Source organism: Populus alba, chromosome 19 (genome assembly GCF_005239225.2).
Source record: "Populus alba chromosome 19, ASM523922v2, whole genome shotgun sequence".
NCBI lineage: Eukaryota > Viridiplantae > Streptophyta > Magnoliopsida > Malpighiales > Salicaceae > Populus > Populus alba.
The window spans coordinates 925,024-1,068,760 of record NC_133302.1 but is presented as its reverse complement, the minus strand read 5'-3'; the positions used below and the strand labels follow the sequence as shown (position 1 = coordinate 1,068,760).

At 34.7% G+C, this 143,737-nt stretch overlaps 11 protein-coding genes and 1 pseudogene across 28 annotated transcripts in view; 6 read left to right on the top strand and 6 right to left on the bottom strand.

The window, feature by feature from the left end:
• LOC118039833 (chloride channel protein CLC-c) overlaps window positions 1-2,648 on the top strand; it is a 10,202-nt gene extending 7,554 nt beyond the window's left edge. For both annotated transcript variants that reach the window (XM_073407009.1, XM_073407010.1), the window contains 2 exons: window positions 1,746-1,878; window positions 2,048-2,648. In XM_073407009.1, the coding sequence (XP_073263110.1) occupies window positions 1,746-1,878; window positions 2,048-2,137 (223 nt within the window). In that variant the 3' untranslated portion in view covers window positions 2,138-2,648. The remainder of the gene's footprint in view (window positions 1-1,745; window positions 1,879-2,047) is intronic.
• Window positions 2,649-6,623: 3,975 nt separating this feature from the next.
• Window positions 6,624-15,675, top strand: LOC118039834 (DNA (cytosine-5)-methyltransferase 1). 4 transcript variants are annotated; one of them, XM_035046629.2, is made up of 12 exons: window positions 6,624-6,969; window positions 9,072-10,596; window positions 10,987-12,490; window positions 12,768-12,932; window positions 13,123-13,324; window positions 13,420-13,531; window positions 13,612-13,759; window positions 13,847-14,044; window positions 14,153-14,431; window positions 14,521-14,682; window positions 14,786-15,004; window positions 15,220-15,675. In XM_035046629.2, the coding sequence occupies exons 1-12, from the start codon at window positions 6,897-6,899 to the stop codon at window positions 15,355-15,357; spliced, it is 4,725 nt and encodes a 1,574-aa protein (XP_034902520.1). In that variant the 5' UTR covers window positions 6,624-6,896; the 3' UTR covers window positions 15,358-15,675. The 4 variants fall into 4 exon arrangements, with proteins under 4 accessions (XP_034902520.1, XP_034902519.1, XP_034902522.1 ...); XM_035046628.2 differs by having other exon boundaries at window positions 6,625-6,969; window positions 9,069-10,596; XM_035046631.2 differs by having other exon boundaries at window positions 6,625-7,024.
• Window positions 15,676-28,135: 12,460 nt separating this feature from the next.
• Window positions 28,136-34,527, top strand: LOC118039821 (probable disease resistance protein At4g27220). 13 transcript variants are annotated; one of them, XM_073406896.1, is made up of 8 exons: window positions 28,136-28,433; window positions 28,590-28,693; window positions 29,006-32,272; window positions 32,388-32,461; window positions 32,959-33,001; window positions 33,339-33,462; window positions 33,843-33,945; window positions 34,105-34,527. In XM_073406896.1, the coding sequence occupies exons 3-4, from the start codon at window positions 29,027-29,029 to the stop codon at window positions 32,418-32,420; spliced, it is 3,279 nt and encodes a 1,092-aa protein (XP_073262997.1). In that variant the 5' UTR covers window positions 28,136-28,433; window positions 28,590-28,693; window positions 29,006-29,026; the 3' UTR covers window positions 32,421-32,461; window positions 32,959-33,001; window positions 33,339-33,462; window positions 33,843-33,945; window positions 34,105-34,527. The 13 variants fall into 13 exon arrangements, with proteins under 13 accessions (XP_073262997.1, XP_073262996.1, XP_073262995.1 ...); XM_073406895.1 differs by having other exon boundaries at window positions 33,323-33,462; XM_073406894.1 differs by lacking the exon at window positions 32,959-33,001 and having other exon boundaries at window positions 33,323-33,462.
• A 17,294-nt stretch (window positions 34,528-51,821) lies between these two features.
• Window positions 51,822-59,297, top strand: LOC118039824 (uncharacterized). The gene is made up of 12 exons (XM_035046620.2): window positions 51,822-52,270; window positions 53,602-53,748; window positions 53,899-54,013; window positions 54,124-54,218; window positions 54,579-54,682; window positions 55,023-55,060; window positions 55,608-55,843; window positions 56,554-56,647; window positions 56,760-56,950; window positions 57,373-57,592; window positions 58,140-58,307; window positions 58,829-59,297. Exons 1-12 carry the CDS (start codon window positions 52,028-52,030, stop codon window positions 58,975-58,977), a joined length of 1,800 nt encoding a protein of 599 aa, XP_034902511.1. The 5' UTR covers window positions 51,822-52,027; the 3' UTR covers window positions 58,978-59,297.
• A 2,579-nt stretch (window positions 59,298-61,876) lies between these two features.
• On the bottom strand, window positions 61,877-66,618 carry LOC118039836 (protein SUPPRESSOR OF GENE SILENCING 3). 2 transcript variants are annotated; one of them, XM_035046633.2, is made up of 7 exons: window positions 66,445-66,618; window positions 65,241-65,306; window positions 64,113-65,162; window positions 63,666-63,960; window positions 63,199-63,443; window positions 62,542-62,699; window positions 61,877-62,388 (listed from the first exon to the last, which is right to left on the bottom strand). In XM_035046633.2, the coding sequence occupies exons 3-7, from the start codon at window positions 65,142-65,144 to the stop codon at window positions 62,166-62,168; spliced, it is 1,953 nt and encodes a 650-aa protein (XP_034902524.1). In that variant the 5' UTR covers window positions 65,145-65,162; window positions 65,241-65,306; window positions 66,445-66,618; the 3' UTR covers window positions 61,877-62,165. The 2 variants fall into 2 exon arrangements, with proteins under 2 accessions (XP_034902524.1, XP_034902523.1); XM_035046632.2 differs by lacking the exon at window positions 65,241-65,306.
• Window positions 66,619-75,554: 8,936 nt separating this feature from the next.
• Window positions 75,555-80,851, top strand: LOC118039837 (PHD finger protein At1g33420). The gene is made up of 5 exons (XM_035046634.2): window positions 75,555-76,205; window positions 77,346-77,472; window positions 77,924-78,139; window positions 78,733-79,350; window positions 79,731-80,851. The coding sequence occupies exons 1-5, from the start codon at window positions 75,854-75,856 to the stop codon at window positions 80,491-80,493; spliced, it is 2,076 nt and encodes a 691-aa protein (XP_034902525.1). The 5' UTR covers window positions 75,555-75,853; the 3' UTR covers window positions 80,494-80,851.
• Window positions 80,852-82,027: 1,176 nt separating this feature from the next.
• On the top strand, window positions 82,028-84,771 carry LOC118039838 (peroxidase 47). Its single transcript, XM_035046635.2, has 4 exons — window positions 82,028-82,401; window positions 83,113-83,301; window positions 83,760-83,922; window positions 84,107-84,771. The coding sequence occupies exons 1-4, from the start codon at window positions 82,186-82,188 to the stop codon at window positions 84,487-84,489; spliced, it is 951 nt and encodes a 316-aa protein (XP_034902526.1). The 5' UTR covers window positions 82,028-82,185; the 3' UTR covers window positions 84,490-84,771.
• An 11,014-nt stretch (window positions 84,772-95,785) lies between these two features.
• LOC118039839 (putative disease resistance protein At4g10780) lies at window positions 95,786-99,448 on the bottom strand. The gene is made up of 2 exons (XM_035046636.2): window positions 96,224-99,448; window positions 95,786-96,100 (listed from the first exon to the last, which is right to left on the bottom strand). Exons 1-2 carry the CDS (start codon window positions 99,413-99,415, stop codon window positions 96,029-96,031), a joined length of 3,264 nt encoding a protein of 1,087 aa, XP_034902527.2. The 5' UTR covers window positions 99,416-99,448; the 3' UTR covers window positions 95,786-96,028.
• A 5,644-nt stretch (window positions 99,449-105,092) lies between these two features.
• Window positions 105,093-106,809, bottom strand: LOC140955150 (putative disease resistance protein At1g63350). The gene is made up of 3 exons (XM_073406948.1): window positions 106,463-106,809; window positions 106,078-106,344; window positions 105,093-105,759 (listed from the first exon to the last, which is right to left on the bottom strand). Exons 1-3 carry the CDS (start codon window positions 106,807-106,809, stop codon window positions 105,093-105,095), a joined length of 1,281 nt encoding a protein of 426 aa, XP_073263049.1.
• Window positions 106,810-114,701: 7,892 nt separating this feature from the next.
• On the bottom strand, window positions 114,702-119,414 carry LOC118039826 (disease resistance protein At4g27190-like). The gene is made up of 4 exons (XM_073406717.1): window positions 119,175-119,414; window positions 118,759-118,856; window positions 115,407-118,413; window positions 114,702-115,274 (listed from the first exon to the last, which is right to left on the bottom strand). Exons 3-4 carry the CDS (start codon window positions 118,005-118,007, stop codon window positions 115,191-115,193), a joined length of 2,685 nt encoding a protein of 894 aa, XP_073262818.1. The 5' UTR covers window positions 118,008-118,413; window positions 118,759-118,856; window positions 119,175-119,414; the 3' UTR covers window positions 114,702-115,190.
• A 2,034-nt stretch (window positions 119,415-121,448) lies between these two features.
• On the bottom strand, window positions 121,449-125,666 carry LOC118039825 (probable disease resistance protein At1g61300). Its single transcript, XM_035046621.2, has 3 exons — window positions 125,198-125,666; window positions 124,792-124,875; window positions 121,449-124,456 (listed from the first exon to the last, which is right to left on the bottom strand). Exon 3 carries the CDS (start codon window positions 124,448-124,450, stop codon window positions 121,874-121,876), a length of 2,577 nt encoding a protein of 858 aa, XP_034902512.2. The 5' UTR covers window positions 124,451-124,456; window positions 124,792-124,875; window positions 125,198-125,666; the 3' UTR covers window positions 121,449-121,873.
• Window positions 125,667-138,511: 12,845 nt separating this feature from the next.
• Window positions 138,512-143,737, bottom strand: part of LOC140955172 (putative disease resistance protein At4g10780) — a 13,912-nt pseudogene continuing 8,686 nt past the window's right edge.

Here is a 143,737-nt window from a genome sequence, read left to right as displayed (position 1 = left end):
GTTCAAAGGTGGCAAGGTATATTTGAATCCCTCTTCTCCATTAATTCCTTTAGTTTTGGCAGAGCATCACTCTTCTCCTATTGGCGGTCATTTTGGTTACCACAAAACTTTAGCAAGGATCCGAGGTACCTTCTTTTGGCCAAAACTTCGACAACATGTCAAAGATTTTATCCAACGCTGTGATACCTGTCAACGTTGCAAGACAGATTGTTTGAGTCCGCCTGGGTTGCTGCAGCCCTTGTCTATTCCAACAAAAATATGGGCTGAGGTATCTATGGATTTTGTGGAAGGATTGCCTCCTTCGTTGGGCAACACAGTGATCATGGTTGTGGTGGATCGTTTGAGCAAATATGCCCATTTTGTAGCTTTGAAGCATCCATTCACGGCCATTACTGTGGCCAAATCTTTCATTGCTAATGTTGTCAAGCTGCATGGCATTCCTGTGTCTATTGTCAGCGATCGTGACAAAGTATTTTTGAGTTCTTTTTGGCAAACTCTGTTTCATCTGCAGGGTACTCAGCTCAATATGAGCTCCAGTTATCATCCTCAATCGGATGGACAAACTGAGGTAGTCAATCGGACACTGGAGCAGTATTTAAGATGTTTTACGGGTGATCAACCACATAAGTGGGTGGATTGGTTGCCTTGGGCAGAATTCAGTTATAATACTGCCATTCACTCTTCCACGAAGATTTCACCATTTGAAGCAGTTTATGGCATTTCACCACCAACCGTGCTTTCCTATGTGCCAGGAACTACTCGTGTCCAAGCTGTGGATGAGTTTCTACGTGATAGAGATTCAGTCCTTCAGGAATTACGCCATCAACTAGTCCTTGCGAGAGATCGTATGAAAACTCAAGCTGACAAACATCGCCGTGAGGTTCATTTTTCTGTGGGCGATCTTGTTTATCTGAAGTTACAACCATATCGGCAAACATCAGTTGCTTTTCGCAAGTCAATCAAACTGGCACCACGTTACTTTGGCCCTTATCCAGTGTTAGCTAAGGTGGGGGAAGTTGCCTATAAGCTTGCCTTACCTGCTGGATCTAACATTCATGATGTTTTTCATGTGAGTCGCCTACGTAAATGTTTGAGTTCTGTGGTTCCAGTCTCTCCGGAGCTTCCACCAGTATCAGTGACTTCAACCATTCTGCCACAGCCTGAGTTGGTCTTGGATCATCGTGTCATATGCAAGGGTCAGTATCGACCTAAAAAGGAGGTTCTTATCAAATGGAAAGGTGCCGCTGTGGAAGATGCTACGTGGGAAAATTTGTGGCGTTTTATGAAGACTTATCCTGATTTTATCCTTGCGGACAAGGATACTGTGAGGGTAGGGGAATGATATGTGCAGCAGATCCTTCACCATGCAACCATGACATGCACGCAGTCCACCTTCGCCAGGCAACCATGACATGCACGCAGTCCACCTTCGCCAGGCACGTCTGCACCACGTTTGTGAATCATGGCTGACATGTCACAGTAGTTAGTGTTTAAATGATGCAAATAATTAGTGGGGTTAGTGCCCTGCTTTTCGTTGTATGCAGAATGTGTGTGGGAATCATGCACCGATTAATTCTGCCATTAATTCCATTTCGTTGTAACAGTTATTTTTATTCATTCGTTGGTTGGCTATAAAAAGTCAACTGAAGTGTAATAGAGGATATGAATTAATTATGCAAAACTCTCTTCTCTGTTTCTCATTCTGTCAATTCTCCTTCTTTTCATAAATTACACATATCAGAGATGTATGTAGATCTTCATCCAATTAGCAATGCATCCCCGCACACCGTGGTTGAGACAATGTCACTTGCCAAAGCTGCAATTCTCTTTCGAAAAATTGGTCTCAGGCACATGTGTGTAGTGCCACTAAGTCAAGGGGTAAGACGCACAATCTTTCTCAATAGCCTTCTTCTTTGTCTGATGTGTAGTGTTTGGGCAGCAATTGTTTTCTTTAAAAGGCAAAAGGCATCGTAAAAGCTTCTGCGTATCAAATATCTGTAAGAAGTTGGCTAATGAGTTTGTGTTTTTTCTTATTAACTTGTTGCAGAGACCTCCAATTGTTGGGATTTTGACTCGACATGACTTCATGCCAGAGCATATCTTGGGACTCTACCCTCATATCAAGCCTCACAAGTAGACCAAGCAATCAAACTCTGTGTTTGGTGAGCAGTGGCTGTGTAATTATGCTTCAGTAGGGGTTCTTTGTTTGCAGATGACTGAGTTGTTCGTTGGTCTTTCAACAAGTGAGATCTTCCATTAGAGTTGAAGGGGAAGCCTCTTCCTTAAACATGTAAACAAATTCATCACCGCAGTGAATTCGAGGTCATTTTACAATCCGCAATGTACGTAGATGTTTATTCTTAAAACTCCGTGAAACCATCTCATAATCGGGATGGACACCTTGAAGCTCCATGAAAGATAAATGATCTCCTAGCGCCACACAATAAATAGGAATATTCACGTCCATGCAACAGCCATATACCTCCAAGTGCTTGATGCTTTGTTTTTACCGTCCCTTTTCGTTTTAATTTTCAATGGTATTGTTTATACAGTTTTTTTACAAGATCCTTTGTCATGTTTTTCTTGTTCCCTAATTTGATCTTATACGTTGTTGCATATTTATGAAAATATGGTGTCAGAACTCAGAAGTGATGAGATCCTTTGTCATGTTTTTCTTTTTCCCTAATTAAGTATAGGATGCATGACACACAACTCTACTAATAATATTCTTGTGAAGAACAGTATTATCAATTCTAATGTTGTGGCTTCAGAATATGTCGATCCTCCTTGATCTTGAGAATGTGGGGATGGTTCTGTCTGTAACTACTGATATAAGGACTAAAACAAAGGGAGATACTTTTATAGCAAGGATTGAACAAATATTTTCCAGATGATAGCTCAAAGATCACGCAAAACAACAGCCAGAATTATGAAAGAAGAGAGAGAGGACTAATTGTTAGGTTTGTTGCAACAACCATCCTTTTGAAGAGGATGGCTGCTATTATCAAAGAAAGAAGTATGACAACTTGTGAGAAAATCAAGGAGGGTTGCTAGTGCAGCAATCGAAAATCACAACTATTGACAAAAAATGACTATCATTATTGACAAAAGAGTAGGAGGAGTTACCATTACAACTATAAATAAAGGCATCATTTAGAGAGTAAAATGAGAGGAGAACAAGAGAGAAAAATGAGTGGCTGCGGCCTTGTGCAATAGTGTGTGTGAGAGCAATGTGAGTTAATTTGAGTGGATGTGATCTTCCTCCTTCATCTATATGTGTTGTAATCTTTCTCTATCTTCAATAATATGGACTTTTCATGTTGATACAGGTGATTTGCTAAACCACGTTAAACATTGCGTCAGCGTGCTCAACCTCCAACAGATAATGATCATAAACACCACCGATCCTAAACCTTTACACTAATGTTAGGAGTTAGTTAGGCAATAACATTGTTCCTAATCTTCCTAATATCTCCAGGAATTCGTCCTCAAGGAGTACACAAGCACAGGTGAACAACCCAAGATTTCACATTCATCATTTTTAATAAGAATCACCTTGTAATAATCAGTAATAGGACCCAATCCAATCCAATACCAAGCCATAAATCTCTATCCAAATATCACATATCATCATGATTGGGCATAATACTTTTCAATGGAGGTAGAGGTTTCAAGTTGCCAATTGTAGGGTTCCATAAAGCACTCTCACAACCACGAAAAGGAAATTTATTTAAAAAAAAAATTCCATAACAAAGACCACAAATATTCATTGGCATGCCAAAAACAGTGTCATGGTATAAAAGTCCAACAGTTTTATCTACGAATAACTCTTCTCGTACTAGATGCTTATTGGGAGGTGGATGATCCATATCATGGACATGACAAACCAAATGTCATTGTTGCTATAGTAATTTTTTAGATGCATGGAGATAAATTTGGGACTTGAAATAATAGGGGTATTGATAGACATTATTTATTAGCTTGGTCTTCAGGCTCAACTCTTTTGGGTTTGACACTTTACCATGCCTAACCCTACTGGTCTGATCTTTCACGGGCCCTAACCCTCTATAGACCCCACTCTTTGTAGGTGTGATCCTTCATAGGCTCAATGTGTTGTCAGCTTCAATCTTGGGCATTGTTTGGGTCTAGACTTATGGCCTAGACCATGAGATTTTTTACTAAGCCCAGGCTCCGTGCTAGGCGCCCCTTACTTGGCTCCCCACGCCAATCTCTCTACATTATGCCTGGTGCTTACCTCTTGTGCTAGGTATGTTTTTTTCACTAACTTAATCATTTTAGCCTAAATCCTACTTTCCCTACACTTTTAGATGCGCAAAAGTCTGTCATGGTGTGCTGTGTTCTATCTCTCTCTCTCTCTCTTATCATATTAGGTAGTCCAAAGCTCTAGCATATTTGAGACTCGATTACTATTAATCCTAGAAGTGCCTTACCAAACAATTATGTCTTGAATGGTCACTCATCGAGAAAGTTCTCCATTGACTTGGCAAGATGAGGTTCTTAAAGACTCTAAGCCCACACTCTATGCACCATCTTCTTTAGTTTTTAGGTTTCATCCTAAGACATTTTTTTATCGTGTGGCTTGCCTCTATGGGTCGTCTTAACACCATGGACAAACTACATGTTTTTTAGATCATTCTCTATTTGACATGTATCCTTTGTGGTTTGTAAGTTGAAACACATGGATATTTATTCTTTTAGTGTCTTTTCTCTGCTACAGTTTGGGGTGCTATCATGAGCATGACACTTATGGGTCGACTTTCTTTGACATGACATCAACTACTTTAGTGGACATACATACACTTAAAAAGAAAAAAAAAAAGGAATTAATGCATCTATTTGCTTGATTAGCCCTTTTAATCTTAGTTTACTTCATCTGATATGAGATTTGTTGTTTGTCTTCACAGTTTGCTTTTGTAATTTTGTAGTTTCTTTTTTAACTTTTACACTTCGTGGTAAGATGAACTAGAGTAACAAGCTTATATACTTCTTAGGGTAAGCCCCTTGTACCTTGTATAGTTTTTTTATCCTTTTAATACAATTACTTTTTATCCAAAAAAAAAATAAAAATATCTCTATCTCTTAACTAGATAATTTCATTGAAAAACAAGTTTGTATTTTAGATGTTTTGGCTAGATTGAGTAAAATATAGTTCTTGATTCAAGATTAATTTATAAGGATAAAATGATTTTCCAACTCTTTTACTTTAATAAAAAGAGAAAGATTCAAAGGCTATATAATATCTTCAGAACTACTTTGTAAAGAGTTTATGATTTTTCTATTCCTCATGTATTCACACACGAATTTGACTTTTTTTTTAAAAAAAATATAATTGTTATTTCTCTCTATAAATATTTCTTATTTCAGTATTTGAAAATCCTATAATTTATAATAGAGAATTTTTTACTAATTCTTGGCTTTTTAATTTTAATTGCAAAAACTAAATAATTAATTATTATATTCAATCATATAAATCTTATTCATAATCATATGAGATTTCGAGATCTCATGGGGTAATATGATTTGCAAACAATTTTGAATTGTCCTATAGTTTACGCACAGCTAAGACAAAATCTCTATCATCACCTCTTGTAAAATTAGATCATTAATAGAAAATTAGACAAAATCCCAAATAAACCTTCATGTTTAAAATCATCTTATGATTATTAATATAATTTTTTTTTTCATTTTCAGTTTTTTTCCTTTTTTCCTTCTTTTTTTTGTTTTTTTTTTTGTTTTTTTTTTTTTACGATTTGATAACCTTTTTAATAAATGCTAGCAAGAAAGCAGGTTCATGCAGAATCACGCGCATCCTAGAAACCATAGGATTGTAGATAACAAAGCGAAAATTGATTGGAAGAGACCTTTCTACCTAGTGGTTGGGTGACGCTGAATACAGATGGGGCATTTAAAGCCTCACTGGGTACTGCTATAGCTGGAGGTCTTGTCAGGGATGTTGCTGGGGGTTGGCTTAAGGCCTTTGCTTACCATCTTGATATATGTTCAGTGCTTTGTGCTGAGCTATGGGGCATTTTTTTTTTTTTTTTTAATTTATGTGATGTTCAGGCTAATTTACGAGCATCATGACTAATCCAATGATTCACTGAACATCCTGCAAATCCAATGAGTATATAATGCACCGGGGATGATAGACATGCACAATAAAATTTAAACTCTGGTACAGAAAAAGATAACAAACCTTTCCACCGCTAGGTCAAGACCTCGATTGCTAGCTATGGGGTATTTTAAAAGGTATAGATATGGCTTGGTGGGTGGATTATAGAAAACATCATCGTGGAAGTTGATTCTAAGTTTGCAGTGTGGACCTATTGCTTCAACATGATTCTTCTCATGGTAGCTATTACTGAGCTTCTGCAACGTCAATGGCACGTCCGGCTTAGATTGTGTCGTTGTCTGTCGCGGGAACATATGATGGAGGGTGATCTGAGTAAAAATCCAACCTTTACTATTACTTACCCCAGTAGGCAACAGCCTACAAACAATATAATAACGGGCTTCTGTTGTCAGTTTAATGGGCCACAAAGAGAATAGGCCCATGCCACAAGGAAATCTGAGACACAGTAGTGGAGAGTTAGGAGCAAGTAAACGCAATGAGTTATGGAGGGAAGAGATGGGTGAATTACACTGACACCTTTTGGTTTTGGAGGCAATAGAAGCCAATGTCCAAAACCAAAGCACACATCTTTTCGTTTCCCGCCCACTGTTTTTCCCTTTAAATCCACCATTACTTGTTACATTTTAGTTTTGTTGCTGTCATTAATCCAACAACCAAACCCCAAACCTAACCCAGGCCACCGCAAAGGACAAAGAACAAAGCAGAAGCAGGAGGGGTTTGTCGATAAGGGCAGGAAAGAAAGATGGGATCTTCATCAATATTGGATACAACAACAAATGACCCAGTTGATAATACTATTTCTTCTTCATCATCTGGTTATCATCCAACCTCAATCTACTTGATGTTTGTTTGATGATTGGATTATGAATGGTTCGTTGGTTTTTCGCTTTTGTATTTTTATTTAAGATTTGTGAAGGACTATTAACATTATTCTATGTAGTCAAAGGCAAAGCATCCTACTTTCCTTCTTTCCATCACCCAAAACTTAGACCCATGATCCAATTCATCAACTTGGTTTTTTATTTTTTCATTTTTGCAAATTGGGGTTTGTTTGTCTGTTCGTTTGTTTGTTTCCGAGTTAAAACTTGTACTCAATATACAAATCTTTGGTGCTTAGGCAGGAAGCTGTACAGTTTCTGTTAGAAAACAAAACCTGTTAAGAAAAAATTGAGAATTTAGATTTCTTTCGTGTATGAAGAGTATTATGGTGCACTATCTTGATTGTATCTGAGTCCTAGTCTCATTTTCCTAGCGTACTTTATGCATGTAGTTTGAGATTTGTGTAAGCGTTATTATACTTCTTGATTTAATGGCTGTGTGACCTTGTTATTTAAATTGTCATAATAGAAGTTTCAGGGCATGTTTCGTAGTGCACTCAAGTAAGATTGGAAATATGAAATCCATTAATAATTAGCTTTCTTGATTTGATGGGTTTGTAACCCTGTTATTTGCCGCGTTTGTATTAAAAATTCAAGAACACGTTTGATATTTGAGTCAAGTATGTTTGGAAATGTGAGAAGCATCAATTATTAGCTTTCTTGATTTGTTACTTGCCACTAATTTATTAGAAGATTTAGAACACGTTTCATATGTCAGTCAGGCATGTTTGGAAATGCGACAAGCATCAATTATTAGCTTTCTCAATTTGTTATTTGCCACTATTTTATTAGAAGAGTCATGCATGTTTGGAAATGCGAGAAGCATCAATTATTAGCTTTCTCAATTTGTTATTTGCCACTAATTTATTAGAAGGTTTAGAACACGTTTGATATTGCGGTCAAGTATGTTAGGAAATGTGAGAAGCATCAATTATTAGCTTTCTCAATTTGTTATTTGCCACTATTGTATTAGAACACGTTTGATATTTCGGTCAATTATGTTTGTAAATGTGAGACTCATCAAATACCAGTTTTCTTGATTTGTCGTTTGCCACTGTTGTATTAAAAATTCTAAAACAAGTTTGATGTTTGGGTCAAGAATGTTTGGAAATGTGAGAAGCATCAACTATCAGCTTTCTCAATTTGTTATTTGCCACTATTTTATTAGAAGATTTATAACATGTTTGATATGTCAGTCAAGTATATTTGGAAATGTGAGAAGCATCAATTATCAGCTTTCTTGATTTGTTATTTGTCATTATTTTATTAGAAAATTTTGAACATGTTTGATATTTCAGTCAAGTATGTTTGGAAATGTGAGAAGCATCAATTATTAGCTTTCTCAATTTGGTAATTGCCAATATTGTATTAGAACATGTTTGATATCTCCATCAAGTATGTTTGTAAATGTGAGAAGCATCAAAAACCAGCTTTCTCAATTTGTTATTTGCCACTGTTTTATTAGAACATGTTTGATTTTTGGGTCTAGTATGTTTAGAAATGCGTGAAGCATCAATTATTAGCTCTCTCGGTTTGGTTGGTTTGTAACCCTTTATTTGCCACTGTTGCAATAAAAAGTTTTAGGGCACATTTGATATTCGATCAAACATGATTGAAAATGCGAAAAGCATTACTTATTAGCCCTCTTGATTTGGCGCGTCTGCAATCTGGTTCATAAATTCTCTAATAAAATAGAGAATCTTGAGAGTGTTTTGTATACCTTAAATTCAATTATTAGCTTTCTCAATTTGTTACATAAATGTGAACAGCAATTTGGTATTTTGAAATGCAAAACGCACCGCATCAATTTGAGAAAGCTAGAGAGAGAGAGAGTGATATAACGGTTTTTTTTTTCCACTAGAAAACTCACTTTGTACGAGGGAGTACTGCATGAACTAATATGGTTGATTGATAGCACACTACAAAATGACTTTTTTTGTTACATTCAAATTCTAATGCATTTTGCTTCATGACTGACGTTAAACAATCCAAGTATTAGCCTTTTTGCTTCATCACTAAACTTTTGAATTTTGCAGTAGGTATGAGGAAGAACAAAAAAGGGAAACAAAAATCTTCAGTGTCTAATGTAAAGAAAGAAGTGCCAGAAAAAAACACAAAAGGGAAGAAGAGAAATTCCCTTGATACCAACAAGGAAGAGCCTACTGGTGGCGATGGTTCACTGAAAAGGCCTAAGAGAGCTGCTGCATGCAAAGATTTCAAGGAGAAATCTGTACGATTGCATGAAGAGAAGTCTTGTGTTGTTGAATCAAAGAAAGAACAAGTTGTCGATGAAGAAATTCTAGCTGTTCGTTTGACTCAAGGGCAAGAAGAGGGTCGCCCAAACAGGAGATTGATTGATTTTGTTGTGCATGATGAAAATGGCAACCCACAGCCCTTGGAGATGGTTGAAGTTGATGATATGTTTATCTCTGGCATTATAATGCCTCACGAGGAAAGCCTTGACAAGGAAAAAGAAGTGCATGTTAGGTGTGATGGCTTTGGAAGGATAGAAGCATGGGATATCTCTGGTTATGAAGATGGATCCCCAGTCATTTGGCTGAGTACTGAAGTGGCAGACTATGACTGCATTAAGCCTGCTGGTGGCTACAAGAAGTTCTTTGATCATTTCTTCCAGAAGGCACTTGCTTGTGTCGAAGTCTACAAAAAACTCTCAAGATTCTCTGGAGGAAACCCTGAATTCACCCTTGATGAGTTGCTTGCCGGGGTTGTGCGAGCAATGAGTGGAAATAAGTGTTTCTCTGGTGCAGTATCCATCAAGAATTTCCTCATTTCTCAGGGTGAATTTATTTATCACCAAATAATTGGTTTGGATGAGACTTCCAAAAAGAATGATAAGAAATTTGCAGACTTGCCTGTTCTTGTAGCCTTGAGAGATGAAAGTCGCAATCATGGAAATGTTCTGATAGCAAAAGCAGCAAATTCTGGTGGGAACTTGGTGATTGGTCCAGAATCTGTGGATGGTGCTGTTGTGAATCAGTCTAACCAATCCATTACCACAGCTGAGGAAGACGAGGATGCAAAGTTAGCAAGATTATTGCAGGAAGAAGAGTATTGGCAGTCTAATATGAGGCAGAAGAAAAGTCGTGGTTCAGTTTCTGCATCCAACACAATCTACATCAAAATTAATGAAGATGAGATTGCAAATGACTACCCTCTCCCCGTGTTTTACAAACACTCTAATGAAGAAACCGATGAGTATATAGCTGTTGCAAGTGATGATGTAATTGACCACCCTGATGACCTCCCTAGAAGAATGCTTCATAACTGGTCACTTTATAACTCAGACTCAAGGTTGATTTCTTTGGAGCTTCTTCCAATGAAACCTTGTGAAGACATTGATGTCACCATCTTTGGATCAGGAAGTATGACTGAAGATGACGGAAGCGGATTCTGTCTTGATGATGGTCCTGATCAGTCTTCTTCAAGGGGTTTGGAGGCTCAGGATGACATGGGTTTGCCGATATTTTTGAGTGCGATAAAGGAGTGGATGATTGAGTTTGGATCATCAATGATTTTTATATCACTACGCACGGACATGGCCTGGTATTGTAATATCCTCATATTGTTATTAATCAAACACATAACACCAACAAACACTTGCACGCACGCGTGCACACACATATAGACAAATGCACGTGTGCTCCAATTATTGCTGTCTCTTGACCTTGCTTCTAATCATTTTAACTTAAGTCTAACAATCTGTTTGCCAATCAAATATGTCTTCTCATTGGAAATATGTTAAACTATTCAACTATAGGGATTGATTAAGTTTGTAGCAGGTTACTAACATATCAGGGAGAAACCAACGGTGTATGTTTTCCCTTTGGAAGTTATTTTGGGTTTTATCTCATGAAAGATTTCTGGTGCTGCAAGTTAGTAATTTTATTTTCTCGTGATCTTGATCAGTGTTTTTTTCTTTCTCAACATCTTCAGGTATAGACTTGGAAAGCCATCAAAACAATATGCTTCCTGGTATAAGCCAGTCCTAAAAACAGTAAAGCTTGCAAGAAGCATCATTACATTGTTGAAGGAGCAAAGTCGAGTATCACGACTTTCTTTTGCAGATGTAATCCGGAAAGTGTCTGAGTTCAAGAAGGATCATCATGCTTATATTTCTTCTGATCTAGCAGCTGTTGAGAGGTATGTGGTTGTGCATGGACAGATAATACTACAGCTTTTTGCTGAGTTTCCAGATCAGAAGATCAAGAAATGTGCTTTTGTGGTCGGTTTGACTCGTAAGATGGAGGAGAGGCACCATACTAAATGGGTAGTGAACAAAAAAGCAATTGTGCAAAAGTGTCATTCCAATTTGAATCCTCGGGCTGCAATGGATACTGTTGCTTCTGGAGCATCCAAGAGGAAGCTTATGCAGGCAACAACAACAAGACTGATCAACAGAATATGGGGGGAATTTTATTCAAACTATTCTCCAGAGGATTTGAAAGAGGGAAATGATTGTGATGTAAAAGAAGAAGATGAACTTGAGGAACAGGATGAAAATGAAGATGATGATAAAGAGGTGGTGGTAGAGAAAACACTAAAACCTTATTCAGTGTTTGAACATTGTAAATCCCATACTTCACAAAAAGAGGTAAGATGGGATGGGAATCCTGTAAGAAAAACATCTTCTGGAGAAGACATTTACAAGCAAGCCATTGTTTGTGGACAGGTCATTGTGGTCGGGGCTGCTGTCTTAGTGGAGGTTGATGAACCAGATGAACTTCCTGCCATTTATTTTGTGGAGTACATGTTTGAAACAAGAAATGGAAGTAAAATGTTTCATGGGAGAATGATGAAGTGGGGATCTGAGACAGTTCTTGGTAACACTGCCAATGATAGAGAGGTTTTCTTAACAAATGAATGCATGAATTATAAACTACAGGATGTTAAGCAAGCAATAATTCTGGAAGTTCGAAAAAGGCCTTGGGGACATCATCACAGGAAAGATAATGCCAATGCTGATAGAATTGATAGGGAAAAGGCAGAAGAGAGGAAAAAGAAAGGATTGCCACTAGAATATTACTGTAAAAGCTTGTACTGGCCAGAAAGGGGTGCTTTCTTCACTCTTCCATTTGATACTATGGGTCTTGGCTCTGGTGTCTGCCACTCTTGTAACTTAAAAATATCTGAAGAAGACAAGAATATTTCCAAAGTGAATTCTTCTCAAACAGGATTTTCATACAAGGGAATTGAGTACTCAGTCCATGATTTTGTCTATGTGAGCCCTCATCAATTTGCCGTGGAAAGTGGGGAGACTGAAACTTTTAAGGGTGGAAGGAATGTTGGATTGAAGCCTTATGCTGTGTGCCAGTTATTGGAAGTTGTTCCAATGGAAACAAAACAATCTGAAACAAGATCCACTGAGGTCAAAGTTCAAAGATTTTTCAGACCAGATGATATTTCACCTGAAAAGGCGTATTGTTCTGATATTCGTGAGGTAAAAGCTTTTTTAAAAACTTCTGTATAATTATGTTTTATCATCTTTGTGGATTCTGTAATCACTCTTTGACCATGTTGTTTGACATTTATAGTCTCATCCAAATTTATCCAACACATTCATGCCAAAGAACTCCAGAAACTGCTCTGACATAAGAAATGTGTTGGTTTTCTTAATTATTGGCAGAAAATTATCAATCTTGCAATTATAAGTTTCCTGAATATGGACTTTGCTTCTTCTTTGTAATTCATAATGAGTTTTTGTTGCTTAATTTCAGATATATTATAGTGAAGAAACACATCTTTTATCTGTTGAGGTGATTGAAGGGAAATGTGAAGTCAGAAAGAAACTTGATATTCCCACATGCAGTGCTCCTGCAATCTTTGATCATATCTTCTTCTGCGAGCACATGTATGATCCTTCCAATGGGTCCCTCAAGCAGGTGATTTGTCTTTTGTTCATTCCCATAATGTTATTGCTGACTGAGTCCTCGGCTTATGGAGAATTGTCAGTTTAGTTAATTTCTAAGGCCATCTAAGCCCTTCAGATTGTTTCTCTGGGCCATTATGAGGTTCACTATTCGACTTTGCTCCTGTGAGCTATAAGTAATCTTCCATTTTCACTGTGGACAGCTACCAGCTCATATCAAAACAAAGTTTTCAGCTGTGAGTAAAGATGGTGATGTTGCAAGTAGAAAGAGAAAGGGAAAGTCTAAAGAAGGAGAAAATGATACAGAAGATGACAAACAATTGGAAGCATCTCCAGAGTACTGTTTGGCCACTTTGGATATTTTTGCTGGTTGTGGTGGCTTGTCTGAGGGATTGCAGCAAGCTGGTAGTGCTCATCTCTTTATCCCTCACTTGGAGGAATAATTGATATTTATGCCTATTGTTGGATAAATTGACAACTGGCTATTTTCACCATTGCAGGTGTCTCAACAACCAAGTGGGCTATTGAATATGAAGAGCCTGCTGGGGAAGCATTTAAACTCAATCATGCAGAATCATTGATGTTTATTAATAATTGCAATGTGATCCTCAGGTAAGTGGTTGTTTTGTGATTGAAACTTTCTTTTGTTATCATTCATTTTTCTGGTGACTAATTATCTGATGTTAATTAAGGGCTGTGATGGAGAGGTGTGGAGATGCAGATGACTGTATTTCTACTTCTGAGGCTGCTAAATTGGCTTCATCACTTGATGCGAAGGTGATAGATGGTTTGCCATTGCCAGGGCAGGTGGATTTCATCAATGGAGGGCCTCCATGTCAGGTATTTATAGCCTTTCTTTGCACTAACCTAAGGCATCTAACATCTCTGGAATTTATGGACACTCGAAAAAGTAATGTGTCTTTGCAGGGCTTCTCTGGAATGAATAGGTTTAATCAGAGCACTTGGAGTAAAGTTCAATGTGAGATGATCTTAGCATTCTTATCCTTTGCTGATTACTTCCGCCCAAAGTATTTCCTCTTAGAGAATGTGAGGAACTTTGTATCTTTCAATAAAGGACAGACTTTCCGTTTAACTATTGCTTCTCTTCTTCAGATGGGTTATCAGGTAGATATTGCGATGCCATTGGAAATAACCATGGTCGTATAATTTCATTTTTGTATGCAGAATGCTAATTGTATGTAACCATGTCTACATGTGTATGATTGTGAATAGGTGAGATTTGGAATTTTGGAGGCCGGAGCATATGGAGTTTCTCAGTCACGCAAACGTGCCTTTATATGGGCAGCCTCCCCTGAGGAGATACTGCCAGAATGGCCAGAGCCAATGCATGTTTTTGCTGCCCCAGAGTTAAAAATAACATTATCTGAGAAGTCACAATATGCTGCTGTTAGGAGCACTGCTTATGGAGCCCCTTTCCGTGCAATAACTGTCAGAGATACAATTGGTGATCTCCCAGATGTGGCGAATGGTGCTTCTAAGACAAATTTGGAGGTATATTAGATGCAAAAATTTTCTTCTGGAACTTCTTACTCCTAAGTAATATGATCATGGGCATTAAAACCAAAGCTTTTGTTTTGCAGTATGGAAATGATCCTATCTCGTGGTTTCAAAAGAAAATTCGAGGCGACATGGTTGTCTTGACTGACCATATATCAAAAGAAATGAATGAGCTGAATCTTATTAGATGCAAGAATATCCCAAAGCGGCCAGGTGCTGATTGGCGTGATCTCCCAGATGAAAAGGTACAAACACATCTTATTGATACCTTGCAATGCGAGGTTGATATAAACCTAATGCATGATGAAAGTAGAGATGAGTGATTTTCGATAATGTCATGATATGCAGGTCAAATTGTCTACTGGGCAAATGGTTGATTTGATACCATGGTGCCTTCCAAACACAGCTAAACGACACAATCAGTGGAAGGGGCTATTTGGAAGATTGGATTGGGAAGGGAACTTCCCAACATCAATAACAGATCCCCAGCCAATGGGTAAGGTGGGGATGTGCTTTCACCCTGAGCAGGACAGGATTCTTACTGTTCGTGAATGTGCACGATCTCAAGTAAGTTCAGTTTCCCTGGACTGTTTGACCATTGTCCAAGTTTCTGACTTTATAAAATAAATTGATTCTGAAAGAAGTTTTAAAGAGAGACAGCACGTAGCCAGTGCTTGCAACAATCATCTACCTTGCATATTTCACCCTGGCTCCTGCGCTGCATGCAAAAGCTTGGTTTTGTTTTTTTATTTGTTTCCTTTTTTCTTATTTCTTTGACCCAGGGATTCCCAGATAACTATCAGTTTTTTGGTAACATTCAACACAAGCATCGGCAAATTGGAAATGCTGTTCCTCCTCCTCTAGCATATGCGTTGGGAAGGAAACTTAAGGAAGCACTGGATAGTAAGAGGCAGAAATAGTTGGAGGGTCCACAATTTGTTAGAAAGTAGAGTTTCATCAGGTGGAGAAAACACTTGGTCTTAATAAATTGCAATTTATATTGTGTTGTGGTGTCTCTCTTGGCCATTAAGCAGTTGCAACCAAGAAGATTGTGTAGGCAATTTTGTGTTTATTGATCCTGGCTGTTTAGCCATACAATATACAGTGAGTCCGTGAAAACGCGTTTGATTTTTTACAGAGCCAAATTTATTTTAATGCTTATAGACAATAAGGTATTTTCCCTTTTCAAATTATAGTATTTATTAATCATCAAGGAAATATTGACAAGATTTATTATATTTTCTTGCATGTCTCCTGAAATATCATTGGTTCTGTATGGAAATGAAAATTGAAAAATTGATTGTTAAACCAGTGGTGTACTTGGTTGGACTAGTTGTGTCTTCATGATATATGAGTTTCATGTTTTGTATTATTGTGTCTGCATGCATCCAGTTGATATTGGGCTGCTTATTGGGGAGATTTGGAACAAGCTCATGCACACATTGCAAGAATAGTAAGCTTGTGTCGGAATCTGACAATGATAAACTCATCTATTTGATCTCAGTACATGATAGAAAACGGAATCTAAGTTTACAAGGAGAGCCTAGTTCAATTGATCCTTTCATTCAAGGATAATAATTAAAGGGTAGTTGCGATATGAAGAAGCTAAAACGGCAGCCAAGAGTGGGAAGGTGATGAACATACATGAAAGAAATTATGGAAAAATAATTGAGTGGGATGAATAATCTAATAATTGGGAATTAAATTCCAGTTCGTATCCCTTTAGTTATCATTAATAGAGAGTTGGAGGAAGGATTTCGGATCATGTTTTCAAGTTTCTATATTTTCACATGTCAATGAAATACAAACACTCTTATTTAAGTAAATTTCTTATACATATTATGCAATTTATCCTCTTCTTCTCTTTATCAATGAGAATTCATTTATAAAATGAAATGCATTTGGCTATTGTACCGTAAAAACAGATGATAAAGTTGTTCCATAATTCATGGATCGAACTTGTTCAATAATTTAACATAAAATAACCAAATCCTGTTCAATGTTGCCTTTTCTATGCCTGTTTAGTTGCTATCCTGTTCTCTGCTGCACTTCACCCTTGTCAGAAAAGAGAACCAAGGGCGTGTTTTTTTTCCTTTTTCTCTTTAACGAGACAAAGATAATTACTAGTTAAGCTATTTAACAGTAAAATCCTTTCTTGCTTTCGAAGTAAACAAGCATGATATAAGCCCGTGGCAATGTGTAAATATATATATTGAGTTGATTGAAAATTTAATTTTATAGTTTTTATTAAAAAAATATTATAAATTGTTATAGTATTTCTTCACATGATTTCTTTTAAAATTATATTAATTAATTTTGTTATTTTTAATATTGAGCTGGTTGACAATTACAACTATAAATTTTCTCATGAAACATTATAGATTTTTACAGTATTTACATGTATAGTCTTTTTTTTTAATATATTTTTTAAAATTACCTTTGTTATTTTTATTTTTTTAATATGAAACTAATTAAAAATTTAGTTTTATAGTTAATTTTTTTAAAAAATCATGTATCCACAGTTGATTTTTTTTATAATTCTTTTCACAATTCTATAAAAACATATAAACATGTCACAAGTACGTAGCATCGCACGGTCATGGTATTTGGTATTTATTCAATCTGGGCCGGAGGGTCTGTGGAGATCAGAAATTTTCATGGTTATCCAGTTCGATGGTTCAGTGTCAGCAGAGCCTTACACGTGCAGGCTATTGTAGAGGTCAAACATGGCAGTTCATGCTCTCCTAATAATAGAAACATCGAGATAAATAAAAAGGTTGGATCAAGGTTGTTAAAATTATGATTCAACTCGTAAAATCGTACGTTTTTACGAGCTAATATATGCTTTACGTGCTAAATCGTACATAAAACTCGGAAATGAGTAAAATCGGGTCAAAATTGGGTAAAATCGTTAAAATCGGGTGAAATCGCGTAAAATCGCGATTTCACCACTGATTGAACGAGTTTGCCCGCAAGAAATTTTAATTCAATGTTTCTTCCATGTGTCGCCCTCCTATTGGCTCTAACAGATCGAAGGTAATTAAGAAACAATTAACACAATCTTAATTCAATCAGTTTGCTCAGCTGAATGAATTAAGATTGTCTCTGCTGCATGCACCGGAACGAAGACGATGACGATGGCGTAGTGGCTGGCTGTTCTCTTCTCCTTTGTCCAGTCTCTCCTTCCTCCTCCTGTTCATTCGTCTCCTCTCTGCTTTTGCCTGGTGCTGGAGCTTGACGACGAAGACAATGGCGGAGATGTGTTGATTGGCCAAAGCTAACTTCTCTCCTTCTCTGTTGCTGTCTCTGCTGCATGCTCCCTTTTTTTTTTTTTTTTTACTGTTGTTTGTACTTTTTCCCTTGTATTATTCTGGTTTTTTGTCTCTGTTTCCTTCCTGGTTTTGTTTCTTCTGTGTTCTGGGTTGTTCTTCCCCGTTCCTTCCCCTTGCTCCTCTGTTACGAAGACGATGACGATGGCGTAGTGGCTGGCTGTTCTCTTCTCTTTTGTCCAGTCTCTCCTTCCTCCTCCTGTTCGTTCGTCTCCTCTCTGCTTTTGCCTGGTGCTGGAGCTTGATGACGAAGACAATGGCGGAGATGTGTTGATTGGCCAAAGCTAACTTCTCTCCTTCTCTACTGTTGTCTCTGCTGCATGCTCCCTTTTTTTTTTTTTTTTACTGTTGTTTGTTCTTTTTCCCCTGTATTCTTCTGGTTTTTCGTCTATGTTTCCTCCCTAGTGTTGTTTCTTTTGTGTTCTGGGTTGTTCTTCCCTGTTCCTTCCCCTTACTCCTCTGTTACGAAGACGATGACGATGGCACAAGCGTAGGAGACGATGAACAATGCTTCCAAAACGACGCCGTTGTGTCCTTGGGCATGGTTGTTTTTCACTTTAGTCCCTAGACAATTTAAACTTAACAATTGGGACCCTAATCTGAAATAATTGATTTCTAATTGTGCCCTATTAAAATCACGATTTTACGATCCGAGTTTGTGGAAGGCTTTATGTGCCATGTTAAAATCGCGATTTTAACAACCTTGGGCTGGATTGTCCCTTCTTTTTTTTTTTTTTTTTCATGGAATAAATGGATGCCCGGCAAGACTTGCACACTAAAGCAAACTGGATAGTGCCAATTTTGATTTTATCTCCAGCGAAAATAAAAGGCCCCACACCTTTTAGAGTATTATTAATACTAGTCAACACAACTAAGATTTCGCTCTAGGACAAATTGTGTGGTCGTAATTGTATAGGATGAGATCTTAAAAATCTAGACTAATTAGTCTAATAATAAGTTTTCAGGTTGGATAATTTATTAATTAATTAGTTATAATAATTTTATTTATTTTTTCTAATCAAAGTGACTTGTAATTAATACCTGCAAAGGGTCTTTTTTAATAGAGATGGAAACTCTTTGATGTTTAAATAAATATCTTTTTTTTAAAAAAACAAAAATACAATAATATTCTAGAGAAAGATACTTTAAAAATATATTTGAAATAGAGAATAAAAATTATGAATATTTGTTTTGAAGGTCTCATGGTGTATTTATAGCCCACAAGTCTTGTCCTTTTATAAATATAAAGGTCTTTAGTATAATTACCCTGTTACCATTTAATAATGATAAATATCATTTACATCTGTATTAATGTTTGATGAGAATATGGTGGGTCCTTAAAGAACTTTTATACACCTAAAAAGTGTAATTTTACTATGATAGTATTTAATAAAGAATAAATATCTCTTACGTCTATACTAATGTTTGATGAGAATATGGTGGGTCTTTAGAGGACTTTTATACATCTAAAAAGTGTAGGGAGATTAGGATCCAAGATTCTAAATGTAGCTAAACCTATGAATGCTAAGTTATTCCTCGAGGGTAGACCTAAGGGAGGATGGCCATTCCTTTAGGTGTGCTAAGGGAGAATGATCATTCCTTTGGGCGTGCCTAAGGAAAGATGGTTGTTACGTTGAATTAGCTAACTACCAAGTCTAAGTGTCTTGGGTCTTACATGTTTACGAGTCTTATATTGTCTTGGACATCTGGATTGCCAAGTCCAAGAGTATAACGACTTGGCCCAACATGTTGTATATTATCCGCTTTGGGCCTCCCAGTCCACCCATTTCCAGGGATTCCACCCAAGTTCCCCTCACGGTTTTGTTCTTGACAGCCACGCATGACCCCAAAACGTGTACAACATGTTAGCAACCAGCACCACTAATAAGGCTCTGGCTCTGGACGCTCGCTTTTGATGTGAGATCTCACAATCCCCCCACCTTAGGACAAGCCATCCTCGACTCTGATACCAACTGTAACAGTCCGACTGTATAACTCGATCAATATTAAAAGTTCCCAACATATCCTCTTTATTTGAGGGTTTTTTTTTTATTACCAAAAATTCAGCAGAGTTTCGTTTACATTTAGGACATCCCAAGTTATCGACTACTATCAATTTACTCAATCAACCCATCATCACAAGGTCCCATAATTCCGGACCTTATATCAAACCTCATAATTTCACACCTCATACAATCCACACAATATATGTATCCTACGAGTAAGTTCAATTTAAACATAGTTCAAACATCATATCATAAGATTTAAAAGAAAAGAAATACTAATATGCAAATAAAGCATTTACAAAATAATAAGTGTTCTTAAATATTTTAAAAGGGTTAATTACAAGATAACTAAAATACTACATGCTAAGCTGAACTTTAATAAATACTTCAAGGTTTACATAAAAGTATACTACATAAACGTGTTAATTCTCTTTTGTTTAAGTTAAATATTTACATAAGCTTCACAAAGTAAGGTCCTAAACTAATGATCTCCCTGGATATTTGATGGACCTGTTACATAAATAAACATATCATTATGTTGAAAAAAAAATATATATATGCTCATGTAATGAATATGAATGAAGTATAAATTTTCTATCGGGTCCATAAGAATTCTAACAGAGAACTTATATTTTGCTTGTAAATCTTTTAGGCCTTGTTTGTTTCCCGGAAAGTAGTTTCCAGGAAACCATTTTCCAAACTTTCCTGTGTTTGTTTGTCATTAGGAAAGTTGGTCAACGGAAAACAATTTCCGGTCAGCGGAAAACACTTTCCGGTCAACGGAAAATATTTTCCAGTCAATTTTAGTCAAAAAAAAAATTGACTTGGTTTTCAGGAAAGTGTTTTCCTTTTAGCTGTGTTTGTTTCCGGAAAGTGGTTTTCGGGAAAGCACTTTCCAAACTTTCTTGTGTTTGTTTGCCAGTAGGAAAGTTGGTCAATGGAAAACACTTTCTAGTAAAAGGAAAATTTGGCTTGGTTTTCAGGAAAGTGTTTTCCTGAAAAATTTGAGGGGAAAACACTTTCCGGAAGTTATGAAAAATTTAGAAATGTCATTATTTGCTGATTATATCAAATTTGATCCTCAAACTTTTGATTTCTATATATATTTTGTTTTGAATATTTATTTTTCAATTTCATCTCTTAAAATTTTATTTTTATATTAACTTTGGTCCTTATTTTTATAATTGCTATTTGCTTTTTCTTATCATTTTTTTATTGAAATTTTTTATTTATCAAATTTGATCCTCATTCTTTTGATTGTTACTTATTTTATTTGAAATAATTTATGAAATGTTGATTATTATTATTTTAATTTCTTCATTTTCATTTTTTTTTTAATTTTTTAGATTTGATCCCTATTATTTTGATTATTATTTGTTTTATTTGAGATAATTTATGAAATTATATTTTTTTTTTCAATTTCATTGTCATTCAACTTTTTAATTTGTAAGATTTGTTCCTCATTATTTTAATAAACTTGAGAAAAATAAAATATTAATAAGTTATTTTCCAGCTCATTTTCCATGACATAACCAAACACTGGAAAGTGTTTTCCAGTTCATTTTCCATAACACTACCAAACATCGGAAAATACTTTCCCGGAATTCACTTTCCCGGAATTCACTTTCCAAAAGGAATTCACTTTCCTGCAAACAAACAGAGCCTAAGGCTATTCTTAACACTCATTTGTATATTCTTAATTTGAATACTCTTATTTACTTGTATGAACTGGGTGACCTTGCAAAGTCTAATCTTGAAATCTTATCACGGATGCCATTAGCCGAAGCTAATCTTGTAAATCATATCCCGACAATCCTATCATATATGCCATTAGCTAAAGCTAATCTTGTATTTACGCTAGATTTTATTTACATTAAACACAACATTTATTGCAATTGCATTCACCAGAAGAATTTTAAATTGTATAAGTGCAAATAAGAGGAAAATCACGCACTTGCTTCACCTGTCTCGCGACCTCCCCTAGCAGAAGATCCAATCCTGGTTGCTCCTCTTGAATCATAAGGAAATTTTTGGTTATGATTCCTTAAAGCTGATATTATATAGAATCCATATTCATCCATTAATCATATGTTACTTTTTATGCATGTTCATTTCCTCATAATAACATACATACATATATCATGTATATTTTTAGAGTTAGTATCTCAATGTGCAAGTGTTCGTATGACTCAATTCTTTTATATTCTTATATATAGTATTCACGTGAAGTCTACTGTTACTATCTAACTTTGAACTGTTACTGTCCAACCGTTACTGTCTAACTTTGAAATGTTACTGTCCAATTTTCAATTGTTACTGTCCAACCGTTACTGTCTAACTTTGAACTGTTACTGTCCAATTTTCAATTGTTACTATCCAACTTTGAACTGCTACCGTCCGAACACTCATCAGATTTTAACTATATCTAAAGTTCTAAAACTCCATTTTAAGTGAGATTGATCTCGTTAGAAAGCTAAGACACGAGGCTACAAGTTCTCTAAAGGAAGGAGAACCCAATTTTGCCTCCAAGATAGTCAAAATTGCTCATTAACAAATTAGTCCTACTGCCCTACATAATCAGTCACAACTTAGTCTTAGTTGGTAACCTATAACTGGAGTTCTACATCTTAAAATTGAGCAAGACTAGTTTTCTTGGTTAGCTAACATTCAAATCTATAATTTCTATGAGGAACTCGATCATAATTCCCTCATCCTCCTACCCAAAATCTCATCAAAAGTTAGGAGACAAGTCTGTCCAAATTCGTGTCCCCCTCCCTTTCATACAATACTTTCATAAACTACATACCACATACATGAATTAACTTAATCTTAACAATAAGTACTTTTCCCCCAATTTATGTCTAAGAACCCTAACCCATTATTCAATATCAAGGTATCAATTCTTTATCAATTTTGAAATGATTTTTTTTTAAGATCTTGTTTAGAACACCTTACCTGATTCAAATTAAGATTTTGATCTTCAACCAGTTGAAGATTTTCAACTCCCTCATTTCTTTTCTTCTTGTTCAATCTCTTGGTAATCCTTTGCTCTCAAGTGTTTATCCCATCTATAAACTCTTAATCTTGGATGGGTTCTTGAAATTTTAGTGTTTCTCTCTTGATTTCTCAAGAATGGGTATAAAACTCCTTATTTTCTCTCCTTAGGGTTCCTACAGATTTTTGGCGAGGATAGAGTATTTATACTCTATATTTTCCCTTATTTGCATTTAGACCCCCTTTTCCTTTGAGTATAATATTCTCTTCAATTAAATCCAACCCTCAACAGTACCAGGTTTATTATAATTTCCCGAATTATTTTGCTTGGAAATTTATATTCAAAAATTCCTGAATTTCTATTTTTAATTAACCATATGCATGAATTTCTTCACTTTTATTTATTTATTTTTCTTGGGGTTTACAAAGAGCCTCAAGTCTGGCATGCTTGTTAGACCCATGTTATCTTGGACTTGGGTCTGGCATGTTTGCTACACTTATGTTACCTTGGACTTGGGTCTGGCATGTTTGCTAGACTTATGTTACCTTGGACTTAGATAATTGCCAAGTCCAAGTGCTTTATGTCTAATATTTTTTCCAAACCCACATTATCTCATTTTCTTGAATATGACAAGAGAGGATGGTCATTCCCTTGGATATTCATAAGAAGGATGGGTGTTCATAGGAGCATGCCAGAGGCTTTGCTTACTGCCAACCCTAGTGTGTCCAAGGCTTAGCTTACTCCCAACCCTAGTGGGCAAGGGGCTTGGCATATTGTCAAGTCCACTCACGACTGGGTCTTGCTAGTGCCATATTAAGCGTTCTCGAGGCTTTCGGGAAATGCTCATTCCCTTGGACATGCCTAAGAAAGGAGGTTTATAAAGGTTTTTTAGGCCCAATAAAATAGGTTTATCAATAGCCCCTTAAGTCTTTGTGATATTGATATACAAAGACTTGTAAAAATACTTGATTACCATGACAAGTTCATTAAATTTTTATCGTGTGAAAAAAGGTGGTGAAAACCTCGGGTGATCTACTAGAGAGCCTACATTGAGGTGCATAAAGGAAATCATATTTCAAAAATTTCCCTGAAGGGTTGGTGAAAAACATGGGGAAGAAGCTTGTACTTTGAAACATTTCTAAATGAAGGGGACTCATCAGAGAAAATCAACTCACTTTGGAGAAATTCCTATCTCTAAACTCATTGAGCATGATGACCATACTTAGAGAATTTATAAGTGACTAGTGGGAATCCAAAAATGATGAATATATGCTTATAAATTTCTGAGTGATTATAAGTTCTTTTGAGAGTAAGAGCTTACAACTTTCCCAACATTGTCATGGGCCTTAAAAGCCCCCAAATAAGAGTGGTGTTTACATGATATTACGATTTGCACTTGGGAAACCAAGTTCATCCCTTGAAAATTGATGCATATAGCATTAGAAAGACTACATCCATCCCTTAGATATTGATGCATCTAACATTAAGGAGACTACGTTAATCCCATGGAGAGTGGTGCATATAGCACTGGGGAGACCGTGTCTATCCCTTGAAGAGTGATGCATATAGCACTAAGAATATCACATCCATTCATTGGAGAGTTATGCATATAGCATTGGGAATATCACATCTATCTTTCGAAGATTGATGCATATAGCACTAGGAAGACAACATCCATCTCTTGGCGATTGATGCATTTAGCACTAGAGAGATCACATATATCCCTTGAAGAGTGGTGCATATAGCATGAGGTAGATCACACCTATCCATTGGAGATTAATGCATATAGCACCAGGAAGATCACATCCATCCCTTGGAGATTGATGAGGCTATTGCTCTTAGGGATCACCAGGAGAAAATGAAAAGTTATTTTGAATAAGTCATTCATATTTAAAATATTTATATTCTTATCAAGGATTATACATCCTGAGGTGACCTGAGTGATATGTATGGGATATGCTGTTAGGAGAAAACATATCATGGAGGTGGCATTAAGATGTTAGCTCTAGATACCCTAATTTTTTACAACATATATTGGTTTAAAAAAGAAAAATAAATAAAAATGAAAGAAGAATAATTTTAAGTTTGGGTCAAGACAACACAAATTAAAAGTTTTGAAGACTAATCAAGATGAAATTATAAATTTAAGAGTCAATTTTGGTAGAAATTGAAAGAATTGATAAGTTTGGGGCTTAATTAAACTTTGAATTAGTCTAATTAATGAAATTAAAAACTTAATTGAAGAAGTGATAAGTTTGGGAACTCAATTAAGCTTTGAATTAGTTTAATTAACGAAATTAAGGGTTTAATTGAAGAAATATAAAAATTCAGGGTTGATTGGGGTCAAAATTGCAAGAAATTAAAGTCCAATGACCAAAGTGAATAAGAGGGCACTTTATGGGGGTTAAGTGATTTTTCTGGGGGTTAAGTGATTTTTCTAGGGGTAATTTTGAAAGAATTAAAAGTTGAAGAGTCAATTAAGAACTGAATTGATTAAATTAGAAACCAATGACCATTTTGTAAACTGCACCAAAATGTAGGGGTCCAATTTCAATTTATCCAGGGGCAAAAGTAAAAAAAAATAAAAAAAAATAAGAAGTTTCCATGAATGAAGGCTTCATTGCAAGATGACAAAATTTCAGTGGCCGAATTGAAGAATGACCGCCTTAGCCCAAAACAACGTCGTTTCACATTTCTTGCTTCTTCATCTTCTTTCTTTGGAAACAGAGAAAGCCACCTTAAAAAAAAGAGGAAATGTTGCTCGCCTAGACTATATCAATCCGGGAAAAATGTAGACCAAATGGTCTCCCACAAATCCCAAGTCAATCATGCCTCCCTTAACCCACAACACGCCTCTAAAGTCTGTATCAAAACTCATCACCAATAGTCTAACCATGGCAGGATTGTTGGTGTCCGAGTCCCTGCAAGAAACTAACACCCTAACAAAACTTATCCTTCTCCCAGGAAAGAAGAGGTGTACTAAAAGACCACCTCATGGTTGGCCATATAAAAAAACCAGTGAAGGACCGTGCCCGAAGGGGGAAAAACAAAGAAAAGAGAGGAGAGAAACTAAGAGGAAAAAAAAAAGCACAAAGCAAGAGAAAGACTAGAGAAGGAGAGAGCAAAAAAATAATAATAATAGAGAAGAAGTAAGAGTAGAGGGGCGTCATCCAGAGCCAATGTTGTTCTCGGTCTTCGCTTCCAGCAAGCTTTGCAAACCAAGTAAGTTTTTTGTTCCCTCCCCTTCCATTTTTAATTACATGTGCATTGTGCAACGTATGCGTGAATAATTAATGCATGCATGTTGTTTCAGCCAACGGGGTCACTGGCTTGGGTCCAACTAGCTCGTACTGTGAAATGCGAATCTGATATGCAATTAATATTTTTTTTTTCTAAAAAGGAATAATAATAATAAATAAATATAATATTTTTCTTTTCTTTTAATCCAAAATTTTACGAATTTATTTATTGGTGTTAGAGTCAGAAATATCATACCTTTTGGGTTACGTAATATTTATTAACGCTAGAGTCAGAAATATTCATAGGCAAATATTCACTGATACTAGAGTCAGGAATATTATAAGAAGACCATAAAAATAAAACAAACTCTTATCAATTTAAGACAAGACCAACAATGCAGTTTGCTTCGGGTAGGACGCTTAAGGGGTGATAATATCTTTCCTTTTGTGTAACTAGTCATGTACCATAGAATTTATGTTGACCAATTAGGGTTTTTAGTGATCATAATACTAGGTGGCGACTTCTTAAACTAGATCTTTCCACTAAGAACAAGATGTTAGATATTTGTTCTTTTTCCATATAAATTTTTTAAAGATTGTCGTGATGTTCGGGTGTGACAATAATTGTCCAAAATCATATTCATGGAAAAGTAATCCTCAGGGATTTGAGTGTTCAATATATGTTTGGACAAGGGAGACTCTCCACTGATGGGGGCTATAAACATTCGTTAGGTATGCCATGTATAGACTGTCTCCTAGCTCTTTGTCTGTTGGGCTTTTGGGAGGTCAGAGAGCTTTGTGTAGAAAGGTGGTTACGGTGATTGATATCCATCCCATAGTAACTAGGGGGAGTACATTTAGAGTATTTGCTCCGTGCATGGGTGTGACAATGATGAGAGTGATCTTTTAAGGAACTTTCATGAATATTATTATGTCTAGTCTCCTTTAGGTAGTGTAATCGTCTATAAGCTCTTGGTGCAGCTGGTGGCCCTAACACTAAGGTATTATGTGTTTTAAGGGTGTTAACATTTGTCGAGGTGGTAAAGTTTGATTTTGCCCTCGAGTTGTCAACATGACCTAGGTGAGGAGTTACACTTGACTAGTGAGTTGTTGAAACTCTTAGTGGGTAGGAGTGTCCATAGCAACAAGTTGATTTGTCTCACATCCTAGTTGTGGTGGGCATTGGCTGTGTGCCATGAAATGACCTAGAAATACTAAAAATAAGTGTTATAAAGAAACCAATGGCTTTTTGATTAGTTTCCCATAAACGACACAGCTGATGAGGTCCCAAAAATTCAACTAGCCTAGGAATAAGGCTCTAGAATTGGATAATCGGTTAATTGTTTGGTCTTAGTAATCTCATTCATTCTCCCTAACCAAGGTGACTGACAACTAGTACATGTAAAAGGTTTTCTTTAGTGGAGGTGAGGACTCTCTAATGCTTAAATAAATATATTTTTAGAGAGAGAAAAATATAATAATATTCTAGAAAAAGATGCCCTGAATATATATATATATATATATGCATTATAGAATAAAAATTATGAACCTTTGTTCTGAAGGTCTCATGGTGTATTTATAGCCCACGAGTCTTGTCATAAAAAGGAAAACCTACAGTGTAATTATCCTAATAGCATTTAATGAGGGATAAATATTCCAGCATATCAGGACTCAGTACATTGCCAAACCCAATGGCAACTAGGTTTGACTAATGCCAGGCCAATGTTCTTGAAATTTTTTTTGTGAGGTAGTTTGTATCTTGAATACATTTCAATAAATTGTTATAGTTGTTGAGCTTGGACCTTGATAATAGATGAAAATAACATGAAGAAAGGTAATCCCTAGCTTTAATGCAGCAAATCTCCAATGTTCATAGCACACTGCCACTTGTATGATTGTGAAAGTCTGGGGACTAAGATTTATTGAATTGTGTAAGTGAAATTATATGGACGGTTATTCACAGAAAAATGAGAAGATTTTATCCATTTACCATATGTAAATCTTACACAAATTAATAAAGGCAGTACGTAGTGATAATTGCCTACAGTATAATCTCTCAACATGTCAAAGGATGCCCATCTGAAATGAGGAATTGCAGTTTCTCTTTTTTTTTTGCTGCAGGTTCAAGAGAAAGGAATCAATGATATTAAAATAACAAAATCAAGAAAGGGACATCTGACCCACTCTTTGACTAATCTTCACCATTCACCCATCTAAAAATACTTGCAATTTTTTTTTTTTTTCTGTTTTTTTTGTGGTCTTAGTAGCAGTTGGCATTTGATGGAGTCCTTTCCTAGAACACCTTCTTGCAATTGTCTTTCAATTATTTGAATTCTTCCGCTGCTCAGTGTATCAGCTTCCTTTCCCTCACTAAGATTTGCGCAGCCTCCCCGCCTTTTCTATTCTTCAGATCATTTGCAGCGCCAGGTACACTTTAACTACATAATTTCCTTGCACAAACTTGTTTTTCACCCATCTAAAAATACTTGCAATTTTTTTTTTTCTGTTTTTTTTGTGGTCTTAGTAGCAGTTGACATTTGATGGAGTCCTTACCTAGAACACCTTCTTGCAATTGTCTTTCAGTTATTTGAATTCTTCCGCTGCTCAGTGTATCAGCTTCCTTTCCCTCACTAAGATTTGCGCAGCCTCCCCGCCTTTTATATTCTTCAGATCATTTGCAGCGCCAGGTAAACTTTAACTACATAATTTCCTTGCACAAACTTGTTTTAATTCTTTGTACTTGTATTTTTGTGTCTTTCAATTACTGACCGTGACTACAATTCTTTCTTATGAACAAGTGCATAACAAGCATAATTTATTTTCACTTCATTGTTTATTGTAGAAATTAAAATAGCTTATTGAATAGGTGTCTTAATTACTCCTTCATTAAAATAGCCTAGTCCTGTTTCAGAGATTTATATGATTGTCTTCCTTGGAATGCACTCCTTATTTTATAATTGTCTCCGAATAAATGAATTTGTTGTTTTTCTCCTCTGCAGGGCCACCGAAGAGAAAGGAGAATGGTTCTCCCAAAAGGTCCATTTTGGGAGCATGTTGAAGATATGAATGATGGTAGCATGAGGTGTAAGTTTTGTGGGCATTTATTTGCCAAGGACACTTCCATTTCGAGGATCAAATGCCATTTGTCAGGGATGAGAGGGCGTGGTGTGAAAATTTGTAAAGATGTTCCAGAAGAAGTTCAGGATGCAGCCCTAGCAACAATTGATGGACCTCCAGAAAAAACCCTTAAAACTGTAGCAGGCTCAAGCAATAACGAGGTCACCAATGCAATTGCAGCTTCTGCACAGGAACAGAACAGTGAAGTGATACGTGTAGAAATGGCAGAACAAGGAGAAGAATTTTACCCTGGAACGACACTCGAAGATTGGATGGATAGCATCATTGATAACGAGATCGAGCTTCTATGTAGTTCTCCTAAAGAGCTTCCGCGTGATGCTTTTGAGATTATATCTGGAACAGAACAAGTGCAGCATCTGGAGAGAGGTAGCTCTCATGAGAGGTCATCAATTAATCAAGCTGATCAGCCTCGAGGAGATTCATCCCAACCAACTGATCTATTGTGTCTTGGGCTTGGAAGTTATTGTGATCAAATAAATTTTCCACCAGTAAACAATGATGTGATTATGGATGATGTGCGGAACATGGTTAGAGCGAGAACAGAACCAGAGGAGGAGGATGTGGTGAACAATAGTGGAAGATTAGTGCAGCCTGGCACAGGAGCTAGCTCTTCTGAAGACCTTACATACAACACAAGTGAGACTAGAGGAGATCCATTACCCACTAACTCTACAACGTTAGTGGGTCGAGCATTTGTAGAGAATGGGAACGTGATATGGTCCTGGTTAATGGATGATGAAGTCTCAACCATTGGCATTTATGGGATGGGGGGAGCCGGTAAAACTGCAATGCTGAAACATATCTATAATGAGCTTCTACAAAGACCAGACATTTCTCAACATGTTTATTGGGTGACCGTGCCTCGTGATTTTAGCATTAAAAGATTGCAGCACAGTATTGCAAGACGTATAGGTTTAAAACATTTCAATGAAAAGGAGGAGTTGCACAGAGCTGTCAAATTATCAAAAGAACTAATGAAGAAACAAAAATGGATTCTCATTTTAGATGATTTGTGGGACTCTTTTGAGCTACACGAAATGGGAATTCCTGTCCCGTTGAAAGGATGTAAGCTGATTATGACTACTCGATCAAAAAAGGTATGTCATCAGATGGCTTGCCGGCACAAAATCAAAGTGATGCCACTTTCTGACGAAGAAGCTTGGACTTTGTTCACAGAGAAATTTGAACATGACATACCACTTTCTCCAAAAGTGGAACGAATTGCAAAACACATCACCAGGGAGTGTGATTGTTTGCCGCTAGGAATTATAACAATGGCTAGATGCATGAAGGGGGTGGATGACACACACGAGTGGAAGAATGCTTTAGAGGACATGAGACAATCAAGAGTTGGACAAGATGACATGAAAAAGGTGTTCCGGACTCTGAGATTTAGTTATACGCGCCTAAAGGATTCAACTTTGCAACGATGTTTTTTGTACTGTGCATTATTTCCTGAAAACTTCGTGATCCCTAAAGACTATTTGATAGCTTATTTCATTGACGAGGGAGTGATAAAAGGGCAGAAGAGCAGGGAGGCAGAATTTGACAAAGGTCATTCTATGCTTAATAGACTTGAAAATGTCTGCTTATTGGAAATAATTAATGGCGGTAGTGCTGTCAAGATGCATGACTTGATTAGAGACATGGCCATCCAAATACTAGAAGAAAACTCTCAAGGCATGGTCAAAGCAGGTGCACAATTGAAAGAATTACCGGATGCTGAGGAGTGGACAGAGAATCTTACAAGAGTTTCACTAATGCATAACCAAATTAAAGAAATTTCTTTCTGCCATTCATCAAGGTGTCTAAATCTATCAATCTTATTGCTATGTCATAATTACAGGTTGCAATTTGTGGCAGATTCATTTTTCGAGAAATTGCATGGGCTCAACATCCTTGATCTGTCTCACACAGATATTGAAAAATTGCCTAGTTCTGTCTCTGATTTGGTGAATCTCACTTCATTGCTGCTCTCAAATTGTAAGAGGTTAAGGCATGTACCATCATTAAAAAATCTCGGGGAACTGAAGAGGTTAGATCTCTCTAGTACTCAGTCACTTAAAAAGATGCCTCAAGGCATGGAATGTCTATCCAACTTGAGGTGTCTTAGAATGAATGGATGCGGTGAAAAGAAGTTTCCTGGTGGGATATTACCTAAACTCTCTCACCTGCAAGTCTTTGTGCTAGAGGTGGAGTTAATTTGTGTTCCAGTAACCGTTAAAGGAAATAAAGTAGGATGCTTGAGGAAGTTGGAAACTTTGGAATGCCATTTTGAAGATCACTCTGACTTCGTGGAGTTTCTCAAGTCTCGGGATGAGAATCAAGCTCTAAGCACATACAAAATTTTTGTAGGACAGTTTAAGGAGTACGATGTAAGAACATGTTGTAGTAATAAGACAATTGGGCTGGGTAATTTGGGTGTCAACAGAGATTGTGGTTTTCAGGTCAGGTTCCCAAATGATATTCAAGAACTGATCATTGAAAAATGTGATGATGCAACTAGTTTGTGTGATGTTTTCTCTCTAAAGAAGTATTCAATTGAATTGGAGGTCATCTCCATTTTGAATTGCAATAGCATGGAGAGCTTGGTTTTATCTTCTTGGTTCTGCTCTGCTACACTTCCATCTCCATCGTATAACAGCATATTTTCTGGTCTTAAAAGGTTTAATTGTTCTGGTTGTAATAGCATGAAGAAGTTATTCCCTCTTGTCTTGCTGCCAAGCCTCGTAAACCTGGAAGAGATTAGAGTTAAGCATTGTGAGAAAATGGAGGAGATAATAGGTGGAACGAGATCAGATAAAGAAGAGGTTATGGGTGAAGAAAGCAGCAACAGTGAATTCAAGCTCCCCAAGTTAAGAATTTTGTACTTGTCTGACTTACCAGAACTGAAAAGTATTTGCAGTGCAGAATTGATCTGCGATTCTCTCGAAGTAATTGAAGTAATAAATTGTCAGAAGCTAAAGAGGATCCCAATTTGTCTTCCGTTACTCGAAAATGGCCAGCCATCTCCTCCCCCTTCTCTTGAAAAAATCAAAGTACATCCAAAAGAATGGTGGAAGTCAATGGTAGAGTGGGAACATCCTAACGCTAAGGATGTCCTCTATCCCTTCGTAGAGTTTTCTCATGTATGTTTTAATTCCTCTTTCTCTCTCAATCTCTTTGTCTACCTTCAATTTAATTTTAATGAATTAGCCTCGACCACAACCATTTAATCATTGATGTCTGCATATTATATTCCAGCCACAAGTAAGGAAGCAAGACGAAGACAAATGAAACGTTTAGAGAGCAACAATTCTGGCCAATTCATCTACAAGGTTTTCTCAAGACCTTTACTCTCCTCATTTTGTTGTTATCATCCCAACCTTGAAACTTCTTTTAGTTTATTTATTATTTATAGGAAAATTTTTAGTTTTTCTACTATACTCTGTCTTTTTAAAATGGGATTTTAAATTAGGATTCGATTGGCTATCTCTACAATGTTTGAAATTTTCTCTCTGGCTATCCCCTCCTCCTTCTCTTTAAAAAAAAATTGATTATTTATCCAAAAGAATGGTAGGATTGTCCGAAACTGATATGCTTGAAAATGGCCAGCCATCTCCTCCCCCTTCTCTTCGAAATATCTATATAAAACCAAAAAATGGTGGCAGACAGTAGAGGAGTGGAAGCATCCTTGCCATGTATGATTCTTAATTATGCAGCATATGCTAAAACCATCATATTTCATGTAGATGTAGTGCATGCTATGACAAATCTGATTTTCTTTTCTTTGTTTGGAGTTCATGAACTGGGAATGTGCTTACTGATTTTGCAGTAACCATTTTGAACTGTTCAGTGAAATGCCTATCAAATTTGATGTAAGCCCTCTCCACCTTCACTCATTCATTTCTTTTCTTTGTGGTGGTTAGTTTACATGCGAACCTGGTTTGTACAAGTACTCTTGTATCTCTGTTGTCTGTTTCCTTCAGCTTCTTGTTTGTACAAGTCTCCCCACTTTCAGATGTTCTCCTAAGGACACCATGGTTTTTGATCTTCTGTTTTATATTTGTCTTTGTGCCCGATTCCTGATTGGTACTAGATATGACCTTATTGTCTTTGCTTTTTTCAAGCCCTTTCTGTTGTATTGCTGGTCTTCATCCTATACTTTTCTTCACATGCCTTTATAACTGGTAAATTAGCTGTCATACGGTGCCGACCGATACGAATATGGCGATGGAGTTCCTGCAAAAATATTGCAAGGCAATTGAGCTAATCAGTAGAATGGGACCTATCTCAGTGGAGATGTATGCTTGGAGAAAAATGAAGGCCAAGCTAAGCGGTAAGCTTATAACTCACGACATGACCTTACTTGAACCGAAACCTTCATGTGTATTTTATCCTTCTAACCCATTTTTTCCTCTTATTTCTTATCATCCCTCTCCTTTTCTCCCTCTCTCCCATATATATTCAAATTACTAAATGATTCCTGTGGTTCATTGTGAAGTGTGAACCATACCTAAGCTAACTGAATTTCGACTAGGAATCATTTGTTTGTGTGATTTATGCATGATTTGTTTTATGAAAAGGCATCTAAGTTTTCTTTCTGGAATTTCCTTTAAAGGGACTAAGACGGTTCCTAACTACATGGTCTTGCTTTAAGATCAACTCTTAGCATACTTGTATCTACTAGTGGTTCTGATGCATACTCTTAACCTTCAGAATATGTAACAGCGGAGATGCGGGCATAGGACCAATACTATGACACTCTCTCTCACTCTCTCCAAATTCAGTTTATACTCGCTGCTGAAGCTTACCATCGCAGGTTTGTTAGTATAGCTACTTAAGAATGCTCAGATATTGCTTTCGAGTACCTTTTGCAGTGCATGTACATGCTGCTTGGAGTTGATTTTTCTTAAGCTGTTCTGTTTTCGATCAATCAAACGAGTAGAGATTGAACAAGTTCCATGTGGGTTTTTGGCAGGTTGATGATGATAACATTGGATGATCAATTGATTCAGTTCTTTGGCGCAACCGTGCTCTTGACTTTCTCATTCACTGACAAAGATGGTGATGGTTACATGAGCATTGTTTATGTTCAGCAAGCCTGCAATATAATTGGCTTACAGAAATCCTGGCGAATTGCTGCGTTGATGACAATGACAATGGAATAATCTGGAGAAGAACCATGAGAAGCAAAACTAATCCGGGAGATGCTTTAGCGTTGCTAGATCATTAGATTGATGATGGAATAATTGAAATATTGAAGGAATGAGAAGCAGGCAAGCAACAATTGACGAGGGCCACACAATGCATAATGGATTTGAAAACACCTACTTATTGGAAAGAATTGCCTGCATCCACGGAGCAGCTCTTTTGAGAGAAAGAATAACAAAAAAAAAAAGAAGGGGGGGGGTATTTGTGTATCAGGACACAAAACACTATTCCTTGTAACGCTTTAATGATGAAATTACCCTTGGTCTTTAAACCTTTGAAGGCACCAAAGACAAATTATACGGGGCTAAATTGATTTTTTTATTGCACAAAAAAATAATAATTTAACCCGCCCACACAATTTAATGCCTATTACCAAGAGCTTATAAGGGTTTTTTTTTTTTTTTTTGTTATTTTACTTTGGTTTTATTGTTAATTTGAAGGTTACTCGGTGTCATTATTGTAATTGATATATATAAATATTATTAAAATATTCTATTTGTGTGTGCTACGTAAGCCCAGCGTGGACTATGTGTGTGAGCCTGTTTGGTTACCAAATACTATCTTCCGATCGCGACATTTGGAAGCTCTTGATGTCTCCTCACGATGAGGGGACGTGTGTACTAGAAGTGCCTCTAATTTGGTGTTGGTGGATTTTTTTTTTTCCACTCATTTTCTCTCTCTCATCCTCAAAATCAAGACTAGCCCCTTCAAAAATTCAGACCAACCCCTTCAACTTCTATTTCCTTCACATTTGGTTCATGTCCTTTTTATTATTTTTTTAAAAATTTTGAATAAGCCATGAAATTACAATTATTTTTTTCAATTTCACCCCAATTATTTTTTTAATCTTTCAAATTTGATCCTTATTATTTTGACTATTATTTTCTTATTTTGAAGAAACTATAACATTACAATTTTGTTTCAATTTCACCCCCTTTTTATTTTTTTTTAATCTTTTAAATTTGGTTCTCGTTTTTTTTATTGCTATTTATTCTGTTTGTGATTGTTTTTTAGACTTTTTCAAATTCATCCTCCATAAGTTTTTTTTTTTTATCAAATTTGATCCATATTTTTTTTCTATTTCCATCTCTTTTTTCCTTTGGCATTTTTCTATACTAATATTTTTTTTCATGATTTTATCATTTAAAATTAAATTAGTTAGGAATTAGGCTTCTTCATTAAACCCAAGTCAAGAATTTCATGGGTAACGAGTTTAAGAGGTTTGCACGACTTGACTTGTTTTTTTTTAAAAGCTACTTTTTTACCTTTTTTAGAGTTTTGCTTTAGTCTCGAGTTTATAACTAGAGTCACTAGTTTTCAAAGGTTAGTGTGGGTTGACTTGTGCTTTTTGTTTTTAATCATTTTGTTATATTGATTTATTTCAATTTCATCCTTCAACATTTAATTTATTTGAAATTGGTTTTCCTGCCTTTTTCCCCCTTTCTTTTATATTGGGTTATCTTGATCATGTGCCTATGATCATAGGGTTTATGAGTTAACCTAAGTTGACTTTTTTTTTTTTTTTTTGCTATGAGGTTAGTCCGGTTCATGACTAGAGTCACCGGTTTCAAAGGTTGAAGTAAATTGACTTTTTTTGGGTCTTTTTTTTTTCTCAAATTGATTTATCTTAATTTTATCCTTCAATATTTGGTTAATTGAAAAATGGTCCTTATACTTTGCTTTCCTTCCTTTTCTATTGGGTTATCTTAATCATATGCTCATGGTCATAGGGTTTGTAGGTTAACCTGGGTTGACTCAGATTTTTTTTTCATTGCTTTTTTAAATGAATCCTCTTTTTTTTTTTTTACCTTTATATTGAGTTGTTTGATGATTGAGCTTCATAATTTTATTTAATTTTCTTTTTAAAATGGTTATCCTGATATCATACTTTGCTTTCCTTCTTTTTCTATTGGGTTATCTTAATCATATGCTCATGGTCGTAGGGTTTGTAGGTTAACTTGGGTTGACTCAGATTTTTTTTCATTGCTTTTTTAAGTGAATCCTTTTTTTTTTTACCTTTATATTGAGATGTTTGATGATTGAGCTTCATAATTTTATTTAATTTTCTTTTTAAAATGGTTATCCTGATACCATAGCTAGGTTAGAGATTTTACATCTAGACCTAAGTGGTTTTAGATTAATTTTTTTTATACTTCTTTTAATTATACTTCTTTCTTAATTTTCTCTCTTCAACATTTTATTTGCTAGAGATTGAGATTCATCTTTTTTTTCTTTTCATTTTTTTTTATGATGTTGTTATGTTCTCATTTGAATTATTAAGAATTGATTCTCAAGCTTTTTTTATGCATTTTTTATATGAGATTATTCAAATATTATGTTTATAGTCGTAAAGTTTGCAAGTTAACTTGATTTAACCGAGATATTATTTTTTAGTTTTGTCATTCAATATTGAGTTGTTTCATAATTCGAATAGGCTTAAAGAATGGTTTTTTTATTGTCAGTTTATTTCTTTTTGTTATATTTTTTAAAATATATTACTTAAATTACTAATTGAACTAATAAAACTCTTGGATTTTATTCCTTAACATTCTTTTCCATGGGCTATACTATTAAGAAATATATTTATTTTATTTTATTTATTAAGGGTATAATAATATTTTTAGTTTAGCCTATATATAATCTCTTTGCATTTATGTTAAAATAATAACTTCATAATAAAGTGAATAATGAAACTCTAGTCTCCTCCTCTCTTATGTTCGTATTTCTCTTTGTTTAATTTGAGTTGTTTAACATGGCATTAGAGCATGATCTCATTGAACGAGTCTTAATCTCAAATACAGCTTTTAAGGATCTAACTTGGTGTGATAGTTGTTTCGTTTCTACAAATTTGGTATTTCGTCTTCCCTTTAGTTCAACAATTTGGTATTTCATCTTCCTTTTAGTTTCTGCAATTTAGTATTTGCATTTAATTTCTATAAATTTGGTATTTCATCTTCCTTTTAGTTTCTGTAATTTGGTATTTACAATATGTTTCTGCAATTTTTTTGGAGTGAGATTGTATAACTTCGAGAAGATAGTTTTTTAGTTTCTGCAATCTAGTATTTTGTTTTTCGCTTCTTTTGCATTCTAGTTTTCTTTATTTGTTGATTATGGCTACTGAAAGAAATGATTCACTTTAGTATGTGAATGTGAGGCTGAATGGAAAGAACTATTCATATTGGAGTTATGTAATGAAAAATTTCCTTAAGGGTAAAAAGATGTAGGGATATGTTAAAGAAACTTATGTAATATCTAGGAATATTGATGAGGGGTATGATGTCTTATAGATGCATGAGAAGCAAACAATACAAAGATTATTACTTGGATTAATAATTATATTAAGCATTCCATAGGTACTTGGGAATAATGTTGGTTGTCGTTAGATGTATAAGATTAAGACTAATTATGATGGGTCTATTGAGCGATACAAAGCTAGGTTTGTTGCTAAAGGATACTCTCAACACTATGGTATGAATTATAAGGAGACATTTGTCCTTGTTGCAAAAAATAATTATTGTTCATACTCTTATTATTGTAGCTTCAATTCGTCGATGACATATCTCTTAATTTAATGTTAAAAATACCTTCTTCAATGGAGATCTTCAAGAAAAAGTTTATATAGTCCCCCCTCCTAGTGTTTTACATAACTTTGGGTATGTTTGTAAGCTTTAAAAAATGTTATATGTTCTCAAACAAGCATCTCATACTTGGTTTAAGAAATTTTTTTATTATGATCTCTTCTTCTCTTGGATTTGTTTCTAGTAGTTATGATTCTACTCTTTTTATTAAGTTCAATGATGCAGGTCATATCATTTTGTCTTTATATGTTGATTACATAATTATTATTGGTGATGACATTGATGGTATTTTAGTTTTAAAGATAGAGTTGGCTAGATAGTTTGAAATGAAGAATTTGGGTTATCTTCAATATTTCTTAGGTATTGAGGTAGCTTACTCACTCAGAAGTTACCTTCTTTCTCAGTCAAAATATGTTATAGATATTCTTGAGTAGGCTAGACCTACTGATAATAAGACTATAGATACTCTCATTGAGGTTAACATAAGATATTCTTCTTCTGATGGTTTACCTTTGTCAGATTTTATTTTATACCGTACTATTATTAGGAGCTTCGTATATCTCATTATTACTTATCCATATATTGCATATATTGTTCATATTGTTTGTTAGTTAGTTTATTGCTTCTCCTATTATTATTCATTAGGCAGTTGCTCTTCGTATTTTACAATATTTTTGAGACATAGTCTTTTAGAGTCTTTTACTTCCATCTACCTCTTTCTTGGAGCTGTGTGCATACTCTGATATTAGTATGATTCCACAGATCGCAAGTCTGTTACTGATTTCTGTATCTTTTTAATTGATTCTCTTATTTCTTGGAAGAGCAAGAAATAATTTATTGTTTCTCAATCTTCAACCGAAGCAGAATATCGTGTTATAACATCTACTATTAAAGAGATTGTTTGGTTATGTTGGTTACTTGTGAATATGAGAGTCTCTCTTTCTCATCTTACTTCTATATATTGTGACAATCAGAGTTTTATTCAGATTGCTCACAACTCAGTTTTTCATGAATGAACTAAATACATTGAAATCGATTGTCATCTTACTTGTCATCATCTCAAGTATGGCTCCATTACTTTTCCTTTTATTTCTTCTTCTTTGTAAATTACAGATTTCTTCACCAAGTCACATTCCATTTCTTGTTTTTGTTTTCTAGCTGGCAAACTCTCGATGCTTGGAATTTATCAGTGGATCTGATTAGTACTTAAAAGCGCATTTTTATCAAGATTTTATATCATCATATTGCACTTAAAGAATCATTAAATTCCCTAACTTACGCATGTTTTATAATAACAAGTCTGATAATATATATAAGATATCTTTAATTTATGGTAAATGCTCATTTCAAATGCAGGCATGTTTCACAATTCAAAGGATTGATTGGTTTTTTTAACTATTGAAATTGAGAAGACAAAGAGAGGGCTAAGCTTGGAGAAGAGATGCTGGTTGAATTCAAATTGGAACACCATTCGATTATTGGATCATAATTGGAGCTGTAGAACTTGGATTTAGGTTTGGTTTATATGGATGAAAAGCTAAGGCATAAGCCTAAAAATTTCATGAGAGTCTAAGATTCAAAACGACTGTTTTCAAGCTTAAATTGTAGCAATAAAAGAGATGTTGGAATCTGTCTTGCAGCCCAGACACTGTTCAGTGTTCAGCCCATATCTTGAGTTCTAGAATTCCAAATGAGCTCGTTCTTATTTTGTTGGAAAGCTTAGATAAATTCTCGAAACTTTCATGAAGACTAACTATTCAAAATCTGACGTTAGCAATGGCGTTTTGTTCAGACAAGAAGATAATAGTTGTCACCAAGTCAAGAGGTGGTCATACACTAAATAATTAGTCATCAAATCAATAGTTCTAAATTTTAGCCTATAAAAGGAGGCATTTGCCATACATTTAGACATCTTGGTTTTCATATCAAGATCTTGCTCTTGCTCTCTTTCTTTGTATTTTATATTGTTCAAGTTTTATTTCATGTCATATTAATCTCTTGTTTATGCTTTTCATTTACTTTCCTTTACTTAGTTAATGTATATCGTTATTATGTTTTTATTTTGTTTATTTATGTTTCTCATCTTCATGATATTTAGTTAAGTTAATTATGTCAATGTGAAAAGGTTTTACTAATGGTGTTAGAATAGGTATAATATAAACTCAACATGGATTTCAATGTTTATATCCAAGATGTCTTATCTCTTTATCTTATTAATTCTTAATACCTTGCTTGGTAAATGATTAATCTATATTTGTGTTATACAACCCTTAGTACAACAAATACTTGGCACTTTCATAGCCTACTGTATGGTATAATCGACACCTGTGCTATGAAAGGAATTTGATTTGTTGTTAACATCATGAATTCCTGACAATATTTAAAAGTATGGTGTTACTAAAATAAGATAATTAATATGATTATGTTAAAAATTTATAATGAACTATTAAGGATAAATCATCTTATTGGAACCTCCTTTGTGTGTAGTTTTCAGTTGATTAATAAAAAGAGTTTATACTATACTTATTTCTAATAATATTAGTGGATCCTCTAACATTGACAATTTCTTTTATCTTTGATTAATACTCACATCAATATCACATCTCAAAAGTTCTCTTCAACTCCTTTTCATTTGTTGTTTATAATTTTATATAGTTTATCTCCCGTGGTTCAACCTCGGTCTTGCCGGGTTATTTATTACTTCAACACTCCTGCACTTAGAATAAGACATCAATCTTTTGATCGTGTCAGGATCCTCTACCAAAAGATAATCAAAGTAGAGCCTATTTCAAGCCAAGAAGCTTGGACTTTGTTCATGGACAAGCTTGGACATGACAGATTACTTCCTCCAGAAGTGGAACAAATTGACAAATCTGTGACAAAGGAATGTGCTGGTTTGCCTCTAGGAATTATAACAATGGCCGGAACCATGAGGGGAGTGGTTGACATATGTGAGTGGAGAAATGCATTGCATGAATTGAAAGAATCAAAAGTTAGGAAAGATGATATGGAACCTAAGGTATTCTACATATTGAGATTTAGTTATACCCACCTAAGTGATTCGGATCTGCAACAATGTTTCTTGTATTGTGCAGTATTTCCTGAAGACTTCATGATCCCTAGAAAGGATTTGGTAAGGTATCTGATTGATGAGGGAGTGATAAAAGGGTTCAACAGTAGGGTGGTAGAATTTGACAAAGGCCATTCAATGCTTAATAGACTTGAAAATGCCTGCTTACTGAAAGGTGCTAAAATGTATGATGATCGTAGCTGTGTCAAGATGCATGACTTGATTAGAGACATGGCTATCCAAATACTACAAGAGAACTCTCAAGTCATTGCTAAAGCAGGTGCATAATTAAAAGAATTGCCGGATGCAAAGGAGTGGACAGAGAATCTTACGAGAGTTTCACTAACGCATAACCAAATTAAAGAAATTCCTTTTAGCCATTCACCAAGGTGTTCCAATCTCTCAACTCTACTGTTATGAAATAATAAACGCTTGCAATTTATTACAAGTTCTTTTTTCGAGCAATTGCATGGGCTAAAGGTTCTTGATCTGTCACGTAAAAATATTGAAAAATTACCTGATTGTGTTTCTGATTTGATGAGTCTCACTGCATTATTGCTCAAAAGGTGTGAGAACTTACGGGAAGTACCGTCATTAAAAAAGCTCAGGGCATTGAAGAGATCTTTGTTGTAATACACTTATAAAGATGCCTCAAGGCATGGAATATCTATCCAACTAGAGGTATCTTAGAATGAATGGATGTGATAAAAGGAAGTTTCCAAGTGGGATATTACCTAAACTCTCTCACCTGCAAGTATTTATACTAAAGGAAAGGATATATAGAAGAAGACATGCTCCGGTAACTGTTAAAGGAAATGAAGTAGGATGCTTGAGGAAGTTGGAAGATTTGGAATGCCATTTTGAAGGCCACTCTGACTTTGTGGAATATCTCAAAACTCGGGATGAGACCCAATCACTAAGCACATACAAATTTTTTGTAGGAAGTTTAATTGTTCTGGTTGTAAGAGTATGAAGAAGTTGTTCCCTCTTGGCTTGCTGCCAAACCTTGTAAACCTGGAAGAGATTAGAGTTATGCATTGTGAGAAAATGGAAAAGATAATAGAAATGAAAAAAGCAGCAGCAGCTCTCATTCCATCACCAAATTCATTCTTTCAAAGTTAAGAATCCTGAGATTGAGATATTTACCAGAACTGAAAAGCATTTCTAGTGCAAAACTGGTTTGTAATTCTGTCGAAAGAATTGATGTATGGGAATGTCAGAAGCGAAAGAGGATACCGATATGTATTCCATTGCTTGAAAATGGCCAGCCATCTCCTCCCCCTTCCCTTAGAAGAATGATTATACATCCAAAACAATGGTGGGATTCAATGGAGTGGGAGCATCCTAATGCTAAGGATGTCCTTTTACCCTTAGTAAAGTTTTATTGGTAAGAGATGACACTGCCCTTAATTTAATATTGAATTATGCGTAAACATCGTGTTTCAATTCCTCTCTGTCTGCCTTTTTATTGAATTTAAATGAACTAGCCTTGACCACGACCACTTAATTATTGATGTGTGTGTATTAGATTTGACCCACAAGTAAGGAAGCAAGACGAAGACATTTGAAGCATTTGGAGAGCAACAACACAATGTAGCCAATTCATCCACGAGATTTTCTCAAGACCTTTACACCCCTCCTCATTTTGTTGTTATCATCCCAACCTTAAGAACTTCCTTCTCTTCTTGGTTCCTCTGTTTATTTATTATTTTGTCCGAAATTTTTTTAATTTGTCTGCTATATTCATGTAAAAGTGGACGACTCTTGTCTTTCTAAAGATTGGATTTTTAATGAGAATTTGATTGGCTTCGAAGCTTATGGCTTTTAATTACTTGATGATCTTTTTGGTGAGGACAAGCCTCTTAATTAATAACCATTAGAGAGAGCATATTCTGAATCACTCTTATGTACGCTATTTCAGTTATGCCCTCTGTTCTGCTTAGAGTGATAGGCAGGCTGCGAAGTTGATCACGACTGTCTTTGTGGTTTCTTAGGCTTGTCATTCACTTGGTCTCGTGCATAGAGATCTGAAGCCTGACAACTTAGTGTACGTTGTGGAGGATGCTCCTCTTAAGGCCACAGATTTTGACATCTCTGTAATATTGTAGAAGCCATGTATGGTACCTTCTATGTTAGTTTTGGTGTTACACAATGAATGGATTGTCTCGGTGTTTTGTTCACAACCTTGTTGTCGTTATCTTTTATAGGTAAGAGTTGGGAAAGATTTCTGGTAACTGATATTTTACAGCTGCATAATTTACGTTCTAATTATGTAGGATTTTGCATTTAGCTTTGAATTGTAATAATAATTTCCATCCTCAAATTCCATGAATTGAATTTGTTCACATATTCAACCTCCTATTGTAGGAGAATCGATGAATTTGGTGTTCATGAAGTGGGGGGCCTTGATCACTCCTACTGATTTTGTAGTAGCCATTTTGAAAGCTGATAGCAGGTGCAGGTGTCTTCACAATTTAAAACAGATCAGACTAGACTTGTAATTCTTTACTTCTCAACTTTTTTTCTGGCTGTGCTTCGATCTTTTATGTACAAGACACTCCGTTGTGTTGTAGTAACAAAAAAAACTTTAACAAATTGTCATTTAAAACTTTAATGTAATATATATTTTAAAAAAAAATTATAGCTTAGTGATTTTCTCAATTCAATATACTTTTCCTTTTTTATTATTTTTGAAAATCATAATAAAAAAGGGATAGGTAGGTTAGATGGTGAAGTTTAATTAGGAAAGAAAGCTTTATTTTAGGGGGGGGGTTAAAATACTAATTTAAGATGGTAAATACATGTATCTTTTCCTCCATTTTATAAGCATGTGTACCTAAACTAAGTAAAGACATCCCAAAATTCACAATCCTTAAAGTTTATGCAATCTCTTAAATAGTATTTGGTTAATGATTTATAACAAAAAAAAAAAATTTTAAAGATAATTAGGACAAATATATGTTCCTCTAAAAAAAAGTGTGTGTGTATGATAAAAAATAAAAAATAAATAAAAAAAAAACATTTTTCATAGAAAAATAGGATTTTTTTTTTTTTAAATATCCCTCGATACATTTCAAAATTCTTATCTCTCAACAACTTTTTTTTTTGACCCATTAATTTTGTAGCATTTAATTTTTTACAATGTTGATTTGAAAAAACTCCAAAAACAAAAAAACAAAAATATATTAAAAAGAAAGAAATACAAAATCCGGTTACAAATAAAATCAAATGGAAGAGTGATTGAAAAGAATTATATAATATCATCAACAAGCATGAAAGATATACATATTTGAAGTTTTATTAATTTAGAGAAATTCTTACATCTAGGTTATTATCAAGAAGGATGAATGCACCCCACCCATGATCTCAATCTATTTTCAAACTAGCAACACGATTGACTCTCAAGCGTTCATCATTATATACATTTATAATGCTCACCAAAACTTGGCGATGCATTCAATTCAGTGGGTCTGAGGCATATCCTGGCTCCCTAGATCTTTGAAAATCTTCAAACTAATTTATCAAATTCCAAACCAAGTTTGAATTCTATGAACCATCACGGTCGTTGATGGCATTGCAAGGAAAATTAAAAAAAAAAAAAAAAGAATTAACCATCCATAATTGAGAGTCACAGCTTGCTAAAAAAAAGGTTGAAGATAAAGGAATCGCAATCTTTGAAAATCTTAGTCAAGTGCAGATATACGTGCTACTTTAACTCTTTTTTTCTTGTCAAATAGGTCTTCGTATGGGATTTATTTATGATTGTAATCTTTGAAAAACTATAAATTATACCTTCTGATAATAAGATTCAGAAGGATCGTGATATTAGATTTTAAAGTATTATCAAACACTTAATAGCCATATCCATAGCAAAGAGTCATGATGGTCTTGGTCTAAGCAAATGATTACTAGTAATTTACAACTTTATCTTGGGTATACAATCCTCTATTACTTGAATAATCACAACATATAAACTTTACCTAAGTACTATATATTGCTTGTTGTAAGGATGATCATGAAATTAGTCTCAAATTTGAATTACCCATGTTGTCTAATTAATTTAATCCATAAAAAGGAAGCATAGTCCTTTTTAAATGTGGAGATTAACAAGAATCATATAGCTCTCAAAGGCCCGAAAACAAGAAATACTTGTATCACTTTGTTGTGTATATGCCTACATATAAAACAATCTATATTATTTCTAGAGTACCCAAAAATTTTACATCCACTAGAAATATCATTGTTGGGTTTGCAAGGAACTCTATATTCTATCTACCTTCAAACCTTTTGATGAGATAGGATGCAAGAAAATCTTCTTCAAAACCTTAAACACCATAACAATCTGTTGTCTCTTAGACTGAGTAGAAGCACTTATCATGATATTTGTGTCTGATTTGGAAATCTTCAACTCTTTCTTGACACGACAAAGGTGCTTCAACTCTCCTCTAGCACATTCAGAATCCAAACTATCAACTGAATATGATCCTTTCTTTCCTCCCAAGGAATCAGAAGAAGCCCTTTGAAGTTCGTCGTCATTGAATTTCTCCCACAACCTATCCATCTTCTCCTCAATACTCTCTATCTTCAATTCCTGACATGTTGTAAACGAGAAACTTTGCTTGAAAAACGGCAACTCTCTTTCATCGTCTTCGGAGCAATAATCCGGATAAACTAGTGAAGAAACACGCCATAATGATGGAGAGATTGCAAAGTGAGGAAGAGGGTTGGTGATCCTTGGGAAGCTGAAGTCTTCTGTTGACGCCATAGTTGCTTTTTCTTGGGGTGACTATTTGGGATGTTTCTGCTTAATATTGCTTAGACTACAAAACAAAGAAAGAGGGAATTATGATATTAGTTTAGAGTTGAAAATTCCAAGAATTTTTTTAATGATTCTATTAATGTCGAGAGACAAAGATAAGTAGCCAATCATCTTAATGTCGATAGAGACTTGAGTCATCTCAGCCATCGCCGGATTGATAGGAAAAGGTAAAGAATAATAGAAAAATTGATTTGCAAGTTAAACAATTAGTTACTAATACGATGTGTTATTTTTCCACCATAAGATTTTCACAATTAGTTGATGTGCTTCTTAAATACGTCAATAATATTTCCAATCAATGAAGTAAGTATTACTGCTTCTTAAAGTTGTGTTTTTTCAAATTAATTTTTGTTTAAAAAACATTAAATTGATATATTTAATTTGTAGATGTTTTTTCAATAGTTTTGATTTGTTGATATTAAAAATAAATAAATAAATATAAAAATATTATTTTAATATGTTTTTAATTAAAAAATACTTTTTAAAAAACCCACGAAGAGAAGAAAAAATCAAGGAGAAGAGGGAGGTGTGTGAACCAGATGTTGCTTAATTTAATGGTTGAAAGATACATGCAACTCCTATATGCAGATTCAAGTCAACAAGATGGTGAGAAAAGAGAATGAAATGGATGGCCATGGACGGCATGGACCGCCACCCACCACTAGTTGAAGATGGTCCGATCCAAATGCTGGTTGAGGGAAACCACATAAGTTACCGTCGTTTATATAGTGCAAATTGTATATTTGTTTTCCGACTGGACCATGTGGAATCTATGAGCCTGACCATTTCTGCGGGTCAAACTTGCTATTGAAGGATTAGTCTAGATGGCAGTAATTGTATTATCATTCCATTTATGATTAAATCCAGAAAAAGAGAGAGTAGTTTTACTAAATAATTCAGTTTACTTTGATAACGGTTCAACAATCTTGGTTTATGATTTTTAAACTCAATTCAAAAATCATCTTGAAACAAGTTCTAAGTTACAGGTTAGATAGCAAAACTCATGTTAATCCATCTTAAATCAATTTTTTATTTTATAAAACAACGTTAAAATAATATTATTTTAAACAAAAAAAAACCAACAAGTTATGAAAGGATTTTTTCTATATTGATTGGATTATAGATTTACTGATTTATATTAAATTAATTCTCAAATAAATCTTAGATCACCCTAATCACTAATTAGCCCGTAAGATTAGGTCGGGTTTTAAACAATGTCATGGATAAGGAAGAAGATGATGAGGAAAAATATATAAACATATTAAGACCTACAATTTAAAAAAAAAGAAAATCGAGGACACGCATGGGGGCAAATACTGTATTTGTGTGCTTATAAAAAAATTCCCTAAATCAATTATATATTTTCTTAATTCACTGTACAATTTTCTTTTGACCTTTCCTGCCCATTGATGATTGAACTGTCTACAAAGGTACTGGTGATGGAGTCAACCAAGCCCAATGATTCAAAGTTCAAACCTTTCAATGGCATCTAATCCTATTATATTACAACCTATTTAATTAGTTTCCCAAAAAAACATCATCATTAAAAGTACAAAATATATTGCATTTTCTTATCATTTTTATTGCTGGTATTTTGTTGCAGATCACTCTCTTGTCTTTGTTTCAACACTCAACAGTAATAACGTTCCCAGAAGGCGTTAGAACAAGAAACAAGCCTTTAATGGGCTTTCTTCGAAAGTTGAACAGGAGATCTGGAACGTAATCAGGACAAAAAATCACAAGTAAATAAAGGCTGTCCAATTTACTTTGTGTTTTTGAGAAAGTCAGAAGAAATATATACATGATTGTAAAAAAGAAAAGAAAAAAAAAAACCCAAAATAAATGCATGCTGTGTGTGTATGATTTATGACTGTTAGTGGGAAATGGTGGAGGTTTAGTTGGTGACCTATAGTTCCATAAAAATCTGCGGTCCTCTATATTCATTCATGCTTATTGGTGCGTAATTTTCAAGCAATTAAGGTTGGATCCATGAGGGTGATTTATGTGTCTAATTGCGATATTTCTTCTTGATGTTTCAAAAGTCAATCCATCAAATACAACTTTTTTTTCTTTTTGTTTTGCCTCCGCCTTCTAGAACTGATCAAGTTTAGATAGGTTCTACGTCAAGACACGGGAAAATAAAGTTTTAGAGTGAGTTTGGTAGTACCATGTAAACTGTATTTTTAAAAATTTTAAAAATTATTTTGTTTAAAATAAAATTTTTTATATATTTTCATATTATTTTGATGTTTTGATATCAGAAATAATTTTTTTTTAAAAAAAAAACTTTATTTTAATGCATTTCTAAGTAAAAAGTACTTTGAACCGTCACTGCTACCACAATCATAAAAAGACCCTTAGTTTTTCTCCTAGTTAGATGGTCCGCATTATACCGTGGATCAATATTTTTTTTACATAAAAAATAGCAAAAAAAAAAATCTAAGATTCAAGAATCTAGACCCAGTGTTGCGGCCAGATCCAATAATCTTGGCCCTGACACTGCAGCCAATACCCAAGAGTATTGGGTGTTGCTGCAACACCTAAGGGACTTGGGTTTACTCCCCTACCATTCCTAAACAACTTGGGTCAGACACTCATTTATTACTCCAAGTTTCATGAGTCTGGAAAGGCATGCCGGACCTGAGTTAATAATAATAATAATAATAATAATAGTTGATTTTACATTTCAAATCAAATATATATATTTTTTATAGTAATAATATTTATGATATTAATAATAATATTAAACTTATCTATGGTCTAAATTTTTATAGTTTTTACTCCCTTTAAATAAAACTTATTGTTTTTCTTTGATAGTAATAATATTTTTCTTCAAATTTATTATTAATAATAATAATCTTACCTTTCAAATCAAATCTATGGTTGTTTTTCAAAATTAATGATAGATTTATTAAAATTCTTAATTATGATATTAATTATAATAAGATTTTTAAAATTAAAAATATTCATTATAATAAAAATAATAATATTTATAAAAAAATAATAATATTTTTAATATTAATAATAATATCCTTGGGTATGGCTGCGCAGCCAAACCTAAGGATATTGGGTCCAACTGCCCAGCTAGACCCCTGATCAGTAGGTCTCGCTGGGCAACCAAACCCAATCTTTTTTGAAGTGTTTTGGGTCTAGATTAGCCAAGCCAAATACTATTGAATCCTGCTGGACATTGGGACTCAATGTTATTGGCTCTTTTTGGAAGTGTTTTGGTTCTAGTTTGGCACCCAGACCCAACAACATTCGTCTAACTACCAAGCCAGGCCCAACAATTTTTGGCAAAGGAGACAATGCTCCTAGCGCAATTCTTGATAAAAAAAACACAGCAGAGAAACACCTCTCAAAGGCACTGCAGTGTTGTCCATAATGAAAACAATATATGGCTATAGTATTGTTCCTAGTGCAATGTGTCTGTGTCCACTCTCATATATTTTGAAAAGTTTTAGCAGAGGGTAAATCCCAACAGTAAAAGCACTCACAATTTACAATGCTTCAAAACAGTATAATTTACAATAAAAGCATTCATAGCCCACCGTAATTCACGTCCACAATAAAATACTGAATCCTTTTAATTGTGTGTGCGAATATTATACTCTCATGAGAATAAAAAAAATACTAGTTAATTGGCTTGAGTTTCATTGTGGACCTAAACTTTTTAAATTGTTAAATAAATATGCAGGTATTTTTAATTTTTTTTAATATACTCTTACGAATCTATCCATTCTAGCTTGATCTAACTGTCTAAATTCATGATGTGGATTGGGTTTCGTAACATTGTTTTATAAAAACAATTTTTTATATAATTATACTATAATAAAAATACATGCACTCAAGAAAGCAACCAGATAAAATTTAAAAAAAGCTTGCTACTATTATAATTCGACATCTATAATCATATTAAAAAACAAAGCAATGATTGAATGACATCTAATGAAATAATATATATATATATATACATGCTTAAATAATTGAAGAATTTAATAAATAATATATTTACACAAAATTGAAATGAATTAAAGAAAAAATTATTTGTTTCCTTTGTTATTTTTATTTCTATTTAGTTTAGACATTTGATTGCTCTAAAATTGAAGAAGTTAGGTAAGCCAAGAAGCTGCCAAACATGTCTTGGGGCACTTTCACTATTTTATTATTTTTTTTTTTTTTGAATGAAACTGGTACAGTTATTCAGAATAGGACTTTACTAAGCTAAGCCACCAACAAGGATGAAGCAAGCAGAAGGAATCGTTTTGTATATTGAAGCCCTCGAAAGGACTGCAGAGTGTGCAGGCCAGGCATGCAGTCTAAATCAATCCACACTTTTACGATTTTTCAAAAGAACACGATAGATTTTATCCCATATTTTGTAGTTTCTACGGAGGTAATAAGGTAAAAACATCAATCTGGAGTTGGAAACATACCAAAACTGTAGCAGCAACTCATTCCATGATCCTGACCCAGAAGTTGGGGAACGCTGCGTCCAATCGATTAACTTGAAGTGGATCGTGTTTCCTTATTTCCATGGCTCCATCCCATCTAGCATCTGCTGCATATATACAGGTTTGACAAAACTACATAGTTCCCAATATTCTCTGCTTGAATTTTATATAAATGGTCCGCTACAAAGCAGTCCAATTCCACTTCAGGACAGGTCCTAAACCATAGCCGTGAATCTCTTTCCCAAACCAGGAAGCAATATTCTCGTCTAGAGATCCACACACAGCCACACAGGTAGAATATTAGCTAAGGCTGTATATTTTGGCTTTGTTTGACCTCTCAGCATCGAACTAAACAACGTTAATTGATGCATAATCCATCAAATTATCCTCTGTGATAATTCCTTCGATCCCTTTCATGAAGATTATCATCAGGACATCTTTGATTATGAGAATTACTTCGATGACATGTGAACATTTTCATTGAATGGATTGGAATAAATTATATCTTAGTCCCTGCGAGTTAAAAGAACTGACAACTTGGTCCTTCTAGTCGATCATATGTTAAATCTAGAAAAAATAGATCATGAAAAAAAAAACTAAATTCATGGATCTATTACCTTTTCAATTGAGATCTTAAATTGGCGACTCAAGGAGGGCCAAATTGTTATTTTCTTAAGAATACAATGACTTAAGTAACAACTTACTTAAATTCATGATCTTTAATTGAATGAAATCCTGATTTCTATTAGAATATAGTGAAGGAAGGCAACAGGATATTTAAATCAATATTAATTCAAAATATTTCGCTTCAAGATTTTTATATAAAAAAAAAAGTTCAACCAAGTTTTGATAATTCGATAAAGTCATCGGTGAACCAATTGATTTGATTATATTATTGGTGGACTTGCTAAACTATTTAAGTTAATTTTTTATATGATTTAATTTTGATTTTTTTACATAATTTAATTTAAAATTAAATTCTAAGTTAAGACTAAGTTGATGGATAATCGGAGTTTAACAACACCGGTTTAAAGTGAGTTTCAAAATAAAATAAATTAGTTACATGACCGGTGCGATGCGACAGGTCAATTATTTTTTGCATTTCAAAAAAAGCTAAAATCTAAATATGTTAGGTCTTTCTGTAAAGTTATACCCAAGAGTCATAGGTTTGGTTGTAACACCTTACCCAAGAGTAATATTTATAATATTAATAATAACATTAAACTTGCATGACCTGAATTTAAGTGGATTTGACTATAATACCAGACCTAATAGCATTGGACGTGAGTCTGGCTGTAAGGTTGTATCATAAAAGTATAATAATTAAATAGATTAATTAAAAAAAAAAACAAAAAAAACTAATAAATATATATATATATATATATATAAATTAATTGAATTAATCCTTTAAATTAGGTTAACTTATCGAATCTTAGATTCATATTGTAAATATTTATTAATTAAATTAAAAAAAAAAATTAACTCATTATTTAGTTAGCTAACTTATCAAGTTAACCCTTCAAACTTAACCCGATATCTTTTAGTATATGTTCTACTTCTAGCTGTAATTCTAATTCTCTTCGCTCTGCAACAGTGCACGACACTACTCCTCCTCGTATTCCAATTCGGTACTTTATATAAAAATAAAAAAAGATTCTTCCTTTACTTTCCTACCTTCGAATCCATCATCACATCTCTCGTTTTTCACTCTCTCTAACTTTAAGAGAGAAGCCAATCTGCCTCCACCGCTGTAAGAGAGGAAGGAGAAGATGCCGCCACCTACAGGTCCAGGAGGAGGAGGAGGAGGAGGAGGAGGAACTGGTGGTGGTGAAGTTGGGCAACAGAGACAAGGACAGCAACAACAACAACAAGGAGGGATGGGGCAAACAATAACAGGGATAATAAGGATGGCTGTTTTTTGGTATTTCATATCTAAATTCATCTCTCCCAAAAAAGCCCCCACTGACCCTTCCATCCTAATCTCCAATCTCTTCCAAAAAGGAGAGTCTTTGGTATGTATTTTTCATGTTCTAGTGTTTTTTTGTATTGTTTTCTGATCTGGGCTCTCTTTTTTCCTCTGATTTTTGTCTTCATTTTGAAAAAGTTTTGATCTTTCTTCCTGGGTTGATCCTGGATTGGTGCATTTTATTGTTAGTGTTAAAATTGCTGAGATTAAACAAAAATCAGAGATCTCCACGTAAGGAAGTTGTTTTCAACATGCCAATTTTGGTTTTCCTTTACCTGGATATCACTGCCCTTGCTAGCTATGAAATAGGATTTAGAAGCATTTGTGAGCAGTTGCCTCGTAGTGCGTTTGTGTGGCTGTGACTAATTGCCAGTGCATATTTCCGTGTGCTTGAATTTTCACGTTTTTATTTGCATAGTTCCATCTTGTCGTACAAGATGAATTGATATGATGAATAGATACTGCTGAATCAGGGGCATAGGACTTATGTAGAACTAGGTGAGCATGAAAGAGAGAGGGTTTGTCCCCACCCGGTTGAATGAAAAAAAGAGGGGGAGTGAAGTGTCTGAGTGACCCCGTTTAAAAGGTTAGGAGTTAAACTTGGTAATGGCAAGCAGGAGCAGCCACTCGTCGTTCAATTGAACTTGAGTGACTATGCCTGTATAGTGGCATAGCAGGAAGGAACCTACTTATTCTTATTGATGATCTTTTAGGAGAGAGAGGGTTGTAGTGAGAATGCTTCCTGAATCACCTCACCTGCTGACCTTCTTGCAATTTTCAAGGAATTGAATCTGGGATCAGACAAGATTAGGTTATGCCGAGAAGTTTTGAAAAGGTAGCTGCTTCATGGTCTTGGGAGTCAGAAAGCACAGTAGATTTTGAGCCTTATGACTGGTCCTGACACAGTACAGGCCATCACTCTTTTAGTTGAGTTGTCGTGCCTTTAGCAGAGTTACCTTCCAAATGCTTTAAGCATAATACTGATTACAAATATAATAAAAGGAAAACAGTGTTTAATTCCATATGCTATGTTGCTGGAAAGCTTGAACCTATGCACATTTGAAGTATGTAATACAGTCATCTAAACGTTATAATTTTTGCAAATTCAAACCAAGTAGGCCGACTTTAATCTTCCTACAGCCATAAGAAAAGACATGGATGTTTGCAGCAAAGGATTCAGAATATAAGTTTCACAAGATTAAGAAAAAAATAAAATGTAATAGAAATTTGCATGCGGAAGAATTTTGTATTTAGTAACTCTATTCAACTACCTTTTCCCTGTCATATATATGTTCATGACGCTGGCATGCTCCTTTTGCTTGTGATTTATTTTGTTAAATAGCAGTTCTATTCTAATTGAATTTCATCTGCTTTCAGGATATGTGGTTCTATCTCTCCGAGCATGAAAGGTTTAATGACTTCTCTAATGAAGGCGCACTTATTTGGCATGAAACTAATATACCTTATGCTGTTTGGGGACCAGAGAGTACAAGGTCTCTTTCTTTGAAATACCATCCATCTGAGGTACTTTGTGTTGCAAGCACTGAATCTAACTTCATTTATCATATTTTCAAGCACAACTTATAGGATTATGTTTTGAAGACGAATCATGATGCTTATATTTGTTTTCCCCACATAAACTACCTATAAACATGAAGGTGTATTCTCTCTCAGGCATTGAAGCACAATGGCACTCTTTATGCCCACATTTTCTTTGCACAATCTGGATATCCACCAGATCCCAGTGATCCTGAGTACCAGCCTCTTGCTGCCTTTGGAAGAACACATCGTATGATTCTTTCCATGCACACCATGCTCATCTTTTCATTCTTCATTTGATAACATATGGATTGATACAAATTCAATGTTAAAGTAGCTCTTCCTTTTCATTGATTGCAGCTGTTGTCACATACTTGCCCAAGTCAAAATCAGATAAAAGGAAGAGCCTGTTGGGGAATTCCAAAGACTCCGAGGAGGTTGAAGCAGCATCTCAGGTCTCTTCTTGGCTGTTGATCATTTGTAAAATTACTTTAAGATGAATTTTCCACAGATGACCTTTATCAAAAAGAAAATTCAGTATTTCTTATATGTGTTTATGGTTGATATGTTTATGATAATTGCTTTAATAATAAAGCCTGCTGAATCCTCTGAGAAACCAAGTCTTGTCGATTTGGGGGCACCATTGTTCTCCGTGCCCATTTCTATCCTGAATAGTTCTCAGAATTTTGTTCTCTTAGCATTCAGAATTTTGTTGTTTTCTACCATTTGCCTTTTATTCTTTTTTGACTTTTTTTTTTCTTTGTAATGTCATGCATTTACATAGTCCTAACACAGATTTACGTTGATTGCTTCAGGTGGTTGATGATAGTCAAGCTGATTCTAAAGATGATGGCCCTGTAGAATGGATTTCATATTGGAAACCTAATGTTACCATTAATCTTGTTGATGATTTCACAAAGTATGTTTCTTCTCAATTTCAAGGTCCTGTAAGATTTTGTTTCTACTAGAAAAAAAAAAATTAAGTTGAAAATAGGAACTTATGGATCAACTAATTATTTATTTCATGGCTTTATAAGTATTCAAATAAACTGTTTGGAAACTAAATAAGATTGGAAAAACAAGAAAGAGGCTTGGCAAATTGCAGATGGGGATTTTCTTTTGCTTCTTTTTTTCATATATTTAAATTTTATCAATGCCCATATAGCTTATACCCACTCTCTTTTCTATTTCTAATCATGATTATGCACTGCTATGTGGGTAATTAAGATAATTTTTTGCCCTTTATCTTTTCTCTGCAGATACCCCCATAATGCTGTACCTCCAAATATTGCTCCTTGTATCCTTAAATTCTGGTATTTCTTCAAGTATAAATTTATTTATGTGGTGTTTTGTTTCCCTTCCCTTAAAATCTTGAAAGAACTTTGTTGGGTGTCATTTTGAAATGGTTCAAACAATTTAGCTAGCAAAGCTGAGCCCCTTCCTTTATAAATTCTGTACTTACAAAGTTTTATTGTTTCTCAGTGGAAGCTGTAGAGAAATTTACCAGCATGAGAATAAAAAAAAAAGTGATAATTCTCTTATGTTAATGGAAAGCTACTATGCTGTTGTTGTGGCAAGTGTTTAGTTTGATTGTGATACAACTAATTATATCTCCATGCATATGTGCAAATATAAATGACTCACTGTACAATTATACTAAATCTTGTGCACATATATTGTATAGTTGATGGCAATAAATATATAAAAGTAGCAAAGGGTTATGTTAAAAAAAAAAATTATGCCATGCTTTTGATGTGGCTGCTAAGCTTGCTACAGCATTTGTGTCAAAATAAAAACTATCATGTTGTCACTTTGGCTTTGAGTTCTTGACTTCAGATATGCAGACTTGAATGTTGAGCCTACTTCAGGGAATTACTTCCCCACCCTATTCTTCAACGAGTTCTGGCTGCTTCGAGATAAATTTATCGCAATTAATGATACTGTGACAGAATTGACACTTAATTTGGAGGTGGGTCCTATAAGCATGACAAAATGGCAACTATTCCTGCAGATTGATCAGTCATTCCAGGTTCATCGTAGTTATGGAAGCATGCTTGAAGGCGAGGCTGATGAACTGAAGGTACCACTTAATTGTATTCAGATCACAATATGAAGTTGGGTGACTGGAGAGTCTATATTTTGTTGGAATATGATACAATATTTCTACTTTTGACTTGAAATCCACTTGGTTACATATATTCTCACTTATCATTTCCATTCCAAAATTGTCTTAGATTAGAGACAACATGGAGTTGCTGAAATTTGATATAACTCCATTGTTATGTTCAAGTTGGTTTAGTTAGTTTCTAATTAGTTGACTTGGATATTTAAGCCATTGATTACCATGCATAAATTACATGTTATAAGGCATGCTAGACTTCACCATCCTTTCTTTAGGTGGGAAGCAAAGCCTTTTCCTAAGAGCTTGTTTTTCTAATTAAAGTTTCATAGTGAGAATCGTATGCTTCTTTGGAAACTTGCTTTTTAGAGTCGAGTTGCCAAATAATTGAAGTTTGCTGCCTGGTTAATTGATATAAGATGGTCAAATTAATGATGTGACTGGACTCTGACAAAAAAAGGTAAAAAAATATAAGTGACTGAATGTGTCAGAATAAATTTGATTGAGTGGAACATCATATAATTATAGCTTCATGAAGCTAGATCCTAGGTTTGCAAGTTAACTTCTTTTTGTTTGTGTGCTTGCTACTTTTTAAAGCCAATGTGAAAGTTAGAAAAATTATGTGTGTTTCCTCAGTTTTCCATGTATTGATTAATTGATAAATTTTGTAGAGGGTGTTCTTGGAAGGAAATCCTTACCTCCTGGTGATCACAATGTTCGTTTCAATGCTTCATTCAGTGTTTGACTTCCTGGCATTCAAGAATGGTGAATTATCGCCCACTACAATAAAGTTCTATTTAACTCTGGATTTGCTCTTTCCGCTGATGCCTTTTATGAGATGTATATGAAGTTCTTGTTAATTTTTTTTCCTCTTCAGATATCCAATTTTGGAACAAAAATAAGTCTATGGAAGGACTGTCTGCAAAGTCTGTTGTTGTGAGCTTTATATCTCAGCTCATTGTCTTTCTCTATCTGCTTGACAATGACACTTCATGGATGATACTTGGAAGTTCTGGGATTGGTTGCTGCATTGAATTTTGGAAAATAGGGAAAGCCATGCACATAGAGGTATTGATCCCAATTATATATACTGATTTGTTATACTGTCTGTGTGGGTGTCTGTGACTCCATGCAACTGGCAAAGATTGATGCAGTTGCTATGGTTTTACAAATGTAAATAGTTTTTCACATGAAAAAAAAAAGTGGCTTATTTGTTTTGCATTTGTTACATCTCTTGTTACAACACCTATATTCAATCTTCCGTCACAACATTTACATTAGTGTGCCCATTCTTGCTTCTATCTTTAGCTGCTCACATGCCCTTGTAGCACATAATGGGCAAAATTCGTTTTCTCATCTTCTCATTTTTTAATTCTGCATGTTACAGTTGCTGATATTACATCCATTCTGCAGCTTGTATAAATGTCGGTAATTTTGGTTTCTGAGTTTTCAATTAAGCAAATTTCACAATTGTTCTCTTCTGTCTCCAGATTGATAGAAGTGGAAGAATCCCTGTGTTAAGGTTCCGAGATCGTGAATCATATGCAGGGAATAAGACAAAGGAATATGATGACATTGCAATGAAGTATTTGTCCTATGTGCTCTTCTTCCTTGTTGCATGCTCTTCTGTTTACTCACTAATGTATGAGCGCCACAAGAGCTGGTATTCCTGGATTCTTTCTTCACTCACCAGCTGTGTGTACATGTTTGGTAAGCTACTGTTTTCATCCATCCATGCCCTGTCCTCTATTTTTTTGCTTAAACCCTTCTCAACAAATTGAAAATTGTGTTACGGAACAGGAGTTTGTAAAATGTTTTTCCAGCCTGCATACAGCATAGTAATATTAGGATCTTGACTTGAAAATATTGCAATATTAGTAGCCTTGTGTAGTTGAGAATTCTGTTTTCAAATTGTATTTTGACTAATAAAAATTCCAAAATTATTTGACTTGTAAAGCCAGTATGGTTGTAGATTTGAATCTAGCATATTTTTGTTATACTTTTTTTATAGATATTGCTGTTGTGTTTTCCACAGATGGTCATTTCTGTTCTTACATGCAAGCGATGCAATAAGAACTACTAATCATTAAGTTATTTTTCTCGTATAGTTAAGGTCATGATCTCTAGATTTGTCATCAGCATGTTTCCTTGTAGACATCTAGGTTTAGTCACCCAAATAAAATTCAGTTTGTCATGGTAATGAGTTTATACCAACTTCATACATCATTTTGTAATAATAATTACTTCATTATTGCAGGTTTTATCATGATGTGCCCTCAGTTGTTTATAAATTATAAGCTGAAGTCTGTGGCACATCTCCCATGGAGGCAGATGACATACAAGTTCCTTAACACCATTATTGATGATCTTTTTGCATTTGTCATCAAAATGCCAACATTGCATCGGCTATCTGTCTTCCGAGATGGTGAGATATAATCAGCATTCTACTTTTTCTCTTTCCACAGTCATGGTACTAAAGTCAGTTAGCATTTACACTGGATGGCATTAGAATGTATCACTATCATCCCTCTCCACGTAGATTACCCTGATATATCCTTAGCCCACTCCATCTCTTCTGTCCTGAGCTTCAACCTGAAGCCTGAAGACAATAAAAACCTCGTTGTTCACAAAGCAGCTTTGCACCTTTGCTGTTGCCAATGTTACACTACGATTCAGACAATGAAATTCTCCCAGTATTGAGAAGAGGGTAGAAGTGCACAAGCCATTAGCATTGGTGAAACTTGAAAGCCAACTCCTGCTGCATGGATAGTCAATTCAAATACTTGGGGCTAAATGTTTGAATAAGATTATTTAATTATGGTAGTTTAATTTGGTTTGCTGCAAAAAACGTTGAATCCCGTTGCTTAAATTGTCCTGTATGTAATGTGCTTTGTGAGTATGATTCAGTCATGCACTTCTCTCACGTCATTTTCTTTTATCTTGCAGATCTCATATTTCTGATATACCTGTATCAGAGGTGGGCTTATCCAGTGGACAAAACTCGTGTAAATGAATTTGGTTTTGGTGGTGAGGATGATCAGGCATCGTCTGGTGAAGTAACTCCTGCAAAAGAGGAAGAGAAGAAGACCAACTGAGCTAATTTTTTTGTCAAGTCCTTTGGAACTAGAGCACATAACTAAGTTCATAGGATATTTCTAACTTTTTGCCCCTTTCTTTTTTATAATTATCATAGAATGTTGATCCTGAGTTAGTGTTATAGGTCAATGGTAAATTCTCTATAAGATTTGTTTTGATTGCAGAGTGATGATGGAATCCCTTTCCTGGGTTATGCCAGTTCCACATATTATTACTCTCTATTTGTAGATTAGAAAGGGATGCTAATTATGAACAATCCTGCTTCGAGCACGGCCGTTGTACAATACATCGAAGAAATGAACCTTCATGCTTTAGGTTTTCCAGGATTTTATCCCAAGAATTTGTTTCAGACTAAATTGTATAATTCAGGATTTCAATTAACAAAAACTAAACGTACTGTTGATAATGCATTATGCACTCTTTCAGGAGTGGTATTTTTATAAAAAATTAAATTTGTTTTTTGAATTTATTTTATTTTGTACAATTGAGCTTTTTCAAATCTAAATTAGCATCTAATTATTTTAGAAGAAATAATTGGATTGAGAGATAAAGGAATTAAAATAAAAATTTAAAGTGTAAAATAGGTGGTATTTTCAAACTTTACACTATATATTTTGGTCGGTTTATAGCTGATTGGTTTTTTAAATTATTAAAAATTTAATTTTAATACAAAATTATTTTTTTTATGAAGACAAAAAACCTTGTTGAATTATGGTTTAAAGAGAAAAAATCATCATTGATAACTATCCTAGCCAACAAAATAATTGATAATAGTGCTAATAAGTTCATTTTAATTATAGTTTTATCCAGATGTTTTGTTTTATATTATCATTGCTCAAAAAATCAAAGGCTTGTTTTTCTACCCGCTCTAGTTGCTAGATTATAAAGAAAGCAAATGACGTGTCATTTGTTGTCTTTTTAAAAAAAGAATTAGGGTCATAGTTATCAAACTCAACTAAGGGATTGACCCGACAACAAGATTAAGTCCTTGATTACATAGGTTAACTTAAGTCAACCCCGTATCAACTCGATAAAAATTAAAGTAAATATTTAAAGTTTTAATATTTCATATGAAAAAATTAAAAAATAATCCATGCGAATATAGGCTATAAGTGTTGTAAATAATAAAATTTAAAAGATTTTTTCAAAAGATTTTTTTATCCCACATTAAAAGATATTATGTTAACCTTTTAAGTTGAAGTATTTAAACCAAAAAATTTTTATCCCATATTGAAAAAACATAACTTTTTTCTTATGAATATAGAGTCTATATATACTAAACAGTTTTAGATTCCACATTGATAAAATTATTTTTCTAATATTTATATAGTGAACTTTGAAAATGACTAATAACCAACTAAAAAATATGAAAAGAAAGTCTTGGATAGAAGAAAAAACATATATATTTTTTTAAAAAGGTCTATTAGGTTTTTCCGAGTCAACCGGGTTTGATCATTCTTTTGCTCTTACCAGTCTTTAACCTTACCCGGATCGATCCAGCCACCGGGGTCTCAGGTCAACTTGTTGGACCAGACCGGATTTAATAACTATAATCAGGGCAAATGATAGGTTGTTTGCCCTTTTAAAGAATTTTTAAAAAATAAAACTAGGTCTAAATGAACTAGGCCTAGACATGTGAGCTGAGTTGCAAGGCACACACGTCCCAGCTAGCTTTTTTTTTTTTTCCGACCAGACACATTGGGCCGGTTGCCATGCACGTGTCAGGGCTCCTTATTTTCTTTTTTCTTTTTTTAATTTTGCTATTTTATATTCGAGTTAAAAAAATTATAAAAGAAATCATTGAATCCATGAACTAGGTTGCAAATTTAACGAGTTAGTCTGAGGCATCCAATCTATTATTTTTTTTTAAAATGCTTTTTTTGTCCCTCAATTTTAAAAAATACAATGTGATATCCCACTTTGAAAGCGAGCGTCCAGAGCTGGGGCTTTATGAGTAGTGCTGGTCGTCAATCTGTTGTACATGTTTTGGGGCGTCAGGCTCAAAAGTGAGTTCGCATCACCAGGAATACAACCGTAAGGGCGATAAAGCCCAAAGCGAATAATATACAGTAAGTTGGGTTGGGCTATTATATTTTTTTATATAAAATATATTTTAAAATATATAAAAATATTTTTTGATATAAGTATATTAAAAATTTTAATTAAAAAAAAAAACAAATTAAATTTTAGCAAACCTGCATTTAAATCGTTCTCTCAAACAATAATGATGTAATCCTCTCAGGCCCTCTTCCAATCAACACATTATCTAACTCACTCATTCCAACCCATCGAAATCAGATAATTGACATATTATATATAATAATAAATAAAAAAAATCCATCAAATCATCATGGACAAAATAATTTTTTTAAAACCTGAACCTATGTTCTTTTTATTTTTATATATTATAATTTGTTAATTAAACATCTATTTTAAATTTTTAAAAAATGTCACAAGCTTCCGATTAGATTCTTAAGAAAACAAATATTCGGTCCAACCTCTTGGGATCTAAAGAAAGAAATGAATAATTATCAAAAGTAACAGACCCAAACCCGAAAACCCTTAAGAGCAAAGTCTTGGATAATGGATCATTTTTTTTCAGGCACTGTTTTGCATTGCGGGCAGAGGCCCCCCTCTGGCCTTTTCTTCCACTATTCCTATCTCCATAGGGCCTTAAGACCAACCACAAACCTGAGACCCGCAGCATTTCAATTAGCTCACCCTCGTGAAAGGACGTGATTGCATTCGCCTCTCCCAACTCGTCAACCACAAGAAGAAAAATGGCCCACAACAAGCCATGGATGGATGGATTGAATAGCCCCTCCCCCATGATTAAAAACATCCATCAACAGACGCTAGGTAAAGAAAAATAATGCAACGAAGAGGAAAAGGCCTGGCTACCACATGAAACTTCTAGACCGCATTATAAGTTCGAAATATGCAACCATTCATCATGCCAAGCACCGCCGCAAAGCCCCATCAAAACAGTCTTAACAGTAACTGATAAAAAGTGGCTTTTTTCTTGGACATGGTTCTATCCCTAGGGGTCTATTCTCTGCAAGTTGTGTGTATATTCATAAGACAAAATATGGAAATGCCTCAAAAGTTTTCTCAGTGCTTTGTCGGTAAGAGTTCATGCCACTGTTCTCTTCTATGGCTGTCCCCTCCCTCCTCTCACCTTGGAAATTCAGACGTTGGCCGAGCCTTCCGCCTGGTTTGGGGTGTACTTCTTCATAAGACTGGCTAGCCGAGCATCATACTCTTTCTCCATTTCAAGTTCTTCCTCCAAGTGCCTCCGCTTCATTGCAGTCATCTTCTCACCATGTTCTTCAATCAAGTTATCCCTCTCGGCCACATACTCCTCCATCTCTTTGTCTTGAAGCTCTATAAATTCCTCAACTTTTTCCACTCTATATCCAGAAACGACAAGCAAAGAAAAATGGAACATTAACAATTACTTCCTTTAAAAGTTACCACAACATTGATCATCAGGTTGATCTAGAACCTGTATATGGTACAACTATTTTAGAACAGATACTGGAAAGAATTAAGCAACCATATACCTGCTTCTATATTCCTCGGTATTGGAAGGATTTGCATTTAACTCCTTCACCTGCTGCCGCTTATCCTGCTGCAGTTTCTCAAAATCCTCTTCTTTTGCCTCTCTTTGATCACGGATTGTTTGGAGTTGCTCCTTGAAAAATTGCTCTTGGAAATCCAACTACACAAAAATCAGAGTTCGTCAAATCAGATGAATTGTTCAGTTACCAACATTTATTCAACAACCACATGATAGAGTTCATTGGAGAATTGAATATCAGCCAAAGTGAGATAAATTTCTCAAGCATAGTCGCAGAGAAACAGTAAACTGTCAAAAAAAATTAAAAAAAAAAAAATTGGCTTCTAACTGCAGAATACATTTAGAAATATTTCATGCTTTTTTTAAAACAAAAAATATTTATTTATCTTCCCCTCCATTGATATTTCAGTGAAGTAAAGCAGGAAACCAAGCATATCAGCAAGATGTAAAGGACTGGCATTTACAAGAGTAAACAGTCAGTTTTAAGGGATTCTACATGTCCCTTTCATGAACAGTCAAATCATGGGTTTTATTATAAGTTCATAACATGCACACAGCAGCATTGAGTAGCAAACATCAGTTGCATGTGTAACTATTTCATAGGACAGACAAAATTATATCCACTTAAAAATAGCAGTACCTCTTCCTTGTTCTGTTCATGATGCATTTGGGTTCTCTGCCTCACAATGCGATTTTCTTCTATTGTCTTCCGCAACTTCTCAGCCACTATTCCACAATATTTTTCAAGTTGTTCTGAATGCCTTTGTTCTTTGACAACCTTGTTCTTCAGGTAGATGAGTTGCTGGTTGTCCTCAGCCATTTGCCTGATTTGGTTGACAACCATCTCATGGTATGACCTCAATTCATATTTCAGCCTCGACTTCCCTACTCAACCAACATAGAATGTCAAACCAATCATAAAATATATAAAGACATCAAACATAGCTGCAAGGAAAAGCCAAATTAAGTATGGAATGAAATTGTTACAATAAAAGATTCCTTGTGGAATTCTGGGACTATATGTGTCCAGGTGCATGGGTGTTTCAGCCTGTGTGTGGGGAGAGAGAGAGAGAGAGAGAGAGAGAGAGAGAGAGAGAGAGAGAGAACCCTGGGAATGCTGATTGAAGAGGTCCAGGTCTTCCTTCAGTGCCATGTAACCATAGAGCTGTCGCTTTCCACCCTGATAGAATAAGACCCGGCGACGATCCCAAGCATTTCTATCAGTTCCCTGCTCAGCAAAATGCTTATGCAAGCGCTCAGCTTCTAAATATCCACGTGCAGAGCTCTCAAAGATCAGAATACTCATCCCACGATGACCCTGTGGACCATAAGAGTGTCTAGCCTTCACAGCAGCATATCCACTGAAGTAGTCAAGAAGCTCTTGATTGCCCATTCCAAGCCACTGAAATCCAATTCAATACATGGAAGTGTTAGTTAGTGCTACCGAATTAAAAACAAATTTGTTATGGATTAGCAAAAATTTAACTAAGTCTAAAATAAAGGTTGAGCCCCACAAATTCAATCACAGCAGAGAAAAGAGTTGTTCGATGGTACCTTATCATTGTCATCCTGCTCAAGCCTAGTATTCATAACAATAACCATTGGAGGCCAAACAATTTCATGATCTTTCTCATCATCCTTTAAACCTTTCCATTTGCCAAACACTTCGCCAGCTGGAATAACTGAAGTTCCCCTCCTGCTCAACTCCTCATCCAAAAGTTCAGCAAGCTCCCTATGTAGCTTTACCCTTTTAGATCCTTTTGTCTTGGCATGTGTGATCAAGGGCTGCAGGCCTCTGTACCAGTCAATAGCACCAGGACCACCTTGGCATGCTGGACAGTGCCACTGCCTTGCTGGTTCATTTATCTCTTCAATGGACAAACTATCCAAACTATCAAAGAATTTCTTGAACCATCTGCTCTTCTTGCGAGTCTCATGACTTTGTTGACTTGTATCAGAGTCAAAATCCTCGCTTAAAAGCTCATCATCAGTATCATCTAAGGAGTCGCCATCATCTTCATCATCTTTGTCATCATAATCATCATTTTCCTTCTTGACCTCATCATTCTCTTCTTTTTTCTGATCTTCTGAACTCCTCAGGGGAGTAGCACCAGCCCTAGCTTGCCAGCTCCATCCATGCTCCAGAGGTGGACGGATTACAGGTTGTGGGGCTGCGTAGTTGCTCTGCATGCCCCTGTTGAATGTTTGGGGCCTTGCGGCTCCTCTGCCAGTTGGTCCCCTAGGATCAACAGGCTGCGTTGACCAGGCATTGCCAGGATTCCTTCCTGATCCACCATTATTCCTCATGCCTAGCTTCTGTATCACATCAGGATTTCCCCATGCTTTGTTATTAGTGTTCTGAGAACCCCAGGGTTTTGCAGCACTGCTTCCAGCTCTGTTCTTGGACTTCTTTGCAATAACCTCCCATTCCCCATCATCTTGTACAGAATCCAGACCAATGTCTGCCACACCCTGACTCAACTGTTCAAAAGCAGGACCAGAGGCTTCTGCTACATTTTTTCCCTTGGATGATAAGCTTGTATTTGCCCCAGAACCAAAAGGCTTTCCACCTCCCCTTGAACCCATCTTCACCAAAAATGTGTGCTGAGAAAAAAAGGAAGTCACCAAAACAGATTTTTAAGCACCATGTTGTCCTACTCTGAAGGTCAAAATTTCAATAACCTTTTATTACTATTACTGTACTGCCTTCCTGCAGCCTTGCCAAGGCAGATAATTATATGACAAAACCTGAAACAATTTTGCAAGTCATCAACCTCCTCAATGGGAGGAGAAACACTCACCGCTCATTTCTCTAAATCAAAATGCAACTTCAATAATTGGGAACAAAACAAAAGAAGAAACACTAACTCAAATGGCCATCACACTTGTCATTTCGTTAAAAATACAATCTCAGAAAGGGAAGGTAAAAGAAAATTTTTTTAGACCAAACAAGAGTGAATGACCGCTACAAAATGACCTCGGCTCACAAAATGAAAACAAGCAATTATTTGATTACTTAACATCATTTCCATTTGGAAAAATACAAGCTGTCAACTTATACGTAAAATCTGCAAAACACATTTTCCCTCCTATTAACCTAAACTTGATAAATAATTTAAAGTTCAAGGCTTCAGCAATGACACTACCACCAGTCAAAGTTGTCAACTAACAAGAAAAATCCTAAATTACAGCCAGGTTTCGTAGTGCAGTTTCTCAACAAAAAGTGTTAATTTGATGTTTTTGGGATGGTTTTGTTACAAAAACGTCAGAGCCTTGAAAAAGCACTAAAAAAAAAAAAGCATTGATTTGATAACATCAAATCTCATTTAAGTTGATGCCTTTTCAGTTCAAAATCTCATTTAAAAAAGCACTTGCACCACATTAGGAAACACATAATAACATCAAAATTCCATTTCTTAAACAAATAGCAGAAAACCCTAAGCCCTAAATTAGAAGTCACCACAGCCATTAATTCCATGTTTCTGCTTCCTTAATCAATATCATTCACATACTTACTTAATTTCCACACCAAAAAAAAACCCTAAACGCTTCCACAGACACATCACTGCATTTACTAAACCACAAATAAATAAAAAAACAAAAGAGAAATCATACACAGGATAACAACAAAATAAAACGAATTCAAAAAAAATAAAAACAAAAATAGCTTAAGTTCACATTTTTTTTCTTCCTCGACGCATAACACAAACGAATAAAAAAATAAAAAACCATTTCAGACTGTTTTCTTAAAAAAAATAACCAAAAACATCACTCACAAGCTCTCTGTGTCTCTTGAAGACATTTTCTTCAGGCAACGTTGATTAATGAGATCGAAGTAAAATAAGTGGCAGAAGCGATAATCGGAAGAAAATACGGGGAGATGTACCTGATAAGGACGGAGTTCGCGGAATCCTTCGGAGGTTGAGGATGACGCGCTTGGAAGACAGAAAGGAGAGGAAAAGTGTGTGTAGAGTGAGTGAGAGGGAAGGGAAAGAGTGAAGACTCCGTCTTATACAGACGGAGAGAGACTATGAGCCTGTCTGTCTGTCTGTCTGCCCGCCCGCCCTGGACCTCAAATTTTTATTCGCTTTGCTTTTTCTTTTTCCTTTTTTCAAGCCGAAAAATATATTTTAGATTTAATTATTATTAATAAAGTTATTAAATTCGATTTATTACCTAATATTGTTTTAAGATTAATTTTTTTTTAAAATAAAATAATATTATTTTATCAATCAAGTCATTAATTAACTAACTGAAGCTACATTTGTTTTTAAAAAATAAATTTTGAAAAACTATTTTTTAATTTTTTTTGTATTTGTTTGTTATTAAAAAAGTTAGTCAATGAAAAACACTTTTTTAATAAATAAAAAATATGATATGGTTTTCAGAAAAGTGTTTTTCTTTAATTTTAAGCGGAAAATATTTTTCAGAAATTATAAAAAATTTAGAAATGTCATATTATTTGCTGATTATATCAAATTTGATCTTCAAATTTTTAATTGCAATATATATTTTGTTTTGAATATTTATTTTTTAATTTCACCCCTTAGAATTTAATTTTTATATTAACTTTGGTCCTTATTTTTATAATTTTTATTTTCTTTTCCCTTATTATTTTTTAATTAAATTTTTATCTATCAAATTTGGTTCTTATTCTTTTGATTGTTACTTATTTTATTTAAAATAATTTATGAAATGTTAATTATTATTATTATTTTAATTTCTTCATCTTTTAATTTTTTTTATTTTTTAGATTTGATCTTTATTATTTATTTTATTTGAGATAATTTATGAATTTATATTTTTTTCAATTTAATTTTCATTCAACTTTTTAATTTGTAAGATTTGTTCCTTATTATTTTAATAAACTTGAAAAAAAACTAAAACATTAATAAGTTATTTTTCAGCTCATTTTCAATTACATAACCAAACACTGGAAAATATTTTCCAACTTATTTTTCATTACATTACCAAACATCGAAAAATAATTCACTTTCCTGGAATTCACTTTCCCGGAATTCACTTTTCAAAAGTAAACTACTTTCCAATAAACAAACAGGGCCTGAGTTGCAAGTTGAGTTTTTAGATCGATTATATCAAATTTCATTTAATTTATTAGCAATTTGATGTAATTAAGTTTTGAATTAGCAAATTACTTGATTAATCATTTAATAATATTGATTATAGGCTAAACTAATCAACATTTATTCTAGTGTTTTGGTATATGATGTGTTTAAAGCTTCATAATTTAATAGAAATTGCTATAAATTTTGAATTTATTTTTTTGTATGTATATTAAATAATGTCTCAAGTAAATTTTAGCATATCAAAAATTTCAAAATAATTTCTAAGAAACAAACGAATATTTTTCTTTTATATTCATAATTAAATAAGTCAATCATTAAGGAATAGATATGCATTAATGCCAAATTCATTTCTTTACTTAGGTCAAAAATAAATTATGTATTTACAAAGAAACAAATGTGTGTATATATATATATATATATATATTGAAATTAAATTTATTTTTGTATATGGGTCATGCATAAGCCATCTACAATGAAAAAAAAGCCTTGTAAGAGTTGTAATAATAATATTTTTTCTTATAAATTGTATACAAGCAAACAATATATATTTATGTAGCAAATGTTCTGAAATTTTAAGATAAAAAGTTATTACATATAAAATTTAAACCATTTTCAAATAATACAAGTTTTGTTGATTCATAGATGATTTAAGTATAGTTGTTATCACAAACCATCTTTAACATTTATCAAGCAGTACCAGCATATGATGAGATCCTCTTGTTAGGAAGCTAATCTCATTGAGATAGAGAGCGGGAGGAGTGGAGAATGGAGGATGGAGTTGGAGGAGCGGTAAAAAGTGAAAACTATAGTTATAAGTACCATGCGTGGTTGTTAGTTAGATAAATTAACATTTGGTTCAACATGTCTTCCTAAGCTATCTCAATATAAGTATACATGATCTACCTAGCTAAACTAGAAAGTAAAATGTTTACCTATAAATGAGGCTTAACCTCATTGACTATAACTAGATTAGAAGGAGCCGTTTTTGCACTCCATTTGTTAAAATTGGGTAGAAATTTCAAAAATTTAGCCATATTGAATAGTTAATCTTTACAATTAATAACTTATAAAAGAAAGAGAGAGAGAGAGAGAGAGAGAGAGAGAGAGAGAGAGAGAGAGAGAGAGAGAGAGAGAGAGAGAGAGAGAATAACTAGTTATGTAACAAAGAATTTCTTCCCTTTTCCCAAAGAAAGGAATTAGAGGATGTATGTTTGAAGTTTGAAAGCAACTAGCTTCATAAAAACATATATTATAAGATCTAACTGGTCTTGAGTTGCTCTCATGCAAGACAAGAAAAAAATAGCTTAGGGTTAGGAATGGAAGTTTTGTGTTGTTTTTCATTTGTCAAATCATGTCTCAATCTATCCCAATAACTCCTTAAAATTACACCTAAAAAAGAACCTCATCTAAATTAAAGAGGTATAGCGGTCTTCATGTTTCCAATAAGAACTAATATGTGTGAAAAGGTTAAGAATGGAACCATGACCTAACAAACCATAAAGTTGCTTAAATGTTGCTAATGGGGTGGAATGAGTTGGTTTGAGTAAGGCAATAAGGTGTCAAGATATGTACAGATGGAATTGCAAGAGAAATGGTCATAATTGCACTTGCAAACATTGAATTATAATTATAAATGAGACTAATCATTAATTGAGAGATAATCTAACACAATTAAGCTAAAAAAATTAAATTGATAATGTCAAAAAAACATTGCAAACTTAGTTGTGAAGGTAGGATAACATTCAAGGAAATGAAAGCTGTATAGTATTGTGGGAGAGCAGAAGATGAAGAAATATATAGATATTGAAAAGGAAATTGATAATCAAATCCCTACCAGTATTGCAAAAAAAAAAAGGGGGGTAGAAATAAATATAATTTGCACTAATAGCAATGCCATTTACAATTGTTCTATGTACAAGATAATGGTTGTTTGTTCCTCTATACACATTGTACTAGGCTTATAATCGAAAGAGAGATTACTTGTAATGCAATTAATTTATATTTTAGAACTTTTTAAAGTGAAAAAGCTTGGTAGAAATGTGTACACTAACTATGAGATATGTGTAATTTCGAGAGTACTTAGTACAAAAATCATGTATTAAATGAAGATCATGCAATACATATAATAAAGTTATAAATATTATGTGTAATTAGTTATAGTAATATTTCACACAAAAAACAAATTAAAATGTGATTGATCTTAACAATATTGAAGGATGAAAGCATTTTTTTATATGTTATTTGTGTGGAGTTTTTTGACTTTACACTCCAATAAGGTTTTGATCACAATATTCTTCTAATAACATCCAAAACAAAGTATGAAATGTAGTTAGGATAATGTTTGGTTATTAAGAAAAACAGAGACAATGAAGATAAAGAGGACATGTCTCATGGACCTCTTGTTTTGAAAGCATATAAATCAATTAAAAAATGTCATAAAAACATATTTATTATATATATATTTCTATCTTTTTAACTAAATATATTTATGTCTTTTTTATATCTATCTTTTATATCTTGAAACATGTAAAAACACACAAAGAGATTACTCATTCAATAGCATGTAAATGAATAAAAATATCTAATTTTAATAATTATGATGCGTATCATGAATGGATTTTAAAGATTTTGTCTCACTATAGCATCAATGAAAAATAAAAATATGTTGGATGCACTAACGGAGCTTTGAAATAATACTAGTCCATTGGGTATGTGCAAAAACATAGACACAGGTAGGCATGTTAATATTTCATGTGATTATGTTATTGTTGCATGTGATAATGGTCAAAATTCATTATAAATATAGTTAAAGGATACTTCATAATTCTTTGACAATTCCTCACTAATATATAATCAAACACTATAGCTAGGCCTGCAAAGTATATATATTATAAGACATTATGGGCAAAGCCTTAATTGGTTATGATTATCTTCACATGCTTACACACAAAGTAATGCGTACATTAAACGTTACTATGTGAGATGATGAAATAAGCTTTACGAAGGCAAGAAATTAGTGAATTAGGGAATATAACACATAGAGTTCGAAAGTTAAAAAAGAGCTAGCCAGCTTACCTTATATAGAGAGTACATGGGATTCTTTATTAGATAGTATAACATGGAAAAGTTGACACAAAAGAAAAAATTGATGCTCCAACCCCACCTTGATAGCCCTTGGAAAAAGATTTTCTCACCCTCCTCTTAGTTGTAAACACATTGTATTGTATAAGTCTCTTAATAAGAATCATAAAAAAATATTGAAAATGATAAGAGAAATTAAGTTAATGAATAATAAAGAATAAAAGTGGACATCATATTGTGGGGTAGAAGGTCTAGATCTTTAAACTCCCAATGAAGTAAGATTACAGTTAGCCTTCTTGCCATCTATCATAAGTGTTGGGTCCACACAAGTGTTTTTTGCTGCTTCTACTTCTTTAAAAGTTATCTAAAAAAATATATACTAAAAAATATGGTTGGTTAAATGTTTTTATAAATTTCATTGCTAAATCTAAGACTTGTTCAAGGTAACAAAGTGAAGAAAAATGGTGATGATCACTTACAAAGCTATATCCTTTTGATCTTCTAGTGTTTTTATTTATGATGATTACAACTTCTAAGATCTCTCCAAATTGTTCAAAGTATTTCTTCATAGTCTCCTTTTAGGTCTCTCATGCTAATTCCTTAACAAAAACCTTGATGTAAATAATGTCTCTAAATTGACCTAGACCTCCTATGTTGGTTGAACTTATAACTTTGATGATCACCCTATATAAGCCCTCTTTCTTTCTTATATTCTTTTCTATTTATGACCTAAACTCCAAAGTTAGCAAACTTTAGAGCTCAAAGCAATAAAGGCAAGGTTAACCTTTGCTAGGAAGAGAAGAAGCAAAAGATAGTGAAATTAAGGTAAGAACCACCAAGGGAGAGAAAAAGATGAATAATGAGAGAGATGAAGAAAAAAAAGGCAAAAGTTGATAAAAAAGGATTATACAATATTATAATCAGTTCCTATCACTTAATTATTATTAGCACCTTAATCACTTTGCAGGACCATACAATATTTTGATGACTATAAAGATATGGATTAAATTAATTGAACTAAATTATTGTTAATATCATGATATAATCTTCTTTTAGTCTTTTATTTTCCTTTAGACAAATCACTTTCATACATATCATGTTGTCAAGACATGATTAATTAATTAGTATTTAGATCATTAATGGTGATTTTTTTATTAAATTATTTTTTCATCTTTTATTATAGAGCATGATTTGTAGCTCCCATTCTTTTCTAACTCTAACTTGAAAAAAAATGCACTTAACATCAAATTAAATATTAAACTTGGTCTTGGTGTATGATCTAGTTCAAGAACTAAATTATCTTGATCAATTAAAATAACATTGTAATTTAAAAAAAAAAATAGTTTGATTTTGGCTAGGTTGCTTAAATTTAACAAGATTAACTCCTATTTAGTTATTTATTTATTTATTTAATCTAGACCAAGTTCTAGATAGACTTGTCAAGCTAGACTTGGTTTAATATAACTTCTTGACATAATTAAAGAGATGGAAGTTATGTAATTAGGCAATATGTACTTAGAAGTTCAAATATCAACTCATTATCAATATATTGATTGTCATTTTTTAAAGTCAAAACAATTAGGCAATAACTTTTGTGTCATCTTGAGGCTAAATTAAAGACTTAATTATTTTCATGCCCAATTTAGAGATTCTAAAAGGGAGCAACTTGATTTATTATGTAAAATAATGTGCCTATCATAATGATTAATAATATTATTTTTTCTTAACCTTATGCATTGCAATTGACATTTATTTAATATAAAACTTGAATTTTAATTGTTTATTGAGGTTCACAACATAATTATTAAACTCAACTCGATTTGACAGGTTAATTTAGAATTTGGCCGACCCATTATCTAACATAGGACAAATGAAGAAAATCAACCCAAAGTCAACTGGTTGTACTCGTTTAACCTAGCAAGTCAACTTGTGGCCTAGACAACCTAGTTTGACTTTTAGAAAAAAAATCAAAATGATATGTTTAGTTATTAAAAAAATTAAAACGACGTTGTTTTAATTAATCTTATTAACCCACATAACATGTGACTTAAGCCTTAGATCAGACTGATTTTAATAACTTTGTTCCACAATTTCCCTTCGTAATTCATACTAATTGTCTTTGTTGAAGATAGGTCTCATACTATAAAAGTTGCCTTCACTTTATTCTATTTTTATGCTTAGTACACTTTGTTTGGTACATAACTATTTAGGATTTAAAAACTTTAAAAGGAAGAGAATGTCCTAAAATGGTTGGAATGAGTTGTTTCCATTATTATTATTTTTTTGTTAATTAGGGTATTAAAATTCTTATTTCAAATTATATGTATTTTCCAAACATTTATTTATGCTTAACATGTTATTTTTAATGCAATAAGAGATTCAGCTAGTCAAAGGGACGATCATATAAATATGTAGGATTATCAATTATTTAAATGAATGCTCTATAAGTATTGCCATATACAAATTTTACGGAACAACAAGAAATCTAATATTTTTTTTTTCTTACCCGGGTATCCTCATACCCTTTTTAAAAAGTAAGACTAGTCTTGTAATATTAAAAATTCAAACTATTTCAATAACAAAATATAAACATTCTTCTGGTAGAGTAAGACCAGTGTCTATTTGCTTTAGTATAAAACCAATAGGGTCAACTCTTGTCAATAAAAACTTTCTATATCTCAAATTGTGTAGTGCTTGACCCTAAAAAATTAAAGTCAAAGACTTTACATTGCTTTTCATTAACCTCATTGCAAGTAAAAGGATAAAAAAAAAAATAATTTTATACCAACTAGAAAGCTTGAAGATTAAGTGATTTTAGGCTTACATAAAGTTCTCTAATTGGATTGTTTGTTAACTAGCTCAGCTCTGTGGCCGCTAAATGCTGAACAATACTTTTTAAAATTTTTAAATATATTTTTTAAAAAGCTTCAAATTGTATTTTTAGTATTTGTTTTATTGTTCCAATACGTTGATGTTAAAAACAAAAAAATTGAAAAAAATATATATTGTTTTGATGTATTTTCAAGCAAAAAAACACTTTAAAAAACATCATGCATTATAATATCAAATAGACACATGGTCGGGAAGCCAAAATATCTATACAAACTCAATTCATCATTTTGAGATAAAAATACAAAACTTAAAGAAAAAAAGTGTTTAGAATGTAGGTAAGACCTTCTAAGAAAATTAATTTTTTAGCATTTTATTTCCCTATTTTTTAATGTGTTTTTTTAAATATGTTATACTTTAATTTTGACAAGAAATGAATATATTCTCATACTAATGCTTATGTTGTGTAGTTTCATACGAGAAGATGAGCAAAGTCTTTGGGGCAATCAATGTACCTGATAGAGTATATTAAAAGCATGGGGGTATTCGTCGATATAGTAATTGTTGCTAAGGTTCATAATATTTAATGACCTGTTGGCAGTGTAATTGCGGTTGCTTTTTAAATAACGTTTCATCCCAAAATGAATGCTAATGATATATATTTTTTATTTTTTAAAAATTATTTTTGACATCAGCACATCAAAATGATTTGAAAACACTAAAAATATATTAATTTAAAATTAATAAAAAAATAAAAAAATTTTAATTTTTTTCAAAAACACTTTTAAAAATACAGAAACAAACATGCCTTTTTAACCAATAATTACCTAAACTCCTTGCCATCCATTATCTTATTTGATTGTTTCATTTTACTCTCATCATTTTTCACTTGTTGGCTTGATGAATACCTTTTCTCCATGTACTAATTCTTTTACTAATAAGATGGCAAGATTAGGAATCATTATAAAGATTTCCTTATGATAACAATTCCATTCATAAACATATTAACATAAGAAGACTAGTGGGTCAAGTCGAGCTTGTTTGGGTTGGAATTTAAAAAGAAGTAAATAATAATGAAATTCAATAAGGTATACCTAACAATGGAAAAACATTCTAAGATTATCAAGTCTAACTTTAGCTAGACATAACTGACTGAATGATGATTATCATAATTTATAACCTGTGAAATATATTTTAACTAAATCTAATTATTATTAATAACTTGTCAAGGCTCTGGTATTATTTATGTAGTGGATCGAAAAATAGAGTGGGAGACAACATAACATTTATTGATGATTAATAATGCATGAAGAGATTGGGTACATAAAAAAGATTATAAGATAGGATTCAATAAATAAAGTGGGTTACAACATAATATTTTATTAAAGTTAATAATAAATGAAAAAAATAAAAAATATATATAAAATTATAAAGTAGGATTTTAATGTGTTTTCAAGCTATACAAAACATTTTTTTATATTGAATATTTATAATTTTAAATATAAATTAAATCTCATTTTGAGTTGAGAAAGTACTATGGATGATATAAGAAGAAATTAAAAAATTCTTGATTGTATGATTTATGATGGTAATATATATATATATATATATTATCTTTAGCATTTTATCTTTTATATATATAGAATATTTGATTTGTTGTAAAATTTATATTTTAATTATTTATATTAAATCATACATGACAGTTATTGTAAATTTTAATTCTATAGATAAATACACTTAATATTAACTTTTCATTATATATGAAGTATGAAATATTAATATTTGGTAACATGCATCCACGTTGACACGACAGCATCAAGACATCATCATTACTCCTCCGTATGCAGTCGTGGCCATTAAATTAATCAATGATTTACTTAATTATTATTATTTTTTATTTTCTTTTTTTCCAGAGAGGACTACTCGCGAAGCTTCCTCGTTCCCTCCTTAAAGGGTAATACAGTAATTATGAAACAAATCACCTCGATATTTGGTAAACGTCTAGGAACCAGTCAGCACTCTTAACGGCTAAGATTTCTCCTCTAAAATCAAAATTCAACCAGAGACGATGCTAATCAAATCCGAGCTGTTCTGAAATCCAAAATCACAGTCACTTCCTCAGCTCTCCACAACCCCAAAACGATTCGTTTTCCCCTTCACTCTCACTCTCCCTTTCCTGTTTTCATCACAAAAACTAAAACCACGTCCTTTCTCCCCAATCTTTCAATATCCACCGTCTGATCTACCAGATCTAGAGCCTTCTTAACTTCACTTCCCCTCACGCGCCGCTTATCGGACATGGTTGTCAACGGGAGACCGATTAAGAGGATGAAGAGGAGAGTCACAGCTGATCTCTACAATTTCCTCTCTTTCCCTTCCTCCCCTTCCTCCCCTTCCTCTTCCTCCTCGCTTCCTCCACCCCGCGGCCCTTTCAGATCCAACATCAGGTCGTTTTTAACCGAACACGCGCTGTTACCTCCGCCTTCCTCGCTGTTTCCTCACCTGCTCACATGGCAGATCTCGTTTCAAGTCGGTGACTTGGTGGGGTGCGGCGGCGAGGAGGCTGGGGGCGGTGTGGTTTCTTTGGATGTGGTGGAGGAGGATGTGGCTAGATCAAGATCTGTTTACTGTGATCAGTGTCGAGTTGTTGGTGAGTTAACTCAGCTCGAGTTATTGCAAGATCCCATTTTTACCCTTGACGTTTTTTCCCCGGCCTGCCGGGTGCGTTGGGGCGGGAAATTCGAGAGTTCTCTCTTTTGCGTGCCTCTCTTTCCTTTTGCTTTATTTGGAAAATTAAAAGATTTAAAATATCGCGGTAATTCACGTGATTGACTCGTGATAGTGTTTGTAGAAACAGAATAAACGAGATGTTAGCAATGTACCGCGAGAAAATGAAGGTTTTTTGTAACTTGGATTAGCGGGAATGTGGGGCCCGAGTGATAATGACTGGACGACAATGATGTAGTGTAGTTTAATGTTATCTCAGTTAGGATAGGCTAGTACTTGCGACACGTGGCGTGCTGTGGCTTCCTGCTTTTAGTATTTGTTTTTCTTTTTGGGTAATAGAAGTATCATGCTTGCTTGTCTTGTTGTGGTGGCCCGCCATTTCTATTAGATGGTGCTTTTAGTTAAATTTTTGTTGTTGGTGGGACCGTGTCGCAGTGGGCACCTGTGTTTCTTTCTTTTGACGTGGGTCTTAAATATGATGTTGGGGGTTAACCCCATGTTTGGTCTTGTCTGTTCCATTTGCTTGGACAGCAATGCTTGGTTATGGAATGGATAATGAGTTGATGGTGCTGTTGTCTTTTGAATAGGAAATTTTTTTTTTGATGTGACCCCAAATAGGGTGGTAGTTGACCAAAAACCTTTTTTTTTAAAATGTTTTGGATTTGTCTAGAAGGGTGTAACATGTGGGCCGTGGGATGATTTTTTTTTACTGTGAAATTGGTATTCTGAAGATGGATTAGAGTGCACTCAATCTTGCAACTTAGGATATAAGAGGGAAGTTCCGGGGGTTAAACATGGGCATCTTTGGAGTTTGGACTGGTAGATTGATTGCTGAGGGGAAAATGTGGGTGATTGATGAACTTATGATATGTTTGGTTGAACATAATGCTACATAATGTTGTATAATGTAGTTAGGAAATGAGAACTATTTTTTTTTCTTAGTCTTTGTTTGATTATCTATACTGATTTTTCTGTATCAAAAAAATAAAAATAAAAATAAAAATTATTGTGTATTCTTAGATTTTAATTGTGTGTTAATTATTGTTTTTTGTCTGCTTTGTAGGTTGGAGTGGTCATCCAGTATGCAGTAAGCGTTACCATTTTGTTATTAAAGCTGATGGTAACTCCATTGGTGGGTATCATAAGCCATGCACTTGTTGCGGAGATGTCCTGCATTTGTCTGAATCAAGGTCAGGGCACTCTGCCTGTTTTTCTTTTTAGAGAGTTGATTGTAACAATGTGTTGTATATGGCGTCTTGTTGTTTTATTGTATGGCATAATTTAGTTACGTATTGTACTGATGCGATGTGCATGCCTATGAGGAGATGCAGTGTAATTATCTACTAGTACTTTGTTTAGATCTCTGTTGAACTATAATTATCTTTCTTTGATATTTTCATGTAAAACATACATGCTGGTGCATAGCATGGTCAAGAAAATAGACTTTGTGTTTTACCGATTTCATGAGCACACCTTATATACAATTGTTTGTAGAAAATTCTTAACTTTGTATTGGTTAGATATTACAATTTGTTTTGTGGTACTGAATTATGATCATAGGTGTATTGAGCTTGATTGATATCTGGGTTAGTGTTAACATTTTTGTGGCTTATGATGATCCTCTTGAATTTTCTATTTTAGGTGCAAGACATGCAATCATGTGACAACTGCAGATGATGTTGAAGAGTGGATCTATCACCAGTTGGAAGACACCACTCATCTCTTACATGGTGTCATCCATGCGAATGGTTTTGGGCACCTTCTTAGGGTAAATGGAAAAGAAGGAGGCTCCAGGGTCCTTTCTGGAGTCCATATCATGGACTTTTGGGATCGGTTATGTAAAACTCTTGGAGTCAGGTTAGGATTCTTGATTGCACTTACAGTCTCATGCTTGTTATGTAGTGAGAGTGTTCCATTATGCTGAAGATGATTTCTAATATTTGCTAGCTAAAAATCTATGTTGGAGTTCGCTTCATAAATCTTCAGTTCTTCAGTGTGGTTATCTAGGTAGATATTATCATTGGCAGATGTTTTATGGTCTAGGAGTATTTGAATATGTGGAGATTGGGACAGGTAGATGATTTTCTGGTAGCTACCTGTAAAAAGATAAAAACAAAAGTGTGAAAGGTTTCAGATTTGTAGAAGCTTTATCTGTGGTGCTGTTCTACTGGGTCATTGAAATGTTTATTTTTGTCAAATCATTTTGATGTGGATTTTGGAAGTTATAATTTATCTTGCAATTCGCTAGATAGAATGCTCTATGCTTCTCTTGAAATCAAGGGTTTGTGGATAGTATTCTGGAGATCAAAACACAGTTGGTATCATATGCTTTCTTATCTTGTTGGATTTGGTAGTCTGTATGGTAGCATGGATTCCATTAGCCTCCTGATTTCATCTAATTATAGCTGTGAATTAAACCAGCTATTTTGTCATTTTCCATGCATTAACAGAAAGGTCAGTGTGATGGATGTATCAAAGAAGTATGGTTTAGAGTACAGGCTACTTCATGCTATCACCAAAGGCCATTCATGGTATGGTGACTGGGGCTATGAATTTGGTGCTGGTAGTTTTGGTTTGACAGTCTATGCGTATAGGTCAGCTGTTGAAACACTCTCCAGCCTACCTTTGTCCATCTTTCTTTCTGAAGGGCAGAAACTGCAAGCTCGCTTGCTGGATATAATAAAGTTTTACCAATCTTTGTCAGACCGGGAGCTTGTAAATATTAGAGATCTTTTCTGTTATTTGATAAGTTTGATCCATGATGCTCGCAAGTCTCCCTCAAGGGTTAATGATTCTAGCTGCAAGAAGCGCTGTATTTATGCATCAGGGATTTCATCTTCATGGAGTAGGAGTGATGTAGAACGTGTTGAAGAAGCCATGTTTAGAGTACTGAGAGCAGTTTCTGGGTCCAACTGGGTAAGTTGGCGTGCACTTAGAGGTGCTGTTTGCAAAGTGGCTCCTCCAGAGCTCCTTGATCATTGTCTAAAGGAAATAGGAGGGAAATTTGCAGCGGATGGTATGATTGTTAGGTCGCGTTGCAATCCTAGTTCAGGTGCTTTTGAGTACAGGTTAGCAATTAATCTCTGCATTAATTAATTCATGATTGGCATATACATAACATATTCAAATTTGAAGAGTTTTTCTGGGAGTATTCAGTTGTTATGTTATACTAACTGTAGTTCCTAGTCTTATTTAATTTGGCAATGATTAAGCTAATGTTCAACATATCAATCATCTTCTTTGTGTGCTAACTAGATCTTAATTTTTAGTACTTTTCTTTTTGATGAAAAATTGCTTAGGAATGCCAATATAGATAAGAGTTTATGGTTTTGATGGAGCTGGATGTTACTAGTAATTACTAGGGCTAAGATCTGCATATCTTTGTATTTTATGCGGTGTGACTTTCAGTGCAACACTAAACTGTTGAATGTGCTTTAATATTTTACAGACTGGAACCAGGAGATCCTTCCCTAAATAGCCCTGCTACCACTGGCTCTTCTGTCATTACCTGCCCATCCGAAGGAAACCTTATACAGGACCTGAGATTCCTTTACGATAACATGCTACACCCTCAAACCATGATGAGCTATGGACCTGAGGCCACAAGTGATGCAATCAACTCAGCTAGAAAACTTCTTGACTGCAAGCAGTTCATGAAAGACTACAACAAATGTGAAACAACGGCATCACCCTCAAATCCACCTACTATATGCCTGTCATGTGAGGTGGAAATTGTGGATCAGTTGGAAGAAAATGTCCCAGATCTTCCCCCAGAAATAATCGTCCTGCCCTCAAATGCTACAGTTTTTGATCTCAAGCTTGAAGCGTCCAGGGCATTTCAAGACGTGTATCTGATGTTCAGGAGATTTCATGCCGAAGAGCTTCTTGGTTATAGTGGTGTTGATGATACCACCCAGGTCAAGCTCTTGATAGGGTCAACTGAATCTGTTCGAGTCCAGGGTAGATGTCTGGGAAAAAATGGTCTTGGTAAATTTAGGATGGAAAGAGGAACTGAGAGATGGACTGTGGACTGCCGCTGCGGTGCTAAGGATGATGATGGAGAAAGAATGTTAGCATGTGATGTTTGTGGAGTGTGGCAGCACACTAGGTGTTCTGGCATCCCAGATTCAGATCCAGTGCCCGCTAAGTTCGTCTGTGTGGGATGCAGAGGCGGCAGCTTGGTGACCAAACCTAGTGCAGTAGTAAAGTGACGAGACGATGACTTTTTGCCGGTGACAATGGCAGAAGCTGTGGAAACAGCATGATAACATCTCATGCTTCTGAAAATCTAGACTCTGTAAATGTTTTTATTTATTTATTTATTTTGTTTTTCTCCTTTTTGTTCATCTTCTCGGGCCAGGTTTTTTCCTCCAACGATAGGTTGAATGTGTACATGATAAATTATGGCCTTAAAGGTGCATCAGTATGGTTGGGCCTTCCTCCCACATAATGATGCTAGTGGTGTTTCTGTATATTTCTTTATGTATCCTAACCAAGGCAAAAAAGAAAGAAAGAAAGAAAAAGAACTATATGATGTACATGAAATGATTAGTTTTAATTTGAGCCATATACTGAAGCCCAAATCATTAGAGCTGTATTATGTTTTGATGAGATTGTGTAGATCAATTAGGTCTATATATTTAGCTGGTCAAGGAGCTGATGAAGAAAGTTAAGATGCTTTTCTCAAACCAACCATTGTTCGAAAAATAACAATAGTTTAGGGAAAGAAAGGGATTAATAATTTTTCCCTGACATTAATATTTAATTAAAATTTTGACACGAAATATGGCAAAACATTCTATTTCTAACATGAATTGCCTCTTGTATGATCTAAATTTGACGGCAGTATCATATATGATATTGATTTTATTTAAGATTTAGAGTAGTGTTAATTTGAAATTTGAACGTTTAATGAAGTTGGATTTGTATTAAATTAAGTAAAAATTAATCTAATTCAATTGACCTAGTCAGCATGTTAACGGGATTTGGTCATGTTATCAAAATAATTATCTCAATATAAAACTTAAATTTTTAAATAAGATTTCAATACATAATTTATATATTATTTTTTAATATTTTTATCAAATAAAAATTTATGGGTTTAATACTTGTATAAATTCATATTATTTATATATTTAATTTTTATAAAATAAAATCAAAATAATTAAATTCAAAATCATTATTATCTAAGTTAATAAAACTCTAATATTATATTAAAAAATATCTTCACCAACAAACAAGGAATTACATGATTTTGATAGCAGGTACCATGATAAGATCGATTGAATATTCAAGAATGACTACTTGCTGTTACTTTGATGTATTACGTGTCTCCATAGTGGCAATAAATCAATGAGTTCATTAGCATGCATTATTGAATCTATAATTGACTTAAAGTATGTTAATTATTATTAAAATGTATATTAATCACAACTAGCTATCTATCTATACTATATTGGTTAGGTGGAGAAAATGATAGACCATCCACTCTTTTAACTTTGCATGCTTTGTCTATTCTATTTTTTGTCCGTTTTTTTTTTTGCTCAAATTATAAATTTAAAAGTGTTTAGTTAATTAATATACATGATAATTTTACACAAATCCCACTAAAAGCTCTCTTAAAATCTTATTAAAAAAACTAATATATATATAAATATATAATTTTTTTTTCAAACACGACTCTTCATTCAATTGTTGTAGTGTATTTCATTGGGGCAACCTTTTTTTAAATTATTGACATTGACACAACACACGCACACGTTGCTCCCTTCCTCTTCACTCTTCAATCAATTCTACTTTCAAATTAATATCTCCCATTGCATCGTCACCCTAACTTTCTTTTGTTGGCCTTTGCCATACACAAGCTGCTAGCTCATCGGATATTCCCTTCAAATCTAGCAAACATGGCTATGGCTAATTTTCTTGCTGTGTTTTTATTGATGGAGTTGATAGCAGGTGGTTACAGAGATGGAGCAGATGGCCTCACCATGAACTACTACGTTTTCAGCTGCCCATTTGCTGAGGCAATTGTGAGGAACACAGTAACAAGTGCTTTGCGGTCTGATCCTACCTTAGCAGCTGGTCTTGTTAGAATGCATTTCCATGATTGCTGGATACAAGTAATTGCCTCCTTTTCTTTTTTCTTTTTTAGTTTACCATCTCATTATCCATACACCTCTCTCACATTCATGCATGATCTTTATTACTAGGATTATTGAAAATATCTTAAGCTCAAAATTTTAATTTGGAAATTTTTGGTTTAATCTCTACATGAGATTTATGGATACTAAACAAAGTTTACTTTATACTTTGTAAGTCGCTTATGTCACAAATATTATATTCTTCCAAGGCCTTCAAATTTAGGAGGAAAAACAGCCTCCATCATGCAGTTCTGAATTAATCCTTTAATCTAGGATCTAGATGGGGCTAGATTAGTAAAAAAACATGGATTTTTTTTTAAATATATATTTTTTAAATATATGTTGACCTGGTTAATCCTAGCTAATTCACTATCCAAGTTTTAATCCGGTTTAACCTTGAACTATATTTGGAAATTATGCTCCATGGAGTTAAGTCGCCTAGAAACAAGTGGTTTCAGAAAATAAAAATGAAAAACTCATCCATTAGTATATATTGATAACTTGTACTTCATGCAAAATTAATAATCATGATTTTCATATTTTTCTTAATTTCATAACATGTTTATGTAGCAAAATATTTGATTCTGATACTGTGTGTGTGTGTGTATTAATTCATTAAAATTAAGCAGTTCAATTGTCTCTTAATCATTTTTTTTTTCTTGGTGGGACTGTTCGAAATAATTTAAATAGGGATGTGATGGGTCTGTGCTGATTGACTCAACAAAGGATAACAGAGCAGAGAAGGAATCTCCAGGAAATCAAAGCGTGAGAGGCTTTGAACTCATTGATGATGTAAAGGAGCAACTTGAAAAGCAATGCCCTGGTGTTGTCTCATGCGCTGACATTGTTGCAATGGCTGCTAGAGAGGCTGTTGCTTTGGTAACAATTCAATCCAGGTTTTGATTTTTATTTTTTGAAACCCAACCCCGACCAGGTTCCGGGTTGATCGGGTCTCGAGTTAACCTGCATGGTCAGGCTGGTTTAATTGCTACAATTACCAATGGATAATCTGTCGGTAAATATTGTTGGAAATACAAACAGACTTATTATATTAGTTAAATTCTAGCGGGTAATTTTTTTTTCTGGCGCGCTTCGCCATCTATAAAACTGTCGGTGTTTAGCCTTTTTTATTACTGACAGAATTGACAACGGAATGGAAAATTACCAAAGATCAAAATTCTAATGGACAGATTCCGTCGGTAATATTTTTACCGATGGTTCTTATGCCTCACACCAACGGACCTAATCTATCGGTAAAACTGTTTAATGGTGTAGTGTAATAACACCTGTTTAACATCTACTGATATATGATGGTCTGGTCATGGTGGGAATTACAGTCAGGAGGTCCAGTATATGACATACCAAAAGGAAGAAAAGACGGAAGGAGGTCTAAGGTTGAAGATACTCTCATTGCGCCTGCTCCAACTTTTAATGCCTCGGAGCTCGTTAGAGTCTTTGGCCTCCGTGGTTTTAGTGCCCAAGACATGGTTGCCTTGTCTGGTAAGCGGTGACCCAATCCCATATATATATATATATATATATATATATATATGGGATCTTCTTTGTATTTAGCTGGACCTGGGATCAATCCTTAAAAGAAGGTTTTTTAAGGATGATTCTGCTCTAATTCTTTCCTTTTCTTCCCTTGAAATCTTATAGTTTTGTGACGAATTGGTCTATGCAGGGGGGCACACACTAGGGGTGGCAAGGTGTTTAACGTTCAAAAATAGGTTGAGTGACCCTGTTGATCCGACAATGGATTCAGACTTTTCAAAGACTTTGTCCAAAACATGTAGTGGTGGAGACGATGCAGAACAAACATTTGATATGACAAGAAATAATTTTGATAACTTCTACTTCCAAGCATTGCAGAGGAAATCGGGAGTTCTTTTTTCAGACCAAACCCTATACAATAATCCAATAACAAAATCAATTGTCAAGGGCTACGCTATGAACCAGGCTAAGTTTTTCCTTGATTTTCAACAGGCAATGGTGAAAATGAGCTTGCTCGATGTCAAGGAGGGATCACAAGGAGAAGTAAGAGCAGATTGTCGTAAAATTAACTGAGTGTTGTTGTGAAATGGTTCTTGTACGTAGATTAAGAGAATAGATTTGTCGTCCTTGTGTAGATTATTAAAAATTTCCTATAAATTTAAGCTGCTTGACTTTATGATGGGTGATAGCAATATGTAGCTAGCTTTAACCTTAGTATTTGAATATTTGAGATTTCGGAGTGAGTAAATAGTTGAAACAGTGTCCATATATCCTTCATGATGTTGCTGGAGGACACTATATTTCATATGAAACAATTATATAGCTTTGACTTGGAAGGCACTTTGCATTTGTGTATTTGAGGCTCCATGCTTTTGTGGGCTAACATAAACATCATTTATGGTCGCATAAATGCCAGGATATCTGCATCGTGGATGGGATTTCTTCCATTTTTCTTCCCTTTTTTTTTTTTTTTTTACTGCATGCAGGTTCTTTAAGCCTGTGATTTAGTGTGAGTGAAATCTATATTGCGTGCCTGTGATCTTTCTGCGCAACAATCCCATATCTTTCATGTCTGAAAACATTAAGGCAAATTAACAAAGAAAAGAGATCATGATTAGCCCTCTAGAAATTATAGAAAATGATTGCAAGTTCCCTTGTTTAACATTGTAGCATTAATCTTAGGATCATGGAAGCATCAATTAGTGCCTGTGTTTATCGTGATAACACCCCTAATTAATCCTGCTATATACTTAACTTTTCTTAATCAGGTATCCTAAGCTCAACCTCGACACCCCTTTGTCGAGTTCAAAAATATTCCCACCCCATTTTCTTACATGAAAAACTCTTGACTTAATTTTCATCAATTCAAACTTGAGATCTCACTCTACAGCATGAGTCGACAATAAGATCATACATATATAAATGCATGCATGTGTTGTTAAGCACCTCCTCTTTCACTAGGATTGTGTCGCTTTCAAAAGCTAAAAGATCTGGGATCGTGTCACTGTTCATGTGAACATTTAGTTTTTTCACAAATATTTTTCTTTTCTCTGCACTTTCCCTCATATTGTGTCACTGTGCATTGTAGTGTTTTGTCACTATTCATATAAATTCATATAAACAATGCTCTTTTTTTTTTTTTTTTTGTAAATACTTACTTTTTCTTCACTTTCTTTCTCTGCATTGTTCATATGACTGGTTTTTTTTTTTTTCTCTTCAAAATACTATTATTAACAAAACTAATCACATGACAACGCATTTTATTTATTGTTCTATCCATATTGTTTTAGCTTTTATTTTTTAATTTTTTTTTAGTCCTTGAATGTTGAATGTTGAATGTTGAGAGATGCGAGAAATTATCTTAAAAAATATTAAGAAAAGAAAAAGTACTCGAATGAAGATATTTAGACTAAAAAAATATTAATTTTGATATCAATAAGTTTTTTTTTATTTTAAGAAGTTCAATCAAGGTGATGATTCCTTCTAACCATGCTGAAATAAATAGATTGATCAAGTCCTTAAAACTTTTTGGATTCATTTAATTTTTATTTTTAGAGAGATTAAAGGCTATTTAAGAGTTGAAAATGAGTTTATTAAGATTTTTAGGGTGTTTTAAAAATATTTTCAGGTAAAAACAAGTTAAAAATTGAGTTCTTGAGATCCAGAAACTCAAATTTTGATTTTCTAATTAGCAGAGGTGGCTGCAAAATAGCATAGAGGAAAACATTCAAATCATATCATATGATTCATGTAAAAAATCAGGAAGGTGAATAATTATGTTGTAAATTTACAGTTCTAGCATCAACTATTTATATATCTTCCATGGATTGTGACAGCTTCCGAGTTGACAAAGATCCTGAGAATTAACCAAAATTTTCTACATGACATTAGTTTCAAATATTAGGAACCCAATTGATGAAAACATTAGTTTGGACACCTAATTGACAATTAGTGTATAAGTTATGGTTCATCCACAGCTATTGCTTATAACGAAAAGAAACGATATAATTGCTGTTTTAATCATTGGGGTTAAGCATAATCCATCTCTATCACATTTCAACAACATTTCAACCATACTATATTTCTTATCATATTTACTGAAATTTATTTAATTCATCTAGCAAATACAGAATATTTAGTTAAAAAAATAATACAAATTCATGTCTACAAGAACTCCAGCTGCAATTGTACTGTTGATGAAGATTTTATTTACGTGCTGTGAACTGGTAGGAAGCATAAGAAAGGGTGCCATTGTCCCAGCTATGGTGCACTAGCTTCGCCTTGGCATTTTCGATTAAATGGATTTGGGGAAGCCATAGAAGTCATAAATGGTGTCATTGCGATTAACAACATTAACAGTTGGTTCTTTGGTATCCCAATGGCCAGAAATAACAAGAATGGCTTTAGGTATTTCTTTGAAAATTTGTTGCCATGTCTTCAAGAATTTCCTCGCTGGTATGCTTTCATCGATCGCCATCATTGGTGACCCATGGGAGATATAAACCGTATCCATCAAACCCCTTTTGCAAATTGATAAAAATCTGTACTTTTGATTCAATGAATGGAGCAAACGCATTAATAGCAACAAGAAAAATATTCTCTTCTTCTTCTTCTATGGTACCATTAATATATATATATAGGAATTTCGACAGGGTCTCGCAAAGTGATGAGTTTGGTTTGACCTTGATCTTCTTGATGATGTCTTGGCTGACGTTGTTTTTGTCAAACTGATCCTTGTGTGTGGTAATGATTTTCATATTTGGTCGGCAATGTATTTTTTGTCTTAAGATAGTAAAGTTAAAAGTTTGTTAGGTGAAGATGTAGTTTTTTAAAAGTATTTTTTAATTTAAAATTTATTAAAATAATTTTTTAATTTTTTTTTGTATTAATATACTAAAATGATTAAAAATCTAAAAAAATATTAATTTAATATTTTTTTAAATAAAAAAATTAAAAATAGTTTTAATAAAAAAACAAAAATTTTCAAAGAGTCTTGAAATTGTGGTCCAACTTATGTTTTTTTCCTAATTATAAATTTAAAAATATTTAATTAAATCTTATCTACCATAATTTTGTATGTATCTTACTAAAAATTTTGTTTTGAAATATGGGTTAAGAAAAGCTACCATTGTAGTTTTTCTTATATTTGCATTTTTTTTTTTCAAAGGGCGACCAAAAAATCCTATTACTATAAAAGTGATTGCTCAATTCTAAAATCACTGGCCATGCACTTATTTAATATATAATTAAAAGATATCAGTGTTTTGTTGTAGATTATTTACAATGTAATACACAGTATTGCTCTTTAAAGATATCAAAAGATAGAGTAAATTTATAACCAAAAAAAAGAAAGAAACCAATAATATTTTTACATTTTTGTTGTACAGTGTAAATTAAAAAAGAAGAAGAAGAAAAGGCCTACATCTGAGAGGCATACTTTTGAACCCTACCACTGGACGGTCTTGTAATATTTGTTCCTGAAAGATGCAGAAAGACATTGCAAAGATTCTCGAATTTTGCTTGCGAACCCTTTTACGGGACATCAGTTTCATATTCATAGTCCATGTAATCGTCATTGTAGGTTCTTTCTAGCAGTTCCTCCATGCGATCAACAATTTCTCATAGCTTTTTCCACTATATTCCCATATTACTCAGTGGTGGGTAAGAAGACCCTCTTCCTGTTAAGTCACTGATCCTCCTTCAAGTATCATAGAGCATAAAAGCATGGTATCATAAGCATATTACATGTACATAAAAACATAATTCAGATATTCTGTTTCCTTACTAATCACTTAGTCTGGTCAAGGAAGCAATGCTAGAAGGTACAGATATTTAGATATTCTGAACCTGTGTTCATTTACTGAAGAAAACAGGCAGCTTCCATGATAAATTATTATCGTTCATCCTACTAAAAGGTGTCAAAGAAATACAAACTCAGAGAGTTTTCTGGAAGTATTATTGTTTACCATAAAATTTAGATAAAAAAATGAAGAACATACAAATGAAAAACAGAAGAATTGCAATAACATTATTTCCACTGAATTTGATCCACGTCAATGGTTGAATTATCAGCATAGAAGATTGAAAGATCGAAACAATCCGGGCATGTTAAATGTGAGACTTTTTGGCATCAAAATCAGCAACTTTCCTGTGGTAAGAGAGGCTGATTGCATATCTGTTTTTTTTTTTTTTTTATCGGTTTTTGGTTCGTAGACGTGTGCTTCAATTAAGAGACGCACAAAAAAAGAAAAAGTGTCTGCTTACATATCTGTCAGGATGACCAACTTGGCAAGTTCTGCAGGCAACTTTCCTGTCAATGCATTGAGGAGAAAACACTGAAGAGAGATGACATTAAGCATAATATTGAGTCATATCAGAGAAAAGAGAGAGGCTACGGGGACCAGCTTCACGTGCATTAAGCAGTAATTATGGGGACTGCACGCACCCTTTTTGCCATTGATAAAATTAATCAGAGAAAATGGAAAGATCATGGAATTTCAGCTCGTATTTAAGTTTACATTTAATTAATCATCTGAAGGTTAATATTCTCTGATTTTTAAGTTTTTCAAATGCATTGTTTAGAAGTTAAGTGTGTGCAGAGAAAGGATAGAGAAAAAGAAACCTCCAAGTACAAACTCAAACTTGTTTCACAAATAGCATGTTTGGCAATTTTTGTAAAAAACTCAATTTTTTAAAATTAATTTTTATTATATTTTTAGATCGTATTAGCATATAAAAATAAATTTTAAAAATAAATAATATATTATTTTAATATATTTCTAAATAAAAAATGCTTTACCAATATCATAATATCAAGTATCAGATCACTGATATTTTTTTTTTAAATCAACCTCGGGCATAAAAATGGTCAAAATTCATTAAAAAGAAAAGGATTTTTGCTTCCGTGACATGCTAAATTCATTAATTGTTATGATGGCTATGGCATACGAATTACCGTAACTTTCAACTGTGTTAATAACAGTGGTTGATTATCAACCACATTGTCACTGTAGATCTTCCCTGGGTCAAATGTTTATGGGCCTGGGCTTTTATTGTTTTCTTATTGGGGTTCTTTCCTGGGACCAAATGGACCCAGTCCCTTTTATTAATTGCAAATAGTTTATATTATTGTTAAATGATGTTTACTTAAGTGGTAAAATGCGGGTTAAAACTATATATTATATTCTAATTATTATAGGAAATTCAATACCTTGTGGAAGAACAAAAACACTATTCATGCGTTTGCATTTTAATGTAGACTCACTAAATTAAAACACAATTACTTTAAATTTGATGAGCCCATATAAAATTGAAGAAAAAGGATTAAATTAAAAGAAGTGTATAAAATAGGTGGTAATTTAATAAGATTGAAACACAATTACTATTCATAAGATTGCTAACACATAGCTTAAGCTTAATTCAATTAAAACAACAATGCTTCCTCTTAATTTAATATTATATTAAGGGCACTATCATCACTTATCCTCTATCTAAAAGTACAAAGGGATGAAGGACATCCTTATTGTTAGGATGCTCCCACTCCACTACTAACTCTTAGGTACCACCGCTCTCTAAGCCCAATTACCACCATGCTTTACGCTTTAGGGTTCTAATTTGAGTTTTTTGGACTGATTACAAGTAATGCAAGTAGAAGATAATGTGTTATTTTGTAGCTCATTATCAAATTTTGAAATTTTATTCATCTTGGGAATGAGTTCTATATATATAATGTCACAACCAAAAAGAGGGACTTGGTAGTAATTGTCTAATGAATGCAATTCTATATATATAATTATATAAATATGAATCCACGGGTAAAGGTATTAACAAATGTTGTTATTGTGTTCTGCATTGAATTGTTAGAATTTAGATTGGATTATATTTATTTTGAACTATGATAGCTTGAAATATTGTAAATACATACAAAACTCTACTAAAATTTTGTTGTAATCACAATGGAAAAAAAAAAGGACTAATTGGTAGTAATTGTCTAATGAATCGTTTCGAAATCGCGTCTAACAAAAGAAAGAAAAAGACTCTGCCATGATATTTTATTTTTATTTTATAATATACCTGGATTCAGCTATTGATGTTCTTCAAGTGCTGGTTTGCTGTTTTTGCACTTAAAATATTTTAACAATATTTTAAAAAATTCTTGAACAACTAATTTGTTCTAAAAATAACATACTAAACTATTTACATATTAACAAGACCGACCTAACTAATTAAAAAATAAAAAATAAAATTGAAAAACAACTTCTAGATTTAATCTGTCAATAACCCAGTTGAAACTTTGAAAACAGGAAGGTAATTATATAATTTAGAATGGCTGTGGAAATGCACAAAGACTCTGCCATGAAAAAGACCAGCTCGTCGCTTTTTGTGTAATTGCATGGTGTCGTTTTGCATTTTGTTTATGGACAGTCGTTGCTTGGGCTCCACGGTGACTTTCAAAATATGATGATTCATTTGATTCACACCTATTATAGAATGTAATTATATAGGAAATATTGTAGTCATATTCTTATGTGGTAATCTCCACCTTTACTATTGTATATTGCCCTACTCATATATATAGAAAGGGTTGGCTAACCTATTAGGTCAAGCCTCCTAATTATTTCTCAACTTGGTATCAGAGCCTCTTAATATTTTCTCAACTTGGTATCAGGCCCTAATTTTCTCCCCCATGGACTCTCCTCCTGCCGCCGTTGCTCCAACCTCTCCCTCCACCGGTGATGCATCATCACCGGCCAGCCCTCTTCCTGCTGCTGGCTCTGCCGTTCCTCTGCCTCTTATGGGAACACAATCTCCAATGGTTCCTCTATCAAACACCCACCATGTTGTGTCGTTGAAACTTACGAACACCAACTATCTTTATTGGAGAATGCAGATGAAGCCATATCTCCTTGGTCAAGGTGTTTTTCAGTTTGTTGACGGCTCCTTGCCGTGTCCTCCATCTCATATGATTGATGCTTCGGCTGATTCTTCTTCTGCCATCAGCCCCTCTTTTCTTCGTTGGAAGCAACAAGATCAACTTATTTTGAGTGCTCTTCTCTCCTCTCTTTCCGTGGATGTGCTGCATCTTGTCGTCGATTGTTCTACTTCACATTGTGTTTGGCGCACGCTTGAGAAGGCACTTGCCTCTCCATCTAATTCTCGGATCATGCAACTACATGGCTCCTTTCAAGACCTTCGGCAAGGTGATGCATCGGTTAGTATGTATATGCAGCAAGCCAAATCGTTATTTGACGAATTGGCTGCTGCTGGTCGCCCAATGTCCCTTGAAGATTTCAATCTCTATGTGTTTCGTGGACTTCGCGGTGAGTTCAAAGACTTGGTAACTAGTCTCATAACCAAGGCTGAACCGCTATCGTATGCTGATCTTCATAGCCATCTCCTTACCCATGAGTTTCTGCACAAGAACTCTTTTCACTCCATGGCTGTCGGTTCATCCTCTTCATCACTGCTGTCTTCTTCTTCTCTGCCGCAGCAGCCACCATTGCTGCCAACACCTCCGAATTCTGCTTATTATGCCATGACTAATCACAGCCGAAACAGGGGACGTTCTAGAGGTAATTGGCGCTCAAACACCAACCGATTTCAGGCCCCAAACAGAGGTCATTCCGCTGCAGATTGGAGGCAAAATCAGTGGCAGAACAGGCGCACCTCTGCTGCAGATTTTCGGCCAAATCAGGGGTAGTGGTCTGGACATGTCCGCTGCCAATTATGTTCCACTCCTGGCCATTCAGCTCTTCAATGCTATCAGTTTCGCAGCAGCACACAGCAGCCCTCTGCTCACCTTGCTGTTGCGAATGATTCTGCTGCAACGACTTGGTTTCCCGACACCGGCGCGAATCAACATGTGACGCCTGATCTTGCAACTCTAACTGATTCTGCTCCTTATCTTGGTAATGATTTCTTGCATGTTGGTGATGGTAAGGCCCTTGACATATCCCATGTTGGACATACTACTTTATATTCCCCCAAACGCTTGTTTACATTAACTAATGTTCTTCGTGTGCCTCACATTACCAAACCGTTGTTATCTGTTCAGAAATTCTGTCGTGATAATCATGTTTATTTTGAATTTCACGATTCTATGTTTTATGTGAAGGATCTCGTCACCAAGGAAGTTCTTCTTTCCGGTCGGAGTCATGATGGTCTTTATGTTCTCTCCGAGTCCTCGGCTACGTCAGTTCCTCAAGCTTTTTGGTCTCCTTGCATTTCCGCGACTGCCGACTTGTGGCATCGTCGTTTAGGTCATCCAACTCCTCGCATTCTAAATTTGTTAGTTTCTGATAATAAAATTATTTGTACGTCTAAACGATCTTTTACTCAATGTCAAGCATGTCCTTTAGGCAAGTCATCCCGTTTGTCATTACGACCGACGGGTCACAAAACTTCTACCCCACTTGAATTAATTTTTAGTGATGTTTGGGGTCCTGCTCCAATGTTTTCTTCTGATGGTTTTCGTTATTTTGTTATCTTTGTTGATGCGCACACTAAATATATCTGGTATTATCCGCTTGTTGCGAAATCTGATGTATTTTCCACGTTTCAACGTTTTCAGACACTTGTTGAGCGTCAGTTTTCTCTTTAAAATTAAATCTGTTCAAACTGATTGGGGTGGTGAATATCGTAAATTAAATACATTTTTTCAAACAATTGGTATTCATCATCGATTAATTTGTCCTCATACTCATGAACAAAATGGCACAGTTGAACGTCGTCATAGACATATTGTCGAAACTGGCCTAACCCTCTTAGGACAGTGTAATGCCCCATTGCGTTTTTGGAACTATGCTATGGAATCATCGGTCTATCTTATTAATCGCATGCCTACTCCTGTTCTTCAAAATAAATCTCCTTTTGCGTGTCTGTTTCATCGCACTCCTGATTATAATTTTCTACGCACTTTTGGGTGTCTTTGTTTTCCATTTTTACGTCCATATCATGCTCATAAATTAGATTTTCGATCTTCTCCTTGTGTGTTTTTAGGCTATAGCTCGTCTCATCTTGGTTATCGGTGTCTTGATTTAGAGTCTGGTCGTGTCTATGTCTCCCGTCATGTTCGTTTTCATGAATGTGTCTTTCCTTTTCAAAAGTCTGAACAGGTAACAACACCCCCGGTTCCCCCCACTCCACCTACCTATCTTCCATCACTGCAACCCCCTTCCTGTTTTCAGCCTCTTCCTTCCCAACTCGGCAAAACACACAACTCACCTTTGCCCCTTGCCGCAACCCCCCAGCTTGCTCCCCTGCCCGTTGATTTAGCCGACCCTGCCTCACCACCCCACACAGCCATACTATCACCACATGCTTGTCTTTCCAATGATTATTGTGCAGGAACAGGTTCTGACTTGCAGGATTCAGTTGCGGCACAACCTCACACCTCCCCGGCTTCACCTCCTGGTCTGCAACTTTGTGTTGATCTCTCCACTTATCCTCTTCAGCACATTCCAGGTACAGGTGTTGCTACTCCATGTCCCGCTGCTCCTAAACACCCCATGGTTCTTCGTCCGAGACAGCCCAAGACAGCGCTGATCACCACCACGGCAGCCACCTCTGCTGCTTCCTTCAGTCGGGTATCTTCTCCTCCCTCGCATGAGCCACTTATTTTTCCTGATGCTAACAGATATGAGGCGTGGCATAATGCTATGCGAGAGGAAATTCAGGCCTTACGCGCAAACAGAACATGGACTTTAGTGCCATTTCATCCGTCCATGAATGTTGTTGGTAGCCGATGGGTCTACAAAATTAAACGCAAATCTGATGGTAGCATTGAGAGGTATAAGGCGCGCCTGGTTGCTAGGGGCTTCACTCAGCAAGAAGGTATTGATTACTTAGAAACTTTTAGTCCTGTTATCAAACAGGCAACAGTCCGCTTAGTGTTCTCCATTGCAGTTTCGAGTGGTTGGAAAATTCATCAGCTTGACATTCATAATGCATTTCTAAATGGAGTCCTTGATGAAGAGGTTTACATGAAACAACCTCCAGGTTTTGTTGATTCTGCACTCCCAGGTCATGTATGTCGATTGCATAAATCTCTATATGGGTTAAAACAGGCTCCGCGGGCTTGGTACACTCGTCTGAATGATTTTCTATTATCCATTGGTTTCCGTGCTTCTAAAGTGGATACCTCATTGTTTATCTTCTCGGTTGGTAGTGACATTTGTTATCTTTTGGTTTATGTTGATGATATTCTGCTTACGGGTAATAATGGAACTCTGCTACAACGACTCATTCAGCTACTGAGCTCTGAATTTAAACTTCGGGATTTGGGTGATGTTCATTATTTCTTGGGTATTGAAGTGCAGTGTACTAGTCTGGGACTTATGCTTTGTCAACATAAATATACACTTGATATCCTCACACGAGCTGGTATGTTATCCTGTAAACCAGTTGATACTCCTATTTCGGCATCCAAAGCCACCATTATGCCGGATCCATTGTTTTTCTGATGCTACTCGTTTTCGGCAACTTGTTGGTGCTCTCCAATATCTCACTTTCACACGCCCGGATATTTGCTTTGCTGTTAACCGGGTCTGTCAATTTATGCATGCTCCTACAGAATCCCATTGGGCTGCCGTGAAACGCATCTTGCGTTATCTCCGTGGTACGGCATCACATGGTTTACATATTACTCGCAGCTCTTCCTTTGCTTTACACGGTTTTACAGATGCAGATTGGGCAGGTAGTATTGAGGATAGAAAGTCTACAGGTGGTTATCTTGTGTTCTTTGGTCAGACGCCAATTTCATGGAAATCGAGTAAGCAACGCACTGTTGCTCGTTCTTCGACGGAAGCTGAGTACAAAGCCTTAGCCGATGGCACGGCTGAAGTTATCTGGCTTCAGTACTTGTTAACGGATCTTCAGATTCCGACTCATTCTGCTCCTATTATCTGGTGTGACAACCTTGGTGCCACGTATTTGTCCGCAAACCCTATATTTCATGCTCGCACAAAACATATTGAGATTGATTATCATTTTGTCCGAGATAGAGTTGCGAAGAAGGAGATTCAGATTCGTTTTATTTCCTCTCAGGATCAACTTGCCGATGTCTTCACTAAGCCACTTCCTGCTGCTTCATTTACTACTTTTAAATTCAAGCTTCGGGTTGATCCTCCACCCTCAGCTTGAGGGGGCGTATTATAGAATGTAATTATATAGGAAATATTGTAGTCATATTCTTATGTGGTAATCTCCACCTTTACTATTGTATATTGCCCTACTCATATATATAGAAAGGGTTGGCTAACCTATTAGGTCAAGCCTCCTAATTATTTCTCAACTACACCTAATTTTGAGCCTAAAGTACACCAAGACACAATTAACAGAATTACAAAAAAAAAAAGAAGCTCATAATGTATACAAAGACACAATTTATTGTAGATTATAACAATAAAATAATTATTTCACCCTTCTAAAAACACCAACAACCTTCATATAAAAAAGGACTTGGTAGTAATTTTGCTAACCTACACACACAGCTTCATATAAAAAGGACTTGTAAAGCTGCTTCTTGAACGTCTTCAGGCACTTTACTACAAATTGCCCTCTCACTTGAGACAAATGCCATTTGATCCTCGAAACGGAAGTAGCAGCAGCAAATTTAATTCGATACTTTATTAATCTTGTTCACGTTATGCAGACCAGATCGACGAAAGTTGATATTCGCCATACCCTGTTCCAAACACCTAAACTTAATTCGATATTTTATTATATTTATATAATCAAAGTATAAAACCAGTAAGCACCTGAACTTAATTCAATATTTTATTATATTAAGGGCAGACTCATATCATACCTCAAACCTTACAAAGGGACGAAGGACATCCTTCGCGTTAGGATGCTCCCACTCCACTACTGACTCCCACCATTCTTTTGAACTTGCATGGATTCTTGCGAGAGAAGGGGGAGGAGATGGCTCGCCATTTTCAAGCAACGGAAGCCAAATTCCCATCCTCTTCAGCTTCTCACAATTCTTTACTCTTATTGATTGGAGAGAATCGCAAATCAGGTTTACACTGCAAATGCTTTTCAGTTCTGGTAATCTAATCAATACCAGAGATCTTAACTTGGGGAGTTTGAGATCGGTGCTGCTTTCTTCACCCATAACCCCTTCTTCATCTGATCTTGTTCCACCTATTATCTCCTCCATTTTCTCACAGTTACCAACTTCAATGTATTCCAGGTTTACGAGGCTTGGCAGCAAGACAAGAGGGAACAACTTCTTCATGTTCTTACAATCATAACACTTAAACTCTTTAAGACCAAAAAATATTCCACTATAAGATGGAGATGGTGGTGGAGCAGAGCAGAACCAAGAAGATGAAACCAAGCTCTCCATGCTATTGCAATCACTAATCTTGATAGCCTCCAGTTCAGTTGCATTCTTTATTAGAGACCAAAAATCGCATAAACTTGTTGCATGATCACAATTATCAATGCCTAGTTGTTGAATGTCCTTCAAGAAGATGACCTGAAAATCTCCATCTCTGTCGATACTCCAGTTACCAAAAACAATTGTTTTCCTTCTGAAATCAGCATGATAATGCTTATAATACTTATCCAGTAGTCCTACATGAATTCGGTATCTGGTTAGTGATTTGGTTTCATCCCGAGTTTTGAGATACTCCACGTAGTCTAAGTAACCTTCAAAATGGCATACCAAAGTTTCCAACTTCCTCAAGCATCCCACTTCCTTTCCTTTAACTGTTATCGGCAGTCCTTTTCTATTATCTTTGATAATAGGAGAAATCCACTCCTCCAATACAAAGACTTCCAGGTGAGAGAGCTTAGGTAACAACCCACTAGGAAACTCCTTTTCACCACATCCACTCATTCTCAGATACTTCAAGTTGCATAGACATTCCATGCCTTGAGGCATATTTTCAAGTGCCCAAGTACCAGAGAGATCTAACCTCTTCAGTGCCTTGAGCTTTTCTAATGACGGCACATGCCTTAACATATCACAATTAATGAGCAATAATGCAGTGAGACTCATCAATTCAGAGACAGAATCAGGCAGTTTTGTGATATTTGTACGAGACAGATCAAGAACCTTGAGCTCATGCAACCGCTCAAAAAATAAATCTGCAATAAATTGCAACTTTGAATTGTTGCATAACAGTAGAGTTGAAAGATTGGGACACCTTGGTGAATGTCTGGAAGGAATTTCTTCAATCTGGTTATGCATCAGTGAAACTCTAGTAAGATTCTCTGTCCACTCCTCTGCATCAGGCAATTCTCTTAAGCGTGCACCTGCTTTAACCATGCCTTGAGAGTTCTCTTGCAGTATTTGGATGGCCATATCCCTAATCAAGTCATGCATCTTGACACATCTATCCTCATAATACCCTTCCTTAGCGCTTTCCAATAGGCAGACTCTTTCGAGTTTATTCAGCATCGAGTGGCCTTTGTTAAATTCTGCCTCCCTACTCTTCAGCCCTTTTATCACTCCCTCGTCAATCAAATAAGCTATCAAATCCTCTCTACGGATCTTGAAGTCTTCCGGGAATAATGCACAGCACAAGAAGCATTGTTGCAGTGCTGACTCCTTTAAGTGCATAAAACTAAATCTCAGTATGTGGAATACCTTCTCATCCATGTCCTCCTGCCAAACTCTTGATTGTTTCAGTTCCTCTAAAGCATTCCTCCACTCACATATATCATCCACTCCCCTCATGGTTCCGGCCATTGTTTTAATTCCAAGAGGCAAACCACCACATTCTTTTGCCATAGATTTTGCAATTTCTTCCACTTCTGGAGGAATACATCCAAGTACCTTCATGAACAGAGCCCAAGCTTCTTCCACTGAAAGAGGCTCCACTTTGATTGTCTTCTGGCAGACCATCCGCTGACAAACTTCTAATGATCGAGTTGTAAGAATTAGTTTGCATCCCTTCACTTGGATAGGAATTCCCACCTTATCAAAATCAAAACAGTTCCACAAATCATCTAAAATGAGAACCCACTGTTGTTTCTCAATTAATGCTTTTGACAGTTTTGCAGCCCTTTTCCTCTCGTTGTCTTCATTTGAAAGATCTAAATGAATGTCGTTTGCAATAAGATTCTGCAATTTACAAACACTAAAATCCTGCGATACCGTGATCCAGTGAACATGAGGAAAAGTGCCAGGTTCTTGTAGAAGCTGATTGTAGATATGTGTGAGCAATGTTGTTTTGCCCGCACCCCCCATCCCGTAAATGCCAATACTTGACGAGGCTTCATCATTCATTATCCACGACCAGATAGCATTCTTATTATTTTCAAACTCTCCACCTATTAGTTCTTCAGTTAGAAACACATCTCGTCCGCTATCATCGCCATTACGTTGAAGAACTTCATGAGAGCTATCTCTCACAACAGGCTGCCCAGGGTCTCCAACCATGTTCACTAGTGGAGGACAGAGTTGATCTTCTTGAGGCTCATCGTGATTAACAAGTGGCCTCTCATGAGAACTACCTCTTACAACAGGCTGCCCAGTTACTCTCTCCAGATGTTGCCCTTGTGGCGCCACATTGTCGACTTCAACATGTAAGCTAGTAGGTAATGGATCTCCTTGAGTCTCATTTGTGTTGCCTGTAAGCCCTCCAGAAGAGCTAGCTCCTGCACCAGGCTGCACTACTCCTCCAGTCCCATTCTCTATATCATCCGTCATTACATTATTGATCTCTTCCAAAAATCTTTCAAGTGCTTGACCCAATATTGTATCTGGTGCTTGTCTCGTTCCTGCATCTCCTGCCAAATTGTCGCCTTCATTGTTTTGTTCTTGTGGGGTGGTGGAAATGGCATTATCATTAACATTGCTTGAACTTGCTATGCTTTTATGTCTTTTGTTGGCACCATGCATAGCTTGAAAAGCTGCTTCTTGAACTTGTTTAGGAACTCTTTCACAAATTGCAACACCACGCCCTTTCTCTCCTGATAAATGCCATTTGATCCTTGAAATGGAAGTATCGTTACGAAATTGACGCCCGCAATACATACACTTCATCTCCTCAACATGTTGCCAAAACGGGTCAGTTGATTGAACCATTTTGCCCTATATATAAAACAGAGTCAAAATATTGAATAAAATTAAATGGAAAAGGAAAGGTTGAGACTAGAATAAATAAAAAGAAAAAATAATGAATTTGGTATGAACTTGTAATGTTTTGAAATTTATGAATGGAAAATACAATAAAGCCCTTAAAGGCTTAGATGTAAGAATAAATTAAATGAGGGGTATAATAGTAATTGGATAAATAGTTGATATATAAATAGAAAAAAAAAAAAAAGAGAGATCTGAAAAATTTTGAGAGAGAATCGGCAGGAGAGAAGGAAGGAAGAAGAAGAAGAGAAAAGAGGGGAAATAAGGGAAAAAGGAAAGGAGTTGAGGAAATAAGTTAAAAAAGGTAAGATTTAGGTTGTTTAATGTGTATAATATGTTTTAAGTAAGCTTTAATTTGATTTTGATGAATGTTAGGGTTTTGAGAATTTGTGTTTTGGTTTAAATTGATGAATTAAATTGAATGATGGAGGTTGATTGTTGTGTTTAATTGATGATTTAGTTGATTATGAAGATTTTGATGATTTTGAGTTAGAGTTTTGGTTAAATGGTGAAATTTGAGTGAGAAATCAGGGGAGAACAGTGGGGTTTCTGTTAAATTCTGGATTGGAGGTTGAAGATGACAAAAATTCAATTTGGTCCCTCAATTTCCGAAAATTACAGTTTAGTCCCCGAACTTTGGAAAATTACAGAATAACATATAAATTATGGGTAGAATTACTGTATAGATAAGATAATTTAACACTTTCAATTTGGTCCTCCAATTTAACAAAAATTACAATTTGACCCTAAAAATTTGGTAAAATTCCAGAATGGTCCCTGAAGCATAATGATACATCCTGGACAGAATTGAGGATTAATTGAGGTCATAATTTCAGTATATTCATGGATTTTGACAAATTTCAGTTTGGTCCTCCATTTGACAAAAGTTACAATTTGGCCCTAAAAATATGAAAAAATTTCAGATTAGTCCCTAGCTGTAATCCTAGCTTTTTCAGATTATTTTGATGAATAATTAAGGGTTATTTAGTGAATTATTACCAATTTTATTAGTTGTTTTTATTATGGGTTAGATTTCGGGAAAACCGTTAGATTTTGGGTTTTTAAGAAAATTGACTAGTTAGTTCAAAAACATATAAGATTACAGAATACACACTTAGTTAAGTGTATTAAATAGGTTATATGTTCTTTCGAGTCATTCTTGAATATGTCTCCTTTATATTAAGATAATCCTGATATTCTACCGGCGGGACGTCAGTAGGATTTTCTTCGGTGTTTGCTTTTGAGTGCTGTTGCTTTTGAGTCAGGTGAGTGGATAATTTTCCATATGCATGAGAAATAGTATAAATATTTGATTTGTTAATATGAATTGAGTCATGCTTCTTGATAATATATATGCTGATTATTATCCTTGTTATGATAAAACATGATCAATTATTGAATTTGAATTCTTGATATGAACCAACATATATTTTGAATTGACTTCTGAATTGATAGCTCCTCATTTGATTGATGTAATGAGTTGAGCTTTGAGATATGAATATGTTTGTTTGATTACGATTATGAACCTATGGTATGTCAGTCAGAATACCCATGCTAACAGGGTAGTGTTAGTCTTTGTGCACATCGTATCTGAACCCTAGTTGGTCGGGGGAGTCACCAACCTGTGTGGACTGATCATCCCACAGTACGGAGCCTCATGCTCATTGCATTTTGATTTTCTGACGAGCTTTACCATATAATCTTCTTGTTATGGCCTATTTGAGAAACCTTCCAATAAGAACCTAGAGCCATAATTGTATATATATTCTCATTGCTGTATTACCTCATGTGTGTATATTGAACGTTATCTACTCACTGAGTTGTTGAACTCACCCTCTTATTATTTATTCTTTTCAGGCTTATAGCTTGATAGCAGGTCATTTTTGTTGAATCTTCCGAACCTGCTTTTTGGTTGTAATTTGTACCTTTCTTTTATGTCAAGTTAGTGCTCCAAAACTATGAATATATATGAACTCTTGTATTAAGACAATCAAATTATGTTATAAAGTTAGTTTTATTGTTACTGCTGCGTTGAACAACTCTGATTGAGTTTTGAAGGATAAGTTTGTATGTAAGTTTGGGTTCGCATAGGTACGGAACCTTGGAGGGGAACCTTGCCTATGTGCCGGTCACGGATCCGGGATTCGGGTCGTGACAGAACTCCTTAAGGCAAGGATTATAAAAACAAAGAAAGATCAATTTATTTATATTTGGAAACCATTGTTGATCCTAACTCCAAAGTTTCTCAATAAAATTTCTACAATAGTTACATGTCAAACTATTAAAACACCAAACTTACACAGTTAAAGTCTACAGAAAAAGGATTCAAACAATAGTTACATGTCACAAACGATAGCAGCAACAAAATGAAGAAGATGAAGTATAAATACTGTACCAGGATTCAAAAGAATCTGAAGCTAATTGCTGAGTGAGTTAACGTGTGGACGCACCTCAATGTTGAAATGCCGGAAAAGCTGATCTGAAAATGTAAGCGCAAGAATTTGAGAAAGAGTAGGTAAACTAACTAGTCACCTGTCAAGCTGACAAGAGGCACTCAACAGACAAAAGAAACCTTGAGACAGCTGTTTTTAAGACAAGTAGTTGAAGTTGATGGCAATATGAACATGTAAGAACAAAGCTATAATATGAGTTTTGAGTTCTAAGATAGATTAAGCAACACATATAATTAAGTTGTACCTGATCAATCTACAATCCTACTTATTTATTCTACAACCAAATGGGAAAATCTTATTTGAAACAAAATTAGTGGTAGAAAAACAAGAAAAGAAAGTAGGATTTACCTTTCAAGCAAGAAAGATACAGATCAAGAACTCAGAACGAGATGATTCAATTCAATCCGAAAAGGAAGCTCAGATCATGAGAAAGGTTTTGGAAATTTGGTGATGGAAAAGGAAGCTATTAAAGTCATTGCAATAGAAATTGGCAGGAAGCTTCAACTTTATGTCACTTTCTGCTTGTGCTTTCTTTGTCCTCTACGCAAACTTTATGCCACTTTCCAAAACAAAAAGTGTTTACGTATTTTTTAATTAAAAAAATCAGATTCATGAGAACAATTAATGAAGGTCAAAACTCCAAAGAAAATCACTTGGCCAGAAATAACAGTACTACTCGGGTCAGCTGCTAGTAGGGATGAGGAAAAAATGGAATAACTGATTAAATAAAAAAAATAATAAAAAAACTCTGAAATTAAAAAAAAAAAACAAATTAAGTAATTAAAAAAATCATAAAATTTCCAGTTCAATTCAGTTTAGGTTTTTAAAGTTTAAAATGATTACTTAACACCTAAAAAAACAAGTATAAATAAGTTTATTTTTAACCCTAAATCTAAAATAGTATTCTCTGAAGACAATCAGCCGCACTCTTTTACTCTCTGCATCTCTATTTTCTCTGATTTTCCTCTATATTCACATCCCAGAATTGTTAGGAATTGTTAGCTCCTGCTGCTCCATGCTCCTCTGTTCTCCTATCAAATTCACACTTTTCTTCACTTTTGATTTTAATTTTAATTCTTCCATCAAAGGCACGCACTCGGTACAGGAAGTATCTACCACTGCCTTCCTTCAGATTCAAAGCGGCACTCAACTAAGGGACTTCGGGCCAGAAGAAAGTAATGTTTACTGACGGGATGAGACGAAAGAGATCCCTCTCTTTACTTTTACTTTTGCCTAAATCTTTTTTTTCTTTTATTTCTCATGTAACCTTAGATTGTTATGTGAGGACAAAAAATTTTGTGAGGACAACAGGATAACAACTGAACATTCAGTTGGATTTTTAAATATTATCCTAGCTGGTTTAGCTTGTTGAAAAGCTAAGATTTCTCATAAAATAAACATAAAGTTGTGAAAATAAAATAAGACAAATAAGTTTAAAACTGGTTTGGAAGAAAAAAAAATACAGAAACCTAACATGGTTGATTTTAACAGGTTTTTGGTTCGGTTTAAACAGGCAATTAATTGATTAACATTGAAGGAGGACTAGATAATTATTTCTTTGTGTAATAGGGCAAATCCCCTGTGCTCTCTTTGTCCAATATGCAATTATTACAGATGATCTCCTGATGTCTTTAATTAGCAAGGTGTTCCAAGTAGTCATGGGGAGAGCATGGATACAGATGATTTTATTTTTTCATCAATCCTGCTACCAAGAGATTATGGTGTTCAATCGAAATAGAAATTGCAGAAAAGATGCTTTCCTTTATTCATTAGCTTGCTTGGAATGGAAGAAATGCCTGATTTTCCCAATATTCAAAGTTCCAGTGTGTAATGTTTTGAAAATAAAAAAAGAATAGGAAAAGGACAACAAAGCTTTTGAAGGTTTAAAAGTAAATATAAATGAATAAGGAGTATTTTAGTAATTGAATAAAATTTTACTAGGTATATATAGAAAAAGAAAAAGAAAGAGAGAGATCTAAAAATTTGAGAGGAAGAACTAGCAGAAGAGAAGAAAAGGGCAAAAAGAAGAAGAAGAAGAAAAGAGAGAAAGATAAAGGAAGATGAAGAGAGGTAGCAAATTAAGTTTAAAATATAAGATTTATTTTTTGATGTGTATAAATGTGTTTTTTTAGCTTTGATTTACTTTTTGGTTGAAGATTAGGGTTTTGAAGATTTTGTTTTGGGTTGATTGACGAATTGATTTGAATATCATGGGTAATTGATTTAGTTGATTTTGAAAGATTTTATATTAAAATGATGATTTTGAGTTATGGTCTATTTAAATGATGAATTTGAGTTAGAGATTTTGATGAATTAGTAGATAAGCTATGGAAAAATCTGGGTTTAAGGTTGAAGATGATGACATTTCAGTTTAGTTCCTTAATTTATGAAAATTACAAATTTAATTCTCGAACTTTGAAAATTATAAAAATAGTTTAGTTCTAAAACATATAGGGTTATGAAATACACCTTTAGTTAAATGTATTAAACACGTTATACGTTCTTTTCAAAATTTTTTTGAATAATATATCTTTTGTATTAAGTATTGGTTTTGGTAAGGCTAAAGCAGTCAAGTAGATTTTTATAAACAAGAAAGAAAAGAGATTAACTTAAATTCTTTGATTTATTTAAGAAATAAAACCATTTAAAGACCAATATTATTCCTGCATACATCACAAAGCTGGTATAAGATCACGTACGATCTATAGGTAACAGCCCGATTAAGAATCCTCCAATATGTGTTGAAGCAGAAAGATTGAGAAGACAGAGAAGGAGAGAGAGGGAGCGAGAGAAAGACGGAGAGAAGAGAGGGATCCACAGCAGTTCTCATTCATTTTTTTGCCATGCCCATTCTGTTACAACTGCCACTATATATCGGCAGAGCAGAAGATGGTGCTGACTTGACAACCTTCTCAGTAATGAGAATTACAATTTATTGAAACGGTGCGCATAAGTAACGGCTTAACAACAGCCTAGTACGGTGCGTTTTGTCAAGAAATCAGTGGCAATTAAAAGTTATCCCTCCTCCATTGTTAATTCCTGGGATATGTATGCATCCCTTCATGTGTTGAAATCTGAAGGCCTTTAAGATGGATCACTATTTCTTCTCAGAAAAAAAAAATCATTTCTTATCCATAATTGAAGAAAGGGGGGATTGCTATGAGAGAAGGGGGAGGAGATGGCTCGCCATTTTCAAGCAACGAAAGACAAATTCCCATCCTCTTCAGCTTCTTCTCACAATTCTTTACTCTTATTGATTGGAGAGAATCGCAAATCAGGTTTACACTGCAAATGCTTTTCAGTTCTGGTAATCTAATCAATAGCAGAGATCTTAACTTGGGGAGTTTGAGATCGGTGCTGCTTTCTTCACCCATAACACCTTCTTCATCTGATCTTGTTCCACATATTATCTCCTCCATTTTCTCACATTCACCAACTTCAATGCATTCCAGGTTTACGAGGCTTGGCAGCAAGACAAGAGGGAACAACTTCTTCATGTTCTTACAATCATAACAATTAAACTCTTTAAGACCAAAAAATATTCCACTATAAGATGGAGATGGTGGTGGAACAGAGCAGAACCAAGAAGATGAAACCAAGCTCTCCATGCTATTGCAATCACTAATGTTGATAGTCTCCAGTTCAGTTGCATTCTTTATTAGAGACCAAAAAATGCATAAACTTGTTGCATCATCACAATTATCAATGCCTAGTTGTTGAATGTCCTTTGGGAACATGACCTGAAAATCTCTGTCTCTGTCGATACTCAAGTTACCGCAAACAATTGTTTTCCTTCTGAAATCATAATGATAATAATTAATAATACTTATCCAGTAGTCCTACACGAATATGTATGTGGTTGTGATTTGGTTTCATCCCGAGTTTTGAGATACTCCACGTATCTAAGTAACCTTCAAAATGGCATACCAAAGTTTCCAACTTCCTCAAGCATCCCACTTCCTTTCCTTTAACTGTTATCGGAGTAGGGTTGCATAGACATGCAGAATAGGAGTAAGCGGCCACGGCTCCAATACAAAGACTTGCAGAAGAGAGAGCTTAGGTAACAACCCACTAGGAAACTCCTTTTCACCACATCCATTCATTTTAAGATACCTCAGGTTGCATAGACATTCCATACCTTGAGGCATCTTTTCAAGTGCCCAAGTACCAGAGAGATCTAACCTCTTCAGTGCCTTGAGCTTTTCTAATGACGGCACATGCCTTAAAATATAACAACTATAGAGCAATAATGTAGTGAGACTCACCAATTCAGAGACAGAATCAGGTAGTTTTGTGATACCTGTATAAGACAGATCAAGAACCTTGAGCCCACGCAACTGCTCAAAAAATGAATCTGCTATAAATTGCAACTTTGCGTTTCTGCATAGCAATAGAGTTGAAAGACTGGGACAACATGGTGAATGGCTGGAAGGAATTTCCTTAATTTGGTTATGCATCAGTGAAACTCTAGTAAGATTCTCTGTCCACTTCTCTTAACCGTGCACCTGCTTTAACCATGTCTTGAGAGTTCTCTTGCAGTATTTGGATGGCCATATCCCTAATCAAGTCATGCATCTTCACACATCTAAAATGACTGCCGAATTCAACTTTTTCCAAAAGGCAGGCACTTTGAAGTTTATTAAGCATCGAGTGGCCTTTGTCAAATTCTGCCTTCCTACTCATGCCTTTTATCACTCCCTCATCAATCAAATAAGCTATCAAATCCTCTCTAGGGATCTTGAAGTCTTCCGGGAATAATGCACAGTACAAGAAACATTGTTGCAGTGCTGACTCCTTTAAGTGCATATAACTAAATCTTAATATTTTGAATACCTTCTCATCCATGTCCTCCTGCCAAAGTCAATTTATTTATAAAAAACTAAGAAAGATCAATTTATTTATATTTGGAAACTATTGATGATACAAAATCCAAAGTTTCTCAATAAATTTGTACAACTTGTGTTTTTTACTTAAAAAAGATTCAAACAATAGTTACTTGTCAAAAAAGATTCGGTCGTGACATATAAATACTTTACCTGGGTTCAAAAGAATTTTTAACAAAAGAATATCTGAAGCTAATTGCTGAGTGAAGGAAACGTGTTGGACGCACCCAATGTTGAAACTCTGGGAAAGCTGATCTGAAAATGTAAGCATGAAGATATGAGAAAGAGTAAGTCAAAACTAGTCACTATCAAGCTGACAAGAGGCACTCAAACAGACAAAAGAAACCTTGAGACAGCTGTTTTTAAGACAAGTAGTTGAAGTTGATGGCAATATGAACATGTAAGAACAAAGCTATAATATGAGTTTTGAGTTCTAAGATAGATTAAGCAACACATATAATTAAGTTGTGCTGATATCAAAAAATGATTTTTAAAAAATAAAAAAAACATTATTGACATACTTTCGGCAACGAAAAACTATTTGAAAAGCAACAGTTACCACACTCCCAAACACCCTCTTAGTCTGGTTAAGGAAGCAATGCTAGAAGGTACAGATATTCAGATATTCTGAACCAGTGTTCATTTACTGATGAAAGCAGGATAAATTATTATAATTCATCCTCCTAAAAGGTTCAAAGAAAATACAAACTCAGTGAGAGTTTTCTGGAAGTATTATTGTTTACCATAAAATTTAGATAAAAAAATGAAGAACATACAAATGAAAAACAGAAGAATTGCAATAACATTATTTCCACTGAATTTGATCCACGTCAATGTTTGAATTATCAGCAATAGAAGATTGAAAGATCGAAACAATCCGGGCATGTTAAATGTGAGACTTTTTGGCATCAAAATCAGCAAACTTTCCTGTGGTAAGAGAGGCTGATTGCATATCTGTTTTTTTTTTTTTTATCGTTTTTGGTTCGTAGACGTGTGCTTCAATTAAGAGACGCACAAAAAAGAAAAAAGTGTCTGCTTACATATCTGTCAGGATGACCAACTTGGCAAGTTTTCTGCAGGCAACTTTCCTGTCAATGCATTGAGGAGAAAACACTGAAGAGAGATGACATTAAGCATAATAATTGAGTCATATCAGAGAAAGAGAGAGGCTACGGGGGACCAGCTTCACGTGCATTAAGCAGTAATTATGGGGGACTGCACGCACCCTTTTTGCCATTGATAAAATTAATCAGAGAAAATGGAAAGATCATGGAATTTCAGCTCGTATTTAAGTTTACATTTAATTAATCATCTGAAGGTTAATATTCTCTGATTTTTAAGTTTTTTCAAATGCATGTTTTTAGAAGTTAAGTGTGTGCAGAGAAAGGATAGAGAAAAAAGAAACCTCCAAGTACAAACTCAAACTTGTTTCACAAATAGCATGTTTGGCAATTTTTTGTAAAAAACTCAATTTTTTAAAAATTAATTTTTATTATATTTTTAGATCGTATTAGCATATAAAAATAAATTTTAAAAAATAAATAATATATATATTTATATATTTCTAAATAAAAAGCTTTACCAATATCATAATATCAAGTATCAGATCACTGATATTTTTTTTTAAACAATCAACCTCGGCATAAAAAATGGTCAAAATTCATTAAAAAAGAAAAGGATTTTTGCTTCCGTGACATGCTAAATTCATTAATTGTTATGATGGCTATGGCATACGAATTACCGTACTTTCAACTGTGTTAATAACAGTGGTTGATTATCAAACCACATTGTCACTGTAGATCTTCCCTGGGTCAAATGTTTTATGGGCCTGGCTTTTATTGTTTTCTTATTGGGGTTCTTTCCTGGGACCAAATGGACCCAGTCCCTTTTATTAATTGCAAATAGTTTATATTATTGTTAAAATGATGTTTACTTAAGTGGTAAAATGCGGGTTAAAACTATATATTATATTCTAATTATTATAGGAAATTCAATACCTTGTGGAAGAACAAAAACACTATTCATGCGTTTGCATTTTAATGTAGACTCACTAAATTAAAACACAATTACTTTAAATTTGATGAGCCATATAAAATTGAAGAAAAAGGATTAAATTAAAAGAAGTGGATAAAATAGGTGGTAATTTAATAAGATTGAAACACAATTACTATTCATAAGATTGTTGACACATAGCTTAAGCTTAATCCAATTAAAACAACAATGCTTACTCTTAATTTAATATTAATTAAGGGCACTGCGTCACTCATGCTCTATTTAAAAAGTACAAAGGGATGAAGGACATCTTTAGTGTTAGGATGTTCCCACTCCATTACTGACTCTTAGACACCGCTCTCTCAGCCCAATTACCACCTATGCTTTACGTTTTAGGGTTCTAATTTGAGTTTTTTTGGATTGATTACAAGTAATGCAAGGAAAAGATAATGTATTATTTTTTAGCTCTTTATCAAACTTTTAAATTTTATTCATCTTGGGAATGAGTTCTATATATATAATGTCACAACCAAAAAGAGGGTCTTGGTAGTAATTGTCTAATGAATGCAATTCTATATATATAATTATATATATATATAATTATATAAATATGAATCCACGGTAAAGGTATTAACAAATGTTCTGCATTGAATTGTTAGAATTTAGATTGGATTATATTTATTTTGAACTATGATAGCTTGAAATATTGTAAATACATACAAAACTCTACTAAAATTTTGTTGTAATCACAAATGGAAAAAAAAAAAGGACTAATTGGTAGTAATTGTCTAATGAATTGTTTCGAAATCGCGTCTAACAAAAGAAAGAAAAAGACTCTGCCATGATATTTTATTTTTATTTTTATTTTAGGTAGTACCAGCTCGTCGCTTTTTGTGTAATTGCATGGTGTCGTTTTGCATTTTGTTTATGGACAGTCGTTGCTTGGGATCATGTGAGCCATTTATTAATAAAGAAAATAGGGAAGGGTGTAAACAATAGGGTTTCTGTAATATTACTTCTCTTCGTTATATTCTTCTCCACAGGAGGCAATATATATAGTTACACTTCAGAGATGAAATAGGAAAGATACAGAGGATAAGCAAGAGAGTTATTTGTTCCTATCTATATACAACTACGAATCAATCTAGGATTCCTATATGTACATAAATACAAATCAATTTAGGATTTAATACAGCTCATGCGCACACTCCCCCTCAAGTTGGTGCATAGATGTTTATCATGCCCAACTTGTTAATTATATCATGAAACGCCTTTCCTGAAACTGCCTTTGTGAGTACATCAGCCAGTTGACTCTTAGATTGTATAAATGGAAACTGTATGATTCTTCCATCGAGATTCTCCTTGATGAAATGACGATCAACCTCAACGTGTTTGGTGCAATCATGTTGAACTGGGTTCTGTGCGATTGCTATAGCTGCTTTATTATCACAGAAGAGATTCATAGGTTCAGTATATTCAATCCCTAGATCCCTTAATATATTCCTTATCCATATCAATTCACATACACCATGAGCCATCCCTCGAAATTCGGCTTCAGCACTTGATCTTGCTACTACCTTTTGTTTCTTGCTTTTCCAAGTGACAAGATTACCTTCTACAAACGTAAAATAACCAGAAGTAGATTTTCTGGTCGTCTGATCTCTTGCCCAATCAGAGTCTGTATATCCTTCAATGTTAGGAATATTGTTTTTTGTGAACAATAATCCTCTTCCTGGAGAACCTTTTAAGTACCGTAAAATTCAATATACTGCTTCCATATGTTCTTTACTTGGTGCATGCATGAACTGACTCACCACACTTACTGCATATGCTATATCAGGTCTGGTATGGGATAAGTAGATTAGCCTTCCAACTAATCGCTGGTAACGATCCTTGTCTATTGGATCCTGATCTGGAAAAAATTCCCAAGCTTATGGTTTCATCTCCATGGGCGTTTCTACTGGTTTGCAACTAAGCATTCCAGTTTTAGTTAGCAGGTCTATCACATATTTTTGTTGTGAAAGAGATATTCCCTGCCTTGACCTTGCCACCTCAATTCCTAAAAAATATTTAAGGTGTTCGAGATCCTTCATTTCAAATTTAGTAGCTAGATATCTCTGTAATGCTTTCATTTCACGTGGATCATCTCCTGTCATGACCATATCATCCACATATACAATTAAAACGGTTACTCTTCCTTCGTTATGTTTTATAAACAAAGTATGGTCAGAGTTACTTTGTTTATAGCCAAACTCCTTCATTGTAGCAGAGAATCTCCCAAACCATGCTCTAGGTGATTGTTTTAGTCCATACAATGACTTCTTTAGTTTGCAGACTTCACCTTTGCCTAAGTTGCTGTTAACTCCAGGTGGTAGTTCCATGTAGACTTCTTCTTCTAGATCACCATTGAGAAATGCATTCTTAACATCAAATTGTTGCAGAGGCCAGTCTCGATTTGCTGCTATAGATATAAGAATACAAATAGTATTGATCTTGGCTACTGGTGCAAAAGTATCCTGATAGTCTACCCCATACCTTTGTGTATATCCTTTTGCGACTAGTCGAGCTTTATACCTGTCAATACTACCATCTGGGTTGAGTTTCACAGTGAACACCCATCTGCATCCAACTGTCTTCATTCCTTTAGGCAGCGAAACTAGTTCCCACGTAGCATTTTTCTGTAGAGCCTCCATCTCTTCATTCATTGCCTTTCTCCATCTTTGATTAGCCAATGCATCCTGCACATTACTAGGAATAGAAACTGTGGAAAGTTGATTAACAGTAAGTGCATATGAACGAGTCAACCTATGAGAGGACACATAGTTATTAATTGGATATTTGGTTTTGACTGTAAGATCAGGATCATATTGTTTTTTCGGAATTCCCTTATTCATCCTTTGTGGATATCTAGAAGTGGGGTTTTCTGTAGGACAATATATTTCATTAGACTCTCTAATCCCATGACTTACCTGAGGGGGAACATTCGTGGATGATTCTGCAGGTAATGGTGTAGACAGGGGCAACTCAAATGGTGGTGCAGATTCATCAGGAAAAACTAGAGCTTCATGTGTGGAATCATTCTCGACATCAGTGCTATGATTACTGCCTTGTGGATTCAAGTTTTCATTCTCTTTTAACTGGATAGACTCCTCACTTACTTTATCCATCAGAGCCTCTAACTGGGTAAACTCCTCACTTCCTTTATCCATCAGATCCTCATTCTCGTTACTGAAGTTCTCCCCCTGAAGAGAATGGCTCAAGGCTCCCCCAGAGTAATAAGGTATGAGCTCACGAAAGGAAGCATCCAATGTCACATGGAATTTTTGGGTGTGGGGATCATAACATCTATATCCTTTCTGAAGATCAGAGTAGCCAACAAATACACAACGTTTTGCACATGGATCAAGTTTGTTTCTTAAGATTTTTGGGATGTGAACAAACACGGTACAACCAAAAATTCAGGGTTCAAGGTTGGGAAAATGGGGAACTGGGAGTAAGGATTGTAACTTTTGTAAGGGTGTTTGAAAATCTAGGACTCGAGATGGTGTTCTGTTGATGATATAAGTAGCAGATTTCACAGCCTCACCCCAATAAAATTTTGGCATATTCATACCAAAAAGAGATGCACGTACTACCTCTAATAGTTGTCGATTTTTCCGCTCAGCTAATCCATTCTGTTGTGGAGTATAGGTACACGAGGTCTGATGGCGAATTCCATAGCTGCACAGGAAGTTCCCAAGAGATGCAGCTACAAACTCGGTGCCATTATCAGACTGCACCACACGAATTTGTTTTTGGTACTGAGTTTGTATCATTTTATGCAATGTCTGGAAAGCTAGACACACATCATTCTTATGTATAAGTAAGGATACCCAAGTCATTCTCGTGCATTCATCAATAAAAGTCACAAAATAACGAGAGCTAGAAATTGCAGGAACCTTTGCAGGACCCCAAACATCCGTGTGAATGACCTCAAATGGTTCTGAACTTTTATTCAAACTTGGGGAATAAGAGATACGGTGACTTTTAGCCAGTTCACATGTATCACAATGAAAATCCAATTCATTAATACCGGAAAAGAGTACTGGTTGTAGTTTCTTTAGATAACCAAAAGAAAGATGTCCTAATCTACGATGCCATAGCCATATAACTGTCTGAGCCTTATCTCTGCTACTAACATGATTTGCCTGACTGATTTTTGATTCTCCATTATCTGTTAATTCCAAGTAGTAGAGTTTGCCCCGTCTAACACCATAGCCAAGAATCCTCCGCGTTAGAATGTCCTGAAAGACACAAAAGGAGGGCCAAAACATTACAGTACAATGAAGGGTGGATGTAATTTGGCTAATAGATAACAGATTATATTCAAGAGAGGGAACAACAAGGACAGTATTGAGTGTGAGTGTATTTGACAAAATGACTGAACCTTCCCCAGTAACAGGGGAGGTACTACCATTGGCTGTGGAAATAACTGATTAAGAAGAAGGGAGTATGGATTGTAATTGTCTAACGTCTCTCGTCATATGTTCAGATGCACCTGTATCAACAATCCAAGTTTTATCCTTATAATGTGCAGGGAATACAGATACTTTACCAACTTTACCAGGATGAGCAATATTTGCTGTAGGCTGCTGGTGATCTTCTGTGGACGTTGTCATAGCTCTTGCAACGATCTTTTTCCGAGGTTTCTTTGAGAAATCCCACCACTCGGGATAGCCAATAATCTCATAGCACCGCTGTTGTGAATGACCTTTTTCCCCACAATGAGCGCAGACCAGGTTGTTAACCTTTTTGGATAATTGAGTGTTTCGTTTGCTGGTTGATTCATATGATGATCCTTGTCGAGGAGTGTTGGTTAGCATAGCTAAATTCTCAGAGTTTGGATGATAACTTCCCATGGTTTGTCTTTGCTGGTATTCCCTCCTGACATATGCGTATGTGTTCTCCAAATCAAGTTTTGGATCTTTGCGCAAGATTTCGCCACAAACCTGATTGAATTCTGAATCAAGTCCACTCAGAAAAATATGAACTCTAAGCCTAGCCATTGCGGAGTGTAACTGAAGTACCCCCTCAACTGTTCCTTCCTGAGATTTCGTCCTGTGATCAATTTCTTGAAAGATAGCAACAAGTTCATTATAGTAAGTTGATAAGGGGCGACCATTCTGTTTGGTAGAGAAAGATCTTTGGTTCAATTCGAAGATACAGGTTTCATCTGATCCATCATAAAATGTTTTTGATACGGCCTCCCATATTTCTTTGGCTATAGACAGGCGAATAAATCGTTGCATTAATGCTGGACTCATTGCATCAATGAGCCAACTTTTTACTCTATGATTTTCAGTAATCCATGCTCCAAGATTGGGAGCTCCAACTTCTGGTTTTTTTGTTTCTCCCGTGAGATATCCAGCTTTGTTGCGAGCCCCTATACGCATCTCCATGAGTTGAGACCATAATGAATAGTTGGTCTCATCAAGGATGACTCCGGTTGGGAAGGAAGAGTTATCTTGATGTACAATAATCTGTTGTGTTGGTGTTGGAACAATTGAAGTCGACATGTCTGCAGCCATAGAAGATACTAGATGAAGAAGAAAGCACAAATAACTTGTGAGTTACGTTTCAGAAATATAAAGGATTTTGTTTCGTAGAATAAGAACAGCAGCTTGATACAGATTATTTTTTCGTAGGAGAAGGGATTCGAGGTTCGTATTCGGTTTGGTTTACTGCAGACAGAATTGAGTCTGCTCTGATACCATGTAAACAATAGGGTTTCTGTAATATTACTTCTCTTCGTTATATTCTTCTCCACAGGAGGCAATATATATAGTTACACTTCAGAGATGAAATAGGAAAGATACAGAGGATAAGCAAGAGAGTTATTTGTTCCTATCTATATACAACTACGAATCAATCTAGGATTCCTATATGTACACAAATACAAATCAATTTAGGATTTAATACAGCTCATGCGCACAAAGGGGCTCCACGGTGACTTTCAAAATATGATGATTCATTTGATTCACACCTAATTTTGAGCCTAAAGTACACCAAGACACAATTAACAGAATTACAAAAAAAAAAAAAAAAAAAAGCTCATAATGTATACAAAGACACAATTTACTGTAGATTATAACAATAAAATAATTATTTCACCCTTCTAAAAACACCAACAACATTCATATAAAAAAGGACTTGGTAGTAATTTTGCTAACCTACACACACAGCTTCATATAAAAAGGACTTGTAAAGCTGCTTCCTGAACGTCTTCAGGCACTTTACTACAAATTGCAACACCACGCCCTCACTTGAGACAAATGCCATTTGATCCTCGAAACGGAAGTAGCAGCAGCAAATTTAATTCGATACTTTATTAATCATTTCCTTCAATTTACGCTGCTGAAGCTGCGCTATAGCCAATTTCTGAAGTAGATCCTTATTCTGCATAACCATTTCCAAACACCTAAACTTAATTCGATATTTTATTATATTTATATAATCAAAGTATAAAACCAGTAAGCACCTGAACTTAATTCAATATTTTATTATATTAAGGGCAAACTCACATCATACCTTAGACAGAAACCTTACAAAGGGAAGAAGGACATCCTTCGCGTTAGGATGCTCCCACTCCACCACTGACTCCCACCATTTTTTTGAACAATAGATCTCTCTGAGAGAAGGGGGAGGAGATGGCTCGCTATTTTCAAGCAACGGAAGACAAATTCCCATCCTCTTCAGCTTCTCACAATTCGTTACTTGAATTAATTGGAGAGAATCGCAAATCAGTTTTGCACTGCAAATGCTTTTCAGTTCTGGTAATCTAATCAATACCAGAGATCTTAACTTGGGGAGTTTGAGATCGGTGTTGCTTTCTTCACCCATAACCCCTTCTTCATCTGATCTTGTTCCACCTATTATCTCCTCCATTTTCTCACATCCTATAACTGTAATCCTTTCTAGGTTTACGAGGCTTGGCAGCAAGACAAGAGGGAACAACTTCTTCATGCTCTTACAATCATAACACCTAAACTCTTTAAGACCAGAAAATATTCCACTATAAGATGGAGATGGTGGTGGAGCAGAGCAGAACCAAGAAGATGAAACCAAGCTCTCCATGCTATTGCAATCAACAATGCTGATAACCTCCAGTTCAGTTGCATTCTTTATTAGACACCAAAAATCGCATAAACTTGTTGCATCATCATAATTATGAATGTCTAGTTGTTGAATGTCCTTCGAGAACATGACCTGAAAATCTCTGTCTCTGTCGAAACTCCAGTTACCCAAAACAATTGTTTTCCTTCTTAAATCACCATGATAATGATTATAATACTTATCCAGTAGTCCTACATGAATTTGGTATGTGGTTAGTGATTTGGTTTCATCCCGAGTTTTGAGATACTCCACGTAGTCTAAGTAACCTTCAAATTGGCATACCAAAGTTTCCAACTTCCTCAAGCATCCCACTTCCTTTCCTTTAACTGTTATCGGAGTAGGCGGTCGTTTTCTATTATCTTTGGTAGTAGGATGAATCTGCTCCTCCAATATAAGCACTTGCAGGAGAGAGAGCTTAGGTAACAACCCACTAGGAAACTCCTTTTCACCACATCCACTCATTCTAAGATACTTCAGGTTGCATAGACATTCCATGCCTTGAGGAATCTTTTCAAGTGCCCAAGTACGAGAGAGATCTAACCTCTTCAGTGCCTTGAGCTTTTCTAATGACGGCACATGCCTTAACATATTACAACCAATGAGCAATAATGCAGCGAGACTCACCAATTCAGAGACAGAATCAGGCAGTTTTGTGATCTTTGTACGAGACAGATCAAGAAACTTGAGCTCATGCAACTGCTCAAAAAATGAATCTGCAATAAATTGTAACTCTGAGTTTCTGCATAGCAATAGAGTTGAAAGACTGGGACACCTCGGTGAATGGCTGGAAGGAATTTCTTTAATTTGGTTATCCATCAGTGAAACTCTAGTAAGATTCTCTGTCCACTCCTCTGCATCCGGCAATTCTCTTAACTGTGCACCTGCTTTCACCATGCCTTGAGAGTTCTCTTGTAGTATTTGGATGGCCATGTCCCTAATCAAGTCATGCATTTTGATATAATGCGCTTCCTCAGCACTTTCCAATAGGCAGACTCTTTCAAGTTTATTCAGCATCGTGTGGCCTTTGTCAAATTCTGCCTCCCTACTCTTCAGCCCTTTTATCACTCCCTCGTCAATCAAATAAGCTATCAAATCCTCTCTACGGATCATGAAGTCTTCCGGGAATAATGCACAGTACAAGAAGCATTGCTGCAGTTCTGACTCCTTTAAGTGCATAAAACTAAATCTCAATATGTCGAATACCTCAGGCTCCATATCATCTTTTCTAACTTTTGATTCCTTCAATTCCTCCAATGCATTCCTCCACTCACGTACGTCAACCACTCCCCTCATGGCTGCAGCTATTGTTATAATTCCTAGCGGCAAACCAGCACATTCCCTTGCCACAGATTTTGCAATTTGTTCCACTTCCAGAGAAAGTGGTGTGTCCTGTCCAAGTCTCTCAATAAACAAAGCCCAAGCTTCTTCCTTCGAAATAGGATTCACTTTGATTATGTGTTGGGTACCCATCTGCTGACAAACATTTTCTAATCGTGTTGTAACAATCAGCTTGCATCCCTTAACAGCTTGGATAGGAATTCCCACCTTGCGTAGCTCAATAGCCTTCCACAAATCGTCTAAAATCAAAACCCATTTCTGTTTCTTCGTTAATTCTTTTGACAATTTGGAAGCTCTATCCAGCTCCTCATCTTCATTAGAAAGATCTAAATCAATCCGTTTGGCGATACTGTTTTGCAATTTATTAATGTTAGTATCTTGTGAAACAGTAATCCAGTAAACATGGCAGAAAGTGCCTGGTCTTTCTCGAAGTTGATTATAAATGTGTGTCACCAATGTCGTCTTTCCCACTCCGCCCATCCCATAGATGCCAATAGTTGAAACTTCATCGTGCATCAACCAAGACCAGATAGTCTTCTTATGGTCTTCGAATGCTTGACCCACCAGCTTTGTCGTTGGTACTGCGTCTCCTGGAGTCTCATTTGTGTTGCATGTAAGCCCTCCAGAAGAGCTAGCTCCTGCACCAGGCTGCACTACTCCTCCAGACTCCAGTCCCATTCTCTATATCATCCTCCATTAACCATCTACTGAACTCTTCCACACTTCTTCCAGGTGGGTGACCCATTCTATCCGCTGCTTGTGTCGTTCCTGCATCTCCTGCCAAATTGTCGACTTCATTATTGTTTTGTTCTTGTGGAGTGGTTGAAATGGCATTATCATTAACATTGCTTGAACTTGCTATGCTTTTATGTCTTTTGTTGGCACCATGCATAGCTTGAACAGCTGCTTCTTGAACTTGTTTAGGAACTCTTTCACAAATTGCAACACCACGCCCTTTCTCTCCTGATAAATGCCATTTGATCCTTGAAATGGAAGTATGGTTAGGAAATTGACGCCCGCAATAAATACACTTCATCTCCTCAACATGGTGCCAAAATGGGTCAGTTGATTGAACCATTTTGCCCTATATATAAAAACAGAGTCAAAATATTGAATAAAATTAATGTAAGTTACATCAATCGGAAAAGGAAAGGTTGAAACTAAAATAATAAGTTAAAAACAGCAAAGAATATAAAAAGGAAAAAAAAAGAATTTGTATGAACTCCATAAGGCAATTTATTTTATAAAAACTAAGAAAGATCAATTTATTTATATTTGGAAACCATTGATGATACAAAATCCAAAGTTTCTCAATAAAATTTGTACAACCTGTGTTTTACTTAAAAAGATTCAAACAATAGTTACTTGTCAAAAACAAAAACAGCAACAAAATGAAGAAGATTCGGGTCGTGACATATAAATAGTTTACCTGGATTCAAAAGAATTTTAACAAAAGAATCTGAAGCTAATTGCTGAGTGAGGAAACGTGTGGACGCGCCCCAATGTTGAAACTCTGGGAAAGCTGATCTGAAAATGTAAGCACAAGAATATAAGGAAGAGTAGGCAAACTAGTCACCTGTCAAGCTGACAAGAGGCACTCAACAGACAAAAGAAACCTTGAGAGCAGCTGTTTTTAAGATAAGTAGTTGAAGTTGATGGCAATATGTAAGAACAAAGCTAAATATCAGTTTTGAATTCTAAAATAGATCAAGCAACACATATATAATTAAGTTCTACTTGATTGATTAATCTACAATCCTACATATTTATTCTACAACCAAATGGGAAAATCTTATTTGAAACAAAATTAGTGGTAGAAAAACAAGAAAAGAAAGTAGGATTTACCTTTCAAGCAAGAAAGATACAGATCAAGAACTCAAAACGAGATGATTCGATTCAATCAGAAAAAGGAAGCACAGATCATAAGAAAGGTTTAGGAAATTTGGTGAGGGAAATTTGGAAGTCAATGGTATACTGAGAGAGATCTCTCTTACTGGAAGGCCAGCTATTAAAGTCATTGCAATAGAAATTGGCAGGAAGCTTCAACTTTATGTCACTTTCTGCCTGTGCTTTCTTTGTTCTCTATGCAAACTTTATGCCACTTTCTGCTTTATTTATTCACACTAACTATTAAAATATCAATAAAAAATTTGGTGAGGGAAATTAGGAAATCAAGGGTACACTGAGAAATCTCTTTCTTAGGCCTTGTTTGTTTCCCGGAAAGTAGTTTCCGGGAAATCATTTTCCAAACTTTCCTGTGTTTGTTTGTCATTAGGAAAGTTGGTCAGCGGAAAACACTTTCCGGTCAGCGGAAAACACTTTCTAGTCAACGAAAAATACTTTCCGGTCAACGGAAAACACTTTCCAGTCAATTTTAGTCAAAAAAAATTTGACTTGGTTTTCAGGAAAGTGTTTTCCTTTTAGCTGTGTTTGTTTTCCGAAAGTGGTTTCCGGGAAATCACTTTCCAAACTTTCTTGTGTTTGTTTTCCAGAAAGTGGTTTCCGGGAAATCACTTTCCAAACTTTCTTGTGTTTGTTTGCCAGTAGGAAAGTTGGTCAATGGAAAACACTTTCCAGTAAAAGGAAAATTTGGCTTGGTTTTCTTGGAAAGTGTTTTTCCTGAAAAATTTGAGGGGAAAACACTTTCCGGAAGTTGTGAAAAATTTAGAAATATCATTATTTGCTGATTATATCAAATTTGATCCTCAAACTTTTGATTGCTACATATATTTTTGTTTGAATATTTATTTTTCAATTTCATCTCTTAAAATTTTATTTTTATATTAACTTTGGTCCTTATTTTTATAATTACTATTTGCTTTTTCCTTATCATTTTTTTATTGAAATTTTTATTTATCAAATTTGATCCTCATTTTTTTGATTGTTACTTATTTATTTGAAATAATTTATGAAATGTTGATTATTATTATTTTAATTTCTTTATTTTTTTTTTTATTTTTTAGATTTGATCCCTATTATTTTGATTATTATTTGAGATAATTTATGAAATTATATATTTTTTTTCAATTTCATTCTCATTTAACTTTTTAATTTGTAAGATTTGTTCCTCATTATTTTAATAAACTTGAGAAAAATAAAATATTAATAAGTTATTTTCCAGCTTATTTTCCATGACATAACCAAACACTGGAAAGTGTTTTCCAGTTCATTTTCCATAACACTACCAAACATCGGAAAATACTTTCCCGGAATTCACTTTCCAGGAATTCACTTTCCCCGGAATTCACTTTCCAAAAGGAATTCACTTTCCTGCAAACAAACGGAGCCTTAGTGGAAGCAACTTTATCAAATCAAGGGTATACTGAGAGAGATCTCTCCTAGTGGAAGACTAGCTATTAAAGTCATTGCAATTAGCAATTAGCAATTAGCAATTAGCAAGCATCTTTATGTTTTTTTACTCTAAAGAAATAAAACAGAGGTGCTTTCTTTGTCCTGTATGCAATGATTACTCCCATGGAAACCACCATGCAAACTTCATGCCACTTTCTGCTTTATTTATTCACGCTAACTATTCAACGTGTTCACATTACACTGCTTCAAATCCTTGAGTCTACTGTTGTTAGATGCTAAAACAACAGTGTTATGTACTTTTTTTAATTAAAAAGCCAGAACAATTAATGAAGATCAATTGTTACTTCCACTGTCTCTTGAAACCACCATGCAAAGGGACTTTGTTTGTCCAATATGCAATTATATCCTCGAAACCACCATGCAAATTATTTTTAATTTCATGAATCACCTGCTTTATTTATTCACACTAACTATTCAACATGTTTACGTACATTATACTGTTTCAACCATTGAGTCTACTGTTAGATCGAACATATGCAATTATCATGACAGTAGTGATGATGCCGAGGAGCAATTCGGCTCGCTAATGACTTTCCTGTCACCATTTGCTTTTGGCAAAGAACTGGGATTATCAGCTTGTGTTGAATTTCATATTAAATATCTTGATCTCCTGATGTCTTAAGCAAGGTGTTCCAAGTGGTCAGGAGAGCATTGATACAGATGATTTATTTTTTCATCCATCCTGCTGCCAAGAGATTAACTTAAATTCTTTGATTTATTTAAGAAATAAAACCATTTAAAGACCAATATTATTCCTGCATATATACATCACATTTGTATAAGATCACGTACGATCTATAGGTAACAACCCGATTAAGAATCCTCCAATCTGTGTTGAACTCAGTGGAATCAGAAAGATTGAGAAGACAGAGAAGGAGAGAGCGGGAGAGAGAGAGACGGAGAGAAGAGAGGGAATCCACAGCAGTTCTCATTCATTTTTTGAAACGGTGCGCGTAACCAACGGCTAACAGCAGCTTAGTACGGTGCGTTTTGTCAAGAAATCAGTGGCAATTAAAAGTTATCCCTCCACCATTGTTAATTCCTGAGATATGCATGCATCCCTTCATGTGTTGAAATCTGAAGGCCTTTAAGATGGATCATTATTTCTTCTCAGAAAAAAGAAAAAGAAAAAGGGATCATTTCTTATCCATAATTGACAGAGAAGGAAATCACTAATGAGTGTGATTTATGTGGATTCCCTTATACACGCAGCCCTGCCTCCACCAACCCATGCACCAGATAGCTGGAGATGGTGGTGGAGCAGAGCAGAACCAAGAAGATGAAACCAAGCTCTCCATGCTATTGCAATCACTAATCTTGATAGCCTCCAGTTCAGTTGCATTCTTTATTAGAGACCAAAAATCGCATAAACTTGTTGCATCATCACAATTATGAATGCCTAGGTGTTGAATGTCCTTCGAGAACATGACCTGAAAATCTCTGTCTCTGTCGATACTCCAGTTAACCAAAACAATTGTTTTCCTACTGAAATCACCATGATAATGATTATAATACTTATCCAGTAGTCCTACATGAACTTGGTATGTGGTTAGTGATTTGGTTTCATCCCGAGTTTTGAGATACTCCACGTAGTCTAAGTAACCTTCAAAATGGCATACCAAAGTTTCCAACTTCCTCAAGCATCCCACTTCCTTTCCTTTAACTGTTATCGGAGGAGGCAGTCCTTTTCTATTATCTTTGGTAGTAGGATGAATCTGCTCCTCCAATACAAAGACTTGCAGGAGAGAGAGCTTAGGTAACAACCCACTAGGAAACTCCTTTTCACCACATCCATTCATTCTAAGATACCTCAGGTTGCATAGACATTCCATACCTTGAGGCATTTTTTCAAGTGCCCAAGTACCAGAGAGATCTAACCTCTTCAGTGCCTTGAGCTTTTCTAATGACGGCACATGCCTTAACATATTACAACCAATGAGCAATAATGCAGCGAGACTCACCAATTCAGACACAGAATCAGGCAGTTTTGTGATATTTGTATAAGACAGATCAAGAATCTTAAGCTCACGCAACTGCTCAAAAAATGAATTTGCAATAAATTGCAACTTTGAATTTCCGCGTAACAGTAGAGTTGAAAGATTGGGACACCTCAGTGAATGGCTACAAGGAATTTCTTTAATTTGGTTTTGCATCATTGAAACTCTAGTAAGATTCTCTGTCCACTCCTCTGCACCCGGCAATTCTCTTAACCGTGCACCTGCTTTAACCATGCCTTGAGAGTTCTCTTGTAGTATTTGGATGGCCATATCCCTAATCAAGTCATGCATCTTGAAAAATCTATGAGGACTGTACATTTTAACACTTTCCAAAAGGCAGGCACTTTCAAGTTTATTAAGCATCGAGTGGCCTTTGTCAAATTCTGCCTTCCTACTCAGGCCTTTTATCACTCCCTCATCAATCAAATAAGCTATCAAATCCTTTCTAGGGATCAAGAAGTCTTCCGGGAATAATGCACAGTACAAGAAACATTGTTGCAGTGCTGACTCCTTTAAGTGCATATAACTAAATCTTAATATTTTGAATACCTTCTCATCCATGTCCTCCTGCCAAGGTCTTGATTGTTTTAGTTCCTCTAAAGCATTCCTCCACTCGTGTATGTCCTCCACCCCCTTCATGGTTCCAGCCATTGTTATAATTCCCAGAGGCAAACCATCACACTCCTTTGTGATAGATTTTGCAATTTGTTCCACTTCTGGAGAAAGTGCCATTTGATGTCCAAGTCTCTCAATAAACAAAGTCCAAGCTTCTTCCTCCAATATAGGACTTACTTTGATTTTGTGTTGGGTATCCATCTGTTGACAAACCTTTTCTGATCGTGTTGTAAGAATCAGTTTGCATCCCTTAACAGCTTGGATAGGAACTCCGACCTTGTGTAGCTCAATATCCTTCCACAGATCATCTAAAATCAAAACCCATTTCTGTTTCTTCATTAATTCTTCTGACAAATCGAAAGCTCTATACAGCTCCTCACCTTCATTAGAAAGATCTAAACCAATCCGTCTGGCGATACTGTTTTGCAATTTACTAATGCTGGTATCTTGTGAAACAGTAATCCAGTAAACATGACAAAAACTGTCTCGTCTTTTTTGAAGTTGATCATATATATGTTTCACCAATGTCGTCTTACCCACCCCGCCCATCCCATAGATGCCAATAGTTGAAACTTCATCGTGCATCAACCAAGACCAGATAGTCTTCTCATGGTCTTCGAATGCTTGACCCACCAGCTTTGTCGTTGCTACTGCATCTCCTTTGATCGCATCTGTGTTGCATGTAATCCCTCCAGAAGAGCTAGCTCCAGCACCAGGCTGCACTACTCCTCCAGTCCCATTCTCTATATCATCCTCCATTAACCATCTACTGAACTCTTCCACACTTCTTCCAGGTGGGTGACCCATTATATCCGCTGCTTGTGTCGTTCCTGCATCTCCTGCCAAATTGTCGACTTCATTGTTTTGTTCTTGTGGAGTGGTGGAAATGGCATTATCATTAACATTGCTCGAACTTGCTATGCTTTTATGTCTTTTGTTGGCACCATGCATAGCTAGAAAAGCTGCTTCTTGAACTTGTTTAGGAACTCTTTCACAAATTGCAACACCATGCCCTTTCTCTCCTGATAAATGCCATTTGATCCTTGAAATGGAAGTATCGTTAGGAAATTGACGCCCGCAATGCATACACTTCATCTCCTCAACATGGTGCCAAAATGGGTCAGTTGATTGAACCATTTTGCCCTATATATAAAACAGAGTCAAAATATTGAATAAAATTAATTGGAAAAGGAAAGGTTGAGACTAGAATAAATAAAAAGAAAAAACAATGAATTTGGTATGAACTCCTTAAGGCAAGGATTATAAAAACAAAGAAAGATCAATTTATTTATATTTGGAAACCATTGATGATCCTAACTCCAAAGTTTCTCAATAAAATTTCTACAATAGTTACATGTCAAACTATTAAAAACACCAAACTTACAGTTCAAGTCTACAGAAAAAGGATTCAAACAATAGTTACATGTCAAAAACGATAACAACAACAAAATGAAGAAGATGAAGTATAAATACTGTACCAGGATTCAAAAGAATCTGAAGCTAATTGCTGAGTGAGTTAACGTGTGGACGCACCTCAATGTTGAAATGCCGGAAAAGCTGATCTGAAAATGTAAGCGCAAGAATTTGAGAAAGAGTAGTGAAACTAACTAGTTACCTGTCAAGCTGACAAGAGGCACTCAACAGACAAAAGAAACCTTGAGAGCAGCTGTTTTTAAGACAAGTAGTTGAAGTTGATGGCAATATGTAAGAACAAAGCTAAATATGAGTTTTGAGTTCTAAAATAGATCGAGCAACACATATATAATTAAGTTCTACTTGATTGATCAATCTACAATCCTACTTAATAATTCTACAACCAAATGGGCAAATCTTATATGAAACAAAATTAGTGGTAGAAAAACAAGAAAAGAAAGTAGGATTTACCTTTCAAGCAAGAAAGATACAGATCAAGAACAGAATACGAGATGATTCGATTCAATCAGAAAAAGGAAGCACAGATCATGAGAAAGGTTCAAGAAATTTGGTGAGGGAAATTAGGAAATCAATGGTATACTGAGAGATCTCTCTCTTAGTGGAAGACTAGCTATTAAAAAAGTCACTGCAATTTGCAAGCAACTTTATGTTTTTTCCTTTGGAGAAGTCAGTAGAAATTGGATGGAAGCTACAACTCCACCTACCACAGGTAAACAGCAAGCTTATTTTTAGTCAATAATTGTAAATGCCTTGTGCTTTCTTTGTCCTGTATGCAAAGACTAGTCTCACTGCCTCCTGGAAACCACCAATGTCACTTTCATGAATCTCTTGCTTTATTTATTCGCACTAACTATTCAACGTGTTCACATTACACTGCTTCAAATCCTTTGAGTCTACTGTTAGATGCTAAAACAACAGTGTTATGTACTTTTTAATAAAAAAAAAACCCAGATTCATGAGAACAATTAATGAAGATCGAAACTCCAAAGAAAAATCACTTGGCCAGAAATAAACAGTGCTTACTCGGGTCAGCTGCTAGTAGGGATGAGGAAAAAATGGAATAACTGACTAAAAATAATAATAAAAAACACTGAAATTTAAAAAAAAAAAAACGAATTAAGTAATTAAAAAATCATAAAAAATTTCCAGTTCAATTCAGTTTAGGTTTTTAAAGTTGAAAATTGATTGAACCAAATCGTTCAGCTAGACCATTACTTAACACTTAAAAAAAACAAGTATAAATAAGTTTTTTTTTAACCCTAAATCTAAAATAGTATTCTCTAAAGACAATCAGCCGCGCTCTTTTACTCTCTGCATCTCTATTTTCTCTGATTTTCCTCTATATTCACATCCCAAAATTGTTAGGAATTGTTAGCTCCTGCTGCTCCATGCTCCTCTGTTCTCCTATCAAATTCACACTTTTTTTCACTTTTGATTTTAATTTTTTTAATTCTTCCATCAAAGGCACGCACTCGGTACATGACGTATCTACCACTGCCTTCCTTCAGATTCAAAGCGGCACTCAACTAAGGGACTTCGGGCCAGAAGAAAGTAATGTTTACTGACGGGATAAGACGAAAAAGATCCCTCTCTTTACTTTTACTTTTGCTTTTAATTTTTTTTTCTTTTTATTTCTCATGTAACCTTAGATTTTTATGTCAAACTCGTAAAAAATAATTTTGTGAAGACAACAGGATAACAATTGAAATAGTATCCTTAGCTGGTTTAGCTTGTTGAAAAGCTAAGATTTCTTATAAAATAAGCATAAAGTTGTGAAAATAAAAATAAAACAAATAAGTTTAAACTAGTTTGGAAGAAAAAAAAAAACCTAACCTAACATGGTCGATTCTAACTGGTTTTTAGTTCGGTTCAGAAACTTTTAAAACAATAATTTCAGTTTTTTTTATTGATTTTACCCAAAATCAGAACTGAAAATGCAGACCCCTAGCTGCTAGCATGGATAAACATATGCTACTTGGGGAATATCAGCACAAAAAAGGAACCATCTCTTAAAGGTAAGCAAGCTGTCTTTCACCCTTTTCCTTTTTGTTGTTTTATTTAATCAGTACTGCTAACTTATATTTAGTCTGTCAGTAACAGCTGATCTCGTGAAGGTGAGCACAGGCAATTAATTGATTATCATGAAGGAGGACTAGATAATTATTTCTTGTGTAATAGGGCAAATCCCTTGTGCTCTCTTTGTCCAATATGCAATTATTACAGATGATCTCCTGATGTCTTAATTAAATAGCAAGGTGTTCCAAGTAGTCATGGGGAGAGCATGGATACAGATGATTTATTTTTTCATCAATCCTGCTACCAAGAGATTATGGTGTTCAATCGAAATAGAAATTGCAGAAAGATGCTTTCCTTTAGTCATTAGCTTGCTTGGAATGGAAGAAATGCATGATTTCCCAATATTCAAAGTTCCAGTGTGTAATGTTTTGAAAATAAAAAAAGAATAGGAAAAGGACAACAAAGCTTTTGAAGGTTTAAAAGTAGATATAAATGAATAAGGGGTTTTTTGATAATTGAATAAAATTTTACTAAGTATATATAGAAAAAGAAAAAGAAAGAGGGATCTGAAATTTGTGAGGAAGAACTAGTAGGAGAGAAGAAAAGGGAAAAAAAAGAAAAAAGAAGAGGAAAGAGAGAAAGATAAAGGAAGATGAAGAGAGTTAGCAAATTAAGTTTAAATTATAAGATTTATGTTTTGATGTGTATAAATGTGTTTTTTTAGCTTTGATTTACTTTTTTGTTGAAGATTAGGGTTTGAAGATTTTGTTTTGGGTTGATTGATGAATTGATTTGAATATTATGGGTAATTGATTTAGTTGATTTTGAAAGATTTTATATAAAAATAATGATTTTTGAGTTATGGTTTATTTAAGTGATGAATTTGAGTTAGAGATTTTGGTGAATTAGTAGATAAGCTATGGAAAAAATCTGGGTTTAAGGTTGAAGATGATGAAATTTCAGTTTGGTCCTTTAATTTATGAAAATTACAATTTAGTCCTCGAACTTTGGAAAATTATAAAATAATCCCTGGATCATAGTTAGAGATTCTGGACAGTATTGAGGATGAATTATGGGCAAGATTCTAGTATAATTATAAATTTATGATATTTTTAGTTTGGTCCTCTAATTTGAGAAAATTACAATTTGACCCCTAAATATTTGATAAAAATTCCAGCATAATTAGAGATTCTTGAAAGAATTGATGATGAATTATGGGCAAACTTCGAGTATAGTTATGAATTTATGATATTTTCAGTTTGGTCCTTTAATTTGACCCCTAAAAATCTGCTAAAATTCTAGATTGGTCCCTCGCTATAATATTAGCTTTTTGGTTTGATGAATAATTGAGGTTTATTTTTTTAACTATTATCAAGTCTTATTATTTGTTTTTTTATGAATTAAATTTCAAGAAAACCATTTAATTTTTGGATTTTAAGGAAAAATAACTAGTTTAGTTCAAAAACATATAGGGTTATGGAATACACCCTTAGTTAAATGTATTAAACACATTGTATGTTCTTTTTAAGTTTTTTTTTGAACATGTATCTTTTGTATTCAAATATTGCTTTTGGTAAGGATAAAGCAGTCAAGTAGATTTTTTACAAACAAGAAAGAAAAGAGATTAACTTAAATTCTTTGAATTATTTAAGAAATAAAACCATTTAAAAACCAATATTATTCCTTCATACATCACATTTGTATAAGATCACGATCTAGAGGTAACAACCCGATTAAGAATCCTCCAATCTGTGTTGAAGACAGAGAAGGAGAGAGAGGGAGCGAGAGAAAGACGGGGAGAGAGGGAAGCCACAGCAGTTCTTATTCATTTTTTGCATGCCCATTCTGTTACAACTGCCACTATATATAGGCAGAGCAGGAGAAGGTGCTGACTTGACAGCCTTCTCAGTGATGAGAATTACAATTTATTGAAACGGTGCGCATAAGTAACGGCTTAACAACAGCTTAGTACGGTGGGTTTTGTCAAGAAATCAGTGGCAATTAAAAGTTATCCCTCCACCATTAATGTTAATTCCTGAGATATGTATGCATCCCTTCATGTGTAGGAATCTGAAGGCCTTTAAGATGGATCATTATTTCTTCTCAGAAAAAAAGAAAAAGAAAAAGATGGATCATTTCTTATCCATAATTGAAGAAAACGTGTGCTGCACATTTTTTTGCGAAGGCAATATGCATTTATCAGATCGAACATATGCAATTATCATGACAGTGATGCTGCACTTTATTTATTCACACTAACTATTCAACGAGTTCACGTTGCACTGCTTTAAATCCTCGAGTCTAATGAATTAATGAAGATAGAAACTCCAAAGAAAATCACTTGGCCAGAAATAACATACTTCAGTACTGGGGTCTGCAGCTAGCATGGATAAAATTATCTCCTTCCTTGTTTGATTATGTAGACATGCGTTATGGGATTGTTATCATTTAATCTAACAGAATTGATACTGGAAGATGTAGTCTCTGTGTGATCTCTCGTTTTCCTTGTAGTTTTTTGTATTTCAACACATGAATTCTAGCTAGTTGGTTTAACAGACCCTGACTATGCTTTTACTCTCTGCTTTTGGCAAAGAAGTGGACTCATCAGCTTGTGATAAATATCTGGATCTCGCGATGTATTAAAGCAAGGTGTTCCGAGTAGTCAGGAGAGCATGGATACAAGTTCGATCAATCTGGTCTACTGAAATTAATTTTGCTAAAAAGAAATTGCAGAGAGATGCTTTCCTTTGGTCATTAGCTTGCTTGGAATGGAAGAAATGCCAGATTTCCCAGTATTCAAAGTTCCAGTACTTCTGTTTTGGTTGATCAAATACTGTGGTACGGATATAGTCCAATCGATTTTTTATAAACGAAAAAGAAACGAGATTAACTTCAATTCTTTGATTTATTTAAGAAATAAAACCATTAAAAACCAAGGGGCCGGGTCTCGGGTTTCATGGGTCAACCCGGATTAACCCAGAATAATTAAAAATAAATAAATAAATTAATATTTCATATGAAAAAAATCCATGTAAATATGGATTATACATATTATAAATAATGAAGTTTAAAATAATATTTTAAAAAAGTTTTTTATCCCACATTAAAAAGATATTATGTTAAGCTTTTAAGTTGAAGTATTTAAATTAAAAAAGTTTTTTATCCCACATTGAAAAAACATAACTTTTTTCTTTGGGAACATAAAGTATATATACTAATGGGTTTCAAATCCCACATTGAAAAAAACATAAATTTTTTCATGAGAATATAGAGTATATATATGAAATGGCTTTAAATCCCACATTGAAAAGATATTATGTTAATCCCATATTGAAAAGATACTATGTTATCATTTTAAGTTGAAGTATTTAAACCAAAAGGTTTTTTCCCATATTGAAAAAACTTGATTTTTTCATTGGGAATATTAGAGTATATATACTAATGGGTTTTTTATCCCACATTGAAAAAACATGATTTTTTCCTTGGGAACATAGAGTATATATACTAATGGGTTTCAAATCTCACATTGAAAAAACATAACTTTTTTCATGGGAACATGGAGTATATCTATGAAAGGGCTTCAAATCCCACATTGAAAAGATACAATGTTATCATTTTAAGTTGAAGTATTTAAACCAAAAGGTTTTTTATCCCACATTGAAAAAACATGATTTTTTCCTTGGGAACATAGAGTATATATACTAATGGGTTTCAAATCTCACATTGAAAAAACATAACTTTTTCATGGGAACATGGAGTATATCTATGAAAGGGCTTCAAATCCCACATTGAAAAGATACAATGTTATCATTTTAAGTTGAAGTATTTAAACCAAAAGGTTTTTTATCCCATATTGAAAAAACTTGATTTTTTCATTGGGAATATAGAGTATATATACTAATGGTTTCAAATCCCACATTGAAAAAACATAACTTTTTTTCATGGGAACATAGAGTATATATATGAAAGGGCTTCAAATCCCACATTGAAAAGATACTATATTATTCTTTTAAGTTGAAGTATTTAAACAAAAAGGTTTTTTATCCCACATTGAAAAAACATGATTTTTTCCTTGGGAACATAGAGTATATATACTAATGGGTTTCAAATCCCACATTGAAAAAACATAACTTTTTTCATGGAAACATAGAGTATATATATGAAAGGGCTTCAAATCCCACATTGAAAAGATACTATGTTATTCTTTTAAGTTGAAGTATTTAAACCAAAAAGGTTTTTTATCCCACATTGAAAAAAACATGATTTTTTTCTTGGGAACATAGAATATATATACTAATGGGTTTCAAATCCCACATTGAAAAAACATAACTTTTTTCATGGGAACATAAAGTATATATATGAAAAGACTTCAAATCCGACATTGAAAAGATACTATGTTATCATTTTAAGTTGAAGTATTTAAACCAAAAGGTTTTTTATCCCACATTGAAAAAACATGATTTTTTCCTTGGAAATATAGAGTATATATACTAATGGGTTTCAAATCCCACATTGAAAAAACATAACTTTTTTCATGGAAACATAGAGTATATATAATAATGGGTTTCAAATCCCACATTGAAAAAATATAATTTTTTTAATGTGAACATAGAGTATATATATGAAAGGGCTTCAAACCTCACATTGAAAAGATACTATGTTATCATTTTAAGTTGAAATATTTAAACCAAATTTTTTTTTATCCCACATTTTTTAAAAAAAAAACCCGGGTCTCGTCCGGCTTTGCCCGGGTCGCGGGTCGACCCGCCGGGTCTCCCGGGTTTGGCCGGGCTGTTGCCACAGCCAGTTTTTTATTAAACTCGAACCGGTCTAGCCACCGGGTCAACCCGACAGGCCGGGCCGGGTTTAATAACTATGCTTCTTTCTTCTATAACTCTTCTCTTCTACTGTTTTTTTTTTTTTTCTATTAAAACTTTTACAAAATTAGTTGTGAAATATTTTAAAGATGAAATGAAGTGTGTTTTGGAATATGATGAGATACATTGAACATTAAGCAGAGAAAGTTGCCGGAAGATGTTCTCTTGTCCCCGTGCCACCCGTGACGCTCTCTTCGCCATCAGTGCCACCGGAAGATGTTATCACCATTGTCACTGCAACTCCAGGTACTCCTTGTCTCTCTCCATCCGTTGATTTATCTTTTCCATTGAATTTGGATTCCCATGCTGTACCCTCGGGGCCTCCACTTCCCCTGTTTTATTGCCCAATCAGAACTCTACTGCCGCCCCACCTTCAGCCCTAGGTAATAGCCCAGCTCATTGTTTGGAACCTCCTCCCCGCCATCCCACCTCCAGAACCCACAACATGAGCACTCGTTCCATGAACCAAATCTACAAGGTATTCTGTCACCAAACATCCCGAAACCATTGACAGGTTTAAGGCCAGACTTGTGGCTAAAGGCTACCACCAACGGCCGAGAGTTGATTACAAGGAGACCTTCAGCCCTGTCATTAAGCCAACCACCATTAGAATTGTTTTGTCAATTGCTGTGATGAATGGGTGGGATTTGTGCCAAATGGACGTGAACAGTGCTTTCCTACGTGGGAAACTTAGTGAGACAATTTACATGTTCCAACCACCGGGTTTTAAAGATTTATCTAAACCTGATCATGCCTGTAAACTCAACAAAGCTATTTATGCTCTCAAACAGGCCCCTCGGGCATGGTATTCGGCTCTGAAAAATGCTCTACTTCAATTTGGTTTTGCTAATTCAAAAGCAGACTCATCTCTGTTTGTTTATACTTATGATAGCACTATATGTGGATGACTTGTTATCAATTGCAACAACTCCAGATTTGTGTGTTCCATTATTGACCAACTTGGCTGGAAATTTTTCAACTTCAGTATACATCACCTTTGTAGGCTCCAATCCCATCTCATGGAGCTCGAAGAGACAACACGCAGTGGCACGATCATCAAATGAAGCTGAGTACAGGGCCCTTGCTACTGCAGCCTCTGAAACTATGTGGATACATTCCCTTCTTCAGTAACTACACTTCAAGCTCCACTCCCCTCCATTACTGCTATGTGACAATTTTGTCCAACATTCAAGGATGAAGCATATCCAAGTTGATCTCCACTTTGTCCACGATCTGGTTCAAATGGGCACTCTTCAAGTCAGGCATGTGCGCACTCAAGACAGGCATGTGCGCACTCACTCAAGACCAGCTGGCTGATTTATTAACGAAGCCTCTTTCACGGCAACGAACAGAACTCCCCAGAGGCAAAATTGCCCTTGCTGATGACAGCTCAATTTTGAGGGGGTTTATCAAGGCAGATTACCCTTCAGCAAACTCACCAGAATCCTAGCCTACAATCACGCAGATTCTTACCAAAACTAGTACCACTGAATACCATAATCTGTGTAGCAGAGTTATAGCCAACAAATTTGTGTTCTATATTTAGCATACTGTAATTCCTTCATTTGTGTCTACAATCAATATATATTAGACATCAAATCATAGTAATAAAATTGAGGAGAATTTCCATTGAAACACACTCTCTGCATCTTCTATACACACTCCCTTGAGAACATTCAACTGGACTTGAGCTTTCCAAAGTGAAGTTGTTATAAGAAAGATATATAAAGACAACCGATGACAAAACTTCAAAGTATCTCTCATCTATGAAGTTCTTGAATTAGGATTTGTTTTTTCTTTTTTCTGGAAACTTTTGAAACATGAAATCTTTGGGTTGGAGTAGAACTTCAAGCTGAAAAAGAAATCTAGTGAAAATAGACATACATCTTCTTGTTTCTTTCCAGATGCCATTGAGGAACAGATCAAGTGAGCTTGTTTCCTATCAAGCACGTTGACAATTTAAAAATGACAAATATCATACTACTCAGGAGCTTACTTCCAAGAAATATATGAAAGAAATACAAATATTTACCACATCGACTTACAGGAAATCTATTCTTGCCGGTTCAACAAATGACGTGGGACTTTATCCCGTGAGGATATTGAAGCTGAGATCTCTACATTGTACAAAATAAAAGTCCTTGATAGGAGAAAAGAGAAAAATAAGTAAATAAATAGAAGGGAACTATGTGGTGCACCTTTAGGATTCTCAAAAGTCAAAAGAGAAGCTCAGCAGCTCATGTTTTTTATCTTTTTGGGCTGAGATCAACTGAAGATATCAGTTTTCCAGTTCTTCACTAGGCATTTGTTCTGCAGTAAAATCCATAGCTCTTAATTTTACTTCCAAATGAACGCTTAAAGACAATCAAATCATATTCTAAGATAAAATTGAACCAGTGGTTCAAACAGAAAATCTTTGTCAAGTATTTATATCTATGTCATGAACAAATCAAAGGACAAGACCATTAGCAGAAAAAGGACATAGACTAGAAGAACTCCAACTCACAATGTTATTATGGATTCCATATTAGTAAGAGGTGGGAAGGAAGACCCTCTTCCTGTTAAGTCACTGATCCTCCTACAAGCATCATAAAACATAAAATCATGCTGTCATAAACACATTATATATACATAAAAACAAGAGAGGAACCTTGTATGTGCCTGTAATATGAATAGTAACAACAAAAGTATCCATCAGTAAAAAAAAAAAAAATTAAGGCAAAAAGAAAGAATGGATTATAAAGAGTTTAAGGTCGGATACTCACAGTTTCTGAACCCGTGTTCATTTACTGAAGAAGCAGGTAACTTCCCTAAGAAATTATCATCATTCATCCTCCTAAAACTGGTGTCGAAGAAATACAAATAAGATGAAGAACATTAGACATGAAAAACAATATTTGAATGAATCCAATAACATTATTTCCACTGAATTTGATCCATGTGCATGGTTGAATTACCAGCATAGAAGATTGAAAGATCTGAACAATCCCCGCATGTTAAATATGAGATTTTTTGGGCATCAAAATCAGCTACATTTCTGTTGGGGCAATCCACCCAGCCGAGTAAATCCAAGGATAAAGACATGAAAAATGCCAAGTAATCAATGCTTTCTGGGTTCATAGACCTGTGACTTCAATTAAATTTTACAATTAAGTTGGATGATTCTCCAATATTTAAAGATCATCAAGTAGCTAAAAGCCATAAACTTTGAAGCCAGTCAAATTCTTATTAAAAATCAAATGAAGATAGTTAAAGAAATTTCTGTAATGTTTTAAGTTAATAAGATAGGAAAATACAATAAAGCCCTTGAAGGCTTAAAGTGTAGGAATAAATGAATGAGGGGTAGTGTGGTAATTAGATAAAAATAATAAATATAAATAGGAAGTAAAAAAAAAAAGAACAAAAAGAGGAAAGAGTGATCTGAAAAATTGAGAGTAAACCGTGAGAGAGAGGGACAAAGAAGAAGAAGAAGAGAAAAGAGGGAAATTGGAAAGGAAATAGAAAGGAGTTGGAGGAAATAAGTAAAAAGGTAATATTTAGGTTGTTTAATGTGTATAATATGTTAATTAAGCTTTAATTTCAGTTTTGATGAATGTTAGGGTTTTGAGAATTTGTGTTTTGGTTTAAACTGATGAATTAAATTGAATGATGGGGGTTGATTATTGTGGGTAATTGATTATTTGGTTGATTTTGAGAGATTGAATTGAAAGATGATGATTTTGAGTTGTGATTTTGTTTGAATGGTGAAATTGTGTTAGAAATTTTGAAGAGAACAGTGGGGTTCCTGTTAAAATTCTAGAATGGAGGTTGAAGATGACAAAAATTCAATTTGATCCCTCAATTTGCGAAAATTACAGTTTAGTCCCCGAACTTTGGAAAATTACAAATTGGTCCCTGGAGCATATTCCGAGATTCTGAACAGAATAAAATATGAATTATGGACATAATTACTGTATAGATAAGAGAATTTAACACTTTCAATTTGGTCCTCCAATTTAACAAAAATTACAATTTAACCCTAAAAATTTGGTAAAATTCCGGAATGGTCCCTGGAGCATAATGATACATCCTGAACAGAATTTAGGATTAATTGAGGTCAGAATTTCAGTATATTCATGGATTTATGACAAATTTTAGTTTGGTCCTCCATTTGATAAAAGTTACAATTTGGCCCTAAAAATATAATAAATTCCAAATTAGTCCCTAGCTGTAATATTAGCTTTTGCAGATTAGTTTGATGAATAATTAAGGGTTATTTAGTGAATTATTACCAATTTTATTAGTTGTTTTTATTATGGATTAGATTTCGGGAAAAACCGTTAGATTTTGGGTTTTTGAGAAATTTAACTAGTTAGTTAAAAAACATACAGGGTTACGGTATACACCCTTAGTTAAGTGTATTAAATAGGTTAAATGTTCTTTCGAGTCGTTTTTGAATATGTCTTCTTTGTATTCAGATAATCCTGATATTCTGTCGGCAGGACGTCAGTAGGATTTCCTTCGGTTTCAGCTTGTGAGTGTTGTTTGCTTTTGAGTCAGGTGAGTGGATAATTTTCCATATGCATGAGAAATATTATAAATATTTGATTTGTTAATATGAATTGGATCATGCTTCTTGATAATATATATGTTGATTATTATCCTTGTTATGATAAAGCATGATCAATTATTGAATCTGAATTCTTGATATGAACCAACATATATTTTGAATTGACTGCTGAATTGATAGCTCCTCATTTGATTGATGTCATGAGTTGAGCTTTAAGATATGAATATGTTTGTTTGATTATGATTATGAACCTATGGTATGTCAGTCAGAATACCCATGGTAACAGGGTAGTGTTAGTCTTTGTGCACATCGTATCTGAACCCTAGTTGGTCGGGGGAGTCACCAACCTGTTTGGACTGATCATCCCATAGTACGGAGCCTCATGCTCATTGCATTTTGATTTTCTGACGAGCTTTACCATATAATCTTCTTGTTATGGCCTATTTGAGAAACATATTCTATAAGAACCTAGAGCCATACTTGTATATATATTTCTCATTGTTATATTACCTCGTGTGTGTATATTGAACGTTATCTACTCACTGAGTTGTTGAACTCATCCTCTTATTATTTATCGTTTTCAGGCTTATAGCTTGATAGCAGGTCATTTTTGTTGAATCTTCCGAACCTGCTTTTGGTTGTAAATTGTACCTTCCTTTTATGTCAAGTTAGTGCTCCAAAACTATGAATTATATTAACTCTTGTAGTAAGACAATCAAGTTTGTATGTAAGTTTGGGTTCGCATAGGTATGGAACCTTGCCTATGTGCCGGTCATGGATCCGGGATTCGGGTCGTGACAATTTCCTACAAAAAAATAAATAGATAGAGGGAATCAATAAGAAAAGGTCTTGAGAAAACCTTCTTTTAGATGAATTGTTGCTCTCTAAATGCTTCACTAGTCTTCGTCAATCATTAAGTGGTTGTGGTTAATTTTAAAATAAAGGTAGATTGAGAGAGAGAGGTTGGGAATTCAAACACGAATGTTTACCAATGAGAACTCCATAAGGGGATGAAGGACATCGCAAGCGTTAGAAAGCTCCCACTCCACTAGCTACTGACTTGCACCATTCTTCTGGATTTTTTCAAGAGGAATTAAAATTAAGGTTAATTCATTAAGATTCAATTAAAAGGCAGACAAAGAGATTAAGAGAGAGAGGAATTATAACACGATGCTTACCCTTATTTTATATCATCTTAACAAAGGAACGAAGGATATCTTTAGTGTTAGGATGCTCCCACTCCACTACTGACTCCCACCATTCTTTTGGCCTTGCATAGATTTTTCTAAGAGAAGGGGGAGGAATACAAATTGCCATCCTTTTTAGCTTCTCACAATTCATTATTACTTCAATAAATTGAAGAGAATCGCAAATCAATTTTGCACTACAAATGCTTTTCAGTTCTGGTAAATATTTCAATGTCAGATATCTTAACTTTGTGAGTTTGAGTTCAGTGTTGGTACTGCTTTCTTCACCCATAACACCTTCTTCATCTGATCTTATTCCACCTATTATCTCCTTCATTTTCCCACAAAAAGAAAATCTAATCACTTCTAGGTTTCTAAGACAAATCCAAGAAGATGAAACCAAGATTTCCATGCTGTTGCAGTTCCTTACTTCAATTTGTTGGAGAGAATCACAAATCAGTTTTGCGCTACAAATGCTTTTCAGTTCTGGTAATCCCTTCAATCCCAGTAATCTTAACTTTGGGAGTTTGAATTCGGTGCCGCTACTGTTGTTGGTTTCTTCACCCATAACTCCTTCTTCATCTGATCTTGTTCCACCTATTATCTCCTCCATTTTCTCACAATTTATAACTCTAATCACTTCTAGGTTTACGAGGTTGGGTAGCAAGTCTAGAGGGAACAACTTCTTCATAGTCTAACAATCAGAACAAAATAACCATTTAAGACCAGAAAATATACCATTGTAAGATGGAGATGGTAATGTAGCAGAGCGGAACCAAGAAGATGAAACCAAACTCTCCATGTTATTGCAATACCTAATGTCGATAACCTCTAGTTCAATTGCATTCTTTATTAGAGACCAAAGATCACATAAACTTGTCGCATCATCATAATTGTCAATGGCCAGTTGTTGAATGTCCTTCGAGAACATGACCTGAAAATCTCCATCTTTGTCGATACTCAAGTTACCCAAAACAATTGTTTTCCTTCTGCCATCAAAATAATAATAATAGCTATCCAGTACTCCTACATGAATTTTGTATATGCTTAGTGATTTGGTCTCATTCCGAGATTTGAGATACTCCACATAGTCAGAGTAACCTTCAAAATGGCAAACCAAATTTTCCAACCTCCTCAAGCATCCCACTTCCTTTCCTTTAACTGTTATAGGAGCATATTGTATTGTTTTATCTTTGGTAGGAGAAGGAATCCACTCCTCCAATACAAAGACTTGCAGGTGAGAGAGCTTAGGTAACAATCCACTAGGAAACTCCTTTTCACCACATCCATTCATTCTAAGATACCTCAGGTTGCATAGACATTCCATGCCTTGAGGCATCTTTTCAAGTGCAGTACCAGAGAGATCTAACCTCTTTAGTGCCCTCAGCTTTTCTAATAACGGTACATGCCTTAACATCCTATAATTTTCAAGCAATAATGCAGTGAGACTAACCAATCCAGAGACAGAATCAGGCAATTCTTTGATACATGTATAAGACAGGTCAAAAACCATAAGCCCATGCAACTGCTCAAAAAATGAATCTGCAATAAATTGCAACTCTGAGTTTTTGCATAACAATAGAGTTGAAAGACTAGAACTTTTCTGCCTTCAGGTCTGTCAACTAATGTCCAAGTATTGTTTTTCTGAATCATTGACAGCTCCTCCTCCATGGCCTTCTTCCATTCGCTGTCTTTGAGTGCCTCTTCATATCCAGCAGGTTCATAAAATGCAATGTTGCAACTTTGATAGATGTCTGACATCAGCCTTGTGCCTCTAACTGGAGGATCATCTTCTAGTTCATTCTGTCATTGAGGAGCTATTTGATCTTCAGAAGGAGTGCTTTGCTGAAGGTTCTTCTAGTCCCATTGCTCATCTTCATTGAAGTGTACATCCCTTGTAATTGATATCTTCTTTGTTTGTGGATGATACACTTTGTAAGCTTTGGAGACTAAGTTGTATCCCACAAATATGCCTGGAAGTGCTTTCTTATCAAGCTTGTCACGCTTGACCTGAGGAATGTGGACAAAACACACACTGCCAAATACTTTAAGAAAGTTCAGTGAAGGTTTATATCCATACCAGACTTCGAAAAACTTGGCTGGAAGTCTATTTTGAAGAAAGACTGCTGTATTTGCTGCCTCTGCCCAGAATTCTTTAGGCAACTCCTTGTCATGCAACATACACCTAGCCATCTCCATTACATATCTATTTCTCCTTTCATTGACCCTATTTTGCTCTGGAGTGTAAGGAGCAATGAGCTGATGTACAATTCCAGCTTCTTCACATAATAGATTAAATGTTGCTGACGTATACTCCTTCCCATTATCTGATCTTATGCTTTAAATCTTGCAGCCACTCTAATTTTCCACTATCTTCTTGAATTTCTAGAAGATTCCAGCAACCTCTAACTTGAATTTCAAGAAAAAGATCCAGCAACCTCTGACTTGAATTTCAAGAAAAAATCCAGCACATCCTTGAAAAATCATCAATGAACACAATGTAGTAGAGACTACCTTTCAGTGATGGTGTTCTTTGAGGTCCTGCGACATCTGTGTGAATGAGTTGCAGCTTTTGAGATGCCTTCCAGGAAGATTTAGGAAAAGTAGCCTCCTTTGTTTGCCAAATTGACAAGCATGACAATTCAGCATTTGATCAGAAAGAGCAGGCAATCCTCTTATCACTTCATTCTTCTTCATTGTCAGCATTCGCTGGAGATGACAATGCCCAATTCTCTTGTGCCAAGTTTCAGTGATGCTTGTATTTGTGGAATAGGCTGTATGCTCCTCCTTAGTTGGAAAAAATGAAAAGCTTTTCCCTTTCATTTTGACTTGTAAAATTTTCTGGCCAACAACATCATATATGAGGCAGCAATGATCTTCAAATGTAACTTTGAATCCCTTTTCTATTAGCTGACCCACACTCAACAAATTTTGATCAATATCAGGTACGTAAAGAACATCTGAAATAGATTTTGTACCTGAGTTTGTTGTAATTGAAATGGTTCCTTTTCCCTTTGCTGAAATATAGTCATAATTTCCTATTCAAACCTTTGTGATTTTAGTGGACTGCAAGTCTTTGAAAAGGGTTTTGTCATATGTCATGTGGGTTTGTACAACCATTGTCGATCAGCAACATTCTGAGGAGCTCTTGGTTGAAAAACAGGTTGCCACAAATGTAACAACCCCGATATCCCACATCCTTTTTCGCGATGCATTGGAAATTTTCAGGTAAATTTTTTTTTTCCTTTTAGTATCATATGCATTATAACAACTGTTGCTAAGCATCATTCCCACACAAACTTAGTTCTCGACACTACGACCATAATAACATAATTAATTCGATACATAACAACATACGCAAGTCACTCCTATTTGTTCAAACATTATCCTAACCAATAGAGATATACTGTTGCACATAAGGTATTCTTACTCATTTCAATATCATTGAAGCAATAAAACAATAAATTCTAAAATTTACCAATAAGTTTACTCAACTTAAAAAGACAAGGTGCGATACACCTGCTTCCTTCATATAAATTATTTAAACACATTGCATCATCAGTATACATATATAAATCAAGCATCAATAATTTAATCATAATATACCATTAATTTATCACCCTAAAGTCGGTACACTTCATTTTTGTTATTATACATCTAAGTCGATAGTCAGTACAGTAGCGCCACTAACTCTATTCAAACCAGCTAGTCCACTATATTTTCCTCGACATAAACATTCACAATTACACAAGCACAAGTACATTTATAGAAAATACCATTTATTTAACTCTAACAAGTATTGTAAAAACAAAAGTTTGAGGTGTAAGACACCTACCTAATGCTTGAACTCGCGCAAAAGTCCCATGCTACTGAACAGATTCTGCAATCTCTCATGTATCATTAAAGATACATATCAAATGTGGCTCCACCATAATTGAAAATTCCATTCTAAAATTCATTTAAATTTAGAATCGCATGACACATGCATTCGCATATTTATTTATTTATTTCCTTTCTTTTCATGACTTGTTTTTCCAGACTGAGTATCTTTAAACGTAACCTAACAATCTTATTTTATTTTATTTTTGTCTACTCAATCCATCATGTACAGACTTGGTAACATCACATCCTTGCATTTATTCATACCATTGAAACTAATTCATTTTCCTTATCAAACCAACTCTTGGCCGAATGACCTTATTTTTTTATATATTTATTTTCATGATGAGTTTTCCAATTCTTTTTCATAAGTCCACTTTACTTCATCTTAAGTAAATTTAAAAACATATTTTCATCATAATTCCATGTACGCCTTAATTTAACATTTTGCTCCTCTTTTATTATCCATTTGGATAGCGTTAAAATTCCACAAAATGACATTTTCCTCACATTAATCTATTATTTCAAACATAACACAATTCATTTGACATTCAACAAACCACAATCCCATAAAAATCCCCATAACATTAGGTCGAATAAACTCAAGTTCAAGATTTTCATTTTTGGTTGGATTCCATATTATGATGAGAATTTGGATCTTTTTAAAATTCTTCCAATTGACACTCTACCTAATTTTCTTTATACAAATATATGCATCCATACCTAGTTTTCATAGAAAAAGAATCAAAGTCTTATCTCCTTATTTCTTCTTCATTTGGCCTAATGCCTTCATTCATGGTGAGGGATGATTCCCTTTTTAATTATTCCATATAAACCTTTACCAATTCATTTCATATCTATTCTAACCTCATTCAACTCAAATTCCATAGCAATTAAAACAATTAAGCTCATTCTCTCATTTATATGTCTAGGCCGAATCTTTGCATTAAATGGAGGATAAAGTTTTCTTAAAGTTTTCTTTCAATTACCACTAGACCCAATCCTTTTTAATGTCTAAAAACATATATCCATTAAATCAACAAACTCAATATCCCTTCATCCAAATTTCAAAACTTCCCTAACACATTTTACAACACAATTAATCTATAACAACACTAATAACAAGAACACATTTTACCATTATATCTTACATAAACCCTACACCCACACAATTCTAATTTCATCAAAACATGTAATTAAATCAAGCTTCCTAAATGTTTTACTAAGACTAGCAATAGATTCAAATAGCAACAACTCATCCACCTTTGATTATTTCCTTGAACCCAACGGTCAGAATATATATCATTGTGTTGTGTACCATATATCTCAAAATCAGAATAATCCAACGGTTGGATCTTCATAGATCTGAATAAAACCGAACTTACCTGAAAATGGACGAGCTACTGTTCAACACAAACCAAACCTTGTCGGAGAGTGTGTTTCCGATCTCCACCGTCCAGAATGAAGGCCACATCTAGGCGCACCACATATCGAAAAATAGGCACGATCCAACGGTGGAAGAGAGAGAAATCGGCCGGCGACTAAAACTTCCCTGCAGGTATATTCCCTTTTGTTTTCCAGGACACTTCTGATGATGATTTCTGCTCAATGGATTATTTGCCTTCAAATCCCTCCGGTAAGATAATAGAGGAGTGTGAGAAGAACAATATATAGAAAACTCAACATGATCCAACGGTGGATTCCAGAGATATGGCCACTGAAGCATTATGGGTTCATCCAAATCCTGCACCTCTCTCTAACCGAATTCTCTATTGTCTCTCACCCCTTTTCGTTTTTCTTTCTCTTTTTTTTTTCTTATTTAATCTGGTGGCCTTTTGCTGTTTTTAAAGGCACCATTGTTTTCCTAATTACATTTATGTCCCTCATTTATGTATTTATATATTATTTCTTTTCTCTTTTTTTTTTTCATGGAAACCATCCGGTTTGTTTCTGTTTAAATCGTTAGTCTTTACCAAACTCCTATTGGGATGATATCTTTCACCAATGTAGGAAAACATATTAATAGACTTCATGCAAAATTTCATCCCAATCCGACGATTGGCTTGAGAGCTCTGCTTTCTAATGTAAAATTGGTCAGTTTATGACTTTTCGTCAACTATCCAAATTTTCTTGTTCAATCTTCACATAAAATAATATCAATTATCCTTCTAAACCTTTAAGGTCATTTTATTATTTTGGAATATATTCATTTTGTCATTTCTCTCATTATTTTATTCATCAAAACACGTTACCAGTTTCTCTGTCTTTATGAATTCTAAAACAAAATTCATTTTATGGAGGTCATCCCCTCCATTATATATCACTTTCAGTCTTACGTTTACATGGCAGGTTATACATCCGCATATTTAAATCATAAATTTTCTAGGGTTTCACAACAAAAATCTGATCTTCATCATCTTTCTCAGCAATTTGAGCATCTGCTTCCCTCATCTGAAATTTGTTCTTGCATATAACAGCCTCA

Coding starts and splice junctions, on each gene's coding strand:
- LOC118039834 (XM_035046628.2), top strand. CDS start 6,897: ATGGGATCTTCATCAATATTGGATACAACAACAAATGACCCAGTTGAT. Junction 6,970..9,068: donor TATTTCTTCTTCATCATCTG/GTTATCATCCAA, acceptor TGAATTTTGCAG/TAGGTATGAGGAAGAACAAA. Junction 14,432..14,520: donor CTTCTAAGACAAATTTGGAG/GTATATTAGATG, acceptor TTTGTTTTGCAG/TATGGAAATGATCCTATCTC.
- LOC118039821 (XM_035046610.2), top strand. CDS start 29,027: ATGGTTCTCCCAAAAGGTCCATTTTGGGAGCATGTTGAAGATATGAAT. Junction 32,273..32,387: donor CCTTCGTAGAGTTTTCTCAT/GTATGTTTTAAT, acceptor ATTATATTCCAG/CCACAAGTAAGGAAGCAAGA.
- LOC118039824 (XM_035046620.2), top strand. CDS start 52,028: ATGCCGCCACCTACAGGTCCAGGAGGAGGAGGAGGAGGAGGAGGAGGA. Junction 55,061..55,607: donor ACCTCCAAATATTGCTCCTT/GTATCCTTAAAT, acceptor TCAGATATGCAG/ACTTGAATGTTGAGCCTACT. Junction 55,844..56,553: donor GCGAGGCTGATGAACTGAAG/GTACCACTTAAT, acceptor TAAATTTTGTAG/AGGGTGTTCTTGGAAGGAAA.
- LOC118039836 (XM_035046633.2), bottom strand. CDS start 65,144: ATGGGTTCAAGGGGAGGTGGAAAGCCTTTTGGTTCTGGGGCAAATACA. Junction 63,961..64,112: donor AGCAGGATGACAATGATAAG/GTACCATCGAAC, acceptor ATTGGATTTCAG/TGGCTTGGAATGGGCAATCA. Junction 62,700..63,198: donor ATGAACAGAACAAGGAAGAG/GTACTGCTATTT, acceptor ATTTTTGTGTAG/TTGGATTTCCAAGAGCAATT.
- LOC118039837 (XM_035046634.2), top strand. CDS start 75,854: ATGGTTGTCAACGGGAGACCGATTAAGAGGATGAAGAGGAGAGTCACA. Junction 78,140..78,732: donor TGTAAAACTCTTGGAGTCAG/GTTAGGATTCTT, acceptor ATGCATTAACAG/AAAGGTCAGTGTGATGGATG. Junction 79,351..79,730: donor TCAGGTGCTTTTGAGTACAG/GTTAGCAATTAA, acceptor AATATTTTACAG/ACTGGAACCAGGAGATCCTT.
- LOC118039838 (XM_035046635.2), top strand. CDS start 82,186: ATGGCTATGGCTAATTTTCTTGCTGTGTTTTTATTGATGGAGTTGATA. Junction 83,302..83,759: donor CTAGAGAGGCTGTTGCTTTG/GTAACAATTCAA, acceptor TGGGAATTACAG/TCAGGAGGTCCAGTATATGA. Junction 83,923..84,106: donor AGACATGGTTGCCTTGTCTG/GTAAGCGGTGAC, acceptor TGGTCTATGCAG/GGGGGCACACACTAGGGGTG.
- LOC118039839 (XM_035046636.2), bottom strand. CDS start 99,415: ATGAAGTGTATGTATTGCGGGCGTCAATTTCGTAACGATACTTCCATT. Junction 96,101..96,223: donor GTCCCTTTGTAAGGTTTGAG/GTATGATATGAG, acceptor TGTTTGGAACAG/GGTATGGCGAATATCAACTT.
- LOC140955150 (XM_073406948.1), bottom strand. CDS start 106,809: ATGGATGAGAAGGTATTCAAAATATTAAGATTTAGTTATATGCACTTA. Junction 106,345..106,462: donor ATGGTTAAAGCAGGTGCACG/GTTAAGAGAAGT, acceptor ATTGCTATGCAG/AAACGCAAAGTTGCAATTTA. Junction 105,760..106,077: donor GAATGTCTATGCAACCTGAG/GTATCTTAAAAT, acceptor TTATGATTTCAG/AAGGAAAACAATTGTTTGCG.
- LOC118039826 (XM_073406717.1), bottom strand. CDS start 118,007: ATGGGACTGGAGTCTGGAGGAGTAGTGCAGCCTGGTGCAGGAGCTAGC. Junction 115,275..115,406: donor TTGTAAGGTTTCTGTCTAAG/GTATGATGTGAG, acceptor ATGGTTATGCAG/AATAAGGATCTACTTCAGAA.
- LOC118039825 (XM_035046621.2), bottom strand. CDS start 124,450: ATGGTTCAATCAACTGACCCATTTTGGCACCATGTTGAGGAGATGAAG.